The sequence below is a fragment of the Pangasianodon hypophthalmus genome, chromosome 1 (assembly GCF_027358585.1).
Source record: "Pangasianodon hypophthalmus isolate fPanHyp1 chromosome 1, fPanHyp1.pri, whole genome shotgun sequence".
Lineage (NCBI taxonomy): Eukaryota > Metazoa > Chordata > Actinopteri > Siluriformes > Pangasiidae > Pangasianodon > Pangasianodon hypophthalmus.
The window spans coordinates 15,563,950-15,708,128 of record NC_069710.1 but is presented as its reverse complement, the minus strand read 5'-3'; the positions used below and the strand labels follow the sequence as shown (position 1 = coordinate 15,708,128).

Sequence of the window (144,179 nt, the reverse complement as noted above, 5' to 3'; positions counted from 1 at the left end):
CTTTATCCATGACCAGCAAATGCAACACCGACAACAACAACAACAACAACCCTCATCATCATCATCATCGTCATCATTATCCTTCCAGCCAACAGTCATTTCTAAAATACATTTTGATGATTTACAGCCATATTTCTCTGCTTACCTCAGATATGTGAGTTGACTCCTGATTTTCACCTCAAAAAGCTGGTTCATGTTTAAAGTTTACTCATCAAAAAAAAAAAAACAATGTGGACTAGGGTGAGAAACATTTTAAAACTTTTATACTATTATCTTCCCAGTCTGTGTTTTAAATTTTAACTAATTTTCCTATTACATGTTTGCATTAAATCGGCTACTGCTAGCTTAAAAGTAGCCTATTTATGTTGAAATTTGGTGGCATACGAATAGTGTACATTTAAGAAATACGACAGGATTATGAAGCATTTGCTTTTGGTAACTACATGCCTCAGCATGTAGTAATGCATATAGGTATGTTTTGAAAGCAGACTGTTTCTGGTGAATTTTGAATGTCATACCCCATATTACACACTCCACCCACATTCAATTTCATTCACTCAAATTTTATTTGTAAAGCACTTTTGCAGAAGCACTTTGCAGAAGTCCATGTAGCTCTAGATCACTAAGGTGACAAGGAAATACTCCCTGAGACAACACAAGGAAGAAACCTTGAAAGGAACCAGACTCAAAAAGGCCTCATTGTCTTCTGGGTGACATCAGATAGTGGAATTATAAATCATAACTGTATACAAGTTTAGAACAATAAAGAATCGTTATGATTACAGCAACAACTCTAAAAAGGTACAGTATCTACAATATCAGCACAGATACTTTTATTTTGGGTCACAAAGATAGCACAAACAGGGAACAAATGGCTTATGGCCAACCAAAATAACCACACGAAGGCTTTATACCAGTATATTTTGCTTGTAGTAGCATAAAGAAATGTTTACATGGAAAGATTTTCATCAGTCTAAATGGATTCTTTCCATTTGAAGATTCCTAATGAACTGTTGACATGCACCTTAAACTTGGCACTCATTGGAAATATCAGTTTACGTGAATGTTATATGTAATCCCATCCAAAGTCATGCCTGTGTAAGGAGCAGCGCTTAGTATCCATGTTTCCATAACAACGCATATCGTGTGAGTTCTGTCAGGGTGTTAATTTAGCACGCTAGCAGTGTTTAATCACATTAATTGTGTTTTAAATAAGTCTTAAATGATTCCTATCTCACTATAACTGTCTTTATTGAACAGAGAGTGAGGAGAATTCATGACCACAGTACATTTGGCTTAGTTTCTTACATACACAGTTTCTGCTGTTGTTAACCAATGGATTCTTTGTTGAATCACAAATATTAAACATTGAACTTGCAGTGCAGTGAATCCAGGACCATTGTTTTTGACTAGTTTGTCAGAGCACCCCATGACCCAAACCCACATGCATGTAAACCTGACAGAATAGTGGAAGTAATTGTATGTAAAGGCTTACATAGCTATGTTTTTTAATCTAACAGACTAAGAAAAGGATTGCCAACTTGTTTGATTGGACAGAATTTTAATTCAGATTTACTTCAAACTGTTTATTCTATTCCAATAGAAAGGCATACATAAAAGTTTTTTGCCCCAATTTAGCTATCACTCAGATTAGCTATGTTTTATCTTGAAGGTAGGGGAAGGAGAAGATAACACATGAAATATTGTTTTTGGTTAACTGGTTTTCCAGCCCCATGTGCATTTTGAAATACAAGCTGAAGACATTTAATATACAGCAACAGTCATCAGATCTTGATGATGGAAAAAAACAAGAAAAAAAAACCGAAACAAAGAATCTAGTCTTTTAGTGACTGATACTGATAAATGATGCACCATATGACCAGGGATATGAACTAACAAGATAAAAAGATCCAATTTGATTGTCTTAAATGCAAAAAGATGAGTGGAAGTAAAGACAGTTTTTCTCCTGTACTGATCGAGCAGGTTGTGTGCTATCCCCATCATGGAGCAAGTGAATTCTGGGAGCCAGTAGAGTCTGACTAATCAGAGACTGCTTGGGGGAGCATTAAGACAGACATGTGGAGGGGAAATGTGACACCTGGAAATTACACAATGTAATGGAATCAGCCAAGTGGTAAATGTAGCTTTTAAATAGGTTTTGTGTTCTCCATTAACTTCAAAGACACTGATTGGTTGTGACAGTAGAGAAAGTGCTGGTCAGCATGTTCACACCAAACCCCACCTCCTCCACCACCGTACCAAAAAGTTCTCAACAGTTAGCAGGATGCTGGCGCCAAATGACACAGCATTGTGTGTAAAGTAAGCGTGAGTTATTGGGTAGGGCAGTGAGGGCACAGCAATTGCTGTTTGGGTCTATTCAGTAACTTGACAACATATCCTGTTGCAGCCATTTAGTGCCTCTTTGCAGCAGCAAAGCCAGCTGTAGCAATGTAGCCTGCCACCTCCATTTTGAAGAAACCAAACCCTCACAGTTTGCAGGCAGCTCTACGCATATAAAAATGCCATGTAGCCTAAACACATAGGGACAGGTGACAATGGATACGGAAAGAATTTTGGATTTGTTTCGTCATCTCTATGAAGTAATGTAACCTTACCTATTAAAGCATATTAAATTACAGAATAAATGTCACATTTTGCAGGAGAACACAAACATATTCTCATCCGTTTCTGCTTAAATCATGTGATTAATTTGCCATCTCAGACAACAAATGCACGAAAAAGCATCAAAGTATGGACTAGATGGGTATACAGTCACAGAAATGTATTAGGAATCTACTGTAGAGCATATTTAAAATGCTGTGTCAAAGTAATAAATCCTGTATTTTTTTCTACACAGATATACAATTTTAGGGGAAAAAACAATTAATACTAGTTGGGATTCTCTTACTTTCCTCCGCTCCAGTACAGCCTGAGAGTTTTCTATTGATTTAAACACAGTGCAAACCAGAATCACATTAACTTGACAATCCAATGCAGTAAAAGAAGCTGATTTAGCCTGAGGGGCCTTAAAATTAAAAATGTTATGAGGGCAATTAATTGCCTTGCCTGAGGTACTTGCGTGGTTCATGATTAACATAATGAACAGGAAGTTCTGTGGTGCTATGAATCCACACAAATCAACAAACCCCAGAGATCGCTCTGGCCAAGCATTAAATTCAGTATGACAGCCAAGGACCACCTTAGCTGGTTTTAGCATCTGGGTCATCACTTTGGCATTGGCATTCCGGGATGCACTCAGTGTGTGGTAAGTCATCTGAAGGGCAGAGTAAGCTCTGTTCTTGAAATGATGATGATGATGTCTTTTTTTTAATAGTAATTTCTAAAAATCAAGCAGTGAGAGAGACACAATTTGGTGTACACTTCAATCAAATCCCTAATACCCCACAAAATATAAGAATCAAACTAGAACATCTTAGTACAGTAGTGTTGTGTTCCTAATCTTTATATTTGGTTGATTAGAAAATACTATTATAGATATAGATTTATAAAGATAGATTTACTATCTTTAGAAATATGAGCAGATGAATTTAATGAATTGTCCGCAACATTTTAATCAGGTAACTGTAAAGTGTGTAAAATGAGAAATGTAAAGTGAAATCTGTATGAGTCTGCCAAATTTTATAGGAAATAGACAGCTGGTCCTGCCAGTAATTTGTAGCTAGAGGCCCCTTACTAAGCAATACGGGCAGACTCTATCGCAACAGCCTGATTCTGGGCCTGCATCTCCAATGATTTACTAAAAAACTGTTTTGAAAATGAATTAATGCGTCTCTGAATAATTGCCATTCAACAGGATTATAAATGAAATTATTCTTAAATGATATACACAAAAAATATTTGGGTTTAATTAGATAACCCAAAAACTGAAGTGCTAAACACTCAGGTTGTTTAGTACAACATCGTTGTTGTTCAGTATTTTAAACATAAGGAATTAGAAATGGTAATGGTTATGGAAGTATGTGATTTAAAGCTTGTATTATGCTCTTTCCTAATTCATTGTTTTGAACTGCACTGTGTTGTTTATTTACTGTGTAGCAAAGAAAATACAGTAAGTGTTAATGTGAAAAAAAAAAATCTAGGACATATACATCAATTATTAATCCTTTTATTTTCTTGCATCTGATTTTGATTATATTCCTGTTACAATATCTGTGCTCAATGCAGCTAAATTATTAATATTTGAGAGAGTTATGCATGATCATAGAAAGAGATATGTATGTTGTGATGTAAAAAAAGAAAAGTTGTGGTTGTGAATAGTTCAGAATACATATTGGAATAACAATTATCCAGCTAACAAGGTTTCTTTAACATCATGGGGCCCTGGAGATCATTGTTCTTGAAAAAGAGACGCTGGTAAAATGAGACACTGGACAAACTACACAAACACACAAAACACATTTTCAACTGTTTAATCTTTAACATTTTTAAGAACTTGTGCTTGCAAGCATACATAAGGAATAAAACACAGTGGAGTATGCTGTTACAGGAAAATAATCTAGGGGTAGTGTGATGCAAAGTTAATGATTTTTCTATATATTTAAAATACCGCTTTTACAGATTTTTTATTTATTAAAGAATGACATGTCTTAATTTTTTTTCCAGTAATAGTTATAATTAATGTTGTGGAACATCTGAAAAACAAGTCCCTGTTTCACTTTTGTTATAAAAGCTATAAATGCTCATTCCTTCCCTTTTTCTCCCCTCCCCTCTAGCAGTTAACAAGATAAACTGCAGCTTGTCATGTTACTGAAAAACTGCAAAGTGAAATTCCTCTGTCCTGAACACCTTCCCAGCAGCTTAGAATGTAAAGGAACAGCTTTACTTCAAAAACACTGAGTTTCCTTTCATAACTAAACATTCTTCTTATAGAAAGCTTAATAATTATACGTTTCTCTTTAGCAATGCTTAAATCATGTATTGTTAAACTTGATACAGTGTATGTGAAAATCTGCCATACAAGTCTGTTGAGTTAGATGTAACTATAGAGATAACATAGCTAGAGTTAACATATTGCAAATTAATATATCTGTAACTTGCCTTGCATCCAGCAGCATGGTCAGAGTCAAGCTGTTATACATTTACATTTATGGCATTTGGCGGACCCCCTTACCCAGAGCGATTTGCGGAAGTGCTTTGAAATCTCTATCGATAAATACATCCTGGTAGTGGTTCACTAGGTCACGGACTAGGAGTACTATCAGTTTAAAAAACCCTGTTGGAGAGGTAATAAAGTAAGAAAAACACACAGACAGCACAAGATTATTATTATTTTTTTTTTGGTACAGGATCCTGCTATAGACAGTTAATGAACATTTTTAACTCAAGTATTCAACAGCGCTGTGGAATATTATAATAAAATCAAATTTATGAAAATAATACTGTAGAATTAAATTTTTGTCATACGGAAATGTACAAATGAGCCTGCATTATGATCATCCTTAGAACTTTCCTTTAAAATGCAGTGATAGTCCTTCCTCAGACGCAGTGTTACATTATAGATAACTTGTAAAAATGTTGATTAGAAATTACATGACTAAAGATCTTGTCTTAAATGTAATGTTTATTTGGTTTCATTTTACTGCTTGTAGAAAATCCTGTACAAAACCTACACAAAAGACAGAGGCCATTCAAATGCTTAACTGACCATTCCTTTTATTACAAGAAAAAAAATTAACACCTTTATGCAATCCAGTTTAAATGTAGTTTGATACTAACACTCTAAATATGTGACTGGGAATATTATTAAGACAAACATTTAAAAAGACCTTTCCAATTTTATAATTTTTTCCCCCTTTTTTTCCAACCATTGTTCTGGCAGGCACAAGCGTGCTGAAAATTGTGAGTGCACAGCAGCACTCTGACAATATCAGTGAAGGCAGATGGGATTGTCGATAGTTGACAGACATGCTGATAGTCGATTTCATTTTTATCTCAAATCACTTTATGCTCTGGGAATCTAGACAGGCTGCATCTTGAAAGGACAAAAAGGGCAATCTCTCATGCAGGCCTCACAGAAGGCCAGCCAGTGCCTCTTAATAACCTTGGTGCTGCTGTGGATTTGGGGATAAGATGCAGAAAAAAAAAAAAAAAAAAAAAAACTGTCTCAAATGATGAGAGGTAGATGCTTCACAGACATGGATTAGTACTGCATGTTATCAGAAGAAAATGGAAAATGATACTTTTCCTTTTCCAAGCTTCATCTGTATTATACAGAATTTTAGCAGAACATGAGATTATTAAAAATACTCAGATAATCCTGCAGTAAGAATGTGTCTAGCGCAAACTGCTGTTCCAGCTTGATAAAAAAACGCATGGGATGTTGAGTCATTATGAGTGCCAGTGTATGAAATATAATAAGACATTTCATGCCTGGGATTCCTTTTTACCTCAGCTGCAATTATCTGATTTTACTGTTTATAAATTTTGAAACATAATATGACGGTCTTAAGCAGTCTCATGCTATACTTTCTTCTCTACTAAAAATAATAACAGGCAGCGAAGACGAGGCACCTAGAGCCTAATCTGTGCACCTCTGACTGCCAGGTTTCGCTAAAGCATGATAAAGTATTAATGATATTTTCCTCACAGTCTGCTGCTGGCATGGCCTGCAGTTGACATCTGTCATATAGAACTTCATCTACCATCCTCAAGCACAAGCTGGCCAGTGTCTCAGTAGCCTGGGAATGTCGCTCCCGGGGAGACCTGCTTGGAAGAGTGTCTAACAGGAGCATCTGGGAGAGAACATTGAGCCCTGCAGTCCCCCATCCTATCTGTTCCCTCACATCTCCTATTTTTTCAAGCTGGGCACAGTCCTTGGGGTATCTAGTACTCATTAGATTAATTGGCAATAAACGGCAATTATTTTCGGCAGCTGTAAATTGCATCGCACAGTCTCAGCGGAAGCATTTCTGGAGCAAGAAATGTAACAAAATGAAGTTCAACCTTTGCTGAATCTTTTATCCACACAGACTAGAGCATTCTGTAGAGATGCAATCACTCAGGGAGGCAGTAGAATTCATCCCTCGAAAGGTCACCAGATCCCTGCAGAGTGTCTGTCTCTCCAGTGACTTCATTCATCCCTGACCTGCCTTATAAGACTGTCCAGAGCAGCTGAAAAACACCCCATTTTATGAATTATATTGATGTATTGTGAATCATTCTGCTTTCAGTTATCTTAAGGTATTGGTTAACAAAAGGTCCTTAGCATACTTTATAACACAGAACTGTTTAATTAATCAGAAGGTGTCTAAATTCTATATCAGCCTGGCCCGGACAGAACGTCTGTCTCCAAAAGCAAATTGCTATAAATATTACTGTGTTCATTCTAGTGTGATAGCATTTTTATAGTGACAACATACACAAGGACTTGTTTGGTGAATGCGCCACAGAAACAGATTTTTTTAAATATGTGTAATTGTTGATATAGTGAAATTTTTTATCTAGCATTTTTCAAGTGTTTTTTCTTCAAGAGAGAAAAAAGGGGAGGCTGGAGAGGGAACAAATTTATAGTGATAACAGGAAGTAACTTATTTTGTGGATGTTTTTGGAGAATATGAAACATAACTATAAAAACGGATAAAATTTGGATGGATAAAAAATTTGACATGTCATTCTTTAATAAATAAAAAAAGGTTAGTGTTGACAAATTGCTGTGATTTATGGGGAATAAAACAGGTGGTAACTGCCTATCACTTCACATCAAGCTGCATCACACCACCCCCTTGTTGATTATTTTCATATAATAATGCATCATATTTCCTGGGCAGGGAACCAACCTAGCCACTGAGAGTGTACTCTCAGGGTTGCATCAGGAAGGGCATCCGGCATAAAACCTGTGCCAAATCAAAAATGCGGACCCATGATCCACTGTGGCGACCTCTAACGGGAGCAGCCAAAAGAACAACAACAACAATAATAATACATCATATTATGTTTTATTCCTTATTTAATGTAAACAATATTTGAAACATACAATGATGATACTACTACTACTACTACTACTACTACTACTAATAATAATAATAAACCTATTGTATACATCCTCACACATTGTAAAATACAGTTTAAATTACTACTGTGTTCTAAGATATTCACTGTACTTTTGTATATAAAATATTCACTATACTTTTGTGTAACTTTTTTCATGCTCCTGTTTTGGTCTGCTGTCTTTCAAAGCAGTAAATAATGAGAAGAGACACTAATACACAAGACCAGACTGCTAAAACAGGCTCATCCAGGATAATGACCTGACATGTCTACAATGGACAAGGTGAGCTGTGTAAGGGCAGTGAAGAGGGCAGTAGAGCACAGGGCAAGTTAAAAAAGACTGATGAATCTCAGAGTCCATCATCCTGAGTTGATAGAAGCCTATAGAGACTGCAGAATGCTGAACTCTCTCACCTCACGTTACACTCTAACACTGCCTCATTTACTTTCTCTTTTACTATTTGTATGTTTGTGTATGTGTGTGTGTGAGAGAGAGATAGAGAGAGAGAGAGAGTACCTCTGCAGATCTGCTGGCAGTCAGACCTTGGACAGACGAGTAATTGATTTAGAGAATCTTAAAATCAATTGACAGGCAGCTGGGGCCAGGGAGATTAGAAGTGAAGCACAGGTGGACTGGAGTGGAGTGAGAAAGGCCCACAGCAAACAGTAATCTCTGAATTATAGAGCTCTGGGAGATGTACCTGTTTTCTATTATTTCTCACATACTCTCTCTCACCTGTCATTGGCAGTCTATAGTCAGTCACTCTAACTTTGTTCAGTTTTTTTTTTTAACACTGCACCATTGCCTAGGTGGAAGATGAAAAAAAAAAAAAAAAACAAGGTTTGCATTGATGTTCATATTTTTATAATATAGAACATAAAGTAAGGTTGTAATTGACCTCTTTCTATCTCATTTTTTATATACAGTATAATGACTGGGGATTGGCAATATTAATAACAACACAGCCTCTTGACTTGAATTTTGTCTGAGGCTATCACACTTGACTTATGCTATTAAACCACTGTCTAGTGAATTGTTAGAGTAACTCAATACAGTCATCCAGCATATAGTCTAGCCGCTCGTTTTGAGTGGTTTTAGAAATAACTTTGTTCAACTGTGTTCAAGAGAGCAGGTGTGCGTCGCATGTGCCAAACAAACTCAGTAGAGTAAAAACATTAACAAGAGTTTCCTGGTTTCAGCAAAATTTCCATCCCAACTACATTTCAAAATCCACACAAAAGTTAATTCAGAATATTGGCTATAAAACAAGATCTTGGTGTCTGTAGAGCATTTTTAAACTAGCCCAATCCCATTAACTGGTCTGTCTGCTGCTCCTCAACTGCGCATGGGCAGAGTGATTCCCACCCCAATGGGGCTCTTTTAGTGCATGTTGCAGTTCCCATTTATGTCCACTAGGTGCAATAATAACTATGTTTGTGCAACATCTAGAAAGGTAAGCAAATCAACAGAACATCGACTTGTATTCATCATATAGCAATGTTCTTTTTTCTTTGTTAAATTCAAAGGAATTTTAAATTCCTTTGAATTTAAATTCAAAGGAATTTAAAATGTATGAAGTTGTGAATGAGGACTTTATGAAGATTAACAATTTTTGAAAGGCAGACATAAATACTGAGGCTTTCCTCCACCTGCTGCTATGGATGAGCTGCCACTGCCTCGACATGTACTACATTATGGTAGGGTACTTAATATCATTAGAGGGGAGGCCCCATTAAGATAATATGTGCTTTGTTGTTCACAGGTCTGCAGCTATGCAGTCTGCAAACATTTGCTCCTGTCTAAGTGTACAACAACCATCCTTTGGTAGATTAAATTAAATAAGTGCTGCAAATACATCACTTTAATGGTGGACAGAAGTGTAATAGGGAAAAGACTGGCCAGGTAGGCAGACCCAGACAAGAGTGAAATAGCAACAGAATACAGAAACAGTGGAAGGTAAAAATCCATCAGAATCCATCACAGGAAAATCAGACAGCTAACCTCTAGATCTCCTTAACTACTTTCCATACTTTTGGTATGAACTCTGTTAGGAATTGCACATGCAAATTCTTCTTAAAATAACAATGAAAGGAGTGAAGAAAGAAAGAAAGAAAGAAAGAAAGAATGATGAAGTGTATGAATGTTAAATAGATCAACATTCCAAGATATCTGGAGAGAGAATTCTATTTTATACATTGTAAATAATGGTTACTATGCAGAATATTTTGTGCAATGTTGAGTTTTTCTAAAATATTGGTGCATTGTGTTATGGTACTGCTGGAATTCATAACCACCTCAGTGTCACTGCTGAGCTGAAAACACTCTGCCAACCAAAATATCCAGTGAACAGCAGTCCTGTGGTCACAAACTGACATTAATGAAGAGCTAGAGGACGATTAACAAACACTGCACATGGAAAAATAAGCTATAGTATCAAATTGCTCAACTTGGACTAGCGAGGTGTGTGTATCTAATAAATAGGTCCATAACAATACACAATATTATGCACTCGTACCAGTAATACACACACTGAGATGTCACTACCGTGTCAGTGTGAATGCTAAGAATTGAACACCACCCAAATAATAGCTGGTCAGTAGGTTCAATCCAGGTTATTATTGTGGTCCTTTTCCACTAATGGATGTGGTAAAGTGTATACAGTATACAGTATGTACTATAGATTACTGTAATCCAAATAACCAACATTGGCTTTAAGGAAGATTATTAAATGATGAAATTTGGACAATGTACCTAGATCCTGTGTGTACAAATGTGGAAAAAAGCATCAGCAATCTGTTGCAACCGGAGGGATAGCTTTTTACTTTGACAACCTACGCATGCACTAGCAGACAAATAGCCTGGGCCACATAAGCACCCATTATGTCATTATTCAATTATAAAATAGATGATAAACATATTTTGGCTCAAGGCATTCAGTTGAGTTGCCCAGTGCTGTAACAGATTGGAAACCTGTTACTGCCATTGCAATGATTCGCCATGAAAGATGGCGCATTACTCACTCGGGCACAGAATGCTATGTGCTTCAGGGTTCGTTCTTCTGCTCATGTTCACACTTATCTTAGTGTAAAGGTAATTTATCTAAGAATGTACTAACAGTATACTTTATTTGTGTCAGGTTTGCAATTTACCTGATTTGAAATCGGGCGTAATATGCGGTACATGACAACATAATGATGTAATATACAGTCCCCTCCGAAAGTATTGGAACAGCAAGGACAATTCTTTTGTTTTTTTCTATACACTGAATCACCAAACTGTTGCATTCTTCTTTTGTGCTGCTTTTCCAGGCTTGTACTGCAGCTTCTTTCAATTGTTGTTTGTTTTGGGGGATTTCTCCTTTCAGACTCTTCTTTAGGAGGTGAAATGCATGCTCAATTTGGTTAAGGTCTGGTGATTGACTTGGCCAGTCTAAAACCTACCACCTTCTCCTGATGAAGTCCTTTGTTGTGATGGCAGTGTGTTTTGGATCATTGTCTTGCTGCATGATGAAGTTGGATGCATTTCTCTGTAAATTGGCAGACAGAATATTTCTCTAGACTTCTGAATTCATTTAGGCTGCTACCATCATCAGTTACATCATCAATAAAGATTAGTGAGCCGGTTCCCGAAGCAGCCATGCAAGCCCAAGCCATGACACTACCTCCACTCCACTACCTCCAACACCTGGTGATAGTGAATGTGGCAAAGATGGAAAACATAATGAGCAGGAGACTGTGATTAAAATGGAAAAAAAAAGAGACTTGATTCAGTGATAAACAAAAAGAGAAGCTGAGCAAAAGTTAGTAAATTAAATGGAAGCCAGGTTATAAGACATGATCTTGAGGTCAGATGAAGAGACAGACTTAGAGAGCTCAACACAGGAGCAAAGAAAATTACGAAAAGACAAGGATAAACTTGACAAGAGCTCATATACAGTTGAGACGTGGAGATGCTGAGGATTGTCCAGTGCTGACAGATTTATACTGTTTGGAAAAGCAAGTTGCAGAGAGGGATAGAAGAAGAACAAAAGGAGAGTGAGAATAACACTGTCATGTATGGGAGGCGAAGGCGGATGCAAGTGCAGATTTTTATTATCCAAAGTGCAAACAAATAACCAAAACAGAGAAAACAAGAACCATAAACCTGAATAGGACATACAAGGCAAAACATGCAGACTATGACTGAGAGTATGGCACACACGGCAACATACCAACATGACAACAACAAAAACTTAACAATGAGGAACTTATATTTTGGTGCTAATCCAGGTGAAATGAGAAACAGGCACGAGGGATTGAAAATATGTGAAGTGCTGGGACTGATGGGTGCTTTCATGACAGACAGTGAAAATAAGCCCAAAAGTAAGCAGTCTGCAGGTTTACAGTATGAATGAGGTATAAGCATTACTTCCAAATCAATAGAAAATATGGTGAGATTTGTCAAAGGAAGCAGTGGTAGCTCTGAGCTAGTGACCTTAAGATTGTCAATTTAAATCCCATGACTGCTAGAGAGCAACTGTTGGACCCTTGACACTCAACTGTTACAGCTGTATCCTCTAACTCCCAATCTCATGAGACATTTGCATGAATTTGAACAAACAAGATTAATATAGTTGTATTTAGTTTGATTTGACATGAATTAAGTCATATGAATTGTTATGAGCTTACAAATGTGAGACCATGTTGATCCTCTCTCAGCTGTAACTCTCACTTGTAAGTCACTGTGATAAAAGCATCTGACAAATAAATATATGTAAATGTGAGCTTTTCAAGGAAAATCTTATCTGTTGTTATTGGGACAAAAACATCAAAGATGCCAGGAGCAAATAGAATTGTCTAATAGACACTATGGCACTCTTTCATGCAACCTTTCAAGATGTTCAACATGCAAATTTATTCAAACAACCGCTAAAATCACAGGCCCAAAATGATCATGCAGGAGTTCTTTATTGTCTCTCTTGCATGAGATCAGCTGTATGTAGTGAAACAAAGAGGAGACTGGCTGATCATTGTTAAACTTCTTCATACCATTCCTGTGGTGAGACAATTAAACAGCAATGGATGAGAGCAATAAAGTGAGGAAGGAAAAAGAGCTCTTCTACACACTTGGAAATTTGGGACCCAATGTAATGAATATCATGTTTTGTCAACAACTATCACATCATTAACCATTTGAACCATCATCTTGTTTTGCATCCTACATCTTTAGAGGCACTTCGCTTCCACAGCTGATGAAGGACTTTTGCCTGAAACATCCAGTTTCTCTAGAAAATTATACTACTTCTCTCTCTCTCTCTCTCTCTCTCTCTCTCTCTGTCTCTCTGTAGAAGGGTTTTGTAGAAACAGTCCTGTGTAGCAGTTACAATTATTACTGATGTACACTGCAGATACTTCTTGGATTCTTCTTCAGATCATTCTGGAATCATTCTTCCAAAAGATATTCAAGATATTCCCTCAGTCTGTGTTTTGATAATGTTGGTGGAGAGTGCTATCTAAAAGTCAGTCCAAAATCTCATATAGTTATTCAATTAGGTTGAGATCTGGTAACTGATCTGGTTACTTCATTTTTATGCTCAGTTAATTCATTCAGTGAGCTGTGGTGCCCTGTGGATGGGGACATTATCAACCTGGAAGAGACAATTCCAATCAGGATAGAAATGTTTCATCATAAGATAAAGGTGATCAGGAATAACTTTGTTCTGATTTGCGGTGACTCTTCCCTAAGGCGACTAAAGGCACAAGTGGACCCAAATCATACCGACAAAATATCCCTCACGACGTAGCAGCATATGCTGTATGTTAAAGTACATAAGAGGGTTACTAATAGGAACAAACCACATAGTAAGAGTTTGCTAAAACTGATTTTTAAGAAATGTCTTAGACAGCAGTCATACAAAATAGTCATACCGAAGTTTGTTTGCATATATAAGTAAAAATTATTGATAATGTGAGAAAGAAACAGTGTAACTGAGATACTTAATTATCCATATTATTTACCATGTTTAGGGAGGACTGATTATGCTAAGCTGTCTCATGGCATATATATTCACTATGGATCTCAATGAGCGACTCATTGCTGTAGTATAGCACACTTGAGAATATGCATCAGAACTGGTTTCTTGTTACACAATCACATTCAGCTTTCTTTCTCTGTAATACTGGTCATATCAGTAAAAGACAGACGAGAGCCAACATCCCCAATAGTGTGGAGAAAGCCTGTGTGTGGTGCTGGAATCAAACTCAGTAAGCTGATTGGACATGACTCTTCTCCGCTTTATCATTACGTCTATGGTGGCAGTTACTTATGAAACGCTCAAGCGAGCTTCACAGTGTTCTGACAGCAAACAGCTTCTAAATTAGTCTTGGTGCGGTTGGCAGATGCCTCACGATTTGGAAGTAATGAGAGCACTACAGTTCATAACCTCTACATAACCCTCCTTATTGGCTAATGTTTGAGATGAGCCTGAAAACTGAACACGTGAAAACAGAAATTGGGGTCAGGTGCAGGAATGCTGTTTGCTCTCTCAGAGTAATAATGAATTAAATTTTTGTGACATGAATTCACACAGACAAAGACGATGCAGAGGACATGTATTACTGGATGACTATTAGACTCAGATCTCAGATTTGATATGCACTTTTTATACACTGCAAAAGATATTAATAAGAACAGCTGCCATGAGACATTTGTCTAATAATAATGAGCAAAGAATTTAGCACCTCTATGTGGATCATTTACTCTGAATTTTTGGAAACTTAACACAATGCAAAATTCAATATGAGACTAATGAGTTTTTTTTTTTTTTTTTTTTTTTTAAAGATTCTTAACATGATGAATGTCACTTCTATATCTGTGTCATGCTGTAACATTGTTCTACAAACCTGTCATATGAGAGGCTAAGGATGTATAACTGACTATTATGTAACAAATAGGTTATATTATGTAACTCAGGAATGTTAGCCTCTGAGGTGTGCAGACTAAATGTGAAAGGTGAACAACAATCACAAGAATCCAAGGCTTGCAAAAACACTATGTAGACTAGGCAGCAATTTCTCAAATTTAAGGTTGTCCACTTGCAAAACAACGCTGAAACTAAATCACTGTGACAAACAACTTTACTAACACCAAATCTTAGATGAAATCCACATGCCAATGAATAGCTTTTGACAGAACACATCTGAAAACCATGCATGTAGGCCTGTAGTATATAAACCCATCTTGTTGGTTTATATACTACAGGCATACATGCATGGTTTTCTCCAGCAGAAAGGGATGAGACTGAGGAGATGAGGTGCTGAAGATGGGCCTGGATGTGGTCTTTGTGTGTGTGCACTGATCTGGAAGATGTTGGGATCACATCACACAGGGTTGCTTCTCAGTGCTGCTGCTAGCTCCCAACTGCAAGCTAAAGGTCTAGCAGATATGTGTAATTTATTCTTGTCAGAGTCTGTCCCATGTGCATATAAATGTAAAACAGCCTGACACTGAAGTAGAATCCTGGTTGCAGAGAAGTAGGCACTTTTGGAGAGAAAATAATACTGTAACCTAAGCTTTAGTTTAATAATTCGCTCATAAATGAATGGTAAGTGCCATGTTGTCAATGCCGCTTTCATTTTTTCTATATAAAGGTTTAGGTTTTGAATATTATCAGCATACAATGTTTAAATGTATTTATCCGCACGAATGAACATGAGGAACAGCTCTTGTTTGCCATAGCGCTGAATCTTCTCATATTGCTTGCAAAATACCAGTTAATATTAATGCTTCCTCCTGGCACTTGCCAGCTCATGTGTCACAGCCTGCTCTCGATTTGCTTTCGAATCCAAACTCTTCATGATGAAATCATAATGCCACAACAAGATGGCAGCACTTGTGCTAGCCGTTATCTCCAGTGTACCATACACAAGTGTTTTTTTTCCACCTCAGTGATAAGTCAAATACAGTGTAAATCTGTGAAGCCATTTTCATTGGCTGAAATGTTGCCTTCTTTATCTGGGGTCTACTGTGGAAGGATTGCCTGGGCTCCCCCTAATCCACTGCAGGAGCGTGGGCTGCCGCATTGGGCAGCCATATGAGCAAGGTGGAGGGATGCTTGATCCAGAAGAGAGACAGATGCTGGCTGCCAGCGTAGCTGCTCAAAAAGGAGTCTAGGAGGATTGGCATGGTGCAGAGAGGTGGCAAAGGTTCAGACGCAGAAAGCAAAAACCCATCTTGGGCATAAAGGTGCTTAGCAAGCATCTTATCTTAATCCACAGTTCCGTTCCTTTATAGTATGCAAAGTCAATTTTATCCAAACCTAACTTTGTTTTGTCCTTTTCCAGTGCAGGCATATGTTTACTTAACTTTCTAGGCATGAGCTGAATTCTTGGTGCTCAGACATTTTCGTTAATGTTTAATGAGACAGGAAACACAGGCAGAACCATACACATTTCCTCAAGGTTCACTGTACAAGCAGTCCAATCAATAATTAAAGGGAGTTTCATGATATGAGGGAGGATTGGCAGAGATGCTAGATTAAAGTGTAGATCTGTTGTGGCTTCATTTTTTTTTACACATTATACATTGTATATCTGGCAAGCTTTCACTCTGCTTCTTAAATGTCATAACATAGATTGGCAGCTATGGAGCTTTATGACCTACTGTTTGTTGATTACGAAAATCATGTTTCTATGTATTATTGAACTGCACTAGACTACTTCAAGACTACTTTCATTAGCTAGTCATCCAACTATCCACTGCTCATAACCATTTTTTCACATTTCACAGAAATCTAATTACAAGGTGGTTTGGTATTTTGAGATTTTACTAATATCTGTAATACATTCTCTGCAATCTTTCTGCTCTCATGAATGCTTCTCACATGGCAGAATTTTCTATTATTGCTAGAGGGCTCAGCAAGTTTTAGAATACAATGTTCCTGGCCAGAGAAATGCATGTTTTGTTTGACGTTTATGATGCTTTTCTCTGCACAACTCTGAAAACGTTCTCACTCCCTAGTCATTCATTTATCTTTTTATTGACAGCTGTGCCTTTTTATTTACTAATTATCTTACACTAATTATCTCAGTTATAAATTTTTAGGACAGCTCTCTACCTCACACTGTAGCTATAACTCAGAAGAAGGAGATCCTCAGCATGATTACTGCCTGTGAAAACTGGTATAAAACTTTTCACCACTAAACAAAAATCTAACCAGACCACATAGGAGCAAGTTGTTCTATCAACAAAAATCCAGAAGGCAGCAGTGCAATGAATATCTGAAAAAGTGCCGAACCTCACGTGGCTCATGAATTTATCTTAGCTATCTGCCAAACTCGTAAATAACTGCCTGCTCTGTAGCCATGGCAACACACCATAACTCTGATCATGAAACTTGCAACAGAAAAGCTATCATATTTGTAAGATAATCTCATCTTGACAGAATGGTATGGAGAAAGTGTGCACAATTCTCACTTTCCACCAAATGTAGCATAGATAATGAATGCAAAATGAATCATTCTGATTATCTGTTTCCCATTAAAAAATAAATACATATTTTAACAAAGATGAATGTAAGAAGCATACCAGCCCTAATTTATTACAATTCTAAACCATAAATATATGCAAATGTTTCCTGGCATCTCCACTTGTATTCAGTCCTGAAATAAACCAAATGTTTTGTAAAAATGGAGACAGTATAGCACAAAGAGATTATACATTTCTTTCAGGAAAGATTTTTTTTTAGATCATTGTATTGTCTATTTGACTAATGCTCCTGTAATCCCAATGAATCTATTTTTTCCACTTTTTTTCAGGAAATGAAGAGGGTCTCTTAACATCTGCATAAACATATAATGATGACCCCATGAATCCAGGTTGAATTGTAGTGCTGGTACCCTGAGCCACATGTTAATTAGTGCTACAGAGAGTTATGCAAATTTCATGAAGATGCTCCTCAAGGGATTTCAACTAACGCTAAACTCCCAAAACTTCAGAGTGAGCTTGTGTCTTCTCTGACAGGAAGAGCAATGGCAGCCGTCTTTAGTGGGGGAAACAAAGGCTTAGACTGAGCTCCTGTGGGAAGACTCCAGCTTGATTTGATTCCTCTTTTTCTGAGGGTAGCTGTAGATTCTGTGCCTCCTAAGGAGTTGCAAGAGACAGCTGAATAATTTTGCCCAGAGCTTCAACAGATTCAGAGACAGGGAAAACAGAAGAAATGTTGGTATGTTCACTTTTGTTTGCTATGAGCTTCAAATTCTTCAAGGATTGCTGAAAGGCTGTGAAGTTTTAATTTAGGAGATGTGTTAGAGGCAAATGAGTAAACATGCCCAAGCAACAAGCAATACAATGCCCTTTTAGTCTTACTATATTATTTCTCAGCTTGCGGGCAATAATTATCTCCATTGGATGTGACAGGTATCATTTCTCCTGTGCTTCAGAAAGTCAGATAGAACAGCTTTTCGTTTCAGAGCACTGCACTGTAGAACCTCTTGTTATTGATTAACATCATATCAATGAGCACTTTTTATTGTTTTATAAATTTATTAGGAGTGAGTTGTCATTTTATACACATATGTTTAATAATATATTTTTCATGTCCTCTGAAAGCTTAGATTAAGCTCCTGTGGGAAATGTTTCACAATGTATATTTTAGAATATATTTTTCATGTCCACTAAATAAATGTTAAAAGACCATGCATTAGTGAAGATTTTGCTGATATGTCACTTTACACAATCTACACAAACAACTCCTTGTGCATTTTGTAAATACAAATTTTTTGACTACACTGAATTAAAGTTTAATGCAATATTAAAGTATATATATATACATGTGTGTGTGTGTGTGTGTGTGTATACACATTTATGGCATTTGGCAGACGCCCTTATACAGAGCGACTTACAGAAGTGCTTTGAAGTCTCTATCAATAAATACATTCTGAGTTCGCTAGGTCACAGACTAAGAATACCTTCAGTCCAAAAACTCTGTTGGGGAGGTAATATAGTAACAAGCACTCAGACAATACAGAGTTTTTTTTTAAGTGCTAATTTAACTTTAGGAAGAGGTAAGTCTTTAGACATCATTTGAAGACTGCCAGTGACTCAGCTGTTCAGACATCTCGGGGAAGTTCATTCCACCACCTAGGTGCCAGAACAGAGAAGAGTCTTGATACATGTCTTCCTTGTATCCTGAGAGATGGTGGGACCAGTCAAGCAGTGCTAGAGGGGGGGTGGGGGTGGATGTGATAAGCGCTTTGAGCTAAGTGGGCGCTGGTCTGTTTTTGGATTTGTAGGCAAGCATCAGTGTTTTAAATCTGATGCGGGCAGCTACAGGAACCCAGTGCAGGGAGCGTAGCAATGGGGTGGTGTGGGAGAACTTAGGAATGTTGAAAACCAGTCATGCAGCTGCATTCTGGATCAGCTGCAGAGGTCAAATGGTGCTCAGAGGCAGACCTGCCAGGAGAGAGTTGCAGTAGTCCAGTCTTGAAATGACAAGGGACTGAACAAACACCTGAGTGGCCTATGTGGCTAGAAATGGATGGATACTTCTGATGCTATAAAAGAGAAATCGACATGAGAGGAATAGGACAGTTGATTGTCCATGGTTACCTCGAGGTTGCATGCAGTAACTGAAGGTGAGATCAGAGAGTTGTCCAGGGAGATTGCAAGATCCTGAGATAGGGATGAATCACCTGGGATGAACAGCAGCTTAGTTTTTCTGAAATTAATTTTCAGCTGATGAGCTGTCATCCATGATGAGAGTCTGTGGGGAGCAGATGTGGATCCCCTCCATGTCACCTTATATGACCAGCCTTCCAGGTAGGAAGCAAACCATTACCATGCTGCACCACAAATTCCAAGACTCAAGAGGGTGGACAAGAGAGTCTTGTGGTTCACTGTGTCAAACGCTGCTGAAAGGTCAAGGAGGATGAGGACTGATGACAGTTTGGCTGATCTAGCAGCATATAGCTTCTCAGTGACAGCCAAAGTCTCTGTGAAATGCGTCGCTTTGAAGCAAGACTGGTTAGGATCTTGGAGGTTGTTCTGTGAGAGATAGAGAGACAGTTGATTGTAGACAGTTCATTCGAGGATTTTGGAAAGAAAAGTAAGAAGTAATACCAGTTGCTGATGTCAGAGGGGTCTGCCACTGTGGAGCCATTGATGATAGTAGTGATGAAGGGGAGGAGGTCTTGACAGATGGTCTGGAGTATTGTGGAAGGGATTGGATCCAATGGCTAGGTGGCAGGATTACAGGACAAGATGACTTGCAGGATGTCTTCTGTTGCTGTATAATGTAGGAGCTGGGGTAGAATTGAAGGTCTGGCAGATTTTTTCAATCTTCCCATCATAAAAGGTGGCAAAGTCTTCAGCAGTCAGGGAGGATGAAGCAGGAGGAGTCAGGTTGAGTAGTGAAGAATAGATGTTGCAGAGCTTGCAAGGCTCTTGTGCAGACGTTTCCAGCTTTTTTTTTTAGTATGCAGTCTTAGCAGAAGTCACTTCAGATGAGAATTTGGACAGGGGAGCATGGTAAGAGGCAAGGTCTGTGTCAAGTTGTGATTTCTTCCACTTTCTTGCTGCTGTTCTTAATTCTCTCTGATTGCTGAGTAACACATCTGATAGCCAAGGAACAGGGCAGGAAATTTTCCTAGGTTTAGAAGATAGAGAGCAGAGGAGGTCCATGGATGAGGAAAGTGAGGAGGGGAAAGTGTCATAGGGAGGAAACGGAGTCAGGGTTTGGAAGGGATGATAGGGTGCAGGAAGCTATGGAAGAAGGGGAGATAGAGTGGAGGTTTCGATGAGTGGGAGAGAAGTATTGATAGTTGGTTTTAGACAGGATAGGAAGGGTGATGAAGGACACCAAGTGATGATCGGAGATGTGGAGTGGGGTAGCATTGATGTCTGAAGCTGGAGAGGGGCAGCTGAAGACCAGTTCCACAGCGTTTCCTCTCTTGTGTGTGGGAGGGCGGCTGTTGAATGACAAGGAGAAGGAGTGAAGAAGGGAGAAGGCAAGAGGACTGGAGCTTGTCAGTCAGTTGTCAGTAGGGAAAAGACTGAGGAGCATGTCCATTTCTACAATAAAATCCCTTAGGGGACCAGTAGGGTAGTAGATGACAAGGATGAGAAGGTTGATCAGGGAGATAACTGTAACTACATGGAATTCAAAGGATATATACACATAAGTATTTGGACAGTAACTCAATTTTCATAATTTTGCCTCCGTACACCACCATAATAGATTTGACTGAAGTGTTGACTTTCAGCTTTAATTCAAGGGGTTTAACAAAAATATTGCATTAACCGTTTAGGAATTACGTAAAAATTTTTTTTACATAGTCCCTCCATTTTCACAGGCTCAAATGCATTTGGACAAATTGACAATCATAAATATTAGGATTATTATTAATACATATATGTGAATCCTTTGCAGTCAATGACTGCCTGAAGTTGGGAACCCATGGACATCATCAAATGCTGAATTTCCTCCCTTGAGATGCTTTGCCAGGCCTTTACCACAGCTGCCTTCAGTTGCTGCTTGTTTGTGGGTCTTTCTGCTTTCAGTTTTGTCTTCAATAAGTGAAAAGCATGCTCAATTGGGTTGAGATGCTTGGACATTTAAGAACATTTAATTTTTTGCCATAAGAAGCTCTTGGGTTGCTTTTGCCATAAGAAGCTCTTGGGTTGCTTTTGTGGTACTTTTTGTGTCATTATCCATTTGTGCTCTGAAGAATTGTCCTATCAGTTTTGCAGTATTTGAATGAATCTTAGCAGAAAATATAACTCTATACACTTCATCCTGCTACTTCTATCAGCAGTCACATCATCAATAAACACCGCTGACCCAGTTCCATTGGCAGCCATGTATGCCCATGCCGTAACACTGCCTCCACATGTTTGATAGATGATGTGGTATGCTTTGGATCGTGAGCCCTTCCTCTCCTTCTCCGTATTCTTCTCTTCCCATCATTCTGGCACAAGATAATCTTACATCAGAAGTGGGCAGGCTTTTTTAGAGGCTTTTTTAGCAAAGTCTAATCTGGCCTTTCTGTTCTTGAGTGTTACCCATGGTTTGCATCTGGAGGTAAACCGTCAGAATTTACATTCATGAAGGTGTCTCTTGACTGTAGCCTTTGACAATGACAATGAACACAAGAAAGAGTGTTCTTGATTTGCCTAGATGTTTTGAAGAGGTTTTTCTTTAACAAGGAAATAATTCTGCAATCATCCACTTTAACTGGTCTTCCAGGCCTTTTGGTGTTGCTGAGCTCTCCAGTGTATTCCTTTTTTTAGGTTTTAGGTTTCTGCTATCTCTCTGATAGGTCTGTAAACCGAACAGGATGATTGGTGTAAATTATTATTATTTTGTCTTCTGGGAAACATGAAATTATCTTCTGAAGGGCAGTACTAAATGAAAAAATATCTTTAAACAAAATAATAACAATTCACAATGATCAACCTGTTCAAAAGTTTACAAGCCCCTGGCTTGTAAACAGCGGGCAGTTTACATACATATATATATATATATATATACAGTGAGAGTAAAAAGTATTTGATCCCTTGCTGATTTTGTTGGTTTGCCCACTAATAAAGAGATGATCATTCTATACTTTTAATGGTAGATGTATTCTAACATGGAGAGACAGAATATCAAAACGAAAATCCAGAAAATAAGTTTAAAGAATATATTTTAATCGATTTGTATTTCATTGAGGGAAATAAGTATTTGATCCCTCTAGCCAAAAGCACTTAATACTTGGTGGCACAGCCTTTGTTTGCAAGCACAGCGGACAGACGTTTGTTGTAGTTAACCATAAGGTTAGCACACATATCAGGGGGAATTTTGGCCCACTCTTCTATGCAGATCCTCTCTAAATCATTAAGGTTGGTGGACTGTCGCTTGGCAACTCGGACCTTCAGCTCCCTCCATAGAATTTCGATTGGACTGAGGTCCGGAGACTGGCTGGGCCACTCCATGACCTTAATGTGGTTCTTCTTGAGCCACTCCTTTGTTGCCTTTGCTGTATGCTTCGGGTCGTTGTCATGTTGGAAGACCCAACCACGGCCCATTTTCAACTTCCTGGCAGAGGGGAGGAGGTTGTCCCTCAGGACTGCACGGTACATGGCTCCATCCATCTTCCCACTGATGCGGTGAAGTAGCCCTGTGCCCTTGGCAGAGAAACACCCCCAAAACATAATGCTTCCACCTCCATGCTTGACGGTGGGCACAGTGTTCCTGGGGTCATAGGCAGCATTTTTCTTCCTCCACACATGACGAGTAGAGTTTAGGCCAAATAGTTCAATTTTGGTCTCGTCTGACCACAGAACCTTCTCCCAATCACTTTGTACATCTTTGAGGTGATCATTGGCATACTTTAGGCGGGCCTCCACATGTGCCTTCTTAAGCAGGGGTACCTTTCGGGCACTGCAGGATTTTAATCCATTGCAGCGCAAAGTGTTGCCAATTGTTTTCCTGGTGACTGTGGTCCCAGCTGCCTTGAGGTCATACACTAACTCCCGCTGTGTGGTTGCAGGCCGATTTCTCACAGTTCTCATGATCATTGCCACCCCATGAGGTGAAATCTTCTGTGGAGCACCAGACCGAGGTCTATTGATGGTCACGTTATACTTCTTAAATTTTCTCACAATTGCACCAATGGTTGTTACTTTAATACCCAGCATCTTGCTAATGTTTTTGTAGCCCATTCCAGATTTGTGCAGGTCAACAATCCTGTCTCTGAGGTCCTGAGAGAGTTCTTTGGTCTTACCCATGTTGGAGAGTTTGGAATCTGTCTGATTGTCTGATTCTGTGAACAGGTGTCTTTCATACAGGTGATTTGTTAGAACAGGTGTCTTCAATTCAGGTAACAAGTTGATTGGGAGTGTCTAACTGGTCTGTGAAAGCCAGAACTCCTAATGCATACTAGAGGATCAAATACTTATTTCCCTCAATGAAATACAAATCAATTAATATATATTCTTTAAAGTTATTTTCTGGATTTTCTTTTTGATATTCTGTCTCTCCATGTTAGAATACATCTCCCATTAAAAGTATAGAATGATCATGTCTTTATTAGTGGGCAAACCAACAAAATCAGCAAGGGATCAAATACTTTTTACTCTCACTGTATATACAATACTGTGCAAAAGACTTGGCACATGCAAAAAATGCTGTAGAGCAAAGATGCCTTCAAAAATACACCGCTCAGCCATATCATTATGACCACTGACAGGTGAAGTGAATAATATTGATTATATCGTTACAATAGCATCTGTCACGGGTTGAGATACATTGGGCAGCAAGTGACCAGTCGGTTCTCGAAGTTGATGTCTTGGAAACAGGAAAAATGGGCAAGCGTAAGGATTAGAGAGACTTTGACAACGGCTAAATTGTGATGGCTAAATGACTGGGTCAGAGCATCTTTAAAATGGCAGGCCTTGTGGGGTGTTCCTGGTATGCAGTGGTTAGTACCTACCAAAAGTGGTCCAAGGAAGGACAACCGGTGAACTAGCGACAGGGTCATGGGCGCCCATGGCTCACTGATGCACGTGGGGAGCGAAGGCTAGTCCGTCTGGTCTGATCCCACAGAAGAGCTATTGTAGCACAAATTGCTGAAAAGTTAAAGCTGGCTATGATAGAAAAGTGTCAGAACACACAGTGCATTGCAGCTTGCTGCATATGGGGCTGCGTAGCCACAGACCTGTCAGTGCCCATGCTGACCTCTGTCCACTGCCAAAAGTGCAGCTGGTGACCATCAGAACTGGACCACAGAGCTATGGAAGAAGGAGGCCTGGTCCGATAAATCACATTTTCTTTTACATCATGTGGAAGGCCGGGTGCGTGTGCATCATTTACCTGGGGAAGAGATAGCACCAGCATGCACTATGGGAAGAATGCAAGCTGGTGGAGGCAGGGTGATGCTCTGGGCAATGTTCTGCTGGGAAACTTTGGGTCCTGGAATTCATGTGGATGCTATTTTGACACATATCACCTACCTAAACATTGTTGCAGACCAAGTACACCCCTTCATGGCAACGGTATTCCCTAATGGAAGTGACCTCTTTCAGCAGGATAATGTGCCCTGCCACACTGTAAAAATTGTTCAGGAATGGTTCAAGGCACATGACAAAGAGTTCAAGGTGTTGACTTGGCCTCCAAATTCCCCAGTTCTCAATCCAGTCGAACATCTGTGGGGGTGTGCTGGCCATCAAGTCCGATCCATGAAGGCCCCACCTCGGAACTTACAGGACTTAAAGGATCTGCCGTTAACATCTTTGTGCCAGATACCACAGCACACCTTCAGGGATCTAGTGGAGTCCATGCCTCGACGGGTCAGGGCTGTTTTGTCAGCAAAAGGGGGACAAACACAATATTAGGCAGGTGGTCATAATGTTATGGCTGATTGGTGTAATTAAACTAAATGTTTCTACATTAAAAAAATACTATAAAGAGCAGTAAACAGTAATAAATGAAACAAAGTCAATATTTGGTGTGATGATCCTTTTAAAAAAATAGTAGTCTCAGGTACAATTTGTGCAGTTTTATAAGGAGATTAGTTGTAAGTTTTACTGAGCATCTTGCAAAATCAGCCACAGTTCTTCTGTCACAACTGCTTCTTATTTTTGCAGCAAAACTCAGCAGTGTTAATTATGTTTTTTTGTCTGAAAAGTGTATCTTATGTAATATGCTGCTTTCTTTACTGACATACAAACATTTTTCTGTAGCATTTAATTTTGTGCTGGAAAACTAATGTTTGGAATTCTAAAATGTTTTACAATAATGTAGAAGTCATAAAATAAAAATCTATAACAAAGTTTGTACTAAAAAAATAGGGTGCCTAAGACTTTTGCACAGTAATATATATATGTTTTATTTATATATAACATAAATAAAAATCTGCTTACACTAACTGACTAAAACCAGCAGTTGCCAGTGCATGTCTGCTACTCTGTGTGTCTGTGTGTTCATTTTTGGGTGTTTGCATTTGTGATTCATGCTTTTGTGGGCAATAATGTGGTAATTATGTAATTAAATATTTTTTTTTAAAACCTATTTTCCAGAAATCTCTTAGCAAAAACACACATGACTGCTTTTGGGATTATGTAGCTAGTATCTGGCAAAACAGTTCTTAATGTAGGATAGAGATGGAAATATATGACACGGTGAAGTAATCACATTGTGGCCTGCCTGCTGTCATTCCCAAATGTCCACTCATTTACAGAGTGTTTCACTTACATCAGCTGTGAGTGACATAAGTCTTAGTTTCCTAGCTAAGAATTCTTCACTCCATGTAATTTAACTGGTCACCTGTCCCTGACAGGAACTCATGCTTATGGCTGGAATTTGAATAATATAGTCCTTCAAGTTTCATATCTTTATTTATTTTATGCAGGGTGTAGCATTTTCTTTAGTTCTTCTATACTGAGAGGATATCTAATACTAATTTAGTTTAAGATCCACTTTCATTGCAAAATCCCCACTGACAATGTAATTTAGTGCAAGGCATGCTTTAATATTTTGTCTGGGACACCAACTCTCAGTGCTCTAAAGCTTTCAAATGTATATTTTCTTCCCAAAAGCCTTCCATGGCCTAACAAATCTCAGTTAATCAATAGATTAATTGACCTAGCATAAATCTATTTTCATTGATTGGCATGATATGTTAAAGTAAAGAAAAATGTGTTCTAAACAAATTACAAGAAATCGTGATGCACTTAATATCTTGGGAGTAGATATAACATTATTAATTTCTGTTGTTTGTACTGGGCAGGGTCGTTCAGGTTAATTGAGTCTTACTTCAGAATACTGGCAGAGGACCAGGCATGCTCCCTTTACAGTATATCCATTTTAATTAATACGGAATGAGCCTGTGCTAAGTTGAGACAGCCTAATGATGGGCGAACAGAGAATAAAACAAAAACAAAGATCTGATTTTCTTGCTGTTAAGAAATAGTGCTGAGTAAAACAATTAATCAGATTGCCTCCATTATTTCTATCCATTATTACAGCCATGAAATCCACCTACATAACTTAATAATACACTGTAATAACAATCTGCACAAACAGATTGTAGCTTCTGCTTTTCTATGGTGGACCAGCAGAAAAAATCATTGTGTTTATAATAATTTCACACCATGTACAGTACTTAAACTTGTCCAACTGATAAACATATTACTATTGATAACGTATTCAAAATATCCATCTATTTTCAGTACCGCTTATCCTACACAGGGTTGCAGGGCCCTGGGGACAGGTCAAGGCGGGGGACACCCTGGATGGGGTTCTAATCTATCGGAGGGCACAATCACACACACATTCACACAGTACGGGCAATTTAGAGATACCAATCAGCCTACAATGCATTTCTTTCGATTGGGGGAGGAAACCCCTGAAGCACGGGGAGAACATGCAAACTCCACACACACAGGGTAGAGGCAAGAATCAAACCCCCCTACCCTGGAGGTGCGAGGCAAACTTGTTAACCACTAAGCCACTGTACCCCCTATTCAAAATATATATATATGTATATATTTCAAAATATGTATTCAAAATGTTTTGCTTGATATATAACCAATTATTTGTGGCATATATACCATTCATTTATAGTTATATGTAAACGCTGAACAATACAGGCTTCAAATGACCCCCAGTGTGTAATTTAGTTGACCAAAACACTTTCAAAAGACCAAAACACTTTCACTGAGCATTGGACACTAGCATGAAAGCACATAGCAAAAATACTAAAATGTATTTTCATAATTGATAAACTATTTAACTAATTAATTAACTAATGCGCAGGCTTGGGTGGAATGGTGGTGCAGCAGGTAACACTGTCACCTCACAGCTCCCTCACAGGGTCCCTGGTTCCACACTGTCTGTTTTGCATGTTCTTCCCATGTTTGCATGGGTTTCCTCCAGTTTCTCTAGTTTTTTTCTCACTCCTCCTCCCATCCGGGGTGAATTCTCCCACAATGTGACCAGTGTTACCAAGGCTCCAGTTCCATCACGACCCTGACCAGAATAAAGCATTTACTGAAGATGAATAAATTAATGAGTAGACTTTCATTCAGCGCAACTGATAACACCAAATAAATTGTGATGCATTAGCAGAGCTAAAATTTACTCTGACAATTTATGTATAAATCACACAGCAATGCCATTCTGGAAATCACATATTAGACTAGCATCTGTATTTTACAGAACAAAAATGGTTAGACAGATAGTTTTACTTTTACCAGTGTGGAAAGCAAAATCCTTAGAGTATCTCAATATCTGATTGTGGGGATGCTGAGCTAGCTGGAATCTCCCTCATTCTGTCCCATCAAATACCTGAAACTGGTCATATAACTGAACACACTCAATTGGCTGGAAATGGTCAGTGCTAAGGTTAACACTGTGATCAACGCTAAAATTGGGACAATCCCTCATATGCTAGCCTGTAGACAGCCAGTTGCCTTGAGTCCTCAGCCACGAGGCCACAGTCGGCATCTAATCTGTCAGCACTGAGCAAAGTGGCAATATTGCTCTAGTAAAGCAGAGGTGAGTAAATAGACACTTAATCATCTGTCTGTCTGCTAACGCTGCAAGGACATTAGGACATGAGAGAGCTGCCAGAAAAACCACAGCAGTGCTCTGTATAGTGCACAGACACACATTTAGTTATAGGTAGAGGACGCCAGAGGAGGTTTTATCTCTAGTAGGGCACATCAATGTGCATATTTAAACCTCTGAGACTGGGATGGATTCAGATGATCGACCTCTTGGTAGTCTTGGGCAGTCCTGCCAGAAACTCTGTAATGGGTTTTAGACTCATTCAGTCAAATCTTAAAGCTACAGCACATAGGATTTTTTTTTTTTTTTTAGAATGAAATAAAAAAAAACATAATTGAGTCAGGGGGAGAAAAAATACTTTATAATATGATGTTCCTGAGCTGCTGTGAGACTCTGACAGTCCTATAATAGTAATTCACAATCTGCTCTGTGTCAGGGGTGCTGGGTCAAAAATGGTGGGAAATTTATAGGCATGCATCATATGCCAGGTCGGATATGTCAAATATCATCAGGCCACAACTTTAGGAATGAAAGAATTTGGATGGTGAATGGAAGGAGTGGCAGGAGTGAGAGAGAGTGTGTAAACAAATGGGAGTGAAAAAGTGAAAGAGTCATTTTGTTTTATGCTATAAAAGGAAAATGGTTTCAGGACTAATGCAGTATTAGCTTTTTCCTTGCTGAGCAGGTAAGTTGTGTATTTGTTCTCTAATTTTTCAGGAAGCCATTGAATCATAGATAATCTTTAGACAATTTATCCTTGTGGAATCTGGATTATTGTTAAATGATTTAACAAAATAGCCAGTAGTTACAAACAGGAGGTGTTAGGTGAGTTTTTCCATAATTTGGTATATCAAGTTTGGTGAGAACGGGCGAGAGTGAGTGATTGGAGTCCTCTGCTTGCAAATGGTTTTAGTGATTCATACGCCAACATTTTCACAGGCTAGAGAACAAAATATGCTTCAAGTATCAAACATGCAATAAATGTTGAACGCATAATAACAACTAGGTGTTATAGCTTTGTTGTCTATGCTATATTTTAGCTAGCTAGCTACAGTTGATGGGCTAGCTGCATCTACCGGCCCCAGAGATGTCCAGAGCCTCGGGATAACTAACATTATGTGACTAGTTTGTTCTGTAGGATATGTGTTGTTTATGATGCTGCAGAATGAGCACAATTACACTTCAGCATTGGAGATTCATGGGCACTGCTGCTTGATCAGGCAGTCAGCTGACAGTAGCTAAAACTCTAGACAAGCCTTGCTTTTTCTTCTTGTCCTCAGTAATTGTGACCGTCATAATGATATGCACCATAAAATTATTTTATTCTCACAACACGTCTGTAATAATGGTTCAGTATAAACTTTAGACACTGGGCGCACAAAACACCCAAATGAGCATAAGGAAGAATGACAACACAGGAGCCTTTAAATATCAGCAATTCATTTTCCTCCCTAAAGCCTAATGCAGATTTTTAAGTCTGATGCCACCAATCCAGTGTAGATAGCTTCTATTTCTAGCATTTCTGCCACATGTTTAACTAGCAACAATCATGCCTCTTTGCTCTTTCCTCTTTGTGTCACAGTGTTCCAGCAGTATGGGTTGTTGAACCTGGATGCCATTGAAAAGGCTTTTACTAGGTGTGCCACTTGGGAATTTATAATATAAACACATAAAATTTTATAGCTTGAGTATGGATTTATGATGTAATAAAATCCTGCGTCTAAATAAAATGTTACCATGACCATAAACTTTTCACTGATCTCTCTATACATTTTAGTCCAGTTTAATTTGCAGGTTAAGCCTAGACTTAGGTTAAATTATCAGTAGGGTTCTTCCTTTTCAGTCCAGGATTAATGCAGAACATTGAACGTAAGACTCTGTTAGTGTGTCTGAGTTGAAATTACTTTTCTCTGCAGTGGACAGAAGTTTTAAGAAAATGTATAAATCACAAATCCCTTTGTACAACGTAATGTAAAAGCCATTATCTCTTTCAAAAGGGAGGCTGAAAATGACACTCTATTCATGTGCACATTAAAATAAAAGGCTGGTTCCTTTTGGCCCGTTACTTGCACAGAGATGTTCAATCCTGACATTATCTTCAGTTGGCTACATAAGCCTTTTTTTATTCTTCTAAAGGAACAAATGAAAATCAATGGGGAAAAATGTTTCACATGATTAATTTTTTTTCCAGCTCAATACAGACCGCAATTTCTCCAAACAATTATGAACAATCTAACAACTTTAACACTGTATCTCCTCTTGGCCAATAACAGTGCAGGATTTCATGTGGAAAGTTAAAGATACCTAGCAAGTATTGATTGCCTCTTTCTGTTCAGCCTGAGAAAAGAAAATAAATAAATAAAGTGAACTAAGAGCAACACTCATCTGTGTTTCAGGGTTTACAATGGAAGCTTTGTGCGCTTAGAACCATTAGCTTTGACTGACGTGCCAGACAAGACATTGATCGGCAAGCTTGTAAATGCACGGGTAATCATCGCAAAAGGCAACAAGCAAAGACACATGCAGTAACTCTTGACTTGCAGCTCCTATCACAATGCTAAGTTTGAATGTCTTCTTTCTATGTCTTTCTTCTGAAATCTCCAAAACTCTTCTACACTTCTCTCCACAACAATGTTATAACAAGACAAAGGTCTTATTTCACATGTGAATAATATGGCTTTTAACAGCTGAGGGGTTCATGGGGGTTTGACAAAGAGTTTTACCTTTGCTCTCCATCAATAATCCTTCAGGGAACAAGCATGGGTATTAGAGTGCGCTGACAAATGAGTGTTTATTAAAATCGACTCCTGATAACATTCTCAACAGTTTTGTCAAAGCATTAAAGGTGTTAAAAATGTCCCTCCTCCCATTAGTCATGCTGTAATCACAAAGCAAAGTGACAATGCATATGTTTAGCATTATCTGCTCTAGTAGGGTAACAAAGTAAAGTGTTGTTGCTGGAGGCAAGCTGAGTGATGATGATGGCATGTCTCGCGCACCATCCTTCCCATCTTGTGTCGGCACACACACCTGTCATGGTTGCTGATCAGAGTCATTGATCAGTTCCACTCAGTGCTCCGGCTAATGGAGAGCGTGGCTGAAGGCCTGTCCTCAGAGGACCGTGCGCTGTGCCACGATGTCTTGTTTGCCAAAGCAGTGTACGTTTTGTATTTCTGAAAGCAGCAATCAATGAATCTTGATAATGCGTGAGCTCAGGGCACATAACTCACATTGATAGCCCTTATACTGTGCCAAAGGGTTATAAATCCAGACCTGCAGACATGAATATGCAGTGCTGGTCAACTCCTGTGCTCGGACCACACAGGGCCAATAACACAAAACATTTTATTTGTCACCAGGTTGAAAAATTTCGTTAAAATGTACAGATTAAACTGTGACCATTTTCTGTGACAGTGGCACAATTCTGTAGTCCTTACCTAGCAAAATAGCATGGGCCACATTGTACCAAGTGAATAGCTGAATCTGCAATGCTAATTCAGCATCAAAGCATGTCTGTACCATTGCTGATTATTGTGTTACAGGAATCTCACTGTTGTTATGATCATCAATCTTGTCTCTCACAAGCAGATGGCCACATGGAGGCTGAGAACTACAAATGATGGTACGAATACTATTCCAAATGCTTCACGACAGTAATAAAGTGCATGTGTCATGGATAAAAATAAATACACTTATCATTCTGTTTCATTGTATGGATGGCTCCGCTAGCTACACACCACAGAGGCATTGGGAAGCTGAAGAGACAACTGGTAGTATCCTCTCTCTAGGTGATCATGCTCATGTGACACTCACTGTGTGTTTTTGACGGCTTCACATAAAGGGTGAGGAATGAGTAGATAAATAGGCACTAAGCAGTTCTATGGATCTAATCTACTCCTTGTGACACAGACTGATTAGCTCAGCTAAAGACCAGGAGCACTTTGCTTGTATACAGCTCCGTCCTCCACAACAGGGTGTGCTCTTTCATGATAATAGTTTGATCTGTTTCGTTCATTTCCAGTGTAGTCATCGGGTGTTATTTCTGGAAGCATGCTGAATCTGGAATAATAATAATAATAATAATAATAATAATACATTTATTTTCACTAATTGCTTTATCTTGGTCAGGGTCACAGTGGATCCTGAGGCTATCCTGGGAACACTAGGGGTGAGGCAGGAATACTCCCTGAATAGGATGCCAGTATTAATTCAATTCAATTCTATTTTATTTGTATAGCGCTTTTAACAATGGACATTGTCACTGTGCAGCTTTACAGAAATAAATGGATTCAAAATATATTGTAAATATGTGAATTTATCCCTAATGAGCGAGCCAGAGGTGATAGTGGCAAGGAAAAACTCCCTGAGATGATATGAGGAAGAAACCTTGAGAGGAACCAGGCTCAAAAGGGAACCCATCCTCATCTGGGTGATAACAGATAGTGCGATTATAAATAAATCCCTTCTATTATTGTGTACTATATGGACAAATAGTGCAATTGTGCAACCAATAAATTCATCACAGTTTTCGCAAGAAGTCCAGTTGGTTAAAATCTATCCACTGTCCACTGATGGAGTCCTGAGTACGAAGCTGCTCGTGGCAACCGCAACCCCAAAGCCACTACAGCAATCGCAGTCCCAAGCCATTACAGTACAGCTCCCCATATGAGTATTACTACTACTACTACTAAAATTAATAATAATAATAATAATAATAATAATAATAATGTTTACCTGTGTGTCTATCTATGACCACATTTACACTGCTTATGGACTTGTGAAAGCCTTTTCCCCTACTCTGTTTTAACTCTCCTAATTTATGACCACTGTAATAAAAAATACACTTAAGCACGCCTTTAGCAGAGCAGTAACGACATAATGACCTGAGTATTCTTAATAAACGTCCCTAAAGAAAAACGGTGTGGAGAAGCTGGTGTGTGCAGTCTGCTGCAGTGAACACCAAAACGACAAACTCTGTGTTTGTCTTTCTAAACAGCTGCAAGCATTGCGAGACGTGCACGAGGATATGGTGATTTCTGCTCAGTTATATCTCTTAGCAGTTTCACCAAATGAAGTACTTGTCCATTTAAAATTTTTTGTTACACATGTTTCTATACGACCATTGTGGTTTGTTGTGGCACTTACTCTCTGTGCGTAATGACGCAGCAACCGGAGCTGGCGCGCGCGACCGAGGGAGAGAGAGAGAGAGAGAGAAAGAGAAAGAGAGAGAGAGGGAAAGAGAGAGAGAGAGAGAGAGAGAGAGATTACAGCTTTCTATGTAAAAAGTTGTGTTTCATGGGAAGGAGCAATAAAATATTTGAGGCATTTCCAAACCCAGAATGTAATAGCGTGCAAACAGGATTTCGCTTGTCTTTCACTCAGCTGCTGGAGCTCTGCTCTTTATGTCCCAGCACCTCCTGAGTTACTTAAGCGTCTCTCAAGTCTTTCCAGTGTAAACCCTGCTCACCAGTTCAGCTGTGCACCTGCACGGATCTTGATGCATGCACGACGAGCAACGGGTTCTGTCAATTTGCGGACACCACTGAGAGAATTTCGTGTAGTGTAGGCGCAGTATCCTTCCACGTTGGCAGCCCAGTTGTTGCGGCGCGGTCGGAGGCGCTCAGCGGGAGGAGGAGGAGCAGGAGCAGGAGGAGGCAGGTCCGGAGAGTCGCGCGCGCAGCCCAACTAACTAACTAACTAACTAACTAAGCGGCGCGTCCAGAGCGCTCATCTGATCCGATCTGATCTGAGTTAATCCGAAACGAGTTGGTGTCGCCACTTGCGCGTCAAGCAGAAGGAGGAAGCAAGGTCCCGTCCAGTACAATGAGAGCCAGTTGGTCACGAGCAAGAGAAGTCCTCTCATGACACCCACCAGTGCAGTTTTAATGAGCGGTTCCGAGGCGTCTGTGGATTCCCTAAAGAGCGGATCGCCCGCGCTGAGAAGCATGAGAAACCCGTGGCGGTGGCCCCGGAGCGCCGTGTTGGAATACTGGACAGTGGTCATGGTGTGCCTTGTGTGGATTCAGTGCTCTTGCGGGATGCCGCATGTCATACGGATAGGTAAGATTACCAGCACATTATTCTGCAGAATGCACACTGACCCGTGCGCAGAGTTTCTGTCCTTCTGAGGGGAAAAGCCATGCTGCATCGAAACCCACTGTCTGACTGTTTATTTCATTAATTGGCGCAATTCTTAACACTTAACTGCTGCTAAGATGGATGAATGTTAAACGCGTGTCGTCGATTGACCTGTTAAACAACTGGAACAGAATGGATATGAGTGCAGACTGAGGATTAGAGGCTATTGCCTGTCAAATATGAGTCTGAAATATTGCATTAAGTCGTATAGAGCTCCATAAAGGATCATCAATGAGCAGTTTTATAAGTCGCTTTAGATAAGGGCTCCGACAAATGCTGTAAATATGAACTAAGAGTAATATAATAATATAAAGGTCATCGAAATGTAAATATAAGGGAGTGATTGCTCAGATAAAATCACAGTATTGCTTAGGTTCGAGTAAAAAATATATTTCTGTAAACAGCGCAATGTTTCCTTATACACAAGTTCAATTCTACAAAGTTTGGAGCATCTCTTAAAGCTTTAAACGCACATCTGAACACACTTTGGGGTTTGGGAAGATTTGCATCTTAGACTGTTGGGAGGAAAAGTAGCCATGAATTTAAAAAAAGGTGAAACTTGCCGAGTCGGGAATGATGTGTGTGTGTGTGTGTGTGTGTGTGTGTGTGTGTGCGGGTTTTGGCTCAGGACAGCTCGACAAACACTAGAAGTTAACCTTAAGATACACTTAACACATGAAAACCACACACACACACACACACACACTTTCTACCTAATATATGGAAACTACTCTCTCTTTTCATCTAGACCTAATTTGTAAGACAGAACTATTAACATCCTCTATTAACACACACACACACACACACACACACACACACACACTGGTTAGGTTACATTTATTTTTCTCTTGCTAAACACATCACTTTAATGCTTTAATGTTGTTTGCCAATAAGCTGTTTTACCATATATTATGTATTTTCTAAATATTGTGTATGCAGCTTGATGGAACTAAAATCTTGTTAAATGTTTAATATGTATCTTTTTTATTTCTAATTTCTGAACAAACAGTAAGTCTCAATTTGTAGTTAACAATACTTTCGTAACCAACCCGTAGCCCGTATATCTTCAGCATTTGAGTTTCTCCGGGTGGTGAGCGGGTTTTGTGGCTGCTGGTTGTTTTCTGTGGGAATAACGTATGATATTACGATGAAGATTTGAGATTTCTGTCCCAGCTCACATCTGTAGTCTTTTGTGCTTGCAAATGTGGAAACAGAACCAATTTATCAGCAGCTGCTGTAGCAGCAGAGTCTGAAGGAGCCTAAAATAGAATCTGACAGCTTTTGTGTTTCAGATGACATGAAGTTGAAGCAAATCTAGCTTGAAATGAAATTTTACTGCTCTAGTCTTTCCCTTGTCACTGTTGCATTGCACACAGATATTAACACACACTACACATATGTCTGTACACATGCACACAGTTGTGATGATGTGTATTCTTTGTGTTTGTGCTCATCAGTAATTTTACCATCTGGGCGTGTTTTGGATCTGTGGTTTGTGCACGTCTTTAATTGTGTGAGCATATGCGTAAATACAAAAATACATTTTTAAGCTATTCAAAATATTCTAGTCTGTATGTTCATATGCCGTGAACATAATCCACAAGAAAGGGTCACCATATATATATATTTTAAACAAAAAAAAATCAAAGCTACATGTTTTACACTGAGCTTTAAAGCCTTTATGCTCAGGCCACTAGATGGCTCTCTTTGAATTATTGCATAGGCGAAAGGTTTTTCCTTAGTTTTCCTTACTGCATTGTAAAAACACAAATGAAATTCATTAACGTGGGTGCTGTCCAGAGAGGGAGGAGGGATGGGCCTGTGTCTCCCCATGAGGTAGCCTAAGCACATCTACACCATCTGCGTAATGGTGGGCATCCAAGGTGGAGTCGCTTTCACTGATTTCACTGTTCTTACAATGTACCTCTTGGAGGCCAGATGGCCAGTCAGTCTCACTCTGCAAGACTGTAAATGTCTGGAGAAGGACTGATTCCACTGCATTTCTGGGTTATCTGCACCATTACCCTCTTGCTATTTAAGCAAAGCGGAATGTGTTTTTCAAAAGGACAATGTTTCCTCCAGTGCTGCTATGCTGATTATGATGAATGCACGAAGGAGAATTTGGCAGAATGGTTGTACTTTGGGCTGATTTCTTTGACCACTGTAATGCAACACTGAATATTATTGTCACCTCACATCACACATTTAAAAAAAAAACACATAATAACTCCATTACATAAAATTGTAGAATTGTAGTCATTTTTTAAACAATTATACCTAACCTACTTGTAAATTCTAATTAGAAAAACATTTTGTATTTTTTTTTTAAATCTTAGTTAATACATTTTAAAAGGTGTAAATATTAGATCTATTTATTAGACCTCTCAACATCCAAATGTCTCAATAAATCCTATCTTTTAATCTTATCTCCATAACTGATATAATTTAAAATAATGAAAGATGTCTCCATAAATCCTAACTGTTGTTTTTAAGCACTGTAAATTGCACATTTGCCATTATCTCATCTTCAGTATATTCAGGCGATGGATGAAACTAATTTATGGCCTCTGGCTCTCATTCTATTTATGAACGAGGGAATTCAGTGCCAGACAAGGATTTATTGGATAATCAATTGCTTTATCTACCTAATACTTCAAGTGCTTCATCATTGCCAGTTAATCAATCCGGCTCATGATTTTATGTCACTTTTGTTTCACGTGCTCCTTTGTTCAGAGCAACAGTTGGATTTCTCGTATTAATTTTGCCCTCATTTTACTTTCATTTTATCTCGTTTTCTCATGGCTTTTTACTGATCGTACAGTGATTTCTAAAATGATGTCAGCACACTAACTACATTATTGTGATTGTAGAACAGGCCCAACATAAATGAATATTAAAAGCAATAATATATGTATAGAACTGCTTTAGGTATGTATACAATCATATTTATACAACCACATAGGCTTTTCTGAAATATTCTGAGCAATTCTTGATTTTCATCATCATCAGATACAGCTTAACACTGTGCAAAATATATTTGGAGAAGAGGAGAAGAAGGAGACAGTGCTATCTGTAATACCAGTAAAAAACTGATTACGTGAATGAGAAAGTGTATTCAGCAGTTACAATTTCTAAGGAACATTTCTTGATGAAAATGCATTGAAAATTCAGTAGAATAGAGGTGCTGAATACATGTTCTATTATGAATAAATATATAAATAAATAAATAATAATAAATTGGCTCTACAAAATGCATCCTAAAAGAGCCCTTTACATTGTGAAATTTTGTCCTTTTCATATAAAATTCTAAAAATAAAAGGCTTTTCAGTTAGACTCAGATTTACTTATTATTATTTTTTTTTTAATACATCAACCATAATCATGTTTCTGGCATTTTGAAGTATAACCTCTAGAAATTATTATCTTAAAAAACCTCGGTTCTCAATACTGTAATAAACAAATATAGGCCTATATGGGCTAATACGTATGAATTAGTAGTTTAAAACCTCGTGGCAGAGAAGTGCTTCCTTCTATTCTGATGAGTGGCATGACGGCGCATATGCTTCGCTGACAAGTAGACAGCTGTCAGTGTTAGGTGACTGTTATTCACACTGAGATTACCGGAACTGTTGTATTCTACACAAGGTCTTCTCTCCTCAGTGGATGATGTGCCAGTATTCTAGCTTGTTGAGCTAACACTGAGCACAGGAAAAATGTGTATTAATATTTTTAGTCCTAGCTAAAATGAGAAATAGCAGTTACTGATAGTCAAACTTCCCACAAGGCACATGTGTGTCTCGGTAGTCACACAATAAACAGTAGGTTAGACAGTAAGCTAAAATATCTCCTTTTCAATGGTACAACTAGTAGGTAGTAGATATTTGTTTAATATGAATTTTTACATGGAATTTTTTTATTAATTTTTTGCAGGACATTGTGACACTTGAATATTTTCATTCCTGTTGAATATGTGATAATACTTACTAAGGGTTTTTTAAGGACTTCATTAAGTAAGTATGTCAGATCGAGCCCCTCTGAAACAGTGAGTCTTACTCTTAACCCAAGGATATGGACTGACTTCCTGCAGTTGTTGTTGTTCCTCTTTCGGCTGCTCCCGTTAGGGGTTGCCACAGCAGATCATTGGTCCGCGTATTTGATGTGGCACAGTTTTTACGCCGGATGCCCTTTCTGACGCAACCGTCCCCAATTTTATCCGGGCTTGGGACTGGCACTGAGAGTGCACTGTTGCATGCAACCCCAGTGGCTGAGGTTGGTCCCCTGGCCGGGAAACGGACCCAGGCTGCAGCAGTGAGAGCGCTGTGGCCTAACCACTAGTCCTCCAGGAACCCGAGTGACTTCCTGCAGTAAGAAAAAAAAGACACGAGACATACATTCATAAAGAGGGTGACAACAACAAGTGTGGCATCATAAGTTATATCAAATTAAGAGGGCCATCAGTTGTTGAGTGGACAATGAATATTTTATTTTCATCTAAATTTAATTTGTGAGCTGACAGAACCAGAAGTGTGATGAGTCCTCAGGCAGAAACAGGTTCTGGGTACAGATGCTCAGGCACTTTGATGCATGTTATTCAGGTCTCCCTTATCTCTATCTGGTGAAGCACCTTACGTACGGCTGAGATAGAGAGCAGTGCTCAGCGCACACACACGCGCGCGCATACACACACACACTCTCTCTCTCTCCATCCACTAACTATTGCTATTAACTCATGAGATACAACATATATCTTTATTGTTCTTTTGGAATTCACGCACACTGACACACACACTGATTGTACTACATGTAATAATAATAGTATACACAAAACAGTGCCTTCCAAGCCAAGCCGTACGTACAGAAGCTGAGTAAGTGCTACTGCTCCACAAAATGTGTTGGAATATTCCAAAATATATGTCTTGAGAGTAATTAAATACCGATTACTCCAAGGAGGACATGTTTCTATTAAGTGATTACAATGTCAGTGTAGTCGTGTGGGGAAGCAGACATATTCACTAGACAGGAATGATCTACGTACCAGATTTGACAGTTAACAGTACTGTCGATGACAGCAGTCGTTTTTAAGGTGAATTAACACAGCAAATCTTAAATCACTGCATATCTTGTGAGAATAGGTTTACCTGGAACATAATGGATAATTAAATATTATAAGGATCAGTGCATGATGGCCAACAGGGAGAGGCGTTAAAGTAAAAGGCAATTCAAAAACACTGAGATAATCCACTGACACAGTGGGCCTTTCCCTGCACTGCAAGCCGTGAACTGTTCTCAGAGCAGATGGTGTTTTCATATCACGCTACAAAGTGTGTGCTCTGCAGAACAAGGTCGGTGGGGAACATATGCTCTTAGTAATTAAATAAATAATGTGCAAGTGAACCTTGTAGTGACTCAACTGTGGATAGCGTCGGAGCAACGAAGATGAAAACCCAACATTTGGAGGTATGTGAACCTGTGGAGCTCCATTTGTCTCATGCTGGGAAGTTGGGGTTGTGTGGGGGAATCCAACAAAGTGCCTATGTGATGGAATCAGATAATATTGTGCTGTTCCTATTTTATTCTACGTGCTTGTCTCAGGAGATGGCATGCCATTACAGCTCGAAGTGTGCCCTTCTAGATTTGACAGCTCAGGGAAAATTCCTGGGTTGTCAATGTACTTTGTCTCTCTCTCTCTCTCCCCGTCTCTTACACACATGCTGTCTTCTTTTGTGGCAGGTGCTGCAATAGCAGACAGAATCAAATTTCATGTTCTCTCCATTTGTCTTTATTACGAGCCCCTGTCTCACCCATCTGACTCTAGAGTGGCCTGGCTACTGCTTGGGAAGTCAAATACAATTAAAGCAGTGAAACAGAAAAAAAAAACGCTGCTGTCTGATTTCTGGTTACACCAGCATGCACAACAGGCAGTGACAAAGACATGGGTGAATATTGTTATCCTGTTTCTCAGCAATACAGTGAGTAAAGCAACATTGCTTTAGCAGTAAATAAAAACAAACACACTTACACCCACACATACAAACATGGAGTAAATATCCACCATGGTTTGGCCTGTGAAAAGTCATGAAAGGAGAAGACTCTAGCCAGATGAAGCTGCTGAGCCTCTTATTTAGTTTGTTAATTAGCTCAAACCTTTTGATCCCAATTTTGAAAACCTGCCACGTTGCCGTGCTTGGCTCTTTTGTGTGTTGTGCCTAGCAAGATAAAGTGGAACCTTTTTTTTCCCCCTTGCCTTTCAAATAGTGGCATTCAAGGCCTCCCCTGTTCATCCTCCCCTCCCCATGCACACACACTCAAATCCACAATGAGAAGTGCCTTATCCATCTCCAGACATGGCCAACATCTGCAGAAACCAGTGTTACAATGCAGCTCGGATGTTGCTGTAGTAATACAATAGCAGACCTTTTCCTCCTGCTTAATCAGGCTGTGACATAAAGGATTCATTGGTCATGGTTAAGTCCATATTTAAAAGAGTGTGGTAAATAAAGAGTGTGTTTGAGGACATAGATGGGCTTGCACTGACCTTTTTAGTATCAGACTGGAATTGGCAGGCATTGTGTCGCATTATGGACCATGCTATCTTTAGGAAAAAAAATTGCATGGTATATTCATAATTCCATTCATTTTTTTTTTCACACTACACAGGACAAGACTGATGTATTCGGATGAAGCCCTAGCTAAAATTTAGCCAGGGAATATGGAACTTTATATGCAAGGTCTTGTCCTAATTGTTTTCAAAATGATTTCGTGAGTTGTAGGCAGTTATTACGCTCACCAGTGCAATTGCCCTTGACGGAGGGCTTTGGAGGTCAGTGGCCACATTCGGAATATCCTTCGGATTCTCTGGAACAGCACTTTTCCGTACTCTTTATGTTGTTGTCCTTTTTGAGAGCCTGTAAGTGATGTGGAAACTTGCCAGTCTGTGACTCATCGACTCAAGTGCAATATAAACTCTGTGCTTATCAGGATATACCACATGAATCCCCTGTTTGAAAAGCTTGGCATCAGCTGTCAAATGCTGTCAATGTGACCAAACATATATTTTAATGCAGGAAAGCATCTGGCCGGAATTTCAAGTGAAATGATCGTCTTTAATAACAGTCTGTCGCTTTAATTGTTGAAGTCTGGGCTTTTGTTAGTTAGGTGAAATCTGTTTTGAGATGTGGAGGCTCAAATTTTTAGTGATGAAGCCAGAATGTTATGTCATGACTCTCATATGATTGTGTTCTTGTTTTACCCAGTGTGTTGTACAGTAGTTTGTTTAAAAAGCTGTTGAAGCACTATGAATCTCATAACCAGTATCATTTGTTTGATCACTAGATTGTCATCATTAAAATGATCGAGATGTTATTGCTGGCTCAGCATTTCCCCTATATGATATGCAGGATACAGGGCCATGGACAAGTGTTTGTTAGTAAGCAGTGGCAAGTCATAGAGGAGGAGCAGGGTCACATCAATACTTGTTTGGGTACTCTGTGGCACAGACTGATTGGATATGAAATATTGTTGACACGATAGAGAGTTTTGGAAGTGGGTCTGTAAAAGATAGACAGAAAACCAAATATACACAATATAATCTTACTCTACTCTAAGGAATCTTAAAGATTATGAAGAACAGTAAAATAAACCTTTTTGAATGAGATTTTTGAGCATGTTTTCTGGCTTGTCATGCATTCAGGCATTTAAAGAGTCTATCTGAATATTGCTCTCTCTTACCCCACCAAGAGCATAAATAATAAATTGGTGGTTGAAGGTTCACCAATACAGAAATCAGTCAAGTGTGGATACTCATCCATGTGAATAAAAGCTTCAATTCCAAACCTTTTAGTAACCAGTTATGCTTTATTCTACCAATGCATCGCTGAAAATAATTCTGTGTACACTAACTAGGGGTGATACTGAGAAACATTAATTAGCTGAATTAATTACCTTGGTACTAATTGCTTGACACTGAACACATACGTGATATCATGAAAGTTACATGAGTAATCTGTTGCTAAGCAGTGTGTATTTTGCAGTTTAATATATTTATATACAGTTTTAGAAAAAAAAACCCTAAAAGGTTGTCCCTGTTGGGTGACCCTTTAATGGTTCTATGTAGAGCCATACAGTAAAAAGGAGTTGTGTCCGAAACAGACGGCGGTTGCCTTGATGCCTTGCTGGCTATGCTCTCTCATAAAGTAGTGAGCCAGAAAGCAGTGCTCTGGTAGCTATGACGGTACCTGCAAGAAAACGTTTCAGGACACCCCTTGAAGGCAACATATGTCAGGATGTTGCCAAGACACCAACATATGCTATTACTCTCTAACCCCAAATGTCTGTTGTGGATAATAACACATGAAAAATTTATGACTACACCAGCTATTTCTCATCCAAAATAAAATCTTAGGTCAAAACAATTACAAATAACTTATTTATACACATACGGGCCCCCTGTCCCTAGTGTTTTTCATGCAGTATTTTTACAGACTGGCTAATACAGTAGATTTTGTGACATATAGGGCAGCAAAGGATACTTTTGTTTGCTCCCTTTAAAAAGTTGCCAGATTAACATACGTCAGATGGCAGAATACAAACGTTCAGTTTGGACATGACACAATGCCTTCCTGCATTCTGTTACACTTCTGACACACCAAGTTTTTCCTTAAACAAAAGGCTCAAAGTAGAAACCTTAAATAAAGCTTAAGTGATTACCAAAGAACCCTTGAGAAACATTATTTTTCTGGATGGAAATGGAAGCTTGGGGATATATGGTAATGATGTGGCAGTTGTAGCTTGAAGGTTACTTGGATTCGATGGATATAAAAAGTTTATACACACTCCTGTTAAAATGACAGGTTTTTGTGAAGTAAAAGAACGACACTAAGATAAATCATGTCAGATCTTTTCCCACTTTTAATGTGCAATTGCAAAGTATTTTTAGGGACAAAAAGAAAAATTAAAAACTTACAATAACCTAGTTGCATAAGTGTGCACACTCCTAACCTAATACTTTGCTGAAGCATCTTTTGATTTGATTACACCACTCTGTCATTTTAGATAAGAGTCTATCAGTGTGGCACATCTTGACTTGGCAATATTTTCCCACTCTTTCTAGCAAAAACATTCTCGATCCATCAACTTGTAAGGGAATCTCCTGTGCACAGCCTGCTTCAGGTCACTCCAGAGATTTTTAGTTGTATTGAGGTCTGGGCTCTGGCTAGGCCATTCAAAAACATTGAGCTTCTTTTGGTTAAGCCTTTCCTTTGTTGATTTGGGTGTATGCTTTGGGTCACTGTTTTCATTTTCAGCTTACTAGCAGCTATTTATGAGTCCCTCCACCTTGATAAAACCCACAGTTCTGGCTGAAGAAAAGCAGTCCTAAAGCATAATGCTGCCACCACCATGCTTCACTGTACTGTACTGGGTACTGTATGGAGTTCTTTTGCTGATGTGCTTTTTTATTATCTTTTGGAATTATGGAATTATTATACCTTTGGGAACTGGTCTCATCAGACCATAACACATTTTGCCACATAGTTTGGGGTGATTTAGTTGGGCTTGCCACCCTACCCCATGGCCCAGACATGTGAAGAATATGAGAGATTGTTGTCACATGCAGAGAATAATCAGTACTTGTCAGACATTCCTGCATCTTCTTTAATGTTGCCGTTGGTCTCTTGGCAGCCTCTTGGCAGGTAATTTTTTGTCTTGTCCTTTTGTAAATTGTGGAGGGACGTCCTGTTCTTGGTAATGTCACTGTGGTGCTCCATTTTCTCCCCTCGTTGACGATGGCCTTCACGGTGTTCCATGGTACAGCTAATGTTTTGGAAATTTTTTTGTACCCCTCTCTTGTTCGATTTCTTTTGACAGCAAGACCCTGTACAGTCTTTGTAAGCTCTTTGCAGACCATGGCTTCAGCAGTCAGGTAAAACCAGGAAGATGTCAAGAAAATCCTACAGAAACAGCTGGTCTTTATTTGGGGTTAATCGGAATAATTCCATTGATGACAGTTATATGATAATTACTTTTGAACATAAGATTCAATGTGATTGGTTCATTCTGAATACATCCACATCCCCAATTATATAAGGGTGTACACATTTATGCAACAAGTTATTGTAACTTTTTTCCCCTATTTTTCCCTAAAATTGTTTTTCCACTTAATTTTTATACATTGTAATTTCACAATGAGGGTGGAAAAATTTCTGATTTATCTTGGTTTAATTTATTTCAGCACAAAAAACTTGCCATTTTAACAGGGGTGTTTAGACTTTTTATATCCACTGTAAGTGAGAGTCTCAGTATGGTGTCAGTCACTAAATTCCTTTTGTCATTGAACTGCTTGACTTAACTTTCGAAGGCAGATGTGTGATAAAGTCTACCATGATGTGGGGCTGTGAGTTCACCAGCTGGGAGAGTGTGTTAAATCAGAGAGCAAAACGCTTGTATCATGGTCGCCCAGCAATATTTTGTGGCAAGTTGATGGGTTTTGGAGACCCCCGTGTGTCCAGTGGCAATGGATGTATGTGTTCAGGGATGTGAAAGGGACATAGCTTATGTTTGAGTAGCATTGGGTAGAAGCAGAGTGATGTTGGAGACGATTTGGTGGGCAGTATCCCCTCTTATGGCAGTGATGAAGCAGGATTCTGGGAGGATGATGTCATCTGTGGTTTTGGTTTTGTTGGGAACATGCATGAGAGGATATCTGCTGGAATCTGGACTACATGAAGTTGTAAATTTGAATGTGGTGAACAATAGAGCCCATCGGACTTGTCTTGTGCTGAGTCGTTTGGTTGTTGAAAGTAATCAAGGTTCCTGTAGTCAGTGTATACTAAAAAAGTGATGTTTAGCTCCCTCCTGCCAATGTCACTACTCCTCCAGTGCTATTTTGCCTGCCAGCAGCTACCAAAATTGATTAATAAATCTTTGAGATTTTTAATTTTCTTATAGTTGTGGTATTTTCTTTAAAACAACTTCTCTGTCATGTTGCATTAGTAATGGTAATTCACTAATTCTTTACATCTACAAACACTTACTAACTTGGCTTGTATTTTTAACAGGAAAATTATTAATCTGTTAATGAATCTGTTAATGAACCAAAAAAACTGGCATTTCTAGTTTCTCTCCACATGTTCTGTTTAACTCTGCTGGTACGCTGTATTTGTTACGTTAGTAGAGTTCGAAAATGAAGTTGTAACAGCATATGATGTACTCCTTTGTTAACAAATTTTCGCATGGGTGTTGTTATCATTATTATTGTTATAATAATAATAATAATAATAACAATAATAATAATAACAACACCCATGCGAAAATTTGTTAACAAAGAAGCACATGGATGTTGTTATTATTATTATTATTGTTATTATTATTATTATTATTATTATTATTGCTCATGCTGTGTCACAGGGCAGCTGAACAAATTCAGAGGAAAGTGCTATCTGCCCCTCTTCTGCACACATGAGCTCACAGATGCCTGTTATTGGCTAGAGGTGCTCTGATTGACAGGGGTGAGAGAGTATGCCATCCCTTTCACTCAGAGGACACAGCCGCGTTTGCTCTCTTGCTCTCGTGCTCTCTATAGCTCGCTATAATTGGCCGTAAGGAAACACGGAGCCCCACAGTCAGGTTGCAGCCTCACTCCAAAAACCAAATACTACCATTCCAAATACTAGTACACCAATGGTGTTTTCTATTTAAGCGTCCTATTATGTATTTTTACAAAAGTGTTTTTCTGTTGACTCAATCATGCTGAATGCTCAAGCAGATGTACTGCAACTGGAGTTTCACATGCCTTTTATATATAACATTAACTGTCCATTTATATATCACGTAAACAATATTTTAACAACTTTTTGTTGTTGTCATTTCAAATTGGATTTATAAACCATGTACATGATGCACAGCAGATTTATTCAATGGAGCAAGCAAGTAAATGTCAGAGGTAGTGTTATTCAGTGTTGAGTCATTTATGTTTGAGGCAAGACTTTCTAACTGAAGCCTCTGGTGAATTGATTTCCTTAATATACTTCTCACTAAAAAAACAGAAGACGCTTCATTCAGACTGCAAAGTGTTTCAATAACAGCAAACAGCAGTGCTAGGAAATTATTATGCACGCAAAACAGTAAACAGATCTCAAATCATGCAGAATCATGTGGGATGTTGGGTATTATTACACTACAGGTACTTGATCTGGAAAAAAAAATGAATGGAGTCAACTGATTAAACAACTTGAAATGGAGCTGTGATTAAAAAGCATGACACACGTCAAGGCCAGAGGACAATCAGTGGGTCTTTGTGCCGTTTTCCCTGCCGGTAATGACATTTAGGATGCTCCGCGCATAAGAATAAGTGAAAGGGCTGGTGGCTGCTGTTCCATAGAGATAACTAGAGCCATGCAATGAGTGTGTACTGGATGGTGCCTATTAAAGGCCAAGAGCCAAGAACTCTAGTCACTGTCAGGCTTTAAAAAGAACAACTCGTGAAGATATTACCTCCTTATTATGGGCTGTCCTGACCAGCGTGATTGAATGAAACAGGGGCGGCCAGGCTGTTTCATAACGTCAGCAAGTCTGAGTCTTTCTAATGCCCAGAGATGCTATATACAGGCTTTCTTTTCCTGTCACTTCAACTGCCCTTCTCTTCTTCCTGCCCCAAAACCCCTACTCTCATCATTTTTGTAATGTGCCCCTCTGCACTTTTGTTAAAGAACTTGTCTTTGTAGAGACTTCTTCCAAGAAGCAGACCTCATCCTGTCAGATTGCAAATTTAATCCCATTCAGCCTGTGCACATTATAGTAATCCCCACTGGCACACAATGGCCCATTCCTCACCAATCTAACCCCAAGCCATGTCTCATCTCTCAGGATTATACTATTTGTATTTCAATAATAACAACCAATTTATGTCCCATTTGTTTCCTTTCTGTTTCTTATTCTCATTTTGTGAATACTGTCTATAAAAAGTGCAATTTGACAAGAAGCTAAAAATTCAAATAAATGTGAATTAGAAGTTCTGAAAATAAACAGTTGCCTCTTCAAAAACAATGACACTGATCATTACAATACCCTATCATTTTGGAACATACCATTCTTCCTCCCTTAGACCTTTTGAATGGTTCTATAATTATCTTGCAGGCTTGATTAGTTGGCTGGGAAAATGGGTGGTGATTGCCTTTCGCATGTCTGGATAAAGCTAAGTATTTTCCCCTCATATGCAGCCCTCTTCTCACAGTTGATTAGTTGTGAGGCTCTGCCAGATCAGACTGACATCTTATCTGAGGAACTAAACTACACCTGACAAAAGGCTCCATGATTAGAAAGCTTGTTCTCTTCTGACAGTCAGATGAGACGCATAGTATGTCATTTTGTGAATCCACCTTGTGTCGCTGTACTGCACTCATGCTGCACCCCACAGATTTCTTTCCTCTACAAGATCCTACAATGTCATCCTGAATGTTGACAGTTACAAATTTATCAAGTAATCTTTGTATTTTATTCAACTTGATGGCAGTCTGTAAAAATCTGATGATTTTTTTTCTGAATTTCTGAAATTTTCAGAAACAAATATAATCAAAGTAAACATTTTCAGTTTAATGCATAGAATCAATAGCATTTGTCAGAAGCAATAGCATTTGCTTGTAGTCTAAAACTATAGCTCATTTAGCTCCATTCAGCAGTCAGTATACAAACCACAATACTAAAACGGCCATCCTGACTAACCAAGATTAGAGAAACTTCTTGGCTAGTTAACTAAATAAACTCTCCTCCTATGATGTATGTTATGATTTGATTGACAAATTTATTAGGCTAATGTGTAAATTTCAGGAGCGGCGTGATGGTGCAAACTCACAGCTCCTGCTCCCAGATTTGATTCAGAGCTCGGGTTATTGTCTATCTGGAGTTTTACATGTTCTCATCTTGTCCATGTGGATTTCCTCTTGGTCCTCAGACGACTCCTCTAGGTTTGAATAAGTGTGTGAATTGGTGTGTGTGCATGGTTCCCTGTGATGGACTGGCTGTTCCAGTGTTCCAGGGACAGGATCCACCTTGACCTTGACCAGGATAAAGTGGTTACTGAAGCTGAATGAATAGACAGCTAAATAAACTCACTTCCTATCATTTAAGTCATGACGTGATTGCCAAGTTTATTAGACTATGATTTTAGTGAAGAGCATTAGCAATAAAACACGAACTACATGCCTACTTTTACCAATTGTGGCCAAGTTACATTCAGGAATGCAAACCTAAATATATAAGAATGAGTGATGATCAACAAATGCATGCATCAAGTGTGAAAAATTGGCCATTTTATTGTTTAATATAAACCAGCATCGTTTCATTAAATTCACTGTGTAGTTCAACTCAGATCATGTGAATAGTGTTTTTTTTTTCCTTTTCGTGACAAGAATTTCATCACCTAGACTCATCCTATGAAATCTGAGAGGCAGCAATGTCACGTTATTATTTATTTAATGCAAGAATAGATAAATGCTAGTTCACTACCTGAATGTCACACATTTCATGTTGCCAGAGATGTCTGTGGAAAATGGAGCCACTGTAATGATATTTTTAGCAAGTCAGTTTGAATAGAACATCTGTTATAGCATTTATTTTCATTTTGTGGAAAGACGTGATTGAAAGTACGAGAATGTGGAAATTCATAGAAAGTCATAGAATTAATTTGGTGTCTAGGTGTGTTTATTATTTAGGAGATTATTTCCTTTAAGAACCTAGTAAGTGAAGTTCTATCTCATTCATTTCATCAAGTAGGATATACATTAAAACTTGAACCCTACTGACGGCTGAGCATATTTTCAAGAAATACAAATTTGTATTTAGCAAGAAATAAACAGGAGAAAAATGTGGCTTTCCTCCAAGCTCTCATGTGGCTTATTCTGAAAGGCACTTATCCATGCCATTGCTAAGACGACCCCTCCATCCTCCCTTTTCTAAATAATTCTAGAAAAAGGATTCTGTTTAGCATGCTCCATCATGGTTAAGTCTGTGCAGGGACTGGGATGCAAACATAAGCTACCCCTTTGTTTTTGCAGTATCTCCACTGCAAAAGTGTCCTTGATTTTCTCAAAATGACTCTGTCCCTGGATGTGGACAATTGCTTTAACCAGCTGCCAGCTTTTATATATTTCTCCCGCCTAAATGAAGTGCTGACTATAGCCACAGGCACAATCCTATTCAGTGGAAAAAGTAGTCGTTACATTTTTATCCCAAAAATGTCATCAGAGCTGCCCTTTGGATAAACACTAATAAAGTGTCTCTGTGGATCCATCTTCTAATATTTTTTTCTCAGCTTCATACTCTCACACATTTCCTTTTGAAAATTCTCTCATTTCAGAGGACGAGCTTTCTTTATTCATTTCAGTGTTCATTCTTCTCCAACAATCTTCTTGTTCTCTATCTGTAGCACATTTGTGTGAGACTCTTTTGTTGCAGATTTTTCTATACAAGCCCAGAGAAAATTTGCACCCTTTTGTAACTTCTGCCTCTGCAGCATTTCTTCAGAGAGAAGGCTACAAAGTGACAATGCTGAATTTATATAATCAAACTGGCTAGTGGAGTCGGTGCTGTGTCTGGTGATAGACCCATGCAACTGGAAGAGTGGACAGGCAGAGGGAAAATAAATCCCTGATCGCAATCTGCACTGCATTTACATAAGAAGTGGAAGTCTGTTGCAGAAGAGTGACTTGCAGTAACATTACACGTTTGCTCAGTGGAAAGCGGCCGAGGTTTTTTGCTCTGAGAGAGGGAGGGTGCCGGTAAGAAAATATTGTCAAAGGCTCATGAAAAGTGTTGTAAACAGAGAAAAGCAGACGGGCAACATTAGTGTTCAGGTGTGTGTGTGTGTGGGTGTGTGTGTGAAATGAGAATAGAAAGCAAGACTGTAACACTTTGAATTATCTGTGCAGATTGCACATTTTTGTGCACATGTTGTAGAGAATTGGAGAAAGTGAAGAGGTAAGCATTATATGGCCACGCTTGTGTGTGTGTGTGGCATGTTTTTTATATACTGGTGGGGACCAGAAGTATATCTGACAGTTTTGACCTTGTGGGGATATTTGGCTATTATATATACAGAATATATATATATATATGTGTGTGTGTATGTACACATGGATCAATGTTAAAACCTTAAAACCACCTGCCTAATATCGTGTAGGTCCCATTTGTGGTGCCAAAACAGCTCTGACCCGTCAAGGCATGGACTCCACAAGGCACCAAGATGTTAACAGCAGATCCTTTAAGTCCTGTAAGTTACGAGGTGGGGCCTCTATGGATGGAACTTGTTTGTCCAGCACATCCCACAGATGTTCAATTGGATTGAGATCTGGGGAATTTGGAGGCCAGGTCAACACCTTGAATGTTTTGTCATGTTCCTCAAACCATTCCTGAACAATTTTTGCAGTGTGGCAAGGCGCATTATCCTGCCGAAAGAGGCCACTGCCTAGGAGAAGGATTGCATATGGGAATTCTATTGTCATGAAGGGTGTATTTGGTCTGCAGTAATGTTTAGGTAGGTGGTATGTGTCAAAGTAACATCCACATGAATGCCAGGACCCAAAGCTTCCCAGCAGAACATTGCCCAGATCATCACACTGCCTCTGCCGGCTTGCCTCCTTCCCGTAGTGCATCCTGGTGCCATTTCTACTCCAGGCTGTCCACATGTAAAAGAAAACGTGATTCATCAGACCGGGCCGCCATCTTCTGTTGCTCCATGGTCCAGTGCATTCTTTCTTTTTAAGAATGTACCAAATTGTTGATTTAGCCACTCCTAAAATTTCTGCTATCTCTCTGATAAGTCTTTTTTGTTATTTCAGCCTAATGATGTCCTCTTTCACTTGCATCGACACCTCTTTGGACCTCATTGAGAGTTCCCATGAACAGCTACCAAATGCAAATTCAACATTTGGAATCAACTCCAGACTTTTCATCTCCTTAATTTGTCATGAAATAATGAGGAAACAGGCCACACCTGGCCATGACACTGCATATCAGTCAATTGTCCAAGTGTACTTTTGAGCCTGTGGAAATTGAAGGACTATGTAAAAACTGGCTGTAATTCTTAAAAGGTTAATGCAATATTTTTGTTAATTAAAGCTGTAAGCTGTAATTAAAGCTGAAAGTCTACACTTCAATCACATCTTAATTGCTTCATTTCAAATTCGTTGTGGTGGGGTACAAAGGCAAAAATACGAAAATTGCATCACTGTCCAAATACTTAAGGACCTGAAATACTTAAGGTTTCCTTTTGATTACTGGGGTTAAGTTTAGGGTTCGACTGAGGTGATAGCATTAATTAGCTGTGTTAATAATTACATCACTGTAAGGTCCTCACAAGGATAGTAAGAAAAATGTCTGTGTGTGTGTGTGTGAGAGAGAGAGAGGGACATAAGGAAATATTAAATTGGAACAATGAATGCTATACATAAAACTATATATCTGTCAGAACCACTTTTCATGTATGATTAATATATGGTCTGTGAGCGCTGTAAGTATAAACACAGGAAGTGCTGCATGGCTTAGTTTCTCTGTCACTGTATTTCACTGTAAGATGTATACCATCATTTATTTGTTTTGAACATAATGTTACACAAAAGGTAAGATGCACGTGCTCAAACTATTTACTGGTGGATCATAAGGTTTCACACAGGCTTTCTTTATTCATTTCAACATTCATTCTTCTCCAAAACTCTTCTTGTTCTCTATCTGTAGCACATTTGCATGAGACTTTTTTATTGCAGTTTTTCAATCCAAGCCCAGAGAAAATTTTCACCCTATTGTAACTTCTGCCTCTACAGCATTTCTTTAATGAGAAGCTTACAAAGTGACCAAATGCTGAATTTTTACAATCAAACTGGCTAGTGGATTTGGCAGGGTGTCTAGTGATAGACCCATGCAACTGGAAGAGTGGACCTGCAGAGGGAAAATAAATCCCTGGTCACACATTGCACTTGTGATCTGCCTTGCCATATATGAAATCACAGATTTGGCCTGCATTAAAGACTACATTTTGTGACCGTCACAGAAAATATCACAATGCTCACAATAAAAATTATGTTTTGTGAGAATGCTCACTTACATATTGCAAGCTATAATGATCAGTATTGCACAGTCCAATATTGCGATAAAGATTTACAAACAGTATATTGTGCAGCCCCAGTGGACCAAGTTATACATTATTATGCAAGTACTTAGACACCCGTTTATTTTTTGTCTTACGCACATTAACATTTTGTCTTAGATTTAAAGAAAAATTATGACTTCTGCATTATTGGGTCAGTAAAAAAATAAATTTCCAAGCATAACTTCTTTTTTTTTTAACAAAAATTGAATTTCACTGAAAATTGTTTGCATGTCTGTAAAAAAAACATAACATTATGTAATAGACCACTTTTCAAAAAAAAAAAAAAAACAACATAATGCTGTTTGTCAGAGATTACCCGCTAAAACAGAAGCAAATGTGACTGTCAATTTCTCCAGAAGAGCTGTGGCAGATTCTCCAAGATGCTTAGAAAAACTTACCAGACAATTTCCTTACAAGACTACAGCATTTCTTTACATGTACCCAACACTTTTGCACAGTACTGTACATACAGGGTTAAAAATAGACGTTGCAACCTACTTGGAACTGGGAATGTCAACCTCAGCAAACAGTCTGAAGAAGAATTTGCAACAAAATTGAGACTAGACAGGATGTGCAGAGAGTAATCACAGGATAAGGGGAAACAAGTGATTAATATTCTGTAGACAATGAGTGTGGTTGTGCGTGATACTGAGACTTAATTTTAGGTTCATTTATCATTTCTGAATGTTATAATAAGTGTTTAAATTTAGTCTAAAATATTAAACTAGCATGCAAGTCTTCTTACCTTTTGACGAAACAAGTTATTCTACTGTCCATTGCGTAGCATATGATAGCACAAAAGATTTCACGGTAAACATACACACACACACACAAATGCACACATAGAAAAATATGCAGAATGCTAAAACGCTGTAAGAAACCTTGGTGTGTGTGCTTTTGAGCGTGGTGGTGGTGGCCAAATGGGAGACACAGATAAGGACACAGACTGAATGTGACCACTCAGCTGGTGGTGGCTGATCCACTCTGTGACTCACTCCATACTGACGACTAATGAAGGAAAGCAAAATAGGAAATGTAATTTGTAGGGCACACATTAGCACGCAAGGACAACAGACTTAGACGTAATATCTTTACACTCTTGGCAAGGTCATGCCATCTTTAGGTCTTTCCATTCACTGGTTCACTGTTGTTTTTTGCCTGGCAACCTTCACAGAAGGACGATGACTTACAAAACTGAATGTCACACACTTGTATAGCTGAACACCTAAAGCCTAAAGTGTGTGCTGATTCAGGTTAGTGACTGTACTATAGGTCTGCAGTCTCCGTTAGTATGTCCACATTGATTTGACGGCGGAATTAGTTAAAGATGTTAGCAGTGAGAATAGAACATTACCCACTTGTGTCCTCTCAGCTTGGCTGTATGTGTACCATGGCAATGCATCATACACTATGTCTATTTCGAGTGTCCTTCCCTGTAGGGGACTTACACAGCGAACCAGTCAAAATGCGGCATCAAATTGAGATGACACCACATTACAGAATACATGTGCATGCAGGCCATTTTACTTATAATTTGTCAGCTTGGAACTATATGCCTTTGAAAACTGTACAGGGTTCATCAGGGCACAATGCTCACACATGCACACTGTGATGAACATGCCTACTGGCTACAGCAGTAGTAATTAAGTTTGTGGTCAAGGTCAAGGGGAAATTTGGTCGCTATTTTTATCAGGGCTGCATTGAAAGCAGGGCTTTTGTCCCACACCATGGCGTATGACTGCTAATGTGGACCTTATTCATTACGTACGTCAGGGTTCTAAATTAGCCTTTTTATCTGGTCGCACCAATGGTCCTGACCTCTAGGGTTTAGATACACAAGCAAGTTTCAGAGAACTAGGAATAAATAGTGGGCTGCTAACAATTATAAATATTTTAGTTCATTTGGTAATGGAAGATTTATATCAAATGTCAAATCCATTTTTTGAAACAGAAAATGCCTTAAGCTTTTATGGTTACTATACCAGACAGAAGTTCCGAATGCTTGTTATGTGAAAGAGATGAAAGATATTGCAAAAAAAAAAAAAATCTTGATTTTTTTCAACTATATGAATGATTCTTCGATTACAATTTCTTTTTTTTTTTTGTTCTTATGCAAAGAATTATAGAATTATGCAATTTAATTATTTATTAGAATGGACTTTGGAAAATGTATATGTGCAAAATAGTGTGCAAAAATAGTATAGATGTGCACCATCTATAGCAAATAGTGCGAACGGTGGTTCTTTTGAATAAGAGATATTTAAAGAAAGGATATTTTTTTAAAAAAAACATTGTTTCCACTATTTGCTATAGGTGGTGCTGTTACTATTTTTGCACACGTAGTGAACCCTTCTTTCTGGACAGAGTAAATGGGTGAACTTAGGGTATTCTTCTCAAATCCGAGTTCCTTCCCTGTTTACGGAGTGACGTCAAATCAACATGGCTGCGCACAGCTTCAGAAATAAACAAAGTAAAAATTCTTACCTTAAATGAGTTATACTGTATATACAAATATTAGCTTTAGATTAATCAACACACAGATATATTTGTTTGTTAAATCTAAAACACTGACTATACAGTTTGTTAAATCTAAAACACTGACTATACAGACTATACATGAGGGCGTCCATTTTCCCACTTTGTGTGTCGAACGTGCTGAGGTCGAAAATGACATAATTCCGACTGGCGAATTTCCGCTTAGGATGTACTGCAGCATTATGTTTTACATAAACTTTTTCATCTGACTTTTAAACCAGTACCATTTCCATATCTCTAAAGTGATATTTGAACCTTTCTTTGCTACAAGCTCAGTCCTCTGCAAAGTTCCTGTTTATCTTAGCATTTTTTATTATTATTTTTTTTTTATCTAAGCACTCAGTGTTTGGGAGTAACGCAGACTGTAGGAGGCGTTTATCAAGTTAAGCCTTTTAAGACCATCTATATTAAATTACTTTTGAGTGAGTTAGTACACAGCAATTTCCACACAGATGACCATGTCATCACTGTTATTTTCTGTTATTTTATTTCAATTAATTTAATTTATTTGAGATTTAATGCCAGTTAAATTATGTACAATTTCCACAAGCAGCAAAAGAATACGAGTGGCTAAATAAGATAACCGTAAGTTAATGACACCACTTAATTTAGGCAAAGCAATAAGCGGCTGTCTGAGTACTGCTTAATGTCTACTAAAAGGCTCCACCAAGGTAAGCAGCAAAGATTCAGCCAAATGTACTGTTTAAATTTTAATCGCCCTCTTATCATTTGATAAACATCTCACAGCCACAGGGCAGCCTTTAATTTCTGTTTGTTGTCAGTTGGAACCTGAGCTGTGGAAATGTGAGTATAGGGGAATGTGTACAGTTGTGGCACTAGCTAGCCATACCAGAAAAATATTAGATTTAATGGCATGTAGGGAGAGAAAAGCAATGAATAAATAACAGGTTATACAGTGGTGAAATTCAAATCAGTGGCAGATTGAATTTGAAGACAGAATGGCAATGTCAGAATGGATAGGCTGAGAGAAGGCTGCAATTTTCCCCACCCTGCTACAGTCTGCAGCGTGCTAATTCATGTTTCATGCTCTGCAAATGCAGGCCAAACGGCCATTTTTATTCCCCAACCCTGGGCTGTCAGGGATTTCTTTTTCTTTTTTTCTTTTTTTTTCAACATCTCCCCCGAAAGGGATATTTCAAAGCCTGTATCCTCTTTAAAAACATTATCTGCAATTTTGTCAGGGCTTCCAGACTATACACACGAGGCTTGATGGCCCTTTGGTGTGCCATTTCTGAGACCCGTTGTCCTAAGTGGCTGGAAGCCTCTTTTTACAACCAGCACGTCTCGATGGCGTCTTCAAAGCGCCACGGCCACGGTTCACTATGTGTGTGGGTAAAAAAAAAGGCCACTGTAAATGCTGTCCTAATGACTCTCAGCAGGGTTACCCTTCATTCTTTTTCATAAAGGGATGGGGAATAAAATGTCTGTGGCATTATATGGAGCCCATGTGAATTCTGTTGGGATTCAACAAAGACCCTCTTCCTCCTCCTCTTGACAAATGGTACCTAATGGTATACATTAGTGTATTATGTATCTGCCAGAGATTCTTAGATTTTTTTAGTACACAAACAGATACATAATAGTGTACAAATACTGTTTGCACACAGATAATTATTTAGTTTGTAGAGAAAAGTGTATTTAATAGTGTAGCTACATTTAGACCTGGTATCATTGCAAAGTGTGCAGTGGCGACAAAGCCTGGTCTAGGGTTGTAGGAAATCATCAGTTAAGTAGGTTACATAAGTTAAACAGCCCTGAAGGTAGAAATGCATGTGAAGGTCATGTGAAAAAACACAAACACACACACACACACACACACACACACACACACAAAGAACAGAAAAGATGCAACATGGAAATATTAGCCATGTGTAAAATAATGTTTTATATCTATTAGGGATATAATGTATCTGTATCTGTGAAGTGGGCTCTATACGTAAAATCTCAGTAAGGTGGTGTTTACATCAGGCTACTGAGCAAACCACTGACAATAGACCAAAAAAAAAAAAGAAGAATGTATTCCTATTTATATCGTATCTGTTTAGAACAAATGATCTGTTTTTTTCTGAATAATGTATTTGTATGCAGTTACATCCCTAACATCTATAAATAAAGTGAATATTTAAGACATGATCATGGTTCATATATCTGATTTTCTACAAAGACTAGTCTTGTGGATCGCCCATGAAAGGGAGTGTTTAAAAGGACATTCTCATTTTGTTTGTCCTGTGTTAGATCACTCAGCTAGAGTTAGCATCTGTGCTATAAACCGAACCACAAAGTCTCCTCATATCATAAACTAATGCTATTAAATCAGATGGTCTTTCAAATTCTACAAACAGCATATACTATGTGAAAGAGGAGGTTGTGTTGAGACAGGTCTTTATTGAGCTGTTTTCCTTGCCTGTGAGTAGCTCCCAGAGTAGCTCCTAGGCCCACCTGCAGATCGTAAGTTACTGAGGTTTAGAGGTTATTCTTCTGTAGAGTAATAGATGGTTTGTTAGGGCCATTAAGCACCGGTGCTGTCTCTGGGTTGAGAGAGTAGAGTGAAATTGTTAAAGGGAGGGTCAGTGCTGGTGGGACAGGTAGATAGATGAATAGGCAATGGAATGGAGGGCAAGAGACACAGACAGAGAGTGATGGCAAACCAAGAGTAACAGCATACAATGTATGGACGGATAACCATATAAACTGCATTTAGTGAACTCCAGGATGAATCATCTGTGAAGACTGAGTAAGAGCTAAAAAAAGTACTTCCTCTATGCAGTGTTTTCTGGTTGACTTTAATGAAACAGTAATGTGGTATAGCAAAAATCTAACTGATGTATATAGATGGGATGTGAACCTGATTTGACCTTCCCACTGTAAGACAATGACACTTCAGTAGCTCTTTTGTGGGAAGGAATAGCTCAATTTACCGCTAGCAAACATGGGATAGTGGCATACTAATCCGAAAGTCATCTGTCTGTGATAGACGTCAATTAAGGCACTTATGTGCCTAATGATCAGGAATAAAAAACTAATTGGTCTATCTGGAGGTAGGATCTCATCTCTACCAGTCTGTTGTGGCAGCGATGCACTTAGCGGGGATGGATCAGGCTTAAAGCCCAAGGTCACACACAATTTCCGTTGATCCATTGATCTGAACATCTTCTGTTCTATGATTTTCTTCTTTGAACACACAGTGGTAGACACAGCCAATCCTTTACATAGCATAGACTATTGTGTTTTTATTCTCAGGACAGTATTCATTTTATTGGCGTAAAGTGGCCTTAAAAGTATGTTTGATTGACATAATCTTTGGCTTTTGGATTAGAGACTAAGAATTACTTTACAGATGACCTTTCCATACTTGGCAGTGGTCATATGATTATCTACCAGAGAGAGTTAAGTAAAAAGCTGTATTAAAAAATATATAAAATTTTGTATACAAAAATTGCATTCTGACTGATCACCTTTATCCTATGATGAAATATTTCTGTCCTGATGGGAGTGGTCTCTTCCAGGATGTCAGTGTTCCTACCCAAAGGGCACAAGGCATCACCAAATGGTTTGACTGCATGATGATCATGTAAATCATATGCTATATACTTCACAGTCACCTGATCTTAACCCAGTCGAACACTAATGGGAAATTTTGGACCGACATGTTAGACAGTGCTCTCCAGCACCATCATTATAACATGACACTGAGGGAATATGTTTTAGAAGAATGGTGGCCATCCCCCCAGTACAGTTACAGAGACAGGCAGAATCTATGCCAAGGAGCATTGAAGCTGTTCTGGCATCTCATGGTGGACTAACTCCATACCAAGACATTTTATGTTGTTATTATTGTTGTTGTTGTCACCTTTTTATTGTTTTCCTTTAATTTGTCACCCTTCTGTATCTGCACAAACCATAGCTGATTATTAGGCATTAATTATTAACATGGCCTTATGTCTAAAGTATATAAGTAATGTTAATAGATAATAGATAATTATATATAATAATAGATAATAATAGATACTTTATGTACCCTCTATATTGTTCCTAAATACCTTTAAATAAAATTTTATTTATTTGTTATTATTATTTATAATAAAGCTTCCATGGCAAGGATCCATTCACGCTATTGGCTCTCGTATACAGCATGGCTATCATTCTGTCTACAGAAATAAAAAGCATTTCTCGCAATGCCAAATGTATTCATAGGTCAGGATTAAAAGAGCAGGTACTGTAATTCACATTAAAACATTTTGCCTGCAAATTCGCACTAGCTAATAATGTCTCTTAATCCCGGATATCTGAATAATCTAGATTACGCAAATCCAGTTGATTTACCAAAAATGTTGACAGTCTGCAAAACTGCTACATTTTTCTCCTGGTTTCAGTTTCAAGGGAGTTTAATAAGAAAACAACAACAACAACAAAGATTTATTTGTTTGACAGTCTGCATTTGTGCATAGCCTGTTTGACAGTCGTGAGTGTTGCTTTCTCTTTATAAGATGCCATATAGAGGTAAAATGGAGGGCAGAGTGTGGTATAAAGGGCTTCCTCTTTAGCAGCCCACTACCATGTTTCTGGACAGGGATCCCAAGGGGGGCGACTTACCCACAGCTTGGGGTTAATTGCACCACTGGAGGGAAATGCCGTCTCTGATTTGGTGAATGGTTGAGAAGGCGGTTTGTGACATGCCACGTCGTGCGCTGTGGAGAAAGAAACGGAGACAGGAGGAGAAGCAGCCTGCTGAGAGCATCGGCTGCTTTATAAGGGAGCCAGACAGACAATAAGAGACTCTCCTTTTGGGGGATTTTCACAAATATCCACTTTGATTTACAGAGCAGTTGTGAAATGTTGAAAAAAGGAGAAGAAAAGGCAATTATTACACACAAATGTTTTCCTGCCATTTTGCAATGTATTGAACTTGAACTGAAGGACTGCAACTGCTATTAGCACCCAGTAATAATGCTGATGATAAAGTGATGATATCATGCAAGTGTCTAATATTCCTGTCACATATTTAGCTTGTTTAATTAAAGGAGAATAGCCTGCCTTGGGCAAAGGGGAAACTGAGAGGCATAATAACTTGGAATGACAAAGATGTGCTTGGTGGGGCAGTGGGTAGCGTCGCAGCCTCACAGCTCCAGGGATCTGGCTCGATAATGAGCTCAGGTTACTGTCTGTGTGGAGAATCTGTGCATGTTTATGCATCCATGTGGGTGTCTTCCGGGTTCTCCGGTGTCCTCCCAGCTCTCAGAAACATGGAGGATTGTCTACTATAGTGTTGTACGCAGGGTGTGTTCCTGCCTTGTGTGCAGTAATCATGGGATGTGAAAGCTGTGTGATAAAGTTCTAATATTTTCATTAAGCAAAGCTACCATGTATTGCATCGAATAGAAACTTTTCAGACTGTCACACTTCAGCTCTTCAGAAACTTCTTGTACTTTCTGCTGATGAGGATATTGAACTGAAGTAGAAAGTAGTGGTCTGTTTTAAGGACGACTGATGATATAACTTTCTTGATATAACTCACTGACCCCTTGAACTTGTAGAGGGTGGCTTCACTTACCTCGGCATGCCCACCAGGGTGACAACGGTGCATCTGTCATGGTTAAATTTCCCCCTCGGCAGTCCGGGCAGTAATTAATTTCCATGTTTAACCGTGAGGCAAAATGGTGGTGTCCTGGGACGTGGCGCATGACACCAACCTGCATCCTGGATTCTGCGGATTAGGATAATTAGCCCCCGGAAGAGTGTGTAGACAGATGGAGAGAGGAGATGATCGTGTCCATACCCATCTCTCTGTGCTCTCTCTCTCTTAGCAGATTTCTAAATACAAGCTGTTTCCACAATAACTAGAAGACTCATCAGGGTCGTTCTGTAGTCATGCATATTGGGCTTTGCATGAGTTTTCAGTTCATGGACATTGTTTCTGGCTCAAAACGCTGTAAAGGATTCATAAGACTGTTCATATATATGATGTACTAAGCCCTTCTGTTTGCAAGTCTCTAAATTTATGGGTGCATTTTGTCTCTAGTATGATTGTGAGTGAGAATTTTTTTTGAGATGGTCGGTCAGAGCGAGCTCTGTGACAGCAGCACTGCTCAGCCTCCAGACTCTCTCAGGCTCTTAATGAAAAAGAGAGTGGACTTGTTGCGAGCCGCTGATGCAGAAAACATTAACTCAGCTCAGCCACAGAGGCACAAGTGAGTGCCTTAAACTGAACTTGGGCCACGGAGAAGACAGCTCGGCTCACTAACTCTGGCTTTTCTGGTTTTGTCGATCGTGATATTGGTTGTATCACAGACAGCAAAGACAAGTCACATGCTGAAATTAAATGTGGACATTTTTCATCACCACTGTTTTTTAAGGAAGCCTCCTGATACAATATATATATATATATATATATATATATATATATATATATATATATATATATATATATATATTTTTTTTTTTCATGTACAGCTTTAACCTGTTTTTTTGTTTTGATACCTTACATTAGAATAAGACTGCTGTTAAAGAATGTCAGCTTTAATTCAAAGTTATTTATAAATATTGGGTTAACTACATATTAATAACTTTAATAACATTTTATACAGTCTCTCCTGTTTAGGCACTTTATGCAGTTGGGCACGGCTGCAGTGTTTTCTTGGCCAGCAAAAAATTTGCTATCATTATGGAAATCATTATCAAATTACTTCTAGACTACACTGTTTGCATTATGCCACTGTAATTGATTTGTTGCTCATTTATTAAGCTTGATATTTGGTAGAAAAGACTCACATTCATGAAAGTATTCTTAGGTTAGGTAGCTAAAATAAACAAGGAAGTACTTTATTCTCATGATACCATATGTGTATACAGCTGCGATCTGTCATCCATTCCCATCTCCTGCTTCTTGACATATCTGCTTTAAAACCCCCAAGCTACTTTGATGTACTGGTGTGGTGGGGATTAAAACATGACAGACAAACAATAAGCACCAAGCATGGATATGTTTCATCAGTTGTTTTTTTGTGTTGAGCGATTACTCTCAGAAGGGGGCAAATATGGATCTAAAGGTGGCTGTCTTTACATTACAAGCCTGACACTTTTCACCTGCTTGACAGGAGTGCCCATTGTCTCATGAGCCCTTGAAGCCTGTCGCTCTGACAGATGGTGAGTTTCCATTCGTTTAGTTTCTCCCTCTCCTCAGCAGAAAAGCCAGGAGAACAGATTGACTGGTGAATGCAGTCCTGAGCGCACATGCTTGCCATGCTGTCCGCCATAAGATTCCAGCAATGGGGGCGTGCTTTTTGTTCACTGAATTGATTTCTTATTGTTTTACTTTTCTACATGTACTAATCTTATTTTTCATTAGAGACTGAGGTAATAGGTTCCTTATTCTGGACGTATGTGAGCTCTGACGAGGCTGTCCTTAAAGGATACCCTGATAAGACTGATGATTATTTCAGCTGTGTATGAAAAACTGTTAGTTCTGTATCATTAAGAGCTGATGCACATCCACTGGGCTGAATTTAGTCAAACTGAAACCTAATTGTCATTCTCTGAAAAGGGTTAGAGATGGATATTTATATTAGACTCCCTGTTAATGAATCACCTTTCAAACCCAGTCATATTTCAGCATAATTAGGACTAAATTTGTTGAAAGGTGACACATTGCTGATGCAAACTCTTGCCTGTTTTTCCTCTGAAAATGAGTCTTACACACAAAAAAATCATGCATAAGGGAAACTATGTATTTGATTATTTATGTCAAGTATTTACTATAATTAGGTGTGGGCAAAGGGAAAAGCTAATTTACCTGAAATCATTTAATTGTGTATGAAATTGTCAAACTTGTGAAGAAGAGTCTTAGGCACCCTAATTTTTAGTACAACCTTTGTTATAGATTTTTATTTTATGACTTCTATACATTATTGAGTCAGTACAAAAACATTTTAGATTTCTATCATTAGCTTTCCAGCATGTTACATAAGAGACCACTTTTCAGACAAAAAACATAATGAAGGCTGTTGGGTTTTGCTGCAAAAATAAGAAACAAGTGTGACAGTCAAAGTCTCCAGAAGAACTGTGGCTGCTTCTCCAAGATGCTCAGTAACACTTACAGCAAATTTCCTTATAAAACTGCACACATTGTACCTGAGACTTCTAATTTTTTTTTTTTTTAAGCAGAGGGTCGTCACACCAAATATTGACTTTGTTTCATTTATTATTGTTTACTGCTCTTTACAGTATTGTTTTAATGTAGAAACATTTAGATTCATTATTTTTTGAGGCATCTTTGCTCTACAGCATTTCTTTGCACAGTCGTAAGACTCTACAGTACTGTAGAGTATATATATATATATATATATATATATATATATATATATACATAATATAAATACTGCCTAGACTAAAACTTCTCAGAGACATGAGAGATTTTTTTCATATGCATAGATAGGCACACACTCTAAAAGCTTTTTTCACAGGATCAAAGCAATTCGAGTGTTGCGATCAGCAGGAAAATGCTATCATAACAACTTCTCTGGAAAGCAAATAATTATGTGTCAAATTGCCTGGTAAGCTATCACCTAATTCTTCTTGTCAAAAAGAATGAGGATTAATTTGTAGGGAAATATTAAGAGATGAATTATTGAACAGCTTGGTGCACATGCCGAATGGGTTTCAGGATTGATGGAGTGGACTTAAAGTGCACTCTTACTACACAAAGTGATTTTTTTTTTTTAAGATGAACATGACACTTATCTGGATCATGTCTCATGTCACCTGCACGTTGGACCCAGTTATGACTGGATCATCTTTCTCCCTGTTAATTAAAGTAGCTCTACAGACACTCTACAGAACTGTGTAAAAGGGTGCATGTCACAAGTGAATACGATTAATCGTTGTGACTCAGTCAGACACACTAGAGCAGAGAACACACACTTGCTCAAGTCTCTTGGCACATTTAATGGCACCTATTTTGACAATAGAGAGTGAGTTAAAGAGAGGGGTGGTACAGAGATGGGATGGGAGGTGTTGGTTTGTGAGGAGGCGGAGGAGGAGTGCAGAAAAAGCGGCCGCTTGGTGCCGGCAGCAGAGAGGAACAAAGAGCGCAGAGAAAAGTGTTCTGCATGCTGCTTACAATCCCATTCACCTGGAAAATTGTAAGTGTCTAAATAGCACATAATTTCAGTTGTGTGGTTCTCCCTAATCTTCAGTGATTCACACATAGATTTTTCCATGCTTTTGTGTAGTTTATCCCATTTCCCCTGTATATTTCAACCTGTGCAGACATAATCTTCATAAAGCTATTAAAGAGCTATGATTGCTATAACCCAAAGACAGGGTTTCTAATATTGAATAATGAACTTCGTACCACTTTAAACTTTTGCATCCTTTTCAACGAGTGAAATATCAAAGCTGCTCTACAGACGGGCATTTTCATCTCCCATGTCTCTCATCTTTGGCCAGCGCCTTCACACGTTAGTATAATCCATGGAGCACCCTTGAGTTTGGCCATGTGGATACAGTTTGATATACAGGCCTGCCAAACACTATTCATTTAACTGTGTCAGAACAGCAGGGAGAACCGTTAGGGCTTGGAGTCCTGCTGATGGAGGCCAGGGCATGTCCACATCAAACACAGCAAACCTCTACTGAATGTCTAGAGTAAGTAAAGAAAAAAGAGTTAATCATTCCCACAGTGAGGGAAAGGAGGACAGTTTAAACTATCATATTTCAGCCTTTTAATTTATCAAATTACCATAATTTATTCAAATAAGGAAGTAAAGGAAGAGTTATTTGTTTTGCACAATGGTGATTTAAAATGTCATAATACCATAATAATTAAATTTGTTACATTTATTGCTAATTCTATATATTGCCATTCAATTCTGAAAATAATAATAATAATAATAATAATAATAATAATAATTCATAAGAGACCATGCTGTGATTAAAGTTCAGGCAAGTGTTTTTTTTTGTTTTTGTTTTTTTTTTACTATCTAGAAAGAAAGCATTTGGCTAAGGAAAGTATTGTCACCAAATATTAGCACACACTGATATTTGTCAGCTGTGCATGGCTGCCAGCAGTGTAATTTCACTGGGGGGTTTAATAGTATGCCATCAGAAATCCTGCAGCAGGGCAGCTTCCAGTGGTAATGAACTTGTCAGCTCTGTAGCATTCTGGGTCTCATGTTGCTGTTATTATTCAATTCAGGATTGTGCTCGCTTTCTATTCCCCACATTGATTCCTCAAATGCCACTAGGCCTCTTGTTTCACACAATGCATATTTTCTGCTTAGTCCCACTAGACCTGAGCTACTGTATTGCCCCTTGTTTTAAACAAATTTTGCTCAGTGTTAGTAGGTCCATTGTGGATTTCTTCAAATGTTAAAATACTAGATAAATGTGTATGGACTTCAGCATTCCTCTGAAAAAAAAAAGATGATTTTTTTTTTTACATTTTTCAGATCAGTAAAGCACTTGCTGTTTAGCATTTATGTACAAAACATCTAGAAAGAACACCTGCATGTAAGTAGTGATTAGACTAGACTGAACAGAATGATTGACAGGTATAGTACTAAACATCTGTGTTGCTCTTAGTGTGTCTGTATGTACATGTATGTGTATATGGTCTAGTCACAGTGTTAGTATGTTGAGGCTGTCGTATGCAGGAACGTGGCTTTAAAATGCCGATTATGATGGATGTTTTCCCCACACTGTAACTGGGGCTTTGAAATGAATTATTACATAGTCATAGCGAAGTGTGCGTGTAATTAGTATATAAGTAGTGAGCAGTTCTTTGGCAGCATTAACAGCTTACTAATGCTTTATTTAGTGTTCCCATATGATAACCTATTATTGTATTTCCAATAATAGCCACTGTTGCTGGAACTATATGAGAATTTTTACTGCGAATTATGAACAGTATTGTTTGGGTTTGTCACGTTCATATAAATTATCAGAATATTGAAATCTATCAAAATATCCTGATTAGGGTTTATTTTTCAATAGTTACTCATCAATAACTATTCTATTTAGCATATTTCTAGAGATTATAGTTATTGAAGAGAAGCAGGTAACGCCTAAAAAATTTGAATAGGCATGAATATGAGAACACTAAATAAAGCACTAAAAAGCTATTAGAGTTTGCAGGTAAGTGTTGTATTCACTACTTCTACCATACAAAACAATACAAAAACATGTACAAGTGAATTGGCTATGCGAAATTGCTACTAGGTGTGAATGAGCACATGAATATGTGTGTGTGCATGTTGCCCTGTGATCCAGGGTGAATTCTCCCACCTTGCACCCAGTAACAGTGGTGGATCCTGATCAGGATAATGCAGTGATCCTGCCTGTAGAGACTATTAGCTATGTAGCATTGAATCTGCAAAATGAGCATGCTATAGCATACTTCTTGAAAAATGAACCTGCAAAACGAGCATGCTATAGCATACTTCTTGAAATGAAGTCTTCGCATGAATGAAGATAATAATGTAAATAATAAAGTCAACAGATTTAAATAAAAGCACATTCAGACTTACAGATTACAATACAATTGCTGATCCTAATTTGATTTTTTCTGTTGTAGTTTTGATAAGAGTGGTTAATACGTTTATTGTCTTCCAGCCTCACCGGGCTCATTGATGCTGGCAGAGACGACAGTCTGACTTTGCCTGCTATGAAGCTTTTAAGTTACTATGAAGAACATTCATAATATTCTCTGCATTTGAAATCAATAATCAAATAGCTGTTGATGATAGAAAAATAATGCCTTTGTGGCTTCTGAGAATCATGCATGCAAAGCCATATTTTCTGTAATGTAAACGAAATGTGTTCTTTAATAGGTAGCTAAAATAATAGGCTTGTGAAGACCCAATGTTACACTACTAACAAAGCGTTGCTGCTTGTTAGGTGTGAGGCAGAGCAGCTGTCAGTGAGGAAGCCCACTGCATGTTGGAGATCAGGCAGAACAGAGCGAACATTCTGTACTGTGCAACTAGCGTGACTGCTACTTGGGAAAATGCAGTAGAAATCGATGTGGAGTATGTTGGCTGCTCACATGCAAGGCAATCATCTAATAGGAAAGAAGATAAAGGCTCATAACACATTAACCTATAATTATACGAAGATTTTATTATCCATCACTCCATTGTTTACCTGATTACTGATATATTCAAGAGTAGCCTTTATTTAAACTTTTATGTGTTACAGATGCACAGTTGAAGGAGAAGGGTTATTACAGAGCAGTGCTACTAAGGGCCTAAGCGAAAGACATTAGGCAAAGACTTTTTCACATCCATTCAAAAGAATCACTACTGATTCTGATTCTGATACTCTTAACATCTTAACATGAATCTTCAGTTTATATTATTTCTGTATTCAGTATTTTGTTCTCCACTAGTCACCAGTATTTTTGAAAAACTCTCCTGACGTTGAGAAAAGAGCCTATTTTCTGAACGATGTAATGTATACTAAGGCAGTCACAGACTGATAAATGTCTGCATACTTACTACTCACGACATTTTACACAAAAGTACACACTTTCAAGGGATCACTTTCCAAAAGTTATCTGGATTGCATTAAAACCTCAAAATAGCCAAAGAAATTGATAGACCTCAGGATTTTAATGAAGCCCAGAAGCAAAATCCAATTTGATAAAGTTTGATAAACCCCTGATAGTTAATGATCCAGGATAATTAACAGTACAGGCATCAGCCCTAAATTATTTTCACTGTTTATAATTTTTAGTGGGGGATTTATTGACTGAATGTTTTTATGTAATACAATCAAATTGCACAGGTTCTTTAAAAATAGATGTGCTTGCATGTAATTTGTTGGATAAAACAAAAAGGCTTGAAAAAAGGATGGAAAAAAACTCTCACTAAAAACTCTTCCTAAACTGGATTAACTGTCTTCTTAGCTTCCACCCTAAACAGTGAAAGTAGTGAATTATATTTACAGGACAGTGAATAAGTCAATGATTTAAACATGGAATTGTGGGATTTTGACCCAGGATACTGATATCTTTAGCAATATCATATTAACATCATAAAATACTGAATTGGTCTTTCTTGTATCGTAGATTTATTTCTTATCTCTGTGCATTGTTTTTATTATGTGAGGAACTAGACCACCTGAAGTTATAATGCACTTGTTTGACTTGAACTGAGCAAGTAATGAAATGTGTCCTTGAACAATTGTCACTTCTTCCTGCCCGAATTCCTGTGTAGACACTCAAGGTACATTAACTCACGTCAATTCAGTGACAGAATTCCTCCTGTGTTCATTTAAATTTGTAAGAACTCGTGTCAGTGCAATCAATACATTGCAGCCAGTTCTATGGGCACTAATTGGCTTTGAAAAGATGCATGCAACATGTTCAGGAACAATGGATGAGTCATGATAAAACAAAGGCATTTATTATAAACCCACACCTCTAAAGACAGTGTTTGAAATGGGACTGCAATGTTACAGAAGCTCTCATGGCACTCAAGAAATGACTAGCCTGCCGTGTGAGGTACAGATTTTCTGACACAAATACTTAGAGCAGAGGTTTAATTATAGCTCTTCTATAAACGTTTTATATCTCTCTTCCATTTAGTTATTTTTCTGTAGTGCTGCGAAATGCATTTACATGATATGTATAAAAATGATGTCCAATGCATTGCATTGATTGAAGACTACAACGTGTATCATATTATTTTTATCACCTTACAATTCAACAATGCTTCTATATAAGGCAGAAATGAGTAGGAAGAAAGAGATAAAAATGAATTCTAAACATGTAAAAGCAATTCTCATTGATTTCTCTTCAGATTAGAGTAAATGACAAAATGTCATAATCTTTACAGTCACTTTGAATGGTGTATGTTGATTATATATGCAATATTAATACCATTAAAATGTTGGGTTATCCATATATTCTTAAAGGGCACAGTGAACCAAAAAAGGTATCAGTTCATTTAAAGTTAAGACCTGAATGTTATATGACCACTAAAATTCAAGTTATTCAGAGGTGGACCCAATGTCACACACTCATTATTGGGTTTTTTCCAGGGGATGTTAAAACGACCGGAGAAAAGTCCACTCAATTTCCATTTTAGTAGCTCCTGTCCTAGAAATTAGCCAGGGGTGTCCCAAAAGATATGCCCTGACCCTCCCCCTGCATTAGGTTTGCATGGGAACAGCCTCTTTAGTCAAAAGTGGGGCAATTTTATATTTAGTCTTGTCCGCTTGCACCTTGAAAATGGGGTAATCTAATCTCCAGCCGGGTGGACAGAAGTTCAGCACTTCAATATGGGCTTCTGAAGTCCTGGGCACTCAGTACTCACTGATTACTGAACTCATGGTAGGGTTTTGACTCTAGATGATGAGCTTAATAAGGTGTGTTGGGAGTAGGGAAACCTTGAACCTGTACAGGCCAGTGCCTCCCTATGACTATTCTAGTGTATGTTTTCTGATCTATTTTGAAAGAGAAAGAAGCAATTTAGTTTGTTTTTCAAACCTATATTTTCCAGCAAATGACAGCAATAAAACTTTCCACACTTTTGCTCTGTAAAAACAGGTCTTAAGGAACTAACTGAGTAAAGTGTTCTCTTTTCAGCAGAATGAAGGCATCTTTAGAGGTGCTGCTAAGATGATGGTCAAAACAGCCAGCTAATCAAGTGCAGTCCATAAACAATGTCAAAACCTTCTCTAACAAAATTGGAAATACTATTCACTTGCTAAACTCAGTTTAGATATTAATTGCTTCCTAAAGTGTAAAATCAATGTCAATTACACCACCCTTAGTACTGCCAGTGTGTAGTGGTTATCTTACCCTGTGATCTGGGTTTTGGAGATCCATTTTCTTCATGGGAGTATTTGACCCTCAGGATACATCCGGCCTGCTGTTTTTGGCTCAAGAATTAAAAGGTCTCTTAGTGTCGCCTTAATGAAAATGATGCCCCAAAGCCGCAGAGAGAGGCGTGCGCACACACACACACAAACACACACACACACACACACACAGATGTCTGTTTTTAGAACTCCCTACTGTTTCTCTCTTGCAGATTAAAATAGGATTGTGTGTCTCAGATGCTTTTGTCGATACACAGATGGATCAGATGATGAATTGTTTGAATAGGGGAAAGCAGAAAAGGCTGAGGCGACAAATTCCTAAAATTAACAGCACACACTGAGTGCATTTTCCCTTTCACGTTTAGCCACTTTATTCCTTGTTCATTCATAGCCCTAATTTTGTGAACAGTTTGTATGTCTTTGATTTTTAGAGGAAAATGTCCTGGTGCATGTGTGTGTGTGGGGTGTGTATGCGTGGGTGTGGGTGTGTGTGTGTGTGTGGAGTAGTGTGTGGAGAAAGAATAATGGGGTAAAGTGTGCCAGCTGGGCTGTTAATGGAGCTCAGTCTTCATACTGGAGCAAACTGGTGAGTCTAGAAACTCAGAGTGTGTGTGGGGCAAAACATGGTGCCCGAGGGAATGCAGCTTTCACTGAGCATAACATGGAAAATAACCTTTACATCATCAGTGAAGCTCTGTTTGAATGAACCTAATTTCAAGTTACTGTTTATTGTTTGTCAGTTATTTCAGGAGCTGCTGGAGTGCAGTTTAGAGTTTCTCATTTTCATTATAGCCGTAGACACCATGCTGGGTTTTTGTGGTAAATCTAGTTTAATGAAATGCAGCCACAAAATGAAACCAACTTGGATATATGGTTATGAATTGAAGATAGTGTATTTTTTCTTCTTTCACATGGTTCTAAATTACTGCTGCTGTGATCATAACACATGAAACATCATTGCATTACAACTAAGGCCAGCTTTATGTTAAAAACTTTTCAGACATATCACTTGACATTTGCTGTTAGTGGTACAGTAGATAACAGAATCATGTCTATGAAATGCCTTGCAATGGGTGACATTAGGTCCATGGCCAGCGACAGCACTCGCAGCTGCTGCTAATGAAAAAGCCTGGCTCCTCTCCTGCTGAGCTCTTGCTTCTTTGTCTCGCCATGTATAATGATGCCAAGCATTTGATTCTATTCCCGTATGCTGTGTGCTTTGTGTGTGCTGTGTGTGTATGTGTCTCTGTGTGTATCTGTGTACATGTGTGTGCCTCATTGGCAAAATTTACCCGATACACACTGGTTAGGACGTTCTGGCACTAAAGCGCTTCACCTTCATGATAACAGTTAATGATACACTAGCCAGTGTTGAATAGATTGTGCGTTGTGTTCTCTGAAAGACGTAAACCTCACATATTTTAGAGTGTGATAGGCATGTTTTGAATCCACCCCGCTGGCTTCTCTGCCAATGTTTTACTCAGTTCTCGTGTTGATGTGGTTCTCAATGTCACTCATATTGATGAATTTGTGTTTTTGTCTCCAGTGTGATGTGAATCTTTTCATGATTTGTGTTTCTGTGCTTGTGTTCGCAAAAACATGTAAATGAGCTACACATGTGCAGGTCTGGTGTGGTGAGAGAATTAGGACTGGACTAGAACAGCAAAAGGGCTCAGTGTGATGCAGGGCTCAAATAGCAGCTCTGCTCTGTCACATTATCCACTGCGAATGTTTCCGAATAATAATATGATCATAAACCAAGCTAAGCTGGAGAGAGGGAAAGAGAGTGAGTGAACGAGGACAGAAGAGTGAAAGCTGCGATAAATTGCTTGAGTAGAGCCATTTGAGCATAAAATTAGATTTTACAAATATGTTGTTACCTGGCAGTTATTTGACAGTGGGGATATTAGTACATTCTGGCCTCTATGAGTATTACTAATCATATCAAATAAAAAAGGAATGTGAGCATATTGCAGGTTGTATTGATATTGATATGATGATGATGATGATATGATATGATGATAATGTCAGATGTATATCTGATATCTGATATGTGAAATGGGAAAATGGGGAATAATTTAATTACAGTGTGTTTACTCATTACACATTCCCAACACTAGAATTATTGACTGATGTCATATATTGTATATGGTAATATGTAATGCTGTGTAACACTAAAACTACTTGCTATTAAAAAAAACTCAAGTTCAGGAATGACTTTAATAAATACTTCAATAAATACTGCCGATAGCAAAAGAGGCTCTGCGTATCAAACCTGACTAAGCATTAAAATTAAAATGTGATTAAAAAAAAACTAAATGATTCATAAGAGAAAAGATGGAGCATTTATCAAATTTCTTTTACTCAAATCTTAATTTAAAATCGAGGATGTCAGTCTGTTTGTGTAACAGTAAAAAAAAGACGAACAAATCCCAAAGGCAGTGTTTCTGACATTCATTAAATCACAGCTTTTGAGTGTCACATGACCAGGGCATCACTTGTACTCACTTATTACTCTCTGCACACTAGTCTTGGCAAATCTTTTTCAGTGATTTGATATATATGCTAAATGTAAATAACAGCATATTTTATGTGTTCATAAATGTGTGTATAAAAGGAACAGCAACAGTGATTGAATTGCATTCCTTGGCAGTTTAGCACAGAGGAATACCACACTGCATCTTCAGTTTTCCTTTGAGGCTATGGAAATGGAATAAACCCTGTGTTCAGTGTGATTGGTCAGTGTTGTGCACAATGTGAGTAGTTTGCTGTAATTGTTTAGTACTAGCCATTGTTGGCTCAATTCTCCTCAGCCATTGTGCAGCAAAGTTCCTTTGTGCTTCCGAGGAGCAGTGGAGCTATTCACAGGCAGCCTGGGAACCCTACCAGAGAAGCACATGAATACAAAAGAACTCACTCAAATTGCTCAGTTTGCTAGCATACATTCATCCAGAAACATAATGATATTGTCTTGTTGTGCAGACCCAGGCACAGCTCATAACTGCTTGGATGGAGGAATGAACAAGCTTGAACAAGGAACATATGGACACAAAATAGAGTGGGTTAGAGAAAGCAAAAGAGCAGAAAACTGTATGGCTTTGTGTAGGTCAGCATGTCTAAATGTAGCTTGTGTGTTTAAATGAAATGATCTTTATGAGAAGTTACAAGTAAAACAGAATCCATGTTGATGCTGGTTCTGATTGAAGTCTGACAGTAGTCTATTATTAATATTTCATGATAGTTGAAGTCAGGTTGCGTTACATTTCTCTAGATCTGTGCAGCCCACATTGTCGCCTATTAAGGTCGAGGATAGTGATATTTTCAGTTACACAGTTGATGGAGCCTATATCAAAACATTCTTTATTATGTTTGCTTTGTTTGACAGTAGAACATGAAATGTATTTTTTTCTTTCATGAAATATATACTGGTCACATAATAACCAACTGATTAAGGACATGCATATTACAACTAGTTAACTAGACAATAACCAGAACACCATATGATAAATATTGTAAACTTAAATCTAGACTCTCAGGGCTTTTGCTACTGAACATAATATAGTAAAGCTTGCTTTTTGAGCCAGTGCATTCTTCCATTGCCCCTGGTTCATTCTATAAAAAAAATTGTCCTTCCATAAATCATATTTATGTTATTCCAACTGCAGGTTTGTCAGTTTTACCCCTTAAGGTTTAGGATGAGACTCACAACCATCCTCAAAATATATTTTCCATCGAAATAAATAACCTGTTGACACTAAACTAAACCTTTATCTTTACCATTGGCTACAAGTCCTCAGGAACCTTCAGTTACTATGTAATATTCTTGGTTTGCAAATGAAACCCTTGGTGACTATGATCATCTGTAATGTATTATTTAGCTCAACCTTGTGAGGTATTATTTAGCTCAACCTTGTAGAATGGCACCTTGTGACTGTACCATTTTGGGTATGTTTAATTTCAGTGGAATATCTGTAACTCATTCATTCAGATTTTAAATAAGCTCACTAAGGGCCATATTATGAAAAGCGGCAGCTGTAATGAGCACATGTTTTCTGCTCAGGCTATGGCCCAAGAGATTAATTAAGCCCTTTTGTAGTTCTGCCTAGGAATAAGAAACAAGTTAATCACAAACAAAATTGACTAATGTTAAGGAGGAGAGAAATCTCACATCAAACATTTACAGCTCAATTTACTTTTGCCCTTTTATTGTTACCATTAAGTAACTGAAGCAGTAACACTAACATTTCTACTAACACTGGCAAATTCAGCCTTGGCAAAAATTTTTCTTTCAGTCCAGTGTACTTATTCCATTTTTGACGGAAATATCCTTGCCCATTAAGTCTTTGCATTATGATGGGTTTTTCTGAAAATGGCAATGCAAATTATTCCATGATTTCTTTGTCCTCCCAAGGAGCTGGTACCCCACATGTTTATTAAATTTGTTAAAGTGCTTCAGAGCAATGCACATTTTATCCTCTTAACAGTCAAATTAGTATATACTCCAGCAATTACTTAATGTACTCTAATGAGATTTCCCTGCAAAAACGGCAGGATTCATTTATTTTAATGCGCCAAGCACAGAGCTTATGCATCGCCTCCCTCCGGAGTGCAAGTGGGGCTGGAGTCATAAATAGTGGAGTGTGCATTGCTCTGTAGCTGCTGCTCCAAGCTCTGAAGTGGAGGACTGGGATCCTGTAGCAACTGATGCTCCGGGAAGAACACAGCACTTCAGGGAGCTGATGACCCCTGCTGTGGTACAAGAAGCTGAAACTCAAATTAAATGCTTTTGGGGTGATGGATTTGGTTTTGTGTGGTTTAAAGTGGTTTATGTCATTGCTAATCTGTGTTCTTTCGAAAGGCTATAGAGTAAAATACTTGTAGTAAGAATGAAACAAAAACATTCTTGTTACAAAAGAATAATATTCAGTTATCAAATCCCGGGGGGCGGTGACGCTGGCTTAGTGTAGCACTGTTGCCTTGCACCTCCAGGGTTGGGGGCTTCGAATCCCGCCATGCCTAGTTTGCATGTTCTCCTTGTGCTTCAGGGGTTTCCTCCACCAGTCCAAAGACATGCATTGTAGGCCGATTGGCATTTCCAAATTTCCAAATGTGAGTGTGTGTGCAGCTGTACCCTGCGATGGGTTGGGACCCTGGGATAGTTTCCAGGCCCCTCCGCAACCCTGTGTAGGATAATTGGTACAGGGAATGGAAGGCTTGACCAATCAGAGAGGCCGCTGGATTTCAGAATTGATGGTTATAACAAATTTACTTGGAGATGCTGAAATGTATCTAACAGTATTAAACCTCAAAGACTGTGTATAATTTTCCACACTTTAGATGTCACAATCCTATGGACTCTATTCCATAAGGTGGTCTTAGTCAATCAACATTGTTTTCACTTCCAGCAATGCTATTTATTTGAGGAATAACACATGACTGACACTTACAATAAATAATACATGCTGGTGCGTATTGCATTAGTGTGATATGGACCAATGCAAGTGATATTGTTTTTGTACAATAGCATGGTCCAAAGGGTGGTATTCTGCTTATTCTACACTGATTTGCCAACAGTTACTTTTTTAATATATTACTGAACAACACTTGCATACGTTTTGTTGTGGAATAGTTACGTTTTGTTGTGGAATATCTGTAAGACTAATTAGTTTCTGTTATCACTCATGTTATAGCAGTTATAATAAACAGTCATTTGCTTCCCCAGCCTGTCTTTTCTTTCTCTCTTGAAGTTAATAAGACAAAAAAAGTAGCTGGTCCTCTCTCCTGAAGACTCTTCTGTGTCAGGAAACTCACAGACCATTGCAAAGTGCTGACAGCTGAATCTCCTTCCAAAATGTTACATAAACCTCTCCCAACAGAAAAGCTCTCCAGATCAAGGATTTTACAGTTTTCTTTGTTAAACAACACATAATTTAATCATTTTATTATTAGGCTTAGATTATTTGTGCTGTCCACTATACGAGCCCCTGTGAATGAGCTGCTGCTATAAGAATGAGAGCTCATTAGGCATATATTAGAACTAGGGAATTAATTTAAACATATCATATGCTGCTATAGAAAATGAATGCGTACCTTCTGATTTGAGAATTTGACCATGTTGTGGTGTAGTTACTTTTACGCCATTTAATGAATTGCTAGTTTCCCAGTAGATTGTGAAGTAAAGTGGCTGAAAAATGTTTGCATAGGTCCCTAAAGATCTAACGTTCCACATAATAATCCATTTTATTACAGACCTACTGGCCTGAAAATGGCTTGGAACCTTTGATGGGACTATTTGCTTTTTTTCCCCCTGTCTTGTCTGCCCTCATCTCCATTATGGCCCTGAACTTTAAAAGCCTGAGCTGAAACTCACAACCAGGACTCTGAATGCAGACAGGCTCCATCTATTTGCTGAGTAAATCTAATGTGGTGCCTTATGGCACAAAAAACAGTTTACTCGCTACACTGCAGCCAGAGATTTGGATCTAGAAGTTCGGATAGAGGGATGAAACATAATTTTGACTGGTTGCTCTGTGTTAACATAGTCTTGTCTTTTGGTTTACAGGAGGGATTTTTGAACAAACGGATGGTCCAGTCTCACTTGTCAGTGCAGAGGAACTGGCCTTTAAATTTGCTGTCAATAACATCAATAGAAACAGGACATTGTTGCCAAACACAACATTAACATATGACATCCAGCGGATTAATATCTATGATAGCTTTGAGGCCTCAAGGAAAGGTGAGTCAATTTAATCAGATGAAGCTAATAAGATCATACCATTGAAATAATTGCAAAACTAGATAATGAAAATTGCAATAAGTGATTAGTAATTTGTGTGTAGGTGACCATGAGCTAATTCCTTTTCAGTGATTCTTGACGTTTTCCTTCCAAACTGATCTTCAATGATTAAATGTCTATTATTGTATAGTCAAACCATTTCTTTTCAAGAACTGAAAAATCGGACATTTTGAGTTATCATAAAATCCAGCTTTAAAAAACATTACATTAGAAATGATATTCACACATAAAGTACTTAATCTTTCTGAAAGTGCTAACCTGAGCTCTACCCTTGCCAGCTTGTGACCAGCTGTCTTTAGGTGTTGTGGCCATATTTGGGCCATCTCATAGCTCCTCGTCAAATGCGGTACAATCCATCTGCAATGCACTGGAGGTTCCACATATCCAGGTGAGGTGGAAACATCACCCCATGGACAACAGAGACACATTTTATGCCAACTTGTACCCGGACTACTCCTCCCTCAGCTACGCCATCCTGGATCTGGTACAGTTCCTCAAGTGGAAAACAGCCACTGTGGTGTATGATGACAGCACTGGTGAGATATAATACCTCCTTGGTTTTACGCACATAAACACACACACACACACACACAATATGCTAACAAATGCCACTCTACATTTGCGGTTTATTGTGTAAAATACAATCCTCTTCTGTTTCAAGAGAAATCTGGGATCAGTGGGACTAGCTTGTTGTTAAATGATAAAGAAGTTTGGTTTTGCATACTGTGTACAGGTTTGATTCGACTCCAGGAGTTGATCATGGCCCCTTCCAGGTACAATATAAGGCTGAAGATCCGACAACTCCCTCTGGACACTACTGACACCCGCCCCCTGCTGAAGGAGATGAAGAGGAGCCGAGAGTTCCGGATCATCTTCGACTGTAGCCATGTCATGGCTGCACAGATTCTTAAACAAGTCAGTTTCAATGCTGTTTTTTGAGTATGGAAAAGGACCTAAACCAATTTATTGTCTATACGCACTATACAATGATATTTAAACATAAAACTGGAGTGTGGGATTTATTTAAAGGGTGTCTGCAGAGGAGATATAATACATACTTAGCTGGTTTTTGTAGGTGAAGTCTTTTTAAGCTGATACTTATTGAGTAAATACTGTACCATCTTGGCTGTTGACCTATGGTTTCCTGGAGCCAAAGAGGATATTGGATAACTCATTTTTCATATCATAGTTATATAAGATAGGTAAGAAGCTTAATAGTGCAACAGTTTTATAAGCTTCTTATTTCCCCAAAGTTTTAGACTCTTTTTACTCAAATCATTCTCCCCTTACTTTGATGAGTTTAAACTACCTACAGTTGTTTTCTAGGTCAAAACAAAGGCCTCATTATTTCATATTAGAACTCATGAGCAAGTGGTTTCTATAACCCTGATTCTTCTGGTCACCTGTCTGCAGCCTGCCTTTCTGTGTAAGCTTCACCTGAACTTCTGTCACTACATGCATTTCCCTTCAGGCCATAAGGAAATGGGAAATGTGACAGGGCAGGAAGTGTGTCGAAGCTGTCTGCAGGCCAAATCCCATATGGCTTTAAAAAGCAGAGCGATATGTGTATGTGGAGGGAGGGGAGACATGGTGGCTGAAGGAATTAGAATGGACTCATACTGCACGAGTAACTATTACAGGAGCAGGTAAAATCAGATGGACCAGATGGCTCATGACTTCCATACAGTCTCTGTATGCCATTATTTCAAGGTGGTGTGGTAGGTACAATGTTCACTCTGTGAAGTCTTTATTTTGGCTTGATGAGGAGAGCAAGACATACCTGAAAATTTTTCTCTTAGTGGTTGACTAAACCTTGGGTTTGCTTCACAACAGATGGTTTAATTAAAGAGGAAATATTGCCACCCTGGGAAATACAGGAACTTCAGTGGAGATTGAGTGAGTGAAGGAGTAGGGAGTGCATGTGGAAGATGAATAAAATGATCACTCTCTTTGAGCAAGGGCCAAAATTGCAGGTGGAAGAGTGCTTGTATGACATTTGCTCTCCTGATCCATTGAACAGACTAACGGGGACAAGACTTTAGTCAAGTTGAATTTGTCATCTGTCTGTACCTTTGACCTTTGGAGTGAGTGTGGTATCAGACACGAGTCAGTATGGGTGTAGAGTCCAATGGTTTACATCTGTGCTGCAGTTGTGAAAGAAAACATTTGGTTTTCTTTTGCTTTTCTTGAGTTGGTTGTTCATATTGATTGTAAATTGAGGTGCTGACTTTTTCATTGTCTTGAATTTGTCTCTCTCTCTCTCCCTCATTTCCACCTCCCTGTGTACCTTTTTCCCCGTGCACTACCTACTCCAGGCCCAGATGATGGGAATGATGACAGAGTACTACCACTACATCTTCACTACTTTGGTAATGTCCCACACTTGTTCATGCAGTTTGAATCTCATTTATTTTCATCCTGATTTTTTTTTTTTTTTGATGAATAGCTTTTAACTGCCAATAGGCACTGGAGATGCTCCATAATATCAAATTTGTTTGAGAAATCCACAGAGTAATGGTGTCTCCAGTATCCCTGTGTAAATAACCACCCAGCTTAAGTCAACAAAACTCTTTGAAAAGCTGCTATGAAGGTGACAGATAGTCAATTGATTGTGTAAGCTGAGAGTTTAATGGAGGTAGAAATACATAAGCTATTAACACAGCATTGGAGTGCCCTTTGAATTAAAACCATCCCAAATGTTTACAGGGATACTCTGACTCAAGTCTTTAAATGCCAGCTCTGCCTCTCCTGTGCAATTCTGAGTGCCCTTTTAATGCTTCTGATGTATCAAACTGCAAAGCAGGGACACTGGGACCAAAAGCTTATTGTACCCTGTTTAAGGATTATTGTGCAACACAGAGTGAATACAAATCATTTCGACATTTATACGCCGATATTTGAGCTACTGTACTGTTTCCAGAAAAGGAAACAGGTAAAATTTTAAGGCAAGGAGAAATTCAGTAGTCTATATCTTGATTCTCGGAGTTTGTTGTATACTTAAAGGAATGGGTGTTACACTAACTGATTTTTAACCAGCCACAATTGTGTAAATCGTCCACTTATAACATTTGGTTTTCATATTCTGCAGGAAAAATGCACATGCATTAAGTGTTTGATAGTGTTTGAAGTGTTTGCCTGTGCATTAGGTGATATAAAACACTTACTGAGCTACACATTACATGGGGGAGTGATAATAATGGTTTGCCAACCTCTTAAAAGGATGAGTTTAAGCATTAAACATGTAAGTCAATTAAGCATAATTGACTTACTTGTTCTATGATTTACTACTTAATTGTTCTTAATTTGTAAACCTTTTCCCCTATTTATTTCTGGGACCTCATATTTAAATGGTAGCAATCTTGTTTAATCAACTCCAAAAATTGGGCACATTTATGGACTTTGATTAAGAAAAAAGGGTAATAGCAAATGTTCATACCGTATCAGTCCAGTCATATTTAATTATCTAGATATTTTCACTCTGTGTTTATCTTTCTTGGATGAGAGTATTGAATAAATCTTCATCTCTCAATGACCAATATGTTTTGTATACAGTATATTAATTATTAGCTGGGATGTGACATTTAAAATGATTGACACAGAATCCCAACTGAAAAACATTTTTCTTATGAATTTAAACATTTAGAACAAAAGTACAGAAAGCTCATTCAGTAGCAGAATGCTACATTATTGCTGTACTTACGGATTGTTCAATTTTGTTCCACTTGTTGGATTTTGTAAGCAAATATTATATTACCAAAACAAAACTAGCATCAAATATGACCACAAGCATGTGCTTATTGATGGCTGAAATCATACATGCCCCCAAAAATATGTCATATCAGTGGATTATAAGTTCAGATTGAGGCAGAAACTAGAAACACATTAACTGACTGAGATCAATCATGAAATGTTTAAATGAATCAAATAAATAGACATTACAATATCAATACATGTATATGCAACAGATCGAGATACATGTATTGAGCTATTATTGCTGTCTCACTGGTCTAATGTACTATTTCAAGGGCCATCACACTCGCAGAATATCTGGTCAGTGCAAGCATGGATCCTTCCCCAGATAGCAGTGTGCAGAGCAACAGTAATAGCTACTAAAAAAAGGATATCAGTTCTTTTCCAAAAATTTCACTCTTTCAGCACAATATTAAACAACCATATACACACTGTGAAAAGGAGATTGGTCTGTGTAACATTAACCATTGATTTTCTAAAATTGACTATGTTTCACAGCGAAACTGCACAGTGAAAAAAAAATAAATAAATCTTACAGTGGACATTTTCAAGGTGAGCAATGTAAACTTTAGGGTCTTTATTTTATTAGCTAGCTATCCCACTTGACTTGCTACTCAGTACCGATTCCTGAGAGCACCTTGAACTTTGCTGCAAGAATAGCCATAATTCTCTACAAATTCACAAACCACACCTTCATAGTCACAAAGGAAAGACACAATCGGTGTAAGAGAACTTTTACAGTCACTCCACTATTCCACTACCTTGCCATTAGATGGCAGTAGGCATTGCCATCACTTTGGGTTCCCACAGTCATTAGCAGTGCCATCAGTCATTAAGGTGAGCTCAGTCAGAGACAGTATGAATGTTAGGGCATGAGTCTCCAGCAATATGGTCAAGGGCCTGAACTATGCCCAAAGGTCACTCTGTACTTTGCATGTGCAAGTGTAACAGTAAAATATAGTGAAGTGATTATGGTTAATTGGCATGTGAGAATACAGCACATGTCAATATGGCTACTAATAGTCTTGGTTATGTGATAGGTAATGTTCTCTAAATATGTCAGATGAACTAAAGAACTAGAAGAATATGATGGACGAGCTATACAAGAAATACCATTATTAACATTAATAAAATTATAATGCACTGCAGCGTGCACTGTGAAGTTACAGCTGATTTCAGTTTACTGTGTTAGTATAATTTTTCACTTATTATTTCACAGTATATAATTTAGAAAACTATAAAGTCTTTAAAAGCTTTAGAAAGAATAGCAGCACTTAAAAGACAATGTAGAACTTGTGCTACAGAACCCATAAAATTAAAGCATTTTTTCTCCATGTTCAGTATATGCATATATTAGCATAGAATTAAAGTCTATTAAAGCTCCAGCACGGGAGATTCTCTGACATGAAGAAGAATAATCTAACACTCTCCTCATTGTGTTTGCGTATTTAGACACCAACTTCATTCCTCAATTTGAGCAGCATGAAAATAGCATTGTTCTGCTGTGTATATGTCTATGTTTACTGCAGTAAATCATTCATACGCCACAGCACAGGAGTACTGCTGTAACACTTTGTCAAGTGCCTTGTGTTATAGAGCATGAGCTGATTCTTTTTTTTTTCTATCTATCCGTCCATCCTTCTATCTGTCTGTCCCTCTGTCTGTCTGTCTATCTATCTATCTATCTATACATCCGTCTACACTATCATTCATCCATCATCATGCTCTCTCTTTTAATGCATATCCATGTAAGGGATCATAACTCTGAGATATTAAAGACTGAATTTTAAGGACAGACACCAAGAAAAATGAGTATAGTGTAAGAATAGAATATTCCAATACAAAGTATAATAAACCAACTCGACATCCACTTATGATTTCAGTTGCAGCCTAGAATTTATTTCCTAAATAGATATTGTTTGAGGTGATAAAAGAACATATCATTTCTATGGCAACACAGCTACACTCCGCTGGAATTTGGTTTTAATGTTTTTATTTTATCATCTGCGAGGAGGAAGCTTTTGACGTATCAGACCGTGAAAAGTCAACAGAGCTGCATTCAGGACTAATAGCTTCTCTTCCTTCTCTGAAATGATTTGACTTTTTTTACCCTTGCCCCAAGAGATATTTTCAACCAGTGGTAAGTGTTAAGACTTCATCCTGCACTGAAAAAAATAAATAAAATTAAATTAAGGTGCGCAACACACACACACACACACACACACACACACACACATATATATATATATATATATATATATATATATATATATATATATATATATATGTGTATATATGTATATGTATATATATGTGTAATAGAATAACACAGTCATTTAAAACTCATTCATTCTTTTATCTTTAATAATCATTTTATCCTGGTTAGGGTCATGATGTATTAATGGATCCTGAGCCCTATCCCAGGAACACTGGGCACAAGGCCAGAATTCACCCTGGATGGGATGCAGTGCACCATATACACACACATTCAGACACCCATTCACACCTTGGGGCATTCATATTAGTCAGTCCACCTAGTGGTGTGTTTTTGGGTGATAGGAGGAAACTAGAGAACCTGGAGGAAACTCATGCAGACGCAGGGAGAACAGGTAAAACGCCACAGAGACAGTAACCCAAGAACTAGGGACCCTGGAGCTGCAAGGCAGCAGCACCCCCAACTGCACTACCATGCCGTCAGTTTAAGCCTCCAATTGTACAACTTGATTCTTGAAATTCAGTTGTTTACAGACTGCTCTATAGAAAATTTATCATTATCAAAGTTATAAAATAAATAAACCGGATTTCTCCCCTTTTTTCACACCAGTGGTTTCATTTTTAAAGGTTTAGTTGCACATCATTGCTTTGGGATGTGAATTTCCAGACCTTTATTCATGCTGTGAAAAAGGCTTTGAATCCAAAGACACTGTGATCCATTTCAGTGCCAGGGCCATATTCAGTATCAGGTGGCGTACTTATGGTTGGGTGCACAGAACCAGAACAATGAACACAGGATTATTGAGGAAATAACTGTTTCAATCAGCTATTGAGAGGAGGACTGTTGTCTCTGATATCATACACTGAGGTGTGTGCAACCTACACTCCCTCATCCTCTATATCCTAGCAGCCCAGAAATACAGCATTATCCTCACTGTCCTTCATTTTCCCTCTGCCTATCTTTTCACCCTTCCTATATCTCTTTCTTTTATTATGAGACAAAGAGTCAAGCAGCCTTTTCCCCACCAACAACAAGGTTCAATTCAACCCTGGATAAAGGTTCTCTTTTCTCTTCTCTCCCTTTTTCCTTTCTTTCTGTTTCTCCCCCTTTTCAGGATCTTATGGCCATCAATCTAGAGCCTTACCGTTTCTGTGGTGTCAATATGACTGGTTTCCGCATCCTGAATGTGGATAATCCTCAAGTCGCTTCCATTGTGGAGAAATGGTCCACAGAGAAGCAGATCCCTCCAAAACCTGACTCTGGTCTGCTGGAAGGAATTATGACGGTATGCTTCATTTTGTCTCTTCTTGTTTGCTACACTCCATACCTTTTCTATTTTTACTGTTGTTTTTGAAAGCAACATGCTGAATGAATACACAGGAAAAACAATATATGAAATAGGAATGAAAGAAATATAAAATGTGTAATTTTGCCCAGTTGTGCATAGGCTCTTGGAAGCCTAGAAACAGATTTCACTCATTTTTTTAATTAATTGTGATCCTTAGATTTATGATACAGTTATTATATTAGTTCTAAGAGGAAATGTGGGCTGTGTGAGACAGGTTATTTTCTCTAATAATAATTATCAGGCAAATGAAAGATAAAACAGTACTTTAAGGTTGCCAGGTCACATAATCTGTAGATTTCTGATCTCATTGTCTAGATTTATTAAGGAAAGCTTATTAATTGGCATTGAAACCACTCAGATCATCAGTTAAAAGACAATAATTACATCATGTGATATACACAGAGACTATCTTTACAGTTACGGTTAAAAACACAAAAGGATAAAGGCTTCTAAGTGCAAGCTAAATTCAATATGAGTATTTATGATGTCGTATGAGTCCTTGTTGTTTTTATCTATTGCCATATTTAACAGAAGTTTAAATACTCCCACACTGTTTTCCCACAGGTCTGACTGACGCAAAAAGCTTATGTTCTGTGTTGCATTTTCTATGAATAGCACAAGCACTTAATTGCTCTGGAAATGCTATAAGCATGAAATCCCTTCCCATCTTACCATAAATGTTACAGCAGTGTACCTTTAATATGTTTTTGCTGAACTGGACAGTTCCAGTTATTCAAACAGCCCTGTGCACAGGAGGGTGTGACATAAATAATTTAAAACTTCTTGAACTATGTTGTTTACCAGAGAATTAAAAAAACACCACCTGATGTGAATTGAGCTGCTGTGCTGAGATATCAGTGCATACCAGAATCTCCCCCCCCACACTTACATGCTTTTGATGCACCTCTGCTAATGGTGCAGAAACACGGGTGTGTAGGTCGGCTGCACGCTCTGCTGCGTCTGCTCATGTCAGCTGAAATAGTGTCCTGCTTTATTTCAGACAGATGCTGCTCTGACATATGACGCGGTCCACATTGTATCCGTCTCCTACCAGCACGCACCACAGATGACAGTCAACTCGCTGCAGTGTCACCGCCACAAGCCCTGGAGGTTCGGCGGGCGCTTCATGAGCTTTATTAAGGAGGTAATGACTACAGCCAAAGGCTGGGGCACTGCAACACTCATTCTAGTCCACGCAGATTCACATTCAGATTCAGATATGTAGATGAAATTGTTCAGTGCAGGTCAGTATGAACTGCGGTAGTGAAGCAGTTTGACATAAAGCCAGCTCCTGAATTGTTGGCACCATTGGTTTAGTTAAAAATGCTATATTTGAATATTTTTATTCATATAATTTTGTTAGAATAAGTGTACTTCAATTAAAGGTTAAATTCCTGTATGAGAAAAATACAGACTGCTGACTGTAGATGCCTTTTTTTCTACTATGATATACACAGAAGGGTTTTCTTTTGCTATGTAGTCAGTGGTTTTTTTGTCTGCACCTGAAAAAACATGCCCGAATTGAACAAGTGTACTTGATTTAAAAAAAAATCTCTTTTTTCCCTTCACCTTAAATGCATGTAATAAACTCAGTGTGTGTCAGTGTTTGTGTCCTACTTTCCAGATGAACCCATCACTGTGCATTCTGCTCACAAGTGAGAATGGCATAATCAGCTCTTATTTTGACTCACAAGAGACTCTGTGATTGTGACTCATAATAAGCAGTTTAGAATTGTAGAGCACTGCTCTGTGTGTAGAAGAAAGTAAAATGAGGGCTACAGAGTCAGTGTGGAGAGTATTGTATCTGTTTGACTGAGTCAGAATAAATGTCCCTGTGAAGTCTTATCATCCACTAAACAAGTCCCATTTGGGCCCGGTCTCAATGTGAATGAGTGTGTGTATGTGTTAGCAGTGGAGGAGGGGATTAAGGGTTGCCATGTACATTTTTTCCTGCTTTCTCTCTAGAGTGGAGTGACTGAGATGGTCGATAATTAAGACTGAAATCTTTGGGGAGTTTGTGGCTGAGGCACTGGGATGTAAAATGTAATTAAAAAGGAAATATATCCTCAGTCTGGTGTGCTGGCATGTTGTATACCTTACCTGTGTGTGTGTGTGTGTGTGTGTGTGTGCCTCTGTGTGTCAGTTTTGAAACATTTTCCCTCCCTCTCTCTTTCTGTGCAGTCTCAGTGGGATGGCCTGACCGGACGATTGTGTTTCAACAAGACCACTGGCCTGAGGACAGATTTTGACTTAGACATCGTCAACCTGAAGGAGGATGGCCTGGAAAAGGTGATGACTCTAATTCACTCTATTAAACTCTTATTCACACAGGGCTGTAGGAGGACTTAATACTGAAATTTCACTCATTGTTATTCAGACCTCAGACATGTGCAAGAGTTGTTTTTGTGGGATGGAGACACAGAGGAGTGTCTCAGTTATGCGTGATTATAACCTTGGACTTAAACACATCTGACAGTTGATGTAACAACAATATGTTACTCTGAAATTTATGTTTTGGGCTGTAAATATACTAAAAAAAAGATATATGGAATGCCATTTGAGGCAAATACTAAATGCAGTTGAGACCAAAATCTTACATACACCTAGGATAAAGATATTCAATCTCAGTTTTTCCCAACTCCATACATGTCATGTTATAGTGCATTTCTTTTGGCAAGTCAATTAGGGAATGCTTTGTTCATTTCAGAGGCCATTTTAAAAGAATCAATTAGAAACAGATTAATTTCAGCTCTAATTTACTTAATATATCAAAAGTTGACGGCCTCCTTAAACAGTCTGGAATATTCCAGAAATTGATGTAACAACATTTAGAAGCTTCTGATTCCCTTATTTTCATAATTAGGAGTTAATTGGGAGTGCACCTGTGACTACAAAAAGGTCTATCTTTATAGCCAGGGCCTTTTTGCCCTTAATGCCATGGGAAAATCCAAACAACGCAGCCAAGGCCTCAGACAAAAATCGTGGACCTGCACATGTCCAGTTCCTTCTTAGGAGTAATTTACAAACAACTAAAGCAATTGTACAAACAATTATATGCAAATATAAAAATCCTGGGACACACAGACACTGCATCATCCAGGAAGGGGGCACAAATTAACTCCCAGGGATGAACAAACTTGGTCCTTAAGGTTCAACTAAACCCCAAGACAACAACAAAGAAACTTGTGAAGGAGTTGGAGGCATCAGGTGACAAAATATGTACATCCACCAGAGGACTACTGAAATGCTGTCATGCAAGAAAGAAGTCTCTACTCCAAGACTGGAATAAAAATAACAGACTGAAGTTTGCAGATGATTAACAGCCTTTTGGAGGAGTGTTCTCTGGTCAGGTTTAGCCATAATGATCAGCACTTTGTATAGAGGAACAAAAGGTGAAACTTTTAATCCAAAGAACACCATTCCAGCTGTAAAGCATGGGGGTGGCAGTATCATGTTGTATTGATGTTTTGCTGGAAACGGAACTGGTGCACTTCAGAAAATAGATGGCATCATGCAGAAGGAGCATTATCTGGAAATACTAAAGCAATAGACATCAAGACATCAGCCAGAAAGGTAAAACTTGGTAGCATCTGAGGCTTCCTTCAGGGTAGTGATCCTAAGCATACCTCCAAAGTTAGTTTGCTTAAGTAACAAAATATGTTAAAGACAGTAATGTGAAAGTGTTGGAGTGGCCATCACAAAGCCCTGGCCTGAATCTCATAGAAAGTCTGTGAACTGAAAATGCATTTCTGGGCAAGGAGGCCTGGGCTTGACTGAGTTACACCAGTTCTGTCTGGAAGAATGGGCAAAATTCCAGCAAAGTGTTGAGAGAAGCTTGTGGAAGGTTACCCCAAGTGTTACATTAAAGCTCAAGCAATTAAAAAGCAATATCACCAAACACTAACAAAGAACCTCTGACCCATTGAAAATCTGATGTTGTAAATAAAATAAATGAAATGAAATAAATCTGTCTCTACATACCTTAAGTGACTCAACACAGGAAATGTATAGTAACATGAGATGTGTGGTGGTGTGAAAACTTTGTGAATGTCTTTAGCGTAGGTGCATGTAAACTTTTGGCCTCAACTGTACATAAATATGACACCATTAATCAATTAATATTGGGTTTTTAAGGGTTTTATTTGCTAGGAGAAGGAGAAGACAGCATCATAACAGAAGACACTGCTTATTTCAAGGTCCAAATTTTATATGAATAGAATTACTAATGAAACTTACTTAAAGTGAGCTGTAGGTATAGGAGCTGAATGCTCAGTCAGTTTATCCTTGAATGTGTGGGCATTTTGTTATTTACAAGAGACCTCATTGAATTAACAAAAGCATGGGCATTTATTGTTTCGATAGCAGGAAGCAGGATAAGTTAGTCTACATCCCGCACACACATTGTGATTTCATAATCTTGATTTGGTATATCTACATTAATTTGTGCTCACAAAGAAATGTTGGCATGCAATAGAGCAAAAAGCAAAATAATAGTATGTGCTGGATCAAGTGCTATTTTATAAGCTACTGAATAATGTGGGTGAAAGCCATATTGTTGAAATAACCCAAATCTGCTGTGATTAATATAATAATTCAAATTAGAACTATTCATGCAGAAATATATTTGCAATATAGTAGACTCCTGTTAGATGTTTATTTCAATGCTTGGTATCTTCTCATTCATATATCACTGTATTAGTCTTTTTTTCATTGTTAAATTGACAGCAAGGGGAAAAAATGCCACCATCTCTGATTGAGGCCCACAGTTAGCATATGTTACCACTGACTATGTTTTAAAAATCATTTAGTAAAAAGGTTAAGGGAAGTGTAGTGGTTATCTGACATCTTCTTTGCCAGCATGTATTATAATATTGTATAGAATCACACTACATGTCAGCTAACATGAGAACATGAATTCTCCTACCTCGTGTCCAGGTTCCAGATCCACCTCCACCTTGGTCAGTATAAAGCGGTTATCCTAAGATGAATGAATGAATGTATATCTATGTTACTAATGGTTTCTGATGTTAAATGCCAATGACCAACCTTTCCCAGTGTTTGTTGTGTTGTATGATTCAAATGTGTAGTTAATCAACGTATTGAATGTATAGAAATATCGTCCACCGTTGTTTGGCAAATTGTGCTCTCTGATGATGGTGTTTTATGAGAACACAGTTTTATGTTGGGTCATTTTTTTCTTGTTAAATAACAATCTGCACTACAGTATAATGGTACACTAAACTTCATTACTACCTTGTCTACATGTCAGAAAGAATAAAGAGCAATCTATGTCTTAACATAATACTTTACCCTTTAGCAATGAAGCAAATTGGCTGTTTAAACAACTGCACAAGTTAGTGGGTCATAAAATAAATTGGATTATGGTATCCAGCAATGTTAATTATTGTCTTTGTTAACAACAAGCCGAGCTCAGGTCTGAAATGCTGTTGTTGGCAATGAGGTTTGTAAATAAGGCTTAGGTAGTACTCTTTCAAATAGCATAAATACATATACTTAGATTTTGTCTTTATTCATGTTCCAGCAGTATGTGAGCAGTTCCTGAACAATGATAGTGTGAGTAGTGTGTTAAAGGGTATGTAGACAGAGTATTTAGCAACATGCTGTATTACAGATACTATAATCGATTTGTGAGATCAAACAACTAAAAACATCTCTATAATTTAACAACTGAGCAATCTTTCATTTAGTTTGTGCATTTAATGAACGCACATTTAAAGCCCTGGATACACTAACCAAAGGTAACATTTTTTTTAAATAAAATCAAGTAAAATAAGCATCAGTGAGACAATTCTGAGTTGAATATGAAGTACATACACGATATATAACCTCTTATAGTTACAAATTAAAGCCAATGTTAGTAATCTTTGCAGGAGTTAATCTCAGCATGATTTTTCAAGTCTTTTGAATGTCTTAGGTCTCTCCAGTGTTTAAAAGCCATGCAGATATTCACTCTCATTGTATCTTATGAGATTTTCCCTCATGCTTGGTCCCATTTCTTTCTTTGTCACTGCAGTCTTGAATTTCTGTGGAGTTGGAATGTTTGGTTCAACCTCACCGTGTTATTCAGTTGTTTCTATTAAAGATATATCAGTAATTAGATGATTGTAGGCTTAGCTCATACTCCATCAAGCTGGCTCTTAATTTCCTGTTTCCTCCTTTCAGAGAAGTTTTCTGATTGGTTAATACAGCTGTACTGTTGGCTACTGAGTGGCACTGCCTTATTCAAGTACAGATCCTAATGATACAGCTATCCATGGCCAAGAGACCAAGAGAGCATAATTAGCCATGGTATCTGGGTGGGAGGAATGTTATTGCTCTCTCCCCTGTCAATCAGAGTGACACTAACCAATTTTGGGCATCTGTGAGTCATATATGAGGGCTTTCCTCCAAGTGTATTAGCTGCTATGACATAGCTTGAACAGCAATTTGAAAAGATACAGTGGCTAGCTTCATATGTCTTGGAGAGAGTATGTGTTAGCCTTCACCTTTCCCATTTGGTGGCTGCCTTGTGATAGGTGAGTGTGAGATAATGGGTCAGAATTGGCAAAGAACCAAATCAGGAGAGACATGTACATATCCAACTTTTTTTTCTAAGAGAATGTATTTTTATAATAGCTATCAGGATTCAAAGAAAGTTCAGCTGAAGAGTTCTTTTTAAAAAACGATTTAATATTAGCTGTGTCTGTGGACACGTTCCAACTAAGATTCCATAGTATTTTCTTCAATACCAAAATTAAATCATAGCACCAGAGCAAAATAAGGCTAGACTATCTAAGCCATAACTATTTCTGCTACTGGAGGAAGCGACTTGGGAAGTAATCCCTTTTAATTGAATATTAGCCTACATTTTATCTCGTACTGGAATTAGAAGTTTCCTAGGTGGAGTGTTTGCTCTATATTGGCATTAGTGCGGAAGAGCTGAGGGACCCTCGTGCTTTTTGTAAGTAAGTTTAACTCCAGTGGATAATCACGTATAATGAGTTGACGTTTAATTGCTACCACTTTGCTCTCGTGAAATGCTTGAATGTACGAGCACAGTGCTTGTGCAATTCATTCGACTCTACATGTGCGTGTCAAATCAAAATATCTCAGACAGACAGCACTATTTGGCCTTTATGGCATCAGTTATGATGTGCTTGTGTGACTTTGAATGAATACAGCTCAACTTTTGGCTTCCTGAATACAAGCTGTGTCAGGGACGACATGTGCTCTGTTGATCCAGGAAGGTGAAGAGCAGCGCTGCAGCTACAAATGTGTAGGCAGGGGTAACTGTTGACAGCCACAGGCCCATCCTCACTAATGATTTGTTCAAGAGTGGCTCCACAATATGTACAGCTTCTGTTTCTTGCTAAAGGGGAGTGCTTCTCGAGACATACTTTATTTGTTCAGATATTTGTGCTGAAAGCAGTAGGATTGCTCATGGCAGCAATTTGTATGCAGAGTAAACCATTCCTGTTAGTCCTGTTACTGGATGTATCTATGTGTTTTAATTAGCTGTAAACATTCCCAAGTACAGCTTCAGACAGCCACTGCTTTGCTCTAAAACACATCCAGTGAATTTGAATAATTTCTTGAATTTCTGATCTGTGAGTACTGAAATTCTTTGAATTGGGTAAGGCATGTAAGCCACATAAGAATATTATCTGTTTCTGCTTCAAAGATGTGAATATGTCTGTGTCTGTGCATTATTTCTCTGTGTACTTGTATTCATGCCCCTCTGTCAATCAGATCTCTAACTGTACTAAAGTGCACTAAAATGGTTTTGAAATAATCACGATTGACAGAGAGTTGATACAAAAAAGTACTGTGCTGAATAAACACATCAGTCTACACACTACCAAACTACTAAGAGCAACATCTAAATTTAAAATGAGTAAATTGGTGGTCCCCGAGGCAAAAGATAGAGCTCCACAGTGTAAAAATTGTTTCTTTACACAGAAAGCACTAGTTAAGTTAAATTACATTTTTATTTTATCAAATAAATATAAATGGCACATTTTAAGTAAACAAAAATCATTATAAGGGGAAATAGTGGCTTAGTGGTTAAGGCTTTGAACATTGCGATTCCACAACACCAATCCCAGGGCCCACTATACTGTGAAAATAAACATTTAGCACTTGTAGAACTGTCAGTTCAGTGGTACAAAAACTCTCCCTGTTTATACACATTGTTTAAAATCACACACTTTATCTACTTTACATGAAACATATTTAAATAACTGATTGACCCATTTCAGCTACTCAACGTTACACGCTCATGTCTCCTCAACCCACAACCTCATCACATGACCTCCAGCCATTATTCCCGAACACCTGAAAGTCACCTGATTACTAATGACACTCGCCTAGTTGCAATCACACTATTCCCTTTAAATAACCTGGACTTTCAGTGCAACTTTACAATCGGTCCAAGCTGCTCTTATCTGCTTGTCTTGTGTTGCGTTTTTGAGCATAGTCTGCTTCATGTTACAGTTTCACATTTATTTTTACAGCATTTGTCAGATGCTCTTATCCAGAGTGAATTGCACTGTAATCCTCATGCTACTACAAATAGGTCAGGGTCTAAGAATACTATCAAGCAAAAATCCCATTAGAGAGTTAGCACAATGAGGTGGTACAGCAACAAAAACAGTACATGCTGGTGTTTTTTTTTTTTTTTCATTTAATGCCATTTACCCGACTGTTAGCCTGCCTCATGTTTCTCAGTATCTCCTCACCCTTTAATTTGTCTGCTACATTAAATATAATAAAACCAGAAAACACTTGTATCCGTCTGTCCTCGTCATGACAGTGGGGCTACATCCAAAACCACATGCAATTGTTCTAAATAGTAGACTACTCCGTACTTTATACAGCAACAGCTGGTGGTATCATTTTGTCACATACTATTTAGCACACTAGTATGCAAATTTAGATGTGTGCTAGCGATAACAGTATGAAGAAATGAGCCATTCCTGCTATAAAGTGGCAAATAAATCCCATCAATTGTACTCCAAATACAAAACTCTACCTAGTCTCTGGGGAAAGTTTGCTTTTTGTTGGTCCTCCAACTGCTCTCCCAACTCCTCACATGCACAGCACATCTAATCTCTCAAGACAGCTTACACATCAGTATGATTGCAAGCAGCTGAATAAGCTTCTGGTTTATGACATGAAATATTCAGCAAATTTGTGTTAAGTTTGAAACAGTAGGTTACTAAAGACCAAGTTCATAGAAGATGTCTGCTTGGATCACTGTGTAAAAGACTTCTGCCTTTGTTGAGAAGGCTGTTAGCTAGCTAATAAACATTAACATTTTAGATCTGCTTTACGCAGAGGGGTGGAAAAAGTACTGAGGCAGTATAATTAAGTGAAACTATAGTAAATGTGTCAGAAATCATACTTAATTAAAATTTGAGATATACAGCCAAAAATGTACTCAAGTGAAAGTAAAACAATTTGCTACCTTTAAATGTACTCAAGTAGTACAAAATAAGTAAATGTTTTTTAACGGAGAAAATTAAGTAATGTCATGTTTTTGTAACTGATCTAAAACTTTTATATGCAACTGCACTAAATTTCTGCAAAAAAAAAAAAAAAAGCTATGTAGGTTTGCTGGTGATAAGCATGACTAATGCTACGTCATGGCTAATGAATTAATCAGATGTAGATAACCAATATTTACCATTAGCCTCAAGTGTGACACTTCAATCCTGTGGATTGTACATCTTCAACCCCACATGGATAGCTATAGCACTAACTAAATTGCGTAGCATGAATAGGTTACTGCAGATGACAAATTGGCACCATTCTTGCTATTTTTTTCTACTTAAAGAAATCTTAATTGGATGCTGTAAATTGAAATGTAAGTAATCGATTTACAGGATGAGAGAAGAAGAGACCTTTGAGATTTGTAATGAGTATTTTGAAGGTCTGTATAAAAATTTAGAAATGAAATTACGATTGCAAGTGTTCAATTTCAATGACACTTAAAGTATACATATCCCCAAAATAATACTTTTGTAAGTCCAATGACTCAACTACTTTCCACCCCTGGCTTTATGAATATTAATGACTAGTGGACAGTGTCAGTGAAAACTGAGTGTGAGTTGGAGAGGCAGAAAAAGGCACCCAACAATAATTTATTAAAACTATAATTTATTAGAACTTAACTGACTGAGTTTCACAGACACCAAGGAATGATTTTTTAAAAAAATGCACGAAAATAATAACATATAGCATTTACTGCCATTTCACTTCCTGAACGAATGACTGATTAGAGTTGGTGAGTTCATTTTTCATGTGTTGCTTGACAAAATAACTGAGTCTTTTTACAAACGTGAGAAAGCATTTTCCTTTAGATTAATATTTAATATACAGCTGTCCTGAGTGTAAATTGACTTAGGACAGGAAGGAACAGTTGCTAAAAGTGCATTTACATTCATCAAAGGAGTAGTATAGACAAATTGCAGAACAATCTTTCTTAAAGACAAACAAACAGTGTTAATGGATGCATTGGTAATTTCTACCTTTGCCTTTTGTTCACAATTTTCTCTTTAGAAATTGAATTGGAAAGCAATTTCCTTTGCTTAGATTGCTCCTTCTCTGGTCATAATGAGTTTGCAGGGCCTGGCTCCTCACAGTGCCTCCCTCTGACCTAATAGCATATAGGTGACATTGGCAATCAGCTAATGCCATTGGATGAGCACAGCAGGCCCCACTAATGCAGCACTGTGGGCTATTGGGAACATAAGAATTGCACAGGCAAGTGCAGTGCACTCAGGCTTACACAATTTTCATCTGCTGCAGGTGGGAAAGTGGAGTGCTTCAGGAGGCCTGAACATCACAGAGCTCCCTAAGAGGAATGGCATGAACATCACTGACTCACTCTCCAACCGCTCCCTGGTCATCACCACAATACTGGTAAGGTCACACAAGCACTGAAAGCAAATTCCCCTCTATTTCTATGCCTCTTCTCTCTCTTTCTGCTGACAGTTGTAATAAGCATTCCATCAAAAAGGTAGACAGCAATAGCAGGTAGTAATCTACTATATTACACATAATGACATATTCAGCTAAACCAGTTAGATCTTTAAGTCCATGCTATCCTTTTCTGGCCAAAATGTATATTAAAATTAGCTTTAAATTGGTATTGTTGAAGTGCTTCCTGTCGTAGATACAGATTTCTCTTGGCTAGTGGGGGTACCAGAATTTTTAGCTTTGCACAAAGAAAACTGCCACAAAGGCCAGGAGTGAAATGATTTAAAATAAACAGTTGCATTCCATTATACAGATGCTTTAAACCCTGTGTTCATGCTTCTCATTGAGAGGATAGTAGGTTTGTCAAGCTGTCCCTGGGATGCTGAACTAAAGCAGCATTTGTGGGCTTGATTTGGGCAGGCACATGATTTAGCAACAAAGATAAACACTGACATTAGTCCTGGATTAGATAGGAACACTTTAATCTGTGCTTTCCTGGTGCTGACTGCAGCAGTTCCCTGATATGCACAAAGAAATGAACAACCTCTTCAAATTTCAGCTTATTTAGTTTATTTATTCATCTTAATTCAGTTCAATGTTATGTGTATAGTTTATGTTTGACAATAGACATTATCATAAAGCAGCTTTAAGGAAATCCAGATATAGATTTAGATCCCTAATGAGCAAACCAGAAACAACAGTGCTAAGGAAAAACTCCCAGAGACAACATAAAGAAGAAACCTTGAGCGGAACCATCATCCTTTTCTAGGTGACATTGGATAGTGAGATTATAAATCATTGCACTCCTACATATGTATACTATAAAGTCATACAGTACTGTGTTGAAAGGTTGAGCTTTGTAGTCTTTATGATCACAACAACAGTGTTACACTACACTATCCTGGCGCGATTACTTTTCTACTGAAGAAAAGGTGAGGCTTGGGCATAAATTATATTAATGAAGTGCAAATGAGTCAAAAGTGCAGAAGCTCCAAGCAGGAGTAGAGCATCAGGATGAATTAGGTAGTAGAAGTGTGTCAGAATCCAGCACTGGCATCACATAAGACAGAAAAAGTATGAGTAAGAGAGAATATTTTATTCAGCTATCTGCAGTTATTTAGTAACTATAATGAAATTGATAGAAGAGATGTGTAACTATTAAAGTAAGATGCGTAAGTTTGGATATGCCGAAGTGTCCTGGGTATTTAATTGATTAATCATGTATGAGTTACAAAGTACATACATGTACATGTTGTGTATGTCAGAACAAAATCTAAAACATATGATGATGAAATACGGTCGGTCGATTGTGAGGGCTGTTATGTATAGTATCTCATAGGCTTTTGCTGTGAATATTTCTCTGGATTCCTGGAAGTTCAAACATTCACTCTTTTGCATAATTCAATTTGAAGTGCTTGTACTGTGTGTGAACAACTAGTTTACAGTATTTGGTCTGTCAGCTTCAGGTACCGCTCCTCTGCGAATGAAAAAGAAAAATCAGTGTTTATGCTTCAGTGAATGTGATTTTTTTAAATCACAGATTATCATTTCAGTTTATTTGCATTGTTTGTTTTTCACAAATAAAGCCAAACAGTAAACGAGTGTTCACCCACCAAACAGTTTTATGATGCCTTCAGCCAAGTTTGGTCACTTACGGTTCATGAAATCCTCATCATGGCTGAAACCTAGCCGGCATAAGACATATGGAGGCAAAACATGACCGATCATGTGGCAGGTCATAATGCTTTCATATCAGACTGGCTCACCAACACTCAAATAAGACACCTGGCATTTTTATGTGTGACACCTGGCACTCTGAAAGGAGTTTAAGATATTTAATGCAGTTCCCCTGCACACATTGTCTTCACTCCATTGGCTATAACTGTTTCTCTTCTCCACACCCATCCTTCTTGAGTAAACCCATACAGAGAAAGAGAGAGAGAGAGAGAGAGAGAGAGAGAGATAGGCAGAGCAAGAGAAGCAGCTTTTACAGCTTTGATATGAGTCCAAACCTTGGGGAATATCACATATTAGGATGCAGAACAGATGGTAATGACTTTTTTTTCAGCAACGCACAAACTTTTTGATCAAGATAATTGGACAACTTATACAAAGTTTTCCTTGGAGTTGGCTGACTTCAGTTTTAATATAAATTCCATTATAGTCAAGAAATCATTGCCTATTATTTATTTAACAGTGTGTTAGTTTCAGTCATCCATAGTCTTAAATTAGAAATTGGTCATAGGTAAACAACAGCCTTCCAAGACAAACAACCGCCTTCCAAGATAAACAACAGCCTTCCAAGATAAACAACAGCCTTCCAAGACAAACAACAGCCTTCCAAGACAAACAGAATGACAGACATTTTATACAATATCCACCATCAGTATTAAAGAAATATTATTTCTTCCTTAATAAGCCATGAATAAGGAAATTGGCAATCTTGAATATACTATTACAATGTATTATATGGTACTTAATTATTAACCTACACTATTAACAAAAATAAAATGAGATAGATTAATCAAAATGTTTAGTTGAAGAGTTTGTTTCCAAAATATCCTATACACCAAATTCTCACTTTGTGTTTTTTATGTAGTTGAATGTTACTGGGTCATACATAGTATATAAGCATGTACTAATAATGGCTGCTTGCATTACAAGCAAATTTGTTTATTTAGGGGTTAAAACATGCAAAATAATTTACCCACCAAGTGGGTTATATCCCAGCATAAATGAACCTTGAGATCTTTATCTAGATTACATATTACACATCAAAATGATCAGAAAAAATACTCTTTATGGTTCCCTTAACATTATTTACTGCATTAGTTGATGAACTTTAATATGCCAAAAGTAATGTTAACAAAGTAAGTTAACAAATGTATTAATTGATATTTATTTATATGTTAACAAAGTACACCTTCATTTGCTAAAGTTTCTTTAATTTAGACTAAAAACAAGTCCACATAATTCAGCAAAAAATAAATTACAGTAGGATGACACAGTGGTGCATCATAAAGCATTGATTACTGACTATATAAATGAATTATTTTAATGGAGCAATGTTATTTTCTAATTTTATTATATAAGATGCTTATCTGATTTTTTTATTTATTGACCCATTATTATTACTGTGTCAAAAACATATTGTTATAAACCAAATAGATGTCTTTATTCCCATGGGATTTGGTTGTTTCTGTGGATGCATTTTTGAAAAAAAAAAAAATCCTGCATTTGCAAAAAAAATGCCAAAAAGCAATTTTGAATAGAATCTCTTCAGTTGAAGCTAAAAAGAGAAATGTGGCCTAATATCTGCTTTTACATTTATACAGTATATGTACCACCAATAATAGAGTGGCAGTTACTCAGCTGATAAAAGCATGCAAATGACAGAATTCGTTTTTTTTTTTAATCAAAGCAAATGGATGGGACATAGAACAGCAGCATAATCGATTTCTAAATTCAGCCTGAGCAACATCACACATGCAGCATCACTTTTCTTATGCAGTGACAGCCACGGTCTTTCCCTAGGAACATCTGGATTTTGTTTCATTCCTGCTCAAGTGTAAAAATGCTGTGAGAGCAAGATGATGGTCATAGCAGACTAAGACAGGAGAAAAACTAAGGAAAATGAATCATTCACTCTTAGCTCACTAAGAGTTTCTGAATAGCTGGACTGTGCAGTCATAAAGGGGAACAAATATCAAAATAGTTAACTGGTGAAGAGATGTCACCCATTAAGTCCTGACAAAAATGAACTCCTCATGCTTTATAAAGCTCGTATTGTGTCATTTCTCCACACGGAGTCATTTTACTGAAACTGTCCTACTAAGATTCAGTAACATTGTTGATGACATTATGAGCATGTTCATTTTCATTGCAGCATTCTGTTCCTAATCAAGGATTTATATGACCCAAATAATGAGCTTCTGGCGAAATATTACACGGCTATAAAGATTCAGGGCCCAGTCTATAAACTACATGAGTCTCCTCTTGTGATCGGAAACAATTTTTGGAAACATATGAAGGGAGGCAGAACTTGGGGGATTGTAACTGTTTACAGTGGATTTTGTTTTATTATAATACTTTATAATATACTTTATAATATATAACTTTATAATACTGAAACTAGCTTGAACTGAAAAAAAGAATAAAGAATAAAAAAAACTCATAAATCTCATAAATATTTGGTTAGAGGCAAATACAATTACGTGATGGTGTTTATGCAAATAGATTAATTGAGCACCCACAGTGTGATTTTCCTAACCTTACACTTGTGATGCATTTGAAGGCAAAATAATAACTATTTTATTTTAGATTCCCAAAATTGTATCTCAGTAGCTCTTAAAATGAAAACATTTCTCAAAAGAATGATTTGGTAAAAAAAACAAAAGAAAAAAAGTTTCCATTAACTGACTTTTAACTGCATTAGTTAACAAAGAATAAATAGTAAATAATAAATAGTAATATAAGCAAAGTAACAAAGTAAGTTAGGACATGTATTAATTGATATTAATATTAATTTGTTGAAATTTGAACAAAATACCTGTACAGACTAATGTTTATTCAACACATGCTTAATTAACAAAAATGAAATTCCAGCATGTTCATAAATGTTGATAACTTACTGAACTTCCATCTCCAGGTGTGAATATTAGAACATGCTTTTCAGTCTCACTTCTGAATGTTTGCCAGTTAGCAACCACAAACATGTTCAATAAAATGCTTCATATTAGTCATTGTGGATATTATTTTACACACTGATAGTATGAACATTAATGCAAGTGTTGATTATTTGGCGTATTTGGCCTATTGTTTAAATACAGGTATTTGTTAATTCTTACATATGAACTTGTTACATATTAGTTGCTTGTTACATATGAACAGAATGCACACCAATGTCTAGATTTTTTATTTTTGTTTTGTAAATCACTCTCAACATGTCCACTAAATGGGTGTAAACTAAATGTGTCCACTAAATGTGTTTTTTTTTTATCAAATTGCACACTTTATTGTGGATTTTAATAAGTTAGGTCCATAATGTTTTAAAAGCAAAGCTCATAAAGCTAAAACTACTAATCAATATCAAAGTGACAGAGCTGCAAATTATGGAACTGAAATATGTAAATGCATATTGGCTTTGACTTCTCTGTAGCACCCTGTTAGAGCATTCAGGTGTGATCACTTTCTCTCAATTAGGACTGTGTGCTTGCCAGTGAGAGAAAGAGCTGACCTCACCACTGCTTTTCATTTGATGTTTTCTATCTGCACAGGAGGAACCATATGTCATGCTTAAGAAGTCTGACAAAGCACTTGTTGGAAATGACCGCTTCGAGGGCTTCTGCATTGACCTGCTGAAGGAACTGGCTGGTATTCTGGGGTTTGCGTATGAGATCCGTTTAGTGCCTGATGGGAAATATGGCTTCCAGGATGACAAGGGCCAGTGGAATGGCATCATAAGAGAACTTATGGAGCATGTAAGTATAAGATGACTTTCACTCCATTGACACTAGTAACACAATAACCATTTAAAATCTTTAATAAATGTGGAGCAATTCTACAGATGCTACACAAATCTGACAATGAACCTCATTGTGTGGTTCTAGTGAATATGAATAATTATAAAACAAACAAACAAAAGACAAAAATTGATTATATATACTTAGATTAAAAGACTTGGACATAATCCAAGAATATATAATCAATTTTGGTCTTTTGTTTGTTTATTTGTTTTATAATTATTTATATTCACTAAAACCATACAATGAAGTTCATTGAAATAAAGCAAAGTGAAATAAAGTTGTAGAAACTAATCTCCTAAATGTGAAACAAAAATGTGTTTTTAGTACCCTAGTACTTTCAGTCACATTCCCAACTTTTAGTCACATTCCCTTCCATCTATTAAAGAGTTTCAAAATCCTGTCTAGGCCACATCATAGGAATAACACACACGTTTGGACCATATCACACCACCCAGGCATGGTTTACTTTCATATAACAGCATGGTCTGGAGTTTATTATTCCTCCTATACCACAGCAATTTGCCAACGATTACAATTTGTAATTTATTAATGAACAACACATCACACTTGTTCATAGTAATATGTAATGTTATGGAATGTCCACGAGACAAGTTAGTTCTTGGTAACGTTTTTTGTTATAGAGGTTAAAGATTTTGTTATAGATCTATAAATGTTAAATAAGCATCCTTGTATCCCTATGAATAACGTGTTACTATAGGAATGAAATGGTATTAGAACTAGAGCATTAATATAAACCTATTGATTATGTTACAGTCAGAACTACAGTCAGACCCATGCGAAAATGAATGCAGGTCTTCTGATTCAAGAATTCAAGCATGCTATGGTATAATCTGATTTAACAAATTTTGCCATTTATTTCAGTAAACCTCCTGGTTGAAAGTTACAAAGCTATGGAGTACAAAGGTAATATAGGGCATGCATACTCCTGGGTAATACATCAGACACTGCCCTATAGGCCAGAAGCTCAAGATACTTAAGATTGCTGCTGTTAACTAGGACCACGCCCTGCTGCTCTTATTTATTCATTTCATTTATTTAGCAGACAGGGCTGGCACTGCTGTTTGGGCATTTGTGAAGTGGATCTCCTTCTCCTCACCTTCCCAGATTTACACAGGAGAGTTATAATAGCTTAAGTGGCATTTAGTGGACAAAGTCATAAGGTGGGAGTCAACGGCAGGATGTTGGAAGGGTTGAGAGGGGTGAGCTACTGCTGCAGCACTTAATCATCCCGTGCGCTTTGGCCAGATCCGGTCTGATAACAGTCACCTTGAGGAAACAAAGACATTATTGCTGGTGCAGACAAAGGTAGAGGTGTGTGTGTCTGTGTCCACTACAGGCCATTATTTAGACTTCAGCATAAATGTAAAGGAAGTAAAGTGCCATCTGATCAGAAATTAAGATACAGAATGAACAGGTGCTGATGATATTAACATTACCATTACTTAAATTGGGGTCTTGACAGCATGCTTATAGTTTTAATGAGATATATTTATCACTAGAATGAGTTGAAATTTCATACACACCTTAAAACTGGTGACAGCAGTTGCTTATTTTTTTCCTGTGCTTTGTAACATCTGTTGAATTATGAAATACACAGATTTCAGTGTTTCATAAGCAAAATAAATGTGCTAGATTACTCTTTTTTTTTGCACCATTTTTTTGAACATATCCATCCATCAGCCTAGTCCCATTTCCAAAATTGTTTCATCCTCATAATTCTTGCAATGCATCCGGCTCTGGTAGTCTTAGCCATTATCAGAAGGCTTGTGAGGTATCGAAGGTGCCATGTGTATTTTTACATGCTCTATTTCATGGCTGAGTGCCTTTCTCACTGCTGTCTACATAGATAAGCTGATCAGAATCATTCCCAAACTAAGGAAAATGACCTCGAGTTGCCTCAGGAGGTAGACAGACAGTTCTCATGTCAGATAAATCAAAGGAACACTGAAGAAGAAGGTATGGGGTGTATTATTTTTTGCTGATTTCACCTGAATGTCGCAGGCAGATTTTGGACACTGTTTATGACCAGTAATGTTGGAGTAACTTTTCATGATTTTCATTAGCTGCTTGAGTCTTCCACAGAGTTATAAGCATTAAACATTAAAATAACCACCAATAAACCGCTTGCTCCTTGGTCATACAAATGCACATACTTCTCATTTTAGAAGCAGCTGTGTGTGGTTTGCGGGTCCTTGCTCATGACACACATGCAAAAGAAGAGAAGCATTAATAATAGAGGCTGTCAGATATATTCATCAGCACGATTTATATTCATCAAGTACATTCAGGTGACACTTTTCATTATTTTTTGTTCTGCTCTCACTAAGTGCATGTTATGCTCACTAGTGCCTTGCATGCAAGGACTCGTAGCTTTAATGAAGACAACAAGCATACTGTTTAGTCTGTTGTTTCTACTTGATAACAAAGTGGCACTAAGACATGGGGCCATACATTCAAACTGGCATCCTACAAGCCCACATAAATCATAGTTTCATTAGTGAATTACAAAGCACCCTTAGCCTAGCACATTTATTTAACCATATCACACTCTTGTAGGTTCATTAAAGTAAGTCATACCTCTTTCCTCATCTTTATAGGTCACCACATCCTGTCACACAGAGAACCAAATTGAGGGTGACCAGAAATGCCACACACAAAAAGCAAACGCACGGTCAATTTGACCATACACCATCCTTTCGATTTTACAGAGGATATGTCCTTTTTCCTAGAAACATGAAGAGTTGTTTAAGAATGTGGAATGAAAAAAAATACAGAGCTTAATGTAGTGTAAAAAGGGTTTTTTGTACCATGTAGGACTTGGACCCCTTGCTTGTTCTTCAGCATATGATCACAAAGCCCACTACAAGCTAAAGGACATGGTGTGCAAAGTGCTAAGTAACACACCACGCCTTGTTAAAGTATGATTTTTGTTACAATATATGATCTAAGTAATTATGCCACCATAGCAGTATTAATAGCTGGCTTAGTACATCATTTGTATTAGTCTTGGTAATTAACCTTTGCACTGGGAGGTTACAAACCAGCAGGATTTCTTTGGGCAGGTTTTAAGATAGTGGTTGGATTCTCCTTGGAATATCATTTTAAAAAAATCATTTTATTTAGTTTTATTTAGTTTTATTTTATTTAGGCTGGATCATCCTTGTGAATAATATTCAGTGAAAAGTCACTTTATTTAGAGTCTCCATCTTTTTCTAGTCAAATTGGTACCATAACACAATGGAGAACTGTATTTGTATGGATTATTAATGGTAATATTGACACTACCCTTCACTGGATGCAAGGATCAGTCTGCAGCAGGTGCACTATAGCAAATAATGTTGTGCTTTCAATTCAAATTACACTCACTGATGTGATTCTCAGTGGGACACTGTTGGGGGAGATGATGCTGGTTTGAACATACCTTATCCTAGAGCAGTGCAAGTAGTGTCACTAGTGACAACCGAGCAGGCCTGCAGACTGGTCAGCTGCATAAACAGCAGGTTTGGTTGGATAGCTGTGGTAAGCCAAACTAAAGATGGAAATCAGTGAGTACTTTATGTAAATATTGAATGAGTTCTCACTAGGCTTACCATTTGACTGACATTTTCTCTACCTCCCCCCCTTATTTTCTCGCACTCATCCTGTGTCTCCTCTCACTCTGACACTCTTTCCGGATGGTTGGCAGGTATTTAGCTGCCATTGTGGTAAAAACAGGTTTTGCTAATTCAGACTACTGCATGCAGCTTTATGCATTTCCTCTGCCAGCCAGCTGTCATAATTCAAATGGACAAAACCAGAACCTAGAGGAACAGGAAAAGTGAAGCAAATACATTCCAGGCTCCAAAAGAGGCCATTGTAGTGAATTGAAATGTCAAATAGAGGCACGATGGAGAAACAGTGGTATTGTAGTACTTCTGTAATGGGAAAAAGTGTCCCCTGTAATGAAAATGGTTCATTTTCAAATGTTTCTAATGCAGTATTTTGTACAAGCAAGTCTCGCACTACTTCCTTCGTGCTGTAGTAGGAGGAGGTCTGAACTCTTTTGTGATTCCATCATGTTAGGGGGAAGGAAGCAGCCAAGCGTGAACCAAGCAGCTGGTTTCATTAACCTCCTGTCCAACCCAGGAGAGAGGGAAGCAGGGCGAGGCGATGTAAATGGTGACCTTCTAAATATGCAGCCAGACACGTGCCACTGAACGGTTCCCTGCGTCTGCAATTTATAGACAGGGCAAGAAAAAGCAATAGTTGGTGTGAGGAAACTAGGCCATTCAAGTCAACAGTTGAATCACCTTGGCAAACCTGACTGTGATAGCCTTTGGGGACAGATTTGGTGATGCTTTGTTCAATAGTGGTGCGACATACACAGTCCTTTGTTTGTTCATCTCAGATATTGCACAGAGTACTGTTTAATTATAGAATGCACAATAATAATGACATCTTTTGGATTTGACCATTTAAAATAATATAGTATGCAAACTCTTACACAACTTAGGTGACAAAGGTTTAGACACCACTGTTAATGTTTGCATTGTTATGTTTAAAATGGGTTACACATAATAATAATAATAAATTATATGGAATTAATAAAATTGTAGGGGTATTTATACACTTTATAAAGTGCAAATAAATTTAATGTTTAACAATCTTTCCTTTTTTAAAACTATTACAATGTAGTGAATTTTGTACAGAACTTTTTTGTCTTTTTTTTTTTTTACCCCTTATGCTTAGAGAGCAGATTTGGCTGTAGCTCCCCTTACCATCACCTTTGTGAGGGAGAAGGTGATTGACTTCTCCAAGCCATTCCTGAACACAGGGATCAGCATCCTGTACCGCCGGCCAAACAACACCAACAATGGGTTCTTCTCTTTCCTCAAGCCCATGACCCCCGATATCTGGGTCTACATCCTACTGGCCTACCTGGGCGTCAGCTGTGTGCTGTTTGTCATTGCCAGGTGAGTGAAATCTAAGAGTGGTGTCAGACTTCATTTAAATTTTATTCTATAACCGTTTTAAATACCTTGGTGGAAGAGATTTGAATTCACGAGAAGCAACCTAATGTGTAAATCCTTGTGGTTCTTCTATGCCGAAGTGCTCAGGAAATGGAAGTGCCCTAACACCCACACACCGGAGTGACCATTGTTGCTGACTCATTGAGCAGTGCTTGAGTTAATTTTGGAGGAAATGAGTACTTGGCTGGACTGCAAGTTTCAAGACGAGGCAGCTGCTCTCATCAGCTCCTTTTCTGTCTTCCGACATGTTTCCTTTCAGTACTCTTCTGAAAAGCTGTAAATACAGTTTTAACGGGAGTGCTTTTCTTTCATCTGCTTACCTATTAGATAGCCAGTAGCCTCAATTTCCAGCCAGTAATAATGCCCTGGACACTGCAGCACTGTGAGACCTATCATAAAATACAACTCAGTTATTTTCTTCAAGCAAATCTAAAATGGGAAAGGGATACAGTTAATGCTGCCACTTTAATGTACCATTATTTTAATGGTACAGCCTTAGATGAGATGATATATGTACACATACAACTGCAAATCCATAGATTTGTAACTTAGAGAGCCTCAAAGCTTTTTGTTTGCATTTCACAGAAATGTAAAGAGCTCTGGTAGAGGAGTACAATGCATTAGTAACGCTTACATATTGATGTCATTTGTGCAAGGTGAGTGAATTCATGCTGGATGGGATGCCAAGCCATCGCAGGGTACCAGGCACACACACTTCACACATTCACCCATTCACACCCAGGGAGAATTTAGCATAGCCAGTGACCCTTCTATTTTAGGGGTTGGGGGAAGCCAGAGAACTCGAAGGAAATCTACACAGACACGAGTAATGAGATAAATAAATGTATAAACTAATTGCAACAAACTGAGCTTTGAAGTTCATTTTAAGAATGCACCTTAGGAGTGGAAGGAATCCATCACTGCAATGCTCCAGTAAATATATATTTGAAATTAAAAAAAAAAAAAGATTAAAAATGGCCATGGAATACAGATTAAAATTTAAGACTTCAATATCTCACTAGTGTGGATAAGCACTTACACTCCAGCAATAGTGGAATAATGGACACGGCCTCTCTCTGCCTTTTCCTGCCCTTATCTGCTCAAATACCTGCACATTGCCCCAAGTTTCAATTTTCTGAGATCTAATGCTTCAGGTGCGTCTGTACTGTCTGTGCATAGAGACGAGGAGGAGGACAAATGACAGTTCCTTTTTTAATCAAAAATAGGCTATTATATACAGAGCCCTGGAGAGGCTATGAAAACATATATATATACAGTTGAGGACAAAATTATTGTCCTTAATTAAAGAATATATATATATATATATATATATATATATATATATATATATATATATATATATATATGTGTGTGTGTGTGTGTGTGTGTGTGTGTGTGTGTGTTTGTGTCTATATATGTATATATGTATAGTTTAAAATTGGAATAATGTACTAAATTGAGTTCACAAAATCATAATGAACAATTTGTGTACAATTTACTTTAATCATGCTTTTAGCTTTTGTATCTTGAGTTCTCAGATTAATACAATTTTGCCCAAATTTTGGTTAATTTATGCTTTCCTCCAAAGATAACATGCCCATGGAGCACTTTGTATACATCCATCTATAGCTGCGTAATTTCCAATTGCTTTGTACCGGATTCACTATAAATTCAGTGACTTGATCCAAATCGGCATTTTGACAACGGTAAAGCCCATGCACACTCAGTATCTTCATTAGAGTCCTTTTGCTCACAATAATTCCATTGGAGGCAAGTGTTCTCAGTCTCCATAACGAACCCCAATGACAAAAGTATACCTTAATTAAAGAATGTCTCTTCATAACGGAGACTTAAAGATGTCAAAGTTCTGTAGCTCTGTAGACATCGTAGAATCCACCTGAAAATGTGACACCTTGTTTGCATGCCCATGACTTGCATGTTTCTTTCAATAAATATACATACAGTACCATGAAAATGAAGCGGATGGACATGAAGAGAAAACAGGACATACATGGTGTAAATAATAATGAAAGAATGAAAAGATTGAATGTAATAAAATAATGAATGAATGTAACATTAGATCAACTTGATTTTTAGCAAGCAGCAGCTGGAGGAATTTGGCTGGTTCTTGTGGATGAAGTTAATAATGTTGCTTTCATTCATTTTCCAGAAGTTGTCCAGATTGTCTAGTTAGCTTAGCATTATAAAGCTTATACAGCATGATAGTAAAAGCCTTGTGTGATGAGCAGGTGTGATGTCTTTCAAACTCATTAAACTATTAATACATCAGATGTACACATATCTATCTAAAAAGCTGAGAGAAATATCAATGTGTAGACTAGCCTTGACTAATAGTGGAGATGAATCAAAATATGATTATTCTTTCTTTAGCAGGAAATCTATCTCAAATGTCTATAGCATGATGTTCAGACAACAATAAGAACTGTTGGCTTAATGTCTCCAACTGAGAGCACATTACACTGTAATGTCCTTTGACCTAAAATAGACACAAGAAAGAGAAGGTGGTTTGATGGAGGGATAATTCCTTTATGCCAAGAGAATCAGAGATTTTTGCTAAAGCATTTGCTATTTTTATTCTGTCCATGGCAACAATTTTCTGTCCATGTTTGGCAAATGCCCCATTGTTTCTAATGTTGAGTTAAGAGGCAGCACTTACATGAGTGGTAGTCAAAAATATAGACTTGTTTTCATCAATCTCCTCTATCGTTCTCTCTCAAGAATTCCTATTAAAATGTTGTTTGTCACTTTAGTTCTAAATAATGTATTTTGATGTTAGGAAAGAAACAAGACTCCCCCATGAAGCAATGCTAAACACTGGAACACAACAGATTTTCTGAGACTTAAGGACAGATTCAGGTTACGTATTCTAAAACAAAGACTACTTGAGGGCTGTATGGATTCAAGATCCCCAGTTCATTACTACATACTCTGGAATACTGAAAGTGCCACATATGCACTACAACCAAGAAATTATTATTATTAGATCCCTCAAACGTGCATTTGCATAATTTCTACAGCAGGAGTTCACAACTCCAGTGCTGGGGTACCATACAGTTTAGTGATTTTCCTACTCGAACACTCCTACTAAACCTGGTAATTAACTGGTGAGCTGAATCAGGTGTCCTTGAGCAGGGAAATTAAACTCTGCTGGACTCCAGCCCTACAGGTATGTACCTCTGTCCTAAGGCATTTTAAACCATATTTTCAGCTTTATGTGTAATACATGCAGCCTTAAGATTAATACATACAGCAATGCTCTGTATATCAGCCACAACAAGTTTGCTTGATTCTTCTTTGTCATTATTGGCACAAATATTGTAGTTCATCTGTTTTGTGGAAAATTGCATACACACAGTAACACAAGTTTTGTCTAGGAACAGTTCCACACATTTACTGACTATATGGCATATTCTGTTGATGAGTGGCTTAATAGTATAAATGAGCCATAGTAGAACTTTGCCATGCGCTAGAGAATATCAAATACCATTTTTGTTGTGCTCAAGCTAAACTACAGGCAATTTATGTATGTACTTCGCATGTCCATGTGGGTATCCTCCAGGTTCTCTGATTCCCTCCCAATGTATGAAATATGTAGATTTGTTGATTGGCTATGCTTAATTGCCCAGAGGTGTGAATGTGTGTGTGCATGGTGCCCTGCGATGACCTGGCATCCCATCCAGGGTGAATTCTCCCACCTTGCACCCTGTGTTAAATGGACAAGCTCCAGATCCACTGTGACCCTCACTGGGATAAATCAGTTACTGAAAATGGATGAATGAATCAATGAATGTTCCAAACAAATACACTCTATGGCCAAAGACATGTGGACATCTGACTATCACACCCATATGTTGGTCTTCCCCAAACTGTTGCCACAAAAATGTAAGCACACAATTGTATAGAATGTCTTTGCATGCTATAGCATTATGATTTCCCTTCACTGGACCTAAATGGGCCAAACATGATCTAGCATGGCAGTGCCCCTGTGCACAAAGTCAGGTCTATATAGACGTGGTATGCCAAGGTTGGTGTCTAAGAACTACAGTGGCCCAAGCCCTGATCTCAACCCCACTGAACACCTTTGGGATGAATTCGATACAGATTGTGCACTAGGTGTTCTCATTTGACATGACCTCTCTAATGCTGTTGTGGCTGAATGAGCACAAAACCCCACAGTCATGCTCCAAAATATAGTGGAAAGCCTTCCCAGAAGAGTGGAGGTTATTATAACAGCAGTGTGGTGAGGGGGGGACTAAATCTATGTTAATGCCCATGGTTTTGGAATGGGCATATATGAGTGTGATGGTCAGGTGTCCACATACTTTTGAGCATATAGTGTATGTATACCATGATACATATTACTGGGTAATACATTGAAAATGTCTTGACATACAGTTTTTCTGTATCACTTATTCCTATCACATGCTAATTAACTTTGAAGTAGATAATTGGGCTTTACGTAAGCTGTTGTAAGCATCATTTGTAAACAAGATTATATAGTATAATTTCATCTAGCTGAATCTTATTCTATCCTAATTCAGCTGGTATAATCTCTACCTCTCGCTGTGAAGATATGTCACAATAAAGCAAAAATGTAATCTAGGCAAAACCGATTGGATTTATTGGCCTTAAAATGTAATTGGTCAAAAAAATTGGTCAGACTGCATTGCATATGGATAATGCTTATTTTATCTCTTCTGCAGATTTAGCCCTTATGAGTGGTATGATGCCCACCCATGCAACCCAAGCTCTGATGTGGTGGAGAACAACTTTACACTCCTGAACAGCTTCTGGTTTGGCGTGGGTTCCCTCATGCAGCAAGGTAATGTAGTCTGTGTTTAAAGTGTGCTTAACAAGCCTTCAAAATGAACTTCAGCTGACAGCAGCATGAGGTGGCTGCTTCCGAAGAAGCCCTTCCCATCAAGAGTATATGGAGTTCAGGCTTCACGTGCAGACAGAGGAAGGATGTTGCCGTGCTTCATGCCAATATGAGGAGAAAATGTGTCACACAGCCGTCATATGCTCTGGCAGGTCGGAAAGATATCAGTAGAGTTTGTTTCTGTGAAATGCGGCTTCTGTCAGGAATACTTCTCTCATGTTGTTGGCATGGAGTTGGGGTTAGGATCAAACTTCACAAATGACTGTGATTCTGTCTTGGCATTACATTCACACACACACACACACTGCAGAGAAGACTTACCATCTGCTCTTGCCTAGCTGTCCACCAACAAACCTCCCCCTGTGATTCTGTTTCCCAGCACTTTCAGATCATTCTATCTTCCTGAAGTTTAGTTTAGTTTTTTTTTTTTTTTTTTTGAGGGGTGGAGCAATTTTTCTTTTTAAACATCAAAACATGTCAAACATTATTTGGCATCTCACCCCCATCCAACATTCCCTGCCTGTGCAAACATTCTTGCCTGAATGCCATTTAATTTCCTCCCTTCTGCTTTTTGTTGCAGCCTCACAAAATTAGTGGAAGAGAAAAGCTATTAGAGACACGCAAGCCTGTTGTTTTTGTTCAAGATACCCCTCATGGGCACACATTAGCAACTGATGCCCCCAAAAACGAAGCAACCATAATAAAGTAGGCAGGGGAGAAAGAACAAGTAATGAAATGTATAAGCTCATGTAAAGTGACAAACAGAGAGTTCTCCATGGTGAATCTGTGCCTGTAAGGATCGCAAATGTCAGACACAATTCATTAAGCTGCTGCTCCACCCTCAAACTGCTTGGAATCCCTATCAATTTGCCACTGTTCACAGATACAGATAAGTAGTTCATGAGTAGAGCAGTCTAATGGATAGCAGGGAGGCAAAGTCAATATGCAACACCCACATGACATTTCAAAACCCCCTGTGTTTCAAATACCTCTGTCTGTTCCGGCAGTGGTGCTTGTTTGGCATCTTGCAAGCTTCACTTCCTCAGATATTTTTCCACAGATTTTATTGTAATGGCTGTCGCTGCTGTTATTCCTTACATTTGCAAACATTACAGTTGCTAACAATTCTGGTCAGGAATTAAACACACATTATTGAATTGTCAGAGAATAAAAATACTTTAAAAAATGTGTGCTTCTCCTGAAAGTCATCCTGGAAAGCCTAAAATATTAATTCAGTGTCAGACCCGTCAGGTTAAATTTGTTTTAGCTATTATCATTAACGGTGTCATTAAGCCAGTGATTAACACCAACTCCCCAGTAGAAATAAATAAAGAAATTATATTAAAAATTAAAAAGATATTATTTGAATGGTATTTGAAGGGACTTTGTAGAGGAGTTGAGTTTCTATTAAAAATAAGAGCTATTTGCTAATTAGCTAGCTACTGGAATTATAGCTGGCCATCTTAGCCTTTTTGTACACTTTGTAGCTGTATTACCCAGTTGTCTTATAGTTGCTTACCTGAGCATTTGTTTAGCCAGGTAGCTAGTATTGTCACATCTTTTCCAGTGCTACCTTCTTTCTTCCACTTTTTAATTTACTTTTTGCAGTACAGTACTTTTAGCTGACTGTTCAGACTGCTAACTACACTGCCAGCTGTTGAATTGTCTAGCCACTCTCATAACTATTACACCTTTGTCTTAAGCTTAATCTCAGGTTTTGTACTTCACATATTTTGGTGCATGTAGTCTGTTCCCAGTGAGAAATATCTTTATGATGTACTACAACTGATGAAAAATGAAGTGTAATCCGCTGATAACTGTGACATTTTTTGCACTTGGTGCTCACAGCCTGCTCTATTTTGTGGAAAGAGCATAGAAATCAGACATCACCATGGTCGACCTCAACCCAACACACACAGTTTTGTCTTTAAAGCGAAAATTTGGGGGTTTAAAACTAACGCTCGTTATTGTGAAGGGTGTTCCGGCACAGGTCGACATGACATACAGTGAAGTAATTTGTTATTTTTGTTTTGGCATCTACAAAAAAAAAAAATATATATATATATATATATATATATATATATATATCACAAGTTGCTTGCAATATCACAAACCTTTAAATCCCCAAAGTTACATAGTGCAGTATTAGCATGGCATTGGGTTGATTTTGTATTTTCTGCAAGAAATCCAGGAGACATCAGTTGAGAGTATCTTTGGTCAAATGCTTTGTTTTAACTTGTATGACATCCTCAGATGTCAAACTCTTTCATTTTTTTTCTCTTGTATTCTTGTTCCACTGTATTTAAAATAAGGACATGCCAGCTCACAGCAGTGTCATTTTGTAAAAATGCAAATAGTGGTGTTTGTGAGTAGAGTGTGACAGAAGAAGGTTCTGCCTAATGCTTCATCTTGACAGAAGCGAGAGATGTCTAGATCATGTGAGGATTATTAGAATAGAAATGCACAGAAGCACATCTTGCATATGCACCACTGGTTTAATACAGACAAGTTAAAAACAACAACAAAAAACTGTTTTCACAAATTTAATTAATGGAAAGATTGGTTGAAAGCTATTCTTATCCTCAGTCTTTATATTCCAATTATATAATAATTATGTTTATACATGTACAGTATATTGATATTGGAGAGATGTTTGTTATTTTTGTTTAAGTTATTATTTGGATTGTAAAGATCTCAAATAGCTTTGTTCTCATTTCCCATAAATATACTAGTTACATCTGATGATTCTTATGTGGTCTTAATGATGATGCACTGAAGCTTTTTGGCATGTGAGGGGAGATAACGAAAGTTAAAAGCATTGCATTACATTAATACCACTCCCATGAGAGCAGTTCCTAGTGCTGATTAGCAGCTTACCTCCCCTACTCACTTATGGAAATGAGCAGATGTTTAGTTTCGGTATTACAGCAGTATCTCTGACAGGCTCTCATGACATCAGCACTTTTTTCGTGCAGCCTGGTTACACACAGAAACAGGTTTAGCAAGAGCACAAAAGCCTGGCAGCTACATCTGTGCACCATCCTCCCCGGCATGCAGCGTGTCGAAAATGCAGCGCTAGCCTGTGGGTGCAGTAGATGGTGTACACCATGTTTCCAGATAATGCATTTAATGGAAATGGCACGGTTCATCAGTAGCTTTGGAAGTACATGAATTGAAAATGTAAACACATTATTTCTTACTGCATGTTGTTGATGTAAATATAATACTGTTCCTTCGTATATCGAAGAATTTAAAAGCCCTAATATGAACATTTTGTACTGATAGAGTTTGCTGTTCTAAAAAAGAAATAAATTGTGCCAAAAATAGAGATGTTCAAATGATGCCTGTAATTTTAGTTCCATTTGTCATGATAGTGTCTTTCTCAGTGAAAATGTAGCGCTACTCCTTTAGCATTTTCCCTCCATAACATCTTCCCTCTATTCTGTACTGCTTGAAGAAATTCCATTACTCATAGACCCAATTAAAGACATTTTATTAAATTTTATTTGCAGTTCAAGCAAGTCTGTCTGGCTGGATTATTCGATATGTCTTATTGATCCCCTCCCCATATTCTTTTCGGCATAGCCAAGTTAAAACAAATATGCAACATTCATCATATTCACAGACCTTTCTAGGCAGTTAATTTACAATCTTTTCCTAGTTGTGTTTAAATGCGTTATACCATTTTTCAATCAGGGGTAAGATTTAATTTTCTGCTGTTGTTGCTGTGTTTAAAAGTTGGCTTGAAGGATTAAAATGAACTGTTGATTCCACCATAGGTTCTGAGCTGATGCCCAAAGCTCTCTCCACACGGATTATTGGGGGCATCTGGTGGTTCTTCACCCTTATCATCATCTCCTCCTACACAGCCAACTTGGCAGCTTTCCTCACTGTGGAGAGAATGGACTCCCCTATTGACTCGGCTGATGACCTGGCCAAACAGACCAAAATTGAATATGGTGTAGTAAAAGATGGAGCTACTATGTCATTTTTTAAGGTAGAATTTTCTTTCTAATTATACATTCTGTGTCTTACAGATGTGTGTGTGTGTGTGTGTGTGAGTGAGTGAGTGAGTGTGTGGGATGTGAATGCTCAGGTTCAATTTCTAATTTTTTACTGGGTTAATGGAACCACATTAATGGCCTAAAGTCCAACGGCATTGAGGTTAAACAACAGCGAGATTGTAACAGGGATTTTTTGAATTGCAACTTGAACCAAGTTTTCAAAAAACCTGAACTTGTGTTTGTGTGAGTGAGGATAAAGAAAAATCAATACAATTCCCCAAAAGAGAGCTGTTAAGAATGTTCTTATTTCTAGCTAGAAAAAGTTCATACTTGAACACATCTAATACACAGTATGAAGTATTCTTTTATATTTTCGCTCTTGTTGCAAAGTTTTCAGCTTTTTCGGAGGAATTTTCCAGTTTATTGTATTACATTTGAGCCTTCCTTCTGATGCTCTATCAAAAATATTAATAACTCAAATTCTATAGTGAGCAAATCTAAACACTGTCAAAACAATTCCCGCATAGCTTACCTTTTAAAAAGAGATTATATCACTCATGGAATTAAAAAGACATTTATGTACATATACATGTGCTGTGTGTGGTGGACTAGGAAAAATTTGGTTGTGTCCAAAATTGAACTTTTCTGTCAATAATATACTTTGCCATCTCTGCTTTAAGAAAAGATAAATATACATGGAAATATTTTTATTTAGGCTACTTTACTTAGACTTTCTATCCTTGACTTGGCATCTCCCTGTAGACACTACGCTGGATAAGCTGCCATTTTAACAAATGCAGCAGTAAATGCATTCAGTCTGACTAAAGATGCCTAAAAACTTTGTAGCTTCGTGTATTTTTCTCACAAGTTGAAAAGATTTTTGGATAGTTTTTTGGATAGTTACATGCCATAGTTAAACGAAAATAAGCCTGATTAATTCAGATTTTAATCAGATACCAACTGTGAAATTGTCTCCAATGCGCTTGCTCGCTCTGTACACTCTGTTGACAGTGGACAAAGTTTTAAAATGTTTAAATGACCTAATCAGCAAAGACGTTAATAACAAGAAATTAAACCAACAGCACAGACTGAATTAATCAGTGAGTAGTTCCTCATCAGTGTTAGCATGAACATACTATAGATCGGTTGAGTGAAGAAGCTTGTGATGAGGCTCATGTTTAAACACCGCTAGTGATTAAACTGCATGTTTAAACACCGCTTTTACTTCAGGTGATGAGATAGAAAGTGATGTGGATGCCTCTGATAATCAAAGTGATAATGCATTTCCCATTGTAAACTTAGAATTCTTTAAAATCAGGCAGGAGCATTGTTTTCCCAAAAGTGGATTAATTTATAAATGTGGAGGTAGGTGGGGTGTTTTTCAGTGGAATAGGAATGAAATATTTAAATGATAGAATTGTACTTCTGGTTGTGATCCATACAGAAGACAAATAAATTTCTATTGAGTGTCACAACAGAAAAACGATCACCCTATAATTGGGAGATCATACTCTCTTGTGAGCTGATGTATGCAGAATAGGGTAGATAGCGCTTTCCTCAGAATGTGTGACCTAGCCTGTTAAAATGCATCAATGAGATGTTTACTGAAGTGTTTATAATATTCATCAGTCTTGGTGGAAGTTAATATTTTAGTGAAACAAATGATCAAATATCTCAATGCAGTATTGCACTGTTTGCTCATTTAACTCAAACTGTTTTCAGCAGACAGCAAAGCCGGCATGAAAATCTCATTTGTAGCTCAGACACAGTGATAATACACATACAGTGAAGCATGTACCTCTCTCGGTGTTTATTACAAGTTCGTGTACATGAAATTTTAATGTATAGAAAGATTAACTCTCACTGGACAACAGGCTTTTAACATGTCATTTTGAGGCCTACCTGGACGCACAGGCTTCCCTGTGAGTGAGTGGGACTGTGGGCGGGTCGGTTTTTGCACAAAAAAATAAAAATCTATGTTTATTGGACAGTGTGCTCTTCATTTGGATGCACAGCTTTTCTTTATGATGATTTGTAGACCTCTCAAAGGAGCGGAACCTCATTTCCGACTGCCAACCAGTGAAACTGGACACACACACAGTGGCATAGTGGTTAGCATGTTTCCCTTGCACCTTCAGGGGTTGAGGGTTTGATTCCCGCCTCAGCCCTTTGTGTGCAGAGCATGCATGTTCTCCCTGTGCTTTGGGGGTTTCCTCTGGGTTCCTCCTCCAGTTCCTCCTCAGTCCAAAGACATGTGTTGTAGGCTGAATGGCATCTCAACATTTTCCCTTGTAGTCCCTGTGATGGGTGTCCATGGTGTCCCCCACCTTGTGCCCCGAGTCCCCAGTGCTAGGCTTCAGGCTCCTTGTGACCCTGTGTAGGATAAGCAGTACAATATCCAAACATGAAAACCACCTGCCTAATATTGTGTAGGTCCCACCTGTGCTGTCAAAACAGCTCTGACCTGTGGAGGCATAGACTCTACAAGACCTCTCAAGGTGGGTTGTGGTATCTGGCACCAAGATGTTAGCAACAGATCCTATACGTCCTGTAAGCTGCGAGGTGGGGCCTCCATGGTTCGGAGTTGTTTGTCTAGCACATCTCAAAGATCCTCGAACCTGCTCATCCTGCTGAAAGAGGGCCATTTAGGGAATACCATTGCTATGAAGGGGTATACTTGGTCTGCAGCAATGTTTAGGTAGGTGGTATGTGTCAAAGTAATATCCATAGCAGAACATTGCCCAGAGTATCACACTGCCTCCAGCAGCTTGCCTTCTTCCCATAGTGCATCTTGGTGCCATCTCTTCCCCAGGTATGCAACATACACTCACCCAGCCATCCACTTGATGTAAAAGTACACGTGATTCATCAGACCAGGCCACCTTCTTCCATTGCTCCATTGTCCAGTTTTGAAGCTCATGTGCCCACTGTAGGCACTTTTGGCAATGGACAGGGGTCAGCATGGGCACTCTGACCGGTCTGCAGCTACACAGCCCCATACCCAGCAAGCTGCGATGCACTGTGTTCTGACCCCTTTCTATCATAGCCAGCAATAACTTGTTCAGTAATTTGTGCTACAGAAGCTCTTTAGTGGGATCAGACCAGACAGGCTTGCCTTCTCTCCCCATGTGACCGTGACCCTGTCACTCGTTCACCGGTTGTCAGGAGCAACCCACATGACCTGCCATTTTGGAGATGCTCTGACACAGTCATCTAGCCATCACAATTTGGCGCTTGTCAAAGTCACTCAGATCCTTACGCTTGCCCATTTTTCCTGCTTCCAGCACATCGACTTCAAGATCTGACTGTTCACATGATCTCTAATATATCCCACCCATTGACAGGTGCCATTGTAACGAGATAATCAATGTTATTCACTTCACCTGTCTGTGTTTTTTCTGTTTTGGCTGATACATATTTGTTTACATATTTGAGCCCATATTTGTGAAGGTTGTGTCAGCCTGCGGCACATTTATTCTCAGATTAACTTATTATCTTACATTTTCTGAGTGGAGTACATGATTGCAGTAGGTAAAATTACAAGATTAAAGAGACAGGTGTTTGCTATCAAACCATCACTGCTGTCAGTTTTTCCTCATTAGCAAAGAGAAAGCTTGACTGGGGCACGGGTTAACAAAACGCAGTTAAAAATTTCAGCCGTGAAAAGTCGCTAAGAGCTATACTGAAGATCATCTCTGCAAACCTGAAACATAAAATGTTAATTTTGCATTTTATCAAGTCTAATCAAAGAGTACTCACACACTCTCTTGTCTAAATCTCTTGTGTCACTTCAGATACTTGATGGAATTGAGCCAATAATTAACTGTGATTAGCTATGGCAGCTAACGTGACCTCCTTGTAGAATAGCATGAAATGCCATTTAAACTCACTCATGTAGGACTCTATTAATCCAACACAAGATCCCCTTTTCCCTAGATTAGTGTAGACTTTTCTCAGATCTTAATATTGTCATGTTATTGTATGCAGTAAGTCAAGCAAAGCAATTGTGAGAATAGATTATAAATGCAGTAATCCAGAGGAGAAAGAAGCTGCTTCAATCAGTGTCACTCGTGTCATTCTCTTGCTTATTCATTCCTAAGGAGTCCAAGGCTCAAGCCAATTCCCAGCCACTTTCAATTACGCTGTGAGACACCAGGGAAAATAGCATTTGAGGGAGGGAAAGAATAACAGGTGCTCAAGGTTAACAAAACAATGTCAACAGCAGCACTGCGTAGTTCTGAGTTCGAAAATCTCACAGTAATGGAGCCAAAGCCCAGGAGAAAAAAAGTGCTCATTTGATTCATCGGTGTGACTGTGTGTGCCTGTGTGTGTGTGCTTGTGTAGTTCGCTAGCTAACATGCTGTTTGCACTTATTTCTCTTGTGAACATGGATATTTCCTAGGCTATGCCACACTTGTATGAATGCATTTCCCTTAATTTGTCAGTGGCATTCATGGACAATTCTGATCTAGATTCCAGTCTAGTCTCTGATGAGATTTAGAGCTACCCTGAAAATTAGTGATGCTGTTTCATCCATTCAATTTTTTTACTTTGACATTTCTTTCAGTTATTCTGTGTTCACTTTGTTGTGAATGTATGTATATATTCCACTGTGTAGGCATTAGCTTGCATAATACAGTGTGTAGTAAAATGAAGACTAAGATGAAATGATGCGACAGTGATATGCCCATATCCTCAAATGAGGCCCAAATGATGCCAAACGATTTCCTCTTTTATTTTCTTTCAGAAATCCAGAGTCTCAACATTTGAAAAGATGTGGGCCTTCATGAGCAGCAAACAGAGCACATCACTTGTCAAGTCTATTGAAGATGGCATCCAAAGGGTTCTGAAATCTGACTATGCCCTGCTTATGGAGTCTACAACCATTGAATATGTGACTCGCAAGAACTGTAACCTAACCCAATTTGGAGGCATTATTGACAGCAAGGGTTATGGCATTGGCACCCCCAAAGGTAACACTGACCTAATGAAGGCTTCTGGTCACTCAAATTAAACTTTTATTGATCTGGCCCATATCCATATTTAAATGACAATTTAAATTTCAAAACATTACAATTCAAAATATCTGCTTATTTCAGTAGCTGAATGATTAGATATGCCCCAGTTTACGTAGGTGTGTCACCCTTGTCCAGGTTCACCGTATAGGGACAAAGTGACCATAGCCATTTTGAGCTTGCTGGAGGATGGACGCCTACACATGCTGAAGGAGAAGTGGTGGAGTGGGAGCAGCTGTCAGGAAGATGAACGCTATGAAACAGGCCCGATGGGCATCCAGAACCTGGGTGGCATCTTCATTGTGCTGGCCTCAGGGCTGGTGCTTTCCATTTTTGTGGCCATAGGGGAATTTGTCTACAAACTTCGGAAAACAGCAGAACGTGAACAGGTGAGTGATTATTTTTGTTTGTTTATTTGGCTTTTCCTGGTTTTAATGCTTCCAACCTCTGCAAACAGTATAGTATAGTAAACCAATAAAAATGCCACAAATTTTTAAGCATGGTTGAGCAAAACTGCAATTCCATTTCATGGTAATTTTGTTGTGGCAATACAGACTTTTCAATCTGGATATGCAATGAGATGAAAATTCTTTCTAGAATATTTGCTTGTATCCACTCTAGTATTGATATTTTAGATATTTTAATTTAAGCATTAATTGATATGATATCAAACAAAGTAATACTCCTTCATAGAACATAATCATTCTGTCTGCAGTTTGTCAGGACTTATTAATTTATTATTATAAGAGGAAATCTGCTTTTGAGTGTGATGATTTTAAACAACCTTCTGCTGAATCCAGTATGGTGCTGATATTATTTCATATTCCTGATGCCTTCTAATGTATTTACCTTATTGTAAATGTGTCATCAGGAGTTTTTAAAGTTTTTTGCTATGGATATTTTAGAACACAGGCAATTCAAGCAAGTCTTAAACCTCGTTAATAATCATTTGAATAATGTACTTTATATGTCTACCATACTTGTGCCTTAGTTTTAGCTTTAGCTTCGGTTATGAAGCCATAGTGGCACCCTTTTTTTCATGGTTCCACATTGCAAATAACTTTTTGGCCAGTCATGTATGAAGCCATATATTATTTAACAGGATAATTTATTTTTATGATAAGTTTAATAAACTGTAGCCAGCTCCATGAGCCAAGAGTAATAAGTTTTCTCACAAATACTCAAGACACAGCTGATAGCTCATGAAAGAGTATATTATAAGAAATATTTTCTGATTGCTGGTCTGAACATTTTTCCTTGCATTTGCTACATTTATTTTTATTTCAGCAGATGATTACTAATTGGAGCATGGAAAATGAATCCCCTATTAGTTATAGCACATGTCAGAATGGAAGAAGGAGTAGTTGTGCATAGGCAGTTATTTGACCAAGAGTTGCACTAGCTGGGGTCGTAAAGGTAACAGGACAGAACGTAAAAACGGCTGGAAAAATCATTTACCTCGGTGTCATGTCCAGTACTATACGCCGATGGTTTGGTCTTCACACCAATTTAACATGAGTGTACTTACTTCCTCTTTTTGCTCCACTCCCCTTCCCCACCATGCCTCTTTTTTTCTCTCAAGAGGTCTTTCTGCAGTGCGGTGGTGGAAGAGATCAAACTGTCATTCACGTGCGAGAGAAGAGTGAAACACAAGCGGCACCATGCACCACCCATGGCGAAGACGGACGCCGTGATCAACATGCACACCTTCAACGAGCGCCGTCTACCGGGAAAGGACAGCATGAGCTGCAGCAGCGCTGCAATGACGCCCGTGTTTCCATGACATGCCTGGGTGACGGTCACATGAGGCACATGCCTAGCACTGTGCCCGAGAGCATGGACTATGGCTCCGAAATGATAACGGCATTCACCCTCAACCGCAGAGACACCCGCAACCACACAGCCAAGCAGAACGGTGGCGCGAGCAGCAACCCAGGTAATGACCATGTCCTCAAACCTATGTATCCCACCATGCCATTGAGGGAGGGAGGACGCTCTGTGTCCTTTCTCTGAGAGAGGAAGAGAACAAGGAAGCCAGAGCTAGCTAGGACCGAGTCTGATGTTTATGTATGAAAAACAAACACATGTTCACCATCTGTTCACTGGAAATCAAGGGGTGCCCAGTAAACCCATCCCCAACCACCCCCACCCCAATCCCACGTACACAGAGAAGAAAAGAGACAAGCAATCCACTGGAAGAAATGATTTAAGAGAGATAAGAGGCTTCTTTGAAGTAAAGGCAATAAAAGAACTCCAAACTGACACAAGGGGTGTAGATTTTTGTCCTGGAGTACCATTTATAGCACATCAGATTAATTTTGAAAATTTGTGCTCTCACTGTTTTTATTTGGGTTTGTAAAGCGCTGAGGGTCTTTGGCGCTACTCGGGAGAGAATGATTCTATTGGGCTACATTACTCAAATGCTTTGAATCTTTTATTTAATTTGAAATTGTAGACTCTCTTATTGGTAATATCTGTGGTTAGTCACAGCGTGCAAACCTCTAGATCTGCATTCCCAAGAAGGCTACAGAGAAGGCGGCGTCCTTCCTGGTTCACAGATTGAATGCACAAAACAAACAGGGTTGACATAATTCAAACTAGCAAAGCATATTGCCATTTGAATTAACAGACTTGTTTTTCCCCCCCATGGAATTATAGTAATAAAGGTTCTGAACGATGTGCTCTGTCTTATCATAGTGCCATGACTAAATTCAATTTGTTTGTGCTCTACATCGCTTGTGCCACCAGATGTTTTGTACACATTCGATGATAATGAGATGACTGATTAACATAATAATTGCCAAAGATCTGTCCACAAAAAATGTTAGATATTTAAATACACCATCCATTCTAAAGGTGCAGAGAATAAGACTGATGCAGTTGCTTGGTAAACTGTTTATTGTGCAAATTCACTTACATATTTTTCATATGTTTAATGTGTCATCTTAAGGCATCATTGCTAACCATATAATAATAAGATATGATGCAAACTACTAAGTTTGGTATAACTCAGTAAGCAAAAACAACTCTAACTGAAAGCAGATTTTTCATTAACTTCAGTGTCGTAGTGATTTGCATTCTGCATAACACATTTACTTTTTTCATTTCAATACAAATAGAAACCTATTTATAGAGATGTATAAACACATCTAATTAAATATCTGCATAATGTGTGGATATTAGATTTTCTATTCAGAATGGCCTTTGTTAACAGCATTTGCAATACGACATTAGCACACTATGTATCTGGGCTTTTTATTTATTTCTGTACTTGTTGTCCGGGTCATTGAGTGAAGTGACTTGTAAAGAGGATGAAAAAAGAAAAAAAAAAAAGGTCATTGTGTTGTAATTTTCATAATGTACAGTATTAGAATGGGAAAGCACATAAATTGTCACCGTCCAATAACCTACAGACTGCACTGTAGGTGTGACATTACCACAATGTACACTTTATGCAGTGACCCTCCTTTTTTTCACCTTTTGTGTGTGTGTGTGTGTGTGTGTGTGTATTGGTTTGTATGTGTGAATATGTGGGTGCATGCATGCAAGTATGTGTGCATTTCATCTGGCTAAATTTCTTAATGCTTAATGGCATTGGCTCTTGCATAGCCTTTAGCCGTTACTCATTTCGCAGGCATGAGCTAAAAGCTCTGCAGCAGCAGTTAGGCTTTTAGCATGCTGTATGTGAGGAGGTGCTGCAGTCTGCCGTGATGTTCACTGAAAGTAGCATTCTGATTCTTTATTTGCCAATTTTGAGGGTTCATTGTAGCCTCGAGCTTTGCCAAATGGGATTCCTCAGAACTAAGGCAAAACATAATGATTGGATTTCATATACAGACAGAAAAAGGACCCCCTTTTTATACTAGTCTTATTTCTCCTAGACAGTGACCAACATTAAGTGGCTGTTTTTATAGATTGCATTAGCTTAGGTTCAGTGTCTAAGGATTCCTTAGTTTGTGTAGATGTGACAAACAATACAGATGATCAGTGTTAGCATTATGAGACGTAGGTGCTAAGAGTCTTGCTGCCTTTTCAGGTAGCTCAAGAGACTGCATACCTCTGTGAGGTAAATATAAAGGACAGTGTCAAAAAAAAAAAACATCTTGTGTTCGGTATTTTTATTGCCAATAACGTAACAATCAAAATAACTCCAATTCATGTGACTTGGTGTTGATGCAGTGAAAGCTCATTGTGTACGTGTCATTTAAATTTAATGTAATTTTCACACCCTCTTGCAAAGTAGACTATATATTAGATGAAACGGAGAATTATTGTATTTTGCTAAATACTGATTTTTACCTGTAAATTGTCTTCTTTATTTCCCAGCACCATTTGTTTTTAATCTGTCAAATGCTGTATCAGAAATTGTACATGCATTTTGTAGTATAGGATCTGATATATGGCTATACTTAAGAGAGAATTTAGAGGACAGTGATTTTATTACCCAAGGTACATGTTCATTACCATTGGCTGATAGCAGTATCAAGTGAGCAAAGGAAATTGTGTAATGTATGTATTCCCCGTTTAACATATTCATATCAGGTGTACATAAATAAAGAACTGAATTTTATTCTCAGTGCAGTATAGCTGTGATTGATTTAAAGGAAGGTATGACTTTTCATGATTTCCTTCACACTTCTGCAACACTCTTTATGGCTCTTTGGAATATCACCTTTTTATCACTTTAAAATGCATAACAGATTTTATTTTGCACAGATCTTGAAATGTCTGGCTCCAAATGTGTGTCTAGAATGTGGTACAATGCCTTTATTCCAAAAGATTATGAAATATTAAAACGTGATAAAGTAATAAAGTATGAAAACGTATCTACAAATAACAACTACAGATCATTCAAACTGGTGATTTCAATTCCTTCACTAAATTAGGTAAAGATGCTATTAAACTATCATTCACATTTAAGGTCAACAAATGTTGTGGTATCATGAGTATTTTGTAGGTTTTTTAGTGTATCCAGTTGTGGAATAAAAGTTTGTAAATTTGTTGTTAACTAGATTTCTTAATGAATGGCTTCTACAGTGTGATTTAAGTCATAATTTTAAAGACAACATTATGCAACAAACATCACTCAACATTTTACACATGTTTATGAATCATTGCATAAATGGGTTAAATAGTCAATGTCATGAATAAAAACATGGAAAATTTTTATTGGCAATAATCTAACCAAATGCTTTATGTAGCTGCTGATCAGCCCACTATTCTATATAAAGCTGTTTCATATAAGATATATCTTTTGGAAGTGTTGCTTCAGTGTTTCTGTTTATTTTCATGGTTTAGGTAACATTCTTGTTTTAACAGCCATTCATACAGAAATCCAGACAGTTCCAATGGGTTCACAAACTTTTACACAGCTATAAGCCTAATTATCCTTACACTGTGAGAAATTCATTTCGTTACTTAAATGTATTATTTACTGTGGCACAGTGTAAAGACCACATTAATCAAGTATTTCTGTAACCTTTATGAACCAACTATTATGAAGTGACATTTTTCTGTATTGATTGCAACTTAAAATAGAACATTTAGTTTGAGTATTTGAATCAGTCCTATTTATGGAACATAAACCTCTATTTTATAAAAGAATTATTAAACAATGTGAATGCTGTTGTTTTGTAAGATTACATGAAACAAAAGAAAAATAAAATCAACTTTTACAAGTCTCTTGATCCATTCAAATGTTCTTTGCCATTGTTCAGTTTATTATTATTATTATTATTATTATTATTATTATTATTATTTGGGGAGGTATTGTTGCACTTGATTGTTAAGTGGGGAATGTGTATAGTTAAAAACTGATATCAAGGTGCTGCCTGGGGTTCATTTATGGACATTAAGAATTTCTATGAATATAGATTTTGTAATGTTTTTGTAATTTTTCTCTTAGTAACTGTATGTCATGAGAGGATGCATGACAGTAAAGAGAGGATTAAAAAGGCAGGAGAGTGACTGAATTATTTTTCTTTCAACACACTGTGAATAATTTAATTGTACAGATTGATGTATGGGTTATATGATTTTGAACTTTTGAATAAAAAATATGTGAAATATGTCTTAGTGATTTTATCCTAGATTTTACAGAATCAACAGTGACTGAGGAAGCATAGATTTGCAGCATTATTATTATTCAGGTTCATGGGACACAGTTTGAATACAGTCAGTACTGTCCTGAAAATGCTGATGAATTATCTAACAAGAAAAAAATGGAAAGAGTAAAGCGGAAATGTCAAGACATCCATCTGAGTAAATGCTTAACACCACAAGACTAGCACTGAGGATGAGAATTTAAAATCGTTTGATGTTTAGGTTCTGAAAAGCTAAACAGATACAAACACAGGTGTGTTTTTCTTTTTCTTTTTTTATGAAAGATTATCAGAAAGGTTCACAGGTCATCTGGTTGACACTAAAGGTGTGAATTGGGATTGGGATCCTGCATGACATGACAAAAATATAATAATAAGCAGGAGGTTTTTTCCAACAGCCACTTCGTGTTAAAATGTGAATAAGGACAGATATTTGGAGCATAATAGTAGCTTTTATTAAGGCAGTACAACCAATCCAAGGGCAGCAAAAATGCATTTTATAAAGAGAATTAAAAGCTCACTGTGTGAAGGACAAGATAAATGATATTTGCTACTTGATACAATTCAGAATACATAATAAGAAGAAGAAGAAGAAGAAGAAGAATGCAATATATGGCCAAAAGTTTGTGGACACCTGACCATCAAACCTATGTGTGGTTCTTCCCCAAACTGTTGCCACAAGGTTGGAAGCACACAATTGTATAGAATGTCTTTGTATGCTGTAGCATTACAATTTCCCTTCACTGGAACTAAGTAGTCCAAACATGTTCCAGCATGACAATGTCCCTGTACACAAAGTGAGGTCCATGAAGACATGCTTTTCCAAGGTTGGTGTGGAAGAACTCGAGTGGCCTGCACAGAGCCCTGATCTCAACCCCACTGAACACCTTTAGGACGATTTGGAAGGCTGACTGTGCACCAGGCCTCCTCATCACAACATCAATGCCTGACCTCAGTAATGCTCTTGTGCCTGAATGGGCAAATCCCACAGCCACGCTCCAAAATCTAATGGAAAGCCTTCCAGAAGAGTGTAGGCTGTTATAACAGCAAAGGAGGACCAACTCCATATTAATGCCCTTGGTTTTGGAATGGGTTGTTCAACAAAAACTTCCCATGGGTGTGAAGGGTTCCACATATTTTTTATATAGTGTATCTCCTTTGCCTTCGAGTGAAGAGTGAAGTCCAGAGTTTTCAGACCAGTTGAATTTTTGCAGCAGCTCCATTCAATATACCTTCATGTTCTAATTGGAGTCTATAATAGACTAGCAGACAGACGACATAGTCGAGAAATTAACCTTGACAGTAAGGAGGTGGCACACGGCTGCTGCTTTAAATTTCTGCGTGCCTAGGGACATGCGGTGCTAAAGCCAGGGGTGAATAATGAGTGAATGTAGGGGCTTCCTCATAATAGGAAGATTTATTATCTCTCACTATCAATTAAACCCTACAGGCAGCCAAAGGCCAGGAGCCAGAAGAGTGTGTGTATGTGTGTAGGTGTGTGTATGTGTGTGTGTGTGTGTGTGTGTGTGTGTGTGTGTGGGGCCATGTTTTTATAGCTTGGATAAGAATAGATAATATTTCACAGTTTTGACCTTGTGGTGACATTTGGCTGGTCTCTATTAGAAAAAATGCATAGTTATTATCATTATTATTATTATTATTAGTAGTAGTAGTATTAATAATAATATATATATATATATTTTTTTTTTACAAAAATGCAGCTTTTATTTCAAAAAATGAATGAAAGAGCAAAAAGGTGTGTGTGTGTGTGTGTGTAAGAATGGAATATGACAAAAGGTGCAAATATACAGTAGATAACGTATGATAAAATAGGAGAGTTACAGGAAATGACCCCAAAATACTATATATAAAATCTTTGTTGTTTCAATACAAATAAAAAAATGAATAAATAAATAATGAAAAAAGACAAAATCTGAGTGACCTACAGGAATATACTGCTTGTTCTGTGAGCTATAAAAGGCACGCTAATTAAGATAATCATGTAGAAAGTGTATCAGAACAATTTATTTTTTTTTGATTGGAAAAAATTATGTATTAATGGCTGTAATGGTGTTATTTTTCTGTTTTTCATGGTAGCAGGCTGTGAATTCTAAATATTTCTCTGAAATGTTTCCTGATTCGTCAGCACAAGACCTCAAGACCCCATTTGGTCTGAAAAAAAAAAACGAACAAAAAAAATTAAAACATTAAGAAAAACATTAATAATCTGCCCAATAAACTTTAAACATAGTTGTTCCAGAAGAGGGAATATCAGAGATTTATCATTTTAAGCTCAGTACACTAAGCAAAGGTCATTGCAATGTCCCCTTGACCTTACCTGAGCCTGTGGTTTCCTCCAGCTCCCTTGGGTGAGTGGCCACAGCTGAGCAGCCATGTATCATCGACCTGTTTACACGTGAGCTGAGCAGCTCGAGACTTGGCTCTTGTATCTCTATGGTGTGTTAGGTGAAAGGCCTGCTTCCACTGGAATAGAGCTGGATTTCTGTTCTGATGGAGGCCACTGTGTGTTGACCTTGACGCAGGCAGTGTGTGAGCTGAAACTGAAGCTCCCAGCTGAGCTGCAGGTGCTCACCTCATGTTGGACTGCTCCCAAATAAGCCTCAGATTGAATATTCAAAGAACAACAGACACTTCTTTCTTTCCGTAAACACTGATATTCTGCAACTGTGTGTTTACACTTAACCAGGTTGGAGTGGAAACCCTTTCTCTTACTGACACACACCTGAAATTTAGCACCAACTTTGCAGAAACTTGAAGACTTGAAGTTTTCAGAATGTTTTCTCCTTACAGAAAAGTGCCTATCCTTATCTCTCAGGTTAAAGCACCACTGGCTCTGTAGATATTGTAATTCTGGTTATTAGTGTCGCTTCACATGCTAGCTTTATCATAAATTAATAGTTTGATGCTCCAACTGCTATTAATTACAGTTACATCTGACACAAATAATCTATTTTATGCATAAAAATTTGAGCATTAGCTTAGGCATAAAAATATGTCCAGCCGAATTCCTACTAAGTGTAGACTTTCAGCTTTATTTTAAGAGGTTCCACAAAAAAAAATGGCATTTACCATTTAGGAATTACAGCCATTTTAAGCAAAGTACTTCCATTTTCAGGAGCTCAAAGGTATTTGGGCAAAGTGACATAATTGTATAACCATAATTTTAATACTTGGATGAAAATTCTTTGCAGTCAGTGACTGCCTATAGTCTGGAGCCCATGGACATCACCAAGTTTCCACTGAGTTTCCTCCCTGGAGATGCTTTGCCAGGCCTTCACTGCAGCCACCTTCAGTTGCTGCTTGTTTGTGGGTCTTTCTGCCTTCAGTCTTGTCTTCAGTAAGTAAAGCATGCTCTATTGAGTTGAGATCAGGCGACTGACTTGGCCATTGAAGAATATTCCATTTCTTTGCTTTCAAAAAGTCTCAAGTTGCTTTCGCAGTATGTTTACTATCAGTCCTATCAGTTTTGTAGCATTTGGCTGAATGTGAGCAGAGAGTATAGCCCTTTACACCTCAGAATTCATCTAGCTACTTCTGTCACCAGTCAAAACATCAATAAACACCAGTGAGCCCGTTCCATTGGCAGCCTGACATGCCCATGCCATAACACTGCCTCCACCATGTTTGACATATGATGTGGTATACTTTGGATCATGAGCTGTTCCTTTCTTTCACCATACTTTTCTCTTTCCATCATTCTGGTACAAGTTAATCTTGGTTTCATCAGTCCAAAGAATCTTATTCCAGAACATGGGAGGCTTTTTTAGATGTTTTCTGGCAAAGTCTAACCTGGCTTTCCTGTTCTTGAATGTTACCAGTGTTTTGCACCTTGTTGTAAACCCTCTGCATTTACATTCATGAAGGCGTCTCTTGATTGTAGATTTTGACAATGATACACCTACCTTCTCCAGAGTATTCTTGACTTCTTTTGAAGAAGGGGGTTTTTCTTCACCAAGGAAAGGATTCTGTGATCATCCACTTTAGTTGTGTTCCGTGGTCTTCCAGGCCTTTCGATGTTGTTGAGCTCACCAGTGCTTCTTTTTAAGAATGTAACCAACTGTTGATTTGGCCACACCTAAGGTTTTTGCTATCTCTCTCTAGATTTATGTTGTTTTTTTCAGCTTAATGATGGCCTCCTTCACTTGCATTGAGATCTCCTTGGACTTCATATTGGTAGCTCCAGTCGAACAGCTGCCAAATGCCAACTCAATACCTGATATCAACTCCAGACCTTTTATCTGCTTCATTTGTCTTGAAGTAACGATGGAATGGATCGCACCTGGTCAGTTAACTTCTTGTCAGTCAATTGTCCAAATATCTTTGAGCCCCTGAAAATGGAGGTACTTTGCTTAAAATGGCTGTAATTCTTAAATGGTAAATGACATATTTTTGTGGAACCTCTTAAAATAAAGCTGAAAGTCTTTGATCACATCTTGATTGTTTTATTTCAAATCCATTGTGGTGGTGTGTAAAGGCAAAATCACAAAAACCCCGTCATTGTCCAAATACTTCCAGACCTGACTGTATACATATATATATATATATATATAGTAAGGAATAACACACAATATGCTTACATAAGCATGCTGTTCTATGAAAAGCATTATTTTTGTTTAAAAGCATGGTCCAAAGTGTGTTTTTCTGTTTATACCATAGCAACTATTTTTACCAAGAAATCACAAAGCGTAAGCTCCTCTGTCCTGAAGACTTTACAGTGCAATGACTTTGAGTAGCTTTACAATGCATCTCGACTGTTACAAAGTTCTGACATCCAAGACGCCACAGAAATGTCTCCAAACAGAAAACTTTAGCACATTAGCAATTACATGTTTTTCCTGTTAAATATGTTTTTTTTTTTATTCTTTTACTTTTAGGCTTAGATTATAAGTCCATGTGCATGAGTTGTTACTATAGGAACAATAATGTATTAGAACAAGCACATGAACATAAACCTACCATTCATTTTACAGCCAGAACTACTGTCAGAGCTGCTGTTATATAAAAATTAATCCACACCTTCTGACCAATCAGATTCAAGAATTCAACCATGCTGTGGTTTAAAATATTCATCTAAAATATAGAAAATAGTCATCTCTCAGCCTCACAAGAATTTTCTAGTGTTTTTGCCTTTATGTTCATGCATGAAAGGTCACTACAATACCCAGCATGCATTACACAAAAACATTATACAACTTTTGGGGAATCCTCACCATGAACAAACAATCATTAGTGGTATGTACTTGTTATTAAGGCTGTGTTCATGACAACATAATTTTTCATTATTTCACACCTCAGAGCATTCACAAAACCCCAGCTGTTCATGATCAGAAAAAAGAACATTCACAATAAGCTGACAATTTTTGGCCTCTGTGTGGATCCACCCAGGAAAACCCACCATGAAGCACTGCTTTCTTAGGGTTTGATTTTGAAAGTGGTGTAGGATGTTGACTATGCTAATTCACCATTAAAAAAAAAACAAACAAACAAATGCACTCAGTTTGATCTGTTTTATTACAATCCTTTTGCAGCAGCTCATACACAAATATATCCTCACAGTTCTGCTTTAAAGACTTAAATTATCCTACTATTTTTTTTCTGGTTTTGCTCTATGAGTCTCATCATGACTTCACAAAATTGCAATACATTCCGAAGTCAGAAATTCCCAGTTTCCACTTGGTCATGAAAGCAGAATGAAAGAGCTACTAGCCAATCAGGAGGTGAGATTTGGCAAAATGCAGGTGGGACAGTAAGGCTGTATAAGCTTTTTTCCATATAAAATTTGAAATTACAATATTAATAGAGTAAAATGTTGTTTAAGTTTCCCATTGAAAAAGATGTGCAATTTTTACGTAGTGGTCAGTGGTTATAAGAAAGAAGAAAAATGTGTATATTTAAGTATCCAGCCAGGAAATGGAAGGAGGAGTGATGTGACAGCAAAGTTATTTGAATCTAATGCAATGGATTCTGAGGAAAACTCCAATTCCATCTATTTTGCACACAAAACAGGTACCAGGCAAGTATCATGCCCTCTCAACAAGATAAGACATTTGTTGGCTAGCTACCTAACCTCATAATTTAGCTATTGAACTATAACAATATTAATTTTTTTTCACTGCAAATATCATTTGTGTAGTTTAATTTGACATTGTTTTACACTTTTAATTTTATAGATTTATACTGCATATATTATAAGTTTGAGTTTGAGCTTCTTTTGTGTTGTGTTTTTTTTTTTTTTTTTTTTTCCACTCCTCTGGCTGGATATCAGTGTAAAATAGTAAAACACACTTATCTAATGAGTCACTCCTGTTACTGCAATAATTCTTTACACTGTAATGCTATTCTGAAGACATTTGGCAAAATTGTAGCTGACATTTTCAATAAGATACCCAGCTTCTTAGCAGGGGCTTTCTGTACCATTAATCTCTGTCTTCTTCTGCATTAGTTAGTGAGGCAGAATTAAATAAATGGGAGAGGAGTTTGAACAGAATTCAGGTAAGAGGTGAGCAAGCATGTTTACAACTGATGGTTCAATTTTTAATTTTGTTCGAGTGTCACTTTACATTTATAGCTAATGTAACCAGGAGAAGTGCATTTATAAGGGAACATCTATTAAATAGTGTCTTCATGGTAGGCTTGGTACTTCCTTGCGTGCACACCCTTTTAAATAGTGCATTAATGGCTGTTCTCAAGTTGGATTGACAGTTACTGTAGAGCAGGGTTCCAGTCCCTTCTGTTGGTTTTTCTTCTATATATTGCCATGATTAAATAATTGCTTGTTAAATTAGTTGTTTTCTGAGAACAATTATCTGGCCACTTGCTTGATCAGTAATTAGTATCCATTCATCCATCCATTTTCTGTACCTACACAGGGTCGCAGTGGAGCCTGGAGCCTATCCCAGGGAACTCGGGGCACAGGGCGGGGGACACACTGGACAGGGTGCGAACCCATCGCTGGGCATAATCGCACGCACATTCACACACCACTGACAATTTGGAAATACCAATCAGCCTGCAGTGCATATCTTTGGACTGGGGGGAAACTGGTGTACCCAGAGGAGAGACACGGGGAGAGCATGCAAGCTCCGCGCAGACAGAGGAGGGAATCGAACGCCCAACCCTGGCGGTGCAAAAAGCAAATGTGCTAACCACTAGTTATTTATTTATTTATTTATTTATTTATGAACACTCCAATAGTTTTTACAAACCAATTTTTTCCCATCTTAAGGTTAAGGACCATTTAGGACCCTCGGGACTTTTCCATCATTGCATGCTGATGTTATTGATTTAGTAATTCCTCTTTGCACTTAATTTATGTGTGTGTGTGTGTGTGTGTGTGTGTGTGTGTGTGGGTGGGAGGGTGGATAGGTCTAGAGCACAATAAGCAGCCTGCAGTCAATTTCCTTTCTTGGTTGGTGACCTTTTGGATTTAAATAAAGGTTTGCAGTTGTAATTTTTTCTGGTATTAATGCTACCACTTTTTTTTGTTTTTTTGTTTTTTATTATTTTTTTTTTAGCAGTAAACCATTTGCTATGTCTTCTAATATAAACATTCCAGTCTATTTTTAATTACTTTAACTATTAATTTAAGTATGTAATAAACTTTTTGTGGCATTTTATTAACATATCTTTGTTCGTTTAAGCCACATATCATTAAAATGTATTATAATTGTTGTAATAACAATGTCAGTAATAACTAGTTACAAACATTTGCATCTTTCCTACGAAAGTTCATGTCAAGTAACTTTTCACAAAACAACTGCACAAACCAATTTGCATGAAAAACAATGCATGGTTAATTTTATGGTTAGAACTTCATTTGAATAAAAACTATTTTGTATTGCTTTTATGGAATTACTGTAAATGTCACATGTGATCAGGTGAGCTTAGCATTATGTCATGGGAGCATTATGTATTCAGAGTTGCTGGAGGAAACTGGGTGGCTTTGACATTACAACCCCACCCCCACCCCCTTCTCTTTCTATCCCTCTTTCTTTATCTGTGCAGGCCATGTTATGCTCCTCATCATACAGTAACTTCTGCTCTTTCCCTTCATTTCTATCTGAGAAAAAAAACTCCCTGTATTTCTGGCTCAAGGTTGCTTGCTGCCTACAGCTAGTGTCTTTGAAGTACACTCAAGCACACACTCAATTTCCAGTGGGGATGAAAAGTTCATAAAGATGCAGTTTATAATTCTGTAGCATGCCCTCACCTAGTGCCTACTTTTCAGATCTGGGTAATGACTGATGCTTTACAGAGCATTCATTTGTGTAATCCATCCTACTGGAATCATGTTGCAAATACCCAGTTAATAGGCTAACAGACAGTGGGGGGAGGATAGATGAACTGTGAAAATGCTTGTCAATAGAAAGCATATTCTGGCTATGACATTGCTTATTTATGAACTTACATCAGTAGTGACTGGTTCATGTTCTCGCTGTACCTTATTCCTGTGAATAGTAATGTACACATTTTCATGTACTGAATTCACCTACTGAATAGTCATGTTAATCTGAGGCAAATAACTCATGTATTCATGTAAATATTATGAATATTTTGTTATTATTACTAATAATTCTACTAATAATACAGTGAATACCAGTCCAGTAGATAGAATAAGCTCAGGAACAGCTTAGAAACTTGATGAAACTTGATGGTAACATCGACAAGATGAAAATAGTCATTTTGTCTGCTCAAGTTTGTGAATTCATTGCTAACACCTTTATCACAAAAGAGACAAACATGTGAGTAAAACATTTACAATTATATTTACTCCTTCAAAGGGAGGCACAGTGGTGCAGTGGGTAGCATTTCTGCCTCACAACTCTAGGGTTCTTGGTTTGATGCTGAGCTCAATTTACTGCCTGTGTGGAGTTTTTGTACATGTTCTCTCCATGTCTATACAGGTTCCTTTTAAACACTGGGTGTAAGGCGAGAACACACTCTGGATAGGACGCCAGGCCATCACAGAGCACCATGCACACAGCAACACTACCTGCTGTTCCACCATGCCACTAGTGTGACTAGAAATGTTGAAAATTATGTGATGGAGGCAAGCACATGGCATGAACACACCTCATGTAGCACAAATAGTAAGTCAAGTGAGGGTATTAAGCATTCAGCACTGAGCATGAAGCATGGTGAAACAGGGGGTTGTTGTTGTTGTTGCTGTTGTTGTGACCATGATCTGGATAAAGGACATGAGATCTAATAGAGTCGGTGCTCACCACCACTAAGTTACTGGTCCTCTGAGGTATCCGAAATGATAGGATAGATACATTCATTCTCAAATATAGCTTGAGAGTTCCAGCACTGTCTAATCTGGTCTAGCAACAGTCTTAATTTCTCTCTTGCTGTCAGCCACACATTGCTAATACAATCACTGGGCTCCAGCTGTACAGGATTTACCCCAGATCCACCTTGTGCACTAAAACATTTGTTGATTTTTGTCTGGTTTTGGTGCTGTCCATGTAGTGTTTTGAGTAAAGTTGTCTCCTTAAATGAAGTCCAGCATCACACTATCTTCCTGTAACTGTAAAAACATAAAGTGGGATGTAATGGACCGACTGAATATGTATGTAATGATTTGCAAATGTCAGATAAAAAGCCATTAACTGAAAGTCCTATGATAACTATGGACTTCTGATTCATAAATGTACATTTTATGAACTGCATACATGTATTATTACTTTCTACATCAAATAATCCCATAGAGATCACTCAGAGAGGTAGTCTGGATGGAAATGTTATGCACAGCCCATAAATAGGCTCAGCTTGTACTAAGTCAGAGGGAGTGTCAATTTTCCTACATCATTTTGTTCAGATGTTACGAATGTAACCATACTTCTAGTTGAAACCCTCAAAGGATGTATGAGTAGAACGATAGGAGTTTTGTGTAATGTGAAAGTCCTCATCAGTATTCAGTGAGGAAGTCACAATTGGAGAGTTTTGGCAGCAGTAACTGTCATCCTAGGGTGGTTTGAAGTGTTTGGAACCTGCTGTTATGGAGACTTGGATTTTGAAGTTACATTACTGATCATTAAATACATACAACAATTTCTATTGGAAATCAGTATAAAGCGTTGTTTGTTTGTTTTTTTTCAAGAAGTTTTTTAAGATTAAAATTGTTCAGATGTTACTAAATATTAACCTTTTTAGAGGGATATGATTGGTTGTAATTCCAGTTCACACCTCTCCAGGACGATGTCATGGAGATGACGATGAAAATATGTTCTTATGATGATTAGGTGAAAGAAAAACTGGGGCAATTTATGGTTATTACTTGACATAGTTGTTGCAGAGTTTATAGAAAACACTGGGATAATATCACTTAGTAGGCCTTACTATGTGTATACTGCAAAATTCCAGGTGTATGATGGAAAAGTGTCTTTTGGGCCTTATTCTGTTTTACCACCATGTCTTGTAGTAAATTAATTCTGATCTTAAACCCAGATTTCTCGGTGCATCTGCTTTACCTTTGGTATGCCAGATGGTTACTCATCGAGTAAGCTGGCCCTTTGATGATTCTGTATCTGGGACAGGGGATACCTATCCTTTATAACGTTCTTATTCCTTTATAACTTACAACTTATATGGAGCAACAATGTTTATGCAAGAAGTAAAAGTATTTATTACATATCAAACTCATTCAAAGAGTGTTGTAGAGACATGGGTGTGGTTAAATTACACTGGTGCAGAACATGACCTACAGAGCAGTCTAACGAATGTTTGATACATTGCTATACCTCCTGTGCTTGTAACAGAATGGTGATATTTATAGGGGTCTGCAAATATGTTGTATGTGAACATTTTTTTTTCTATGAGTCTGGGTTTGGTCTAAAACTCCATTCCCTGACTCAAATGAACAATATGAAAATTCTCATTCTTGTAACTGCTTGGAAGTAGAAGTTAAAGGATTCTGGCCTGCAGAGAAACTTTATGGGGTGTGAAGGACAATTTTAGCTGTATGATGACATAACTCCTGTCTGCTCATACTTTTTTTTCAATATTAAAAAATTACGTAGTCTTACATAGTCTTCACTTCATTCTACTCATACAACAATTATAAGATGTATGAGTACAATTATAGGAGTGTTGTGTAATGTGAAAGTCTTCATCAGTATTCAGTGAGGAAGTCACAATTGGAGAGTTTTGGCAGCAGTAACTGTCATCTTAGGGTGGTTTGAAGTGTTTGGAAACTGCTGTTATGGAGGCTTGAAGTTACAATACTGATCATTAAATATTTTCAAAAATTTGAATTCAAAATCAGTATAAAGCATTTTTTAAGTTTTTTTTTTTCTTTCTACGAATTAGATATTCTTATTTGCCCAGTCCATGTATTATATTAATAGCATATGGTATACTTTATTAAGATGCAAACCTCGTCACCACACCAGAAATATGGCAATTTGAAAAAAAAGATAGAATAGATAGATAAGACAAAAGATAGACATTATAAATATGCATATAACTGGAAAACAGGCAATAAAAATACATAGATTTTCATGTGTCCTATATTTTGACACCTGCTATGGATTTTGATAAAGATTTTGAAAAATATAACTTATTAAACATATCGAGCACATGCACTTCCATCTTGCCTATCACTCATACATATCACAGAAGACTTTGTCAGTCAGCAATGCTTTAACTTGGCATATCAGGTGCAAGTCACCACGGGGGAAAAACAGCACATGGTTTTGTTGAGGCAATGAACTGCTTGCCCCCCTGTTGCTCTAAAACCTAAGCACAGCTTCTTAGCCCTACAAAGGTACCTTATAATATTAAGCAGCACATAGCCCTCTAGTGTAGATGCAATGACAAGGCATAAGATTGCCACACTGCATATTTGCACAGTACTTAATGTGTTCTGCTGTGATATCCAGTTATATCAAATCCTTTCAATCACTTTAAGAACCAGGTGTGCAGTCCAGCACAATAATGTTTTCCTAATGACATAAGAATAGATTTTATTTATTTTAGTGTATTTTCAGTGGTAGGAATAGCCACTTACAGAGCTTATGGCAAATATATTTTCTGTTTTATATGGGACTAGATTTATGTTGACATTTTAGTGGTAATGTAATAAACACAGACACTTGGATACTTTTTTATTAGTGTGTTTTTATTTTTAAGGCCAACAGTCCAAAATCCACAACAATTAAGGGGTAAAATATCACACAGAGATTGAAAGACATTAAAGAGAAAAAGTGCAGAAGGGAAATGCGGAATATAGACAGAATGACACAGAGTTCATGGCCATGTGCAAAGAGCACATTTTTACCCTTGGCATGTTTCTTTGCTATAACACTATAAAATACAAGATTAATATTATTTTCTGAAGTCTACATCTGAAATTAAAACAGGAGATGAACTACAGTATACGTACTACTTTTCAATGGAACTTAATGTGCATGGGTCACTGCATTGCCTACTCATCATGTCTGATCTCATAACAAGCAAAAACATATTGCTTAGTGGGTTGAAAATTAGTTTCTTTGCAAAAGTTAACCTCTGCCACCTACCACGCCTGTCTTTAACAAATCATGGGTGCATTAAAGCCCCATGTCCAAGAGCTTTATTCAGATAATCTGTGTCATGCCATCTTTAACAAAGAAAAGCAATTTCACACTTTTACAGTTTTATATGTAGAAGGATGTACAGTTATTGAATTTTCAGTGATGTTAAGATATTTTTTTGAGAGCCTAAATAAATATCTAAAGAAGGGTATTTGAGAAGGAAAGTGAAAGTGAGGCAAAAGTTGTGCATATTTGGTATTTTTCTTACAGTAGTATATGAATGATTGAAGTTATGAAGCATATTGAATGATATAATTGAAATGATATCTTGCTGATGTTGTGGTATGATGTGCTTCTGGTGCCTCTGATGCCTTTATATTTACATAATATGTAGATATATAGAGTGGCATCTCCATCTTGAGCTGGGTCATGTACCCCCTTTGGAAAGTGCAAAATCGGCTATGCTGTTGCTTCATATAATGGCTAGTCTCCATGAACTGAGTCAGTGTCTGCTGTCTTGCCCAGGCATGCAAGTTTCCATCCCATCACTGCCGATCCTCCAGCTTGCTTCACTGATTTAGCCTGCTTTGCTAACCTATTGAGAAGTAAGTTTGCTGATCCTTTGGCATCGTTTGTTGGGCTGTTATTGGCCCCGTATTCACCCTGCAAACCTATGAAGCTCCAGAATTGGTCCAAGAGGCGTGTATGCTTGTTTCTGCTTCTTTTTACCTCAGAACCTGCTCTATGTTTCCCAGGACCCATCTTAGTTCTGGACCCTTCAACAATTGTCTCCTCCTGCAGATACAACCATGCCTCCAGTTCCTGCTTCTGTGAATGTCAACACTGCATCACTGCTTCAGGTGCATAAAGCCCTTTCATATCTGCAACATTACCTCTGTACATATATATATTTGACAAGGGCCAAATTGTGATGGCTAGATGACTGGGTCAGCAGTTCTTGTGGGGTGTTCCTGGTATACAGTGGTTAATACCTACCAAAAGGGGTCCAACAAACGACAACCGGTGAACCGGCAACAGGGTCACGGGCACCCAAGGCTCACTGATGCGCATGGGGAGCGAAGGCTAGTCCGTCTGGTCAGATCCCACAAATTGTGCTTCTGTAGCACAAATTGCTGAAAATGTTAATGCTGCACAGCACACCTTAAGGGTGTTTTCAGACCTGTACATCTGGGCTTTGTTCTGAAACTGAGACTTAAATTGTTACAATATTACATTTTCTCCTTGGCTTAGTTTGCTTTCACAAGGCAACATTTCAAAGCTTACCAAAATGTCTTTATGCAAGTCCTATGTGAGTAAACTGTCCTCTCATCGGTCAGAGTGCGCCTGTTTATGTTCCAGGGTTCTGCTCATAGCAGTCATCCATCAAGTTGGATAGACACAGCTCCGCGAGCTTATTATGGTTTTCTTTTTAGCTGTAGTTATTATAATTTATCAGTTTGAGCAGAAATTGATGTTTCATGGAGCGATTAAAGCATACAGCATCTCCTTGAGATGCTTGCGAAGCACCTTGTAAACCTCTGTGTTTTTATGCGTTTTGAAATATCAGAAATATGTTCGTCAGAGTGTGAAAACACTCTAAGAGGTCTTGTGGAGTCCATGACTCGACAAATCGTGACTGGAGCAAAGCCACTTGCCCCCTTCATTGAATCTTGTTATGTAATGAACATTTAAAGTAAACATTTTGACTAATATTGTAATTTATATATTATTTATATACTATTATATATTATTACTGTGTATTGTGAAAAAAGCCTTTATGAACACAAATGCTTCACTGCAGTAAATTGTATTTACTTGTTTAGCATCATCGCTTGATTAGCTTTTCTGGTAACACTTAGGATCAGTGTTTACTAGGCTATGTGAGACCTACCTAAGTCTTCATGACAACGGACAAACGTTCATAAATCTTTACGGAAAGAAATGAGATTTTTTTATAAAAAGAAAAAAAAAATCAGCTGTCATATGGAATAAGGACAAGTTGATAGAGCACCTGAGCCAAGTGACATAGATTTCTGTTCACACATTCCAGACTGACTAACATTAAAACATAACTGCCTTTGTAGCTCAGTATACTTTTGGGATATCAGAATCACACAATGTTGATTATGTGATATGCCAAGTGAGTTTAACTGGAAAACAGAATAAATGTAAGCAACTCTGAAAGGTGCTCTGCAGTGTCTCAAGTACTGCTCCTGTGAGTTTAATAATTCTGTTTATAAAACATCTTTGAATACCAGTGACATTACTATTGCCGACTGCAGAGGATTGTGGGACACATTTGATTGAGTATGAGCACGTAAGGACAGGTTGTAGTTATTGCAAGTGTATTTTGAGCCAAAACTGTCCCAATTGTAAGCAATTGTTAGTTTTTAATGGCTTTTGGAATCTTGATAAAAAAAAAAATAGTCAAAATGCATGCGTGACATTTTTGGACTGAATGTGATCAAGCTGAAAGCTCTGCTCTGGGATGTGGCCTAATCAAGGCTGAGGTTTGGCAGTCAGATATGGATAATCACAATCATTTCATAGTGGAAGTGTGGCCGGCATTAGACCATTACTCATGTGCTGTCAAGTGGATCACACCATTATGACAGTTATGTATATTTTCCCTTTGTTTGTGAATGAGAGAGAGAGAGAGAGAGAGAGAGATCTTTTTCTTACCTTTGTTCAATTTTCAAATTTTCCAAACCTTACTTGGCAAGCTTTGACATAAGAACTATTATGTGTCTCCAACTTTCCAAAACTTCACTGAACTTATACTCACTTATCATGACATTCTAACATACAGCAGAGAGGAAGGTGTAATTATACAGCCTTATGTCAATACAAATCTATGTCATTGGCTCAGATGTATGTCAGTTGATGTTAGCTTGACATTAAATTGACAAAAGCAGTCTTTATGACAATTGAACCTGTTAAATAAGTCTTTAGAAATGTATAGTCAGGTCCAGAAGTATTTGGACAATGACAGAGTTTTTGTGATTTTGCCTTTATACACCACCACAATGGATTTGAAATAAAACAATCGAGATGTGATCGAAGTGTAGACTTTCAGCTTTATTTTAAGAGGTGACAATGATAATGATTTAAGATTTGACAATGATGCACCTACCTTCTCCAGAGTATTCTTGACTTCTGGTGATGTTGTGAAGGGTTTTTCTTCACCAAGGAAGGGATTCTGCGATCATCCACTTTAGTTGTCTTCCGTGGTCTTCCAGGCCTTTTGATGTTGTTGAGCTCACCAGTGCTTTCTTTCTTTTTAAGAATGTACCCTACTGTTGATTTGGCCACACCTAAGGTTTTTGCTGTCTCTCTTATAGATTTATGTTGTTTTTTCAGCCTAATGATGGCCTCCTTCACTTGCATTGAGATCTCCTTGGACTTCATATTGGTAGCTCCAGTCGAACAGCTGCCAAATGCCAACACAATACCTGATATCAACTCCAGACCTTTTATCTGCTTCATTTGTCTTGAAGTAACGAGGGAATGGACCGTACCTGGTCAATTAACTTCTTGTCAGTCAATTGTCCAAATACCTTTGAGCCCCTGAAAATGGAGATACTTTGCTTAAAATGGCTGTAATTCCTAAATGGTAAATGCCATATTTTTGTGGAACCTCTTAAAACTAAAGCTGAAAGTCTATACTTTGATTACATCTTGATTGTTTTATTTCAAATCCATTGTGGTGGTATATAAAGGCAAAATCACAAAAACTCCATCATTGTCCAAATACTTCCAGACCTGACTGTATATATAGTCTCATGAACACTTGCATTAAAAACTGTTTGATGTAAAATTCTTTCTTTCTAAGAAAGCTGAAAAAGGCAAGTACATAAAAAAAAAAAAGAATTCAGGCATGTGTCCCAACCCACATTAAATAGGATCTACACACTAAATATTAGGCCAATATACACTAATCAGCCATAACATTATGACCACTGACAGGTGAAGTGAATAATATTGATTATCTCGTTACAATAGCGCCTGTTAAAGGTTGAGATATATTAGGCGGTCAGTTCTCGAAGTTGATGTGTTGGAAACAGGAAAAATGGGCAATCGTAAGGATTAGAGAGACTTTGACAACGGCCAAATTGTGATGGCTAGACGACTGGGTCAGAGCATCTTTAAAACAGCAGGCCTTGTGGGATGTTCCCAGTATGCAGTGGTTAGTACCTACCAAAAGTAGTCCAAGGAAGGACAACCGGTGAACTAGCGACAGGGTCATGGGCGCCCAAGACTCACTGATGCACGTGGGGAGTGAAGGCTAGTCCGTCTGGTCAGATCCCACAGAAGAGCTATTGTAGCACAAATTGCTGAAAAGTTAAAGCTGGCATTGATAGAAAGGTGTCAGAACACACAGTGCATCGCAGCTTGCTGCGTATGGGGCTGTGTAGCCACAGACCTGTCAGAGTGCCCATGCTGACCTCTGTCCACTGCAAAAGTGCCTACAATGCACAGGTGAGCACTGGACCACGGAGCAATGGAAGAAGGTGGCCTGGTCTGATAAATCACATTTTTTTTTACATCATGTGGAAGGCCGGGTGCATGTGCATCGTTTACCTGGGGAAGAGATGGCACCAGCATGCACTATGGGAAGAACGCAAGCCGGAGGAGGCAGTGTGATGCTCTGTGCAATGTTCTGCTGGGAAACTTTTGGTCCTGGCATTCATGTGGATGCTATTTTGACACATACCATCTACCTAAACATAGTTGCAGACAGGTACACCCCTTCATGGCAACGGTATTCCCTAATGGAAGTGACCTCTTTCAGCAGGATAATGCGCCCTGCCACACTGTAAAAATTGTTCAGGAATGGTTCAAGGCACATGACAAAGAGTTCAAAGTGTTGACTTGGCCTCCAAATTCCCCAGATCTCAATCCAATCGAACATCTGTGGGGTGTGCTGGCCATCAAGTCCGGTCCATGGAGGCCCCACCTCGGAACTTACAGGACTTAAAGGATCTGCTGTTAACGTCTTTGTGCCAGATACCACAGCACACCATCAGGGATCTAGTGGAGTCCATGCCTCGACGGGTCAGGGCTGTTTTGGCAGCAAAAGGGGGACCAACACAATATTAGGCAGGTGGTCATAATGTTATGGCTGATCGGTGTATTATATGTGACACCACTGGTCTACTGACATACTGTTTAGTTCATTAGCATGTGGTTAGCAACACAGCCTAAACTGGAGGATATAGCTATCTGCTGCCCTTATTCTTTTTTTTTCTCAGTATTAAGAAAGTATTAAGGGAATAAAAACATTGTCACAGTTCCAGGTGTTACACATGAATGAGCAGAACCTCTGTCCTTTAGCAAGAGGATGCTAACATTAGCTATTGTGATCACTTTCTTTGTGAATTCCCAACTTAATCGTTAATGCTGTAGATTAACTGTGTTTGTTCTGCAAGGTCAGAACACAATAGAGGTGATGATAGTGACCTAGCCAACTAGCGCTAAATAGCTAACTAACTATAACACAAGACTTTGTTGGAGGGGAAAGAATTCTCTCTGTTATGATGTTTGCAGCTCTGTGTGAAACTTGTGAAGAAATTTGGGGGCAGATCACTGGCATTACTTCTTTCATGTGTGATTACGTAGGATGTATCTGAGCTGGCGTATGACATGGGCGTTTGAATACTCCTGCCAAATTTGCCTGAGTGTAACTCTGACTGTAAATTACTGTGAGTTACTATTATATGTCTATGATTATACTTATATAATGATAATGGTAATCATACACAGGGTAGCTTCAAATATTAGTGTTATTACTTTAATA

At 38.0% G+C, this 144,179-nt stretch overlaps 1 protein-coding gene across 1 annotated transcript; it reads left to right on the top strand.

Annotated features, from left to right (window-relative positions):
* Positions 1 to 33,761: 33,761 nt before the first annotated feature.
* Positions 33,762 to 124,321, top strand: grik3 (glutamate ionotropic receptor kainate type subunit 3). Its single transcript, XM_026926514.3, has 16 exons — positions 33,762 to 34,592; positions 76,745 to 76,918; positions 77,257 to 77,514; positions 77,712 to 77,893; positions 79,294 to 79,347; positions 84,058 to 84,228; positions 85,292 to 85,435; positions 86,473 to 86,580; positions 95,101 to 95,214; positions 100,548 to 100,751; positions 105,546 to 105,769; positions 110,551 to 110,669; positions 114,506 to 114,723; positions 119,478 to 119,703; positions 119,884 to 120,134; positions 121,330 to 124,321. The coding sequence occupies exons 1-16, from the start codon at positions 34,394 to 34,396 to the stop codon at positions 121,756 to 121,758; spliced, it is 3,075 nt and encodes a 1,024-aa protein (XP_026782315.1). The 5' UTR covers positions 33,762 to 34,393; the 3' UTR covers positions 121,759 to 124,321.
* The last annotated feature ends 19,858 nt before the right edge of the window (positions 124,322 to 144,179 follow it).

Excerpts from the sequence above, each read along its gene's own strand:
- grik3 (XM_026926514.3), top strand. The coding sequence starts at position 34,394 with ATGACACCCACCAGTGCAGTTTTAATGAGCGGTTCCGAGGCGTCTGTG. Across the intron at positions 79,348-84,057 it reads ACTACATCTTCACTACTTTG|GATCTTATGGCCATCAATCT; the intron begins GTAATGTCCCAC and ends CCCCCTTTTCAG. Across the intron at positions 86,581-95,100 it reads AGGAGGATGGCCTGGAAAAG|GTGGGAAAGTGGAGTGCTTC; the intron begins GTGATGACTCTA and ends CATCTGCTGCAG.